Source organism: Pan troglodytes, chromosome 8 (genome assembly GCF_028858775.2).
Source record: "Pan troglodytes isolate AG18354 chromosome 8, NHGRI_mPanTro3-v2.0_pri, whole genome shotgun sequence".
Taxonomy (NCBI): domain Eukaryota; kingdom Metazoa; phylum Chordata; class Mammalia; order Primates; family Hominidae; genus Pan; species Pan troglodytes.
Genome location: NC_072406.2, coordinates 142230101 through 142373764, shown reverse-complemented (window position 1 = coordinate 142373764; position 143664 = coordinate 142230101). Strand labels below are relative to the sequence as shown.

The 143664-nt window shown below is 45.2% G+C and overlaps 3 protein-coding genes and 2 long non-coding RNA genes across 15 annotated transcripts; 2 read left to right on the top strand and 3 right to left on the bottom strand.

The window, feature by feature from the left end:
* Positions 1-22540: 22540 nt before the first annotated feature.
* Positions 22541-73155, bottom strand: GLRX3 (glutaredoxin 3). 7 transcript variants are annotated; one of them, XM_063782279.1, is made up of 13 exons: positions 73011-73124; positions 64189-64297; positions 47272-47360; positions 47037-47111; positions 46109-46310; positions 40428-40600; positions 40127-40188; positions 37558-37615; positions 35423-35475; positions 32157-32196; positions 31974-32066; positions 26745-26953; positions 23435-23792 (listed from the first exon to the last, which is right to left on the bottom strand). In XM_063782279.1, exons 5-13 carry the CDS (start codon positions 46146-46148, stop codon positions 23630-23632), a joined length of 891 nt encoding a protein of 296 aa, XP_063638349.1. In that variant the 5' UTR covers positions 46149-46310; positions 47037-47111; positions 47272-47360; positions 64189-64297; positions 73011-73124; the 3' UTR covers positions 23435-23629. The 7 variants fall into 7 exon arrangements, with proteins under 7 accessions (XP_063638348.1, XP_063638349.1, XP_054515984.1 ...); XM_063782278.1 differs by lacking the exons at positions 23435-23792; positions 47272-47360 and adding an exon at positions 22541-23208 and having other exon boundaries at positions 73011-73155; XM_054660009.2 differs by lacking the exon at positions 47272-47360 and having other exon boundaries at positions 73011-73155.
* Positions 73156-77884: 4729 nt separating this feature from the next.
* LOC107966876 (uncharacterized) lies at positions 77885-83968 on the top strand. Its single transcript, XR_010147072.1, has 4 exons — positions 77885-80882; positions 80963-81026; positions 81561-81753; positions 83430-83968. It is a non-coding gene; the product is annotated as an uncharacterized LOC107966876 (long non-coding RNA).
* LOC134807220 (uncharacterized) lies at positions 80871-94236 on the bottom strand. Its single transcript, XR_010147073.1, has 3 exons — positions 93311-94236; positions 92044-92108; positions 80871-83085 (listed from the first exon to the last, which is right to left on the bottom strand). It is a non-coding gene; the product is annotated as an uncharacterized LOC134807220 (long non-coding RNA).
* Positions 91375-143253, top strand: C8H10orf143 (chromosome 8 C10orf143 homolog). Of its 5 annotated transcripts, XM_063782284.1 has the most exons (8): positions 94605-94723; positions 100968-101097; positions 101202-101350; positions 104209-104326; positions 127238-127402; positions 127511-127573; positions 141620-141818; positions 142769-143253. In XM_063782284.1, the coding sequence occupies exons 3-8, from the start codon at positions 101306-101308 to the stop codon at positions 142839-142841; spliced, it is 663 nt and encodes a 220-aa protein (XP_063638354.1). In that variant the 5' UTR covers positions 94605-94723; positions 100968-101097; positions 101202-101305; the 3' UTR covers positions 142842-143253. The 5 variants fall into 5 exon arrangements, 4 of the variants coding, with proteins under 4 accessions (XP_063638351.1, XP_024202440.1, XP_063638354.1 ...); XR_010147071.1 differs by lacking the exon at positions 104209-104326 and having other exon boundaries at positions 101178-101350; positions 142769-142855; XM_063782283.1 differs by lacking the exons at positions 100968-101097; positions 104209-104326 and adding an exon at positions 105951-106102 and having other exon boundaries at positions 94606-94723.
* Positions 96943-99458, bottom strand: LOC100615924 (cTAGE family member 2-like). The gene is given in 2 exon segments (XM_054660008.2): positions 96943-97381; positions 97384-99458. Coding segments are annotated over 2 exon segments (2328 nt in total). The 5' UTR covers positions 99386-99458; the 3' UTR covers positions 96943-97055.
* Positions 143254-143664: the final 411 nt, after the last annotated feature.

Below are 143664 nucleotides of genomic sequence, written 5' to 3'. Positions count from 1 at the left end.
GTCTGAACTTCAATGAGCATGCATTACTTTTGTAATTTATAAAGAAAAAGGAAAACATATTCCCCAAGGCCACATGCCGATGAATAACAGTTCTAATAGCACGGTGTCTGCATCTGCAGACCTGAGCTGAGGGCACCACGGGCCGGTGCCTGCTGCCCATCCCACAGCGCACCCCACAGCAGGAACCACCGTCCCCTTCAGCAGACAGAAAGGCAGAAGCACAGAAAGGCCAAGTGTTTTACCCAGGCCACACAGCACAAGGCAGGCAGGGCCAGGACTGGCATCCCGGGAATCCAACCAGGAGCCCATATGCCCGACCTCTGCTCTGTGTGACCGTGTGACCGCAGTACTCCCTGCCTGCCAAGGTCCTCTTCAACCTGAGCTTGAGCAGACAGCTTTTAACCCATGCGCGAGAGGCCTGGAGCGTCCAGCACAGCGGCCTCCTCCTTCAAGGGGCACCCACACGCCCAGCTCCCACGTGGGCCTTGAGGGCCCCAGTGACTCAGCCTCCCTCATCTGTGCTCACGGAACTCAGCACAGTGCCCCACAGCAAACACATGATAAACCCACATTCTGTAATAGAATGTTCTAAGATTAATTCCACAAATACGTTGATATACATTCTGTATGAAGCTCAGCATTTGAATATCCTGCTGTTCTTGAATATGCACCTTGGTTGTATGACTTTGATCAAGATTCTCAGATTCTTTACTTCTCAGTTGTCTCCCAAACATGACGAAGAGCACCTCCCAAGGTTGTCCTGAGGAGTAAATGAGAATTAAACCTACAGGAGGCCGTCGCCCACGGAAGTGTTTCAATAGCCAGCATAGGGTTCAATGCTGTCGTTCAGTTGGCGCCTTATTGCTGAGGAAGAGATGGGGGCGGCAGGTGTTGGGACCTCATGAAACGTCACTGCCATTTAGTAACATGAACCTGAAGCCCCACTCCCCCGTAGCAGACCCCAGGCCTCACAGAGAGCGGAGCTAAGCGACGTTCCCCGTCTCTCATGACTGTGGCCCCAGCATGCTAAGGCCAGGCATGTTACATCTGACAGTTCCTCTCGTCTTAAACATCGCCACAATAGCCCGCCTACCCTGATGTAACGCAGACACCAACCTCCGACGAGGACCCCCCTGGGCAGAATGGAGAACCCTGGCCCCTCCCTGCAGGAAGGCGTAGGGAGGACCCCACCCTGGCCTCAGCAGGTGGTCCTTCCACCTGCTCCTTTCATAACCGCCTCTCCAAGCACATCCCAGCCCAGGCGCCTTCTCAGGTGAACACAAATGCTGCTCTGCACAGAAGATTCCTGACGTGTGTATAGACGCCGCATCCGGCTTGCTGAGTTAATTATCAGAATGAGAATAATGAAGCAGACAAAATGAACTAACGCCACTCACCATGGCAGCGGCAAGAGGAAAATAGAGGCCCTCGAAGTTCTGAATCAGACTCAAGTGAACCTGTTTATCAGTGTCTAATTAAATACCCCCATTCCTTTGGAAAATAAATTTCCATAATTCTTTCCTCAATTAGACCAATAAACTGTTACTTAAGTGTTTTTCTCTTTACAGTTTTTCTAACTCCTCACTCTCAGCTCTTAAAGCTACATGCCCACGTTCAGAAGCTTGGTGAGGCAGGGACAGAGATTTTGAATTCTCTCTCTGTCCTCTGTCCCCTTCCATCCTCCCCATTTGGGTCTCCTTCCCACCCTTTCTTCCCTCTCCTAAGTCCATCCCTGGCTGGGCCCGGCTGAGGGGCTCCAGAGGCCCTGGTGGAAGAAGGCCAGTGCAAGGCCCAGCTCCTCCACGGACCAGCAGGGTGGCCAGGGACCACTGACCGGCGGAGCATGAGTCCCCACCAGGAAAGAGGGAGAATGCACTCAGGCTGCCATGAGAACCCAGGGAGACCTCAGGTAAGAAGCACCTAGAGTCCACTGCAAACCAAACTCATGTTACAAACACCCACATTGTTCTTGGGACCAGCACGATGCTCTGCCTCACCCACTCCCCCCATCACCCTCAGGGAGGCCTGTGCTGTAAGGGAAAGCCATCAGCACCTGGGGCTCAGATCAGCAGACCTGGGCTCTAATCCCTGCTACATGCCATCGTACCTGTCCTTACCTCTCTGAATCTTCATTTCCTGTCTGCAAACCGGGAGTCCTAGTCACCCTCCATTTTGCTGTGACACTAAAGTGCACACGAACTGCTAGCTTGGGGCCCGGAACACCCAGGCCGTGAAATGGCCCCAGACTAAATCAGTGCACCCTGAAAAGCAGACACACGTCGCACCTGAGTGCCCGGAGGAGGCAGGGTCAGCGCCTGGATTTGTCTGCTGGAAGCATCCAGACCCTCAGCTGTTGACAAAGAAAGGCCAAGCAACCCATATTTGATGAGGAGACTCTAATTGCTAACTTTGATGCATCTTTCCAATATCCTAAAACCCCTAATGAAGATGTGCACAAGATCAACAGATGCAATTAGAAAGAGAGGCTTTGGTTTCATTCTATACAGAATCAGCTTTATTGTACTTATTTATAAAACCTTCACATTTTCAAAGTCAAGGAACACAGAAAGGGAAACACGGCATGCCAGAGGACATCACACACAATTATCTTTGCAGGAAAATGAGGACAAACACATGAGATAAATCTCATTGCACACTGAGTAGTGAACCTCCACAAGAAACAGAAAAATATCCCAAGTTTGTGTTTACAACAAGTGCCCTTGTATGCTGCCTTCATAAACACAAAGTGTTTATGACACAGAATTTTATCAGGGTGCCAGCAGCAAGGCAGGGGCCCAGGCCCGGGCCCAGGGGAAGTCCTCGGGGAACCTGAGGCAGGGGCATGGTCTGTGAGACCAGGGCCATCAGCTGTGAAGATGCCTGGCTACAGGCATGCTGGTACCTGTCACCCTCCCCAGCACTGTCAGGGCTGGCAAGGGCCTGGGGCAGGCAGAGCCTAAGAACGCCCATCCTGGCAGCCAGGGCCGGCAGGGGCGGGCAGGCGGGGGCGGGCGAGGGCGGGCGGGGGCGGGCGGGCAGTGTAGAGAAGGTGGGCAGGGATGGACGGAGGGCAACCAGGGCTGGTGAGAATGGACAGGGGCAGGTGGAGGAAGCAGGGCCAGGTGGAGGAAGCAGGGGCAGGTGGAGGCGGGAGGGGCAGGTGGAGGCGGGAGGGGCAGGTGGAGGCGGGAGGGGCAGGTGGAGGCGGGAGGGGCAGGTGGAGGCGGGAGGGGCAGGTGGAGGCAGGAGGGGCAGGCGGGCCTTTCTCGAGCCGATCTTCTGGAGCTTAAAGAAAAAAAAACTGCATTCATCTGCTGAATATTTTTGTGCAATTCATACAATAAGAGCATTAAAAATAACCAGTGGGAATTATTTTGACTTTCAGGAAGCCCTCTTAAAAGGCGACTGAGATGAGCGTGTCCTCGCGGGAGGTTAACAGTAAGATCTTCCATGTATTAAACCCTGAGTAAGCATTAGGAATGAATGGTAATTCTCAGTTCTCTATTGGAAACAGGTTAACTGTGCAGAGTTTGAAGAAATCAGAGGAGGTCAGGTGTTTCTTCCCTGCGATCATTAGCAACCGGCCACAGCCACCAGCAGCCTGCGACAGTTTGTCAGTGATGACAAAACAGAGTGGCAGCGGCTTCCCAAGGGACCTCAGGGCACTGCACAGCAGCAAGAGGACACGTGGCACCACCGCACCGTGCGGGCTGTGAGGGCACCGTGTGGGCTGTGTGTGCTGTGCAGGCACCGTGCGGGCTGTGTGGGCACCATGCTGTGTGTGCTGTGCGGGCACCATGTGTGCTGTGTGTGCTGTGTGGGCACCGTGCGGGCTGTGAGGGCACCGTGCTGTGTGTGCTGTGCAGGCACCGTATGTGCTGTGCGGGCTGTGTGTGCTGTGTGGGCACCATGCGGGCTGTGTGGGCACCGTGCGGGCTGTGAGGGCACCATGCAGGCTGTGTGGGCACCGTGCGGGCTGTGTGGGCACCGTGCGGGCTGTGAGGGCACCGTGTGTGCTGTGTGGGCACCGTGCGGGCTGTGCGGGCACCGTGTGGGCTGTGCGGGCACCGTGCGGGCTGTGCGGGCACCGTGCGGGCTGTGCGGGCACCGTGTGTGCTGTGTGTGCTGTGCGGGCACCGTGTGTGCTGTGCAGGCTGTGAGGGTAAAGGATGAGGGCAATTTCATGTTAAGTGTATTTTACCACCACTTAACTGATTTTTGAAAAAAAAAAAAAAGATTTGGGGCCAGGCGCGGTGGCTCTCCTAGCACTTCGGGAGGCCGAGGTGGGGGGACTGCCTGAGCTCAGGAGTTCCAGACCAGCCTGGGCAACACAGTGAAACCCCGTCTCTAATAAAAATACAAAAATTAGCTGGGCGTGGTGGCGGGTGCCTGTAATCCCAGCTACTTGGGAGGCTGAGGCAGGAGAATCGCTTGAACCCGGGAGGCAGAGATTGCAGTGAGCCGAGATTGCGCCACTGCCCTCCCGCCTGGGCAACAGAGCAAGACTCTGGCTCAAAAACAAAACAAAACAAAACAAAAAAGACTTGGTTTTATTGCTGGGTTTGGCGGTTTTTTTGAGACAGGGTCTCACTGTGTCTCCCAGGCTGGAGTGCAGTGGTGCAATCACAGCTCACTGCAGCCCCAACCTCCCAGACTCAAGCCATCCTCCCACCTCAGCCTCCTGAGGAGCTGGGACCACACCCAGCTAATTTTTGTTTGTTTTTTGTAGAGACGGGATCTCGTTATGTTGTCCAGACTGCTCTCAAACTCCTGGGCTCAAGTGATTCACTCACCTTGGCCTCCCAAAGTGCTGGGATTACAGTCATGAGCAATTACACCCAGCTTAAAAAGATCTGGAAGCAGCCACAGTCAAGCTGAGCCTCACTATCTCCCTTCACCTCGCCAGTTCCCCTGTCATCTCCTCAAAATCACCCTCACCTCCCCAGATCTTCCCAAACCTCCTAAGATCCCCCCTCACCTCCTCAGATCCCTCCTCACCTCCTCAGATCCACCCTCTCCTCCTCAAATTCACCCTCACCTCCCCAGATCCCCCCTCACCTCCTCAGATCCCCCCTCACCTCCTCAGATACCCCCTCACCTCCTCAGATCCCCCCTCACCTCCTCAGATCCCCCCTCACCTCCCCAGATACCCCCTCACCTCCTCAGATCCCCCCTCACCTCCTCAGATACCCCCTCACCTCCTCAGATCCACCCTCTCCTCCTCAAATTCACCCTCACCTCCCCAGATCTTCCCAAACCTCCTAAGATCCCCCCTCACCTCCTCAGATCCCCCTCACCTCCCCAGATCCCCCCTCACCTCCTCAGATCCCCCCTCATCTCCTCAGATCCACCCTCTCCTCCTCAAATTCACCCTCACCTCCCCAGATCCCCCCTCACCTCCTCAAATCCCCCCTCACCTCCTCAGATCCCCCCTCATCTCCTCAGATCCACCCTCTCCTCCTCAAATTCACCCTCTCCTCCCCAGATCTTCCCAAACCTCCTAAGATCCCCCCTCACCTCCTCAGATCCCCCTCACCTCCTCAGATTCCCCCTCACCTCCTAAGATTTCTCCTCACCTCCTCAGATCCCCCTTCAGCTCCCCTGATCTCTCCTCACATCCTAAGATCCCTCCTAACCTCCTCAGATCTTTCCTGACCTCCTCAGATCTCTCCTCACCTCCCCACATCCCCCCTCAGCTCCCCAGATCTCCCCTCACTTCCTCAGATCCCTCCTCACCTCCTCAGGTCCCTCCTCACCTCCATGTCCCCCTCTTCCCCAACTAGGTGACCCACTGGGCCTGTCTTACCCAGGACTTTCCTGGCTTGAGGACGAACATTCCCATGTCTCAGGCACTTCCTCGGTCTCGGCACACTGGGACAGTGGGTCCCTCTATTCACTGGGTCTTTTTCCTCAGAACTGGTCATCACCCCATGGACTCCTCTCCATGTGTCCCCCAGGCCTGAGGCAGCAACCCGCTGCAGTCCGTATCACAGCCACTGCCCTTGGCTCACATTCGGCCTCCCTCTGGAGCCTCTGCCCTCCTCTCCCCCTGGTATTGGTGTTCCCAGATAAGAAAAGACAACCTGAGTCTCCCCAGCCATGGAGGCCCTGCCTCCTTCCCTCCGGGTACTCACCATGTGCCCCGTCCACTGACCAGAGCCATCTCATGAAGGACCTTGAGGCCTCCGCGGACATCCATGGGGCTGCTATGCAAACTCCCAGCTCAGCCCAGGGGCTCCCCAAGGTTCTGTCCTGGGCCAGGCCCCGCTGTTCTCTAAGCCCTGGCTAGGGGTGTAAGCCAAGCGGGACCTCTCCCCTCCTGCAGAACAGGCCTCCTCAGACAGTGGGTTCCAGCTGGAAAACTGGCTCAGGCCCAGAAACGTGGCCCACGACTGTGACCGTGTCCTGCTGGTGACCCCCAGCCTCCTCATTTCTCGTGGCCATAGAGACTGAGCAATGCCCAGCGAGCGGCCCGCTCTCTCCTGCAGCCACATGTCCCCCTTTCAAATCTCCCCACAGTGCCCCCCGGGTCAGGGCCTCGCTGCCACCCATTGCAAAACCGTGTCCTTTCTCTGTGTACCTATCACAGTGACATCCTGCCCCGCCCACCCCAAATGGTGAGCCCTGCGCTATGATGGCACGGCTTTGGCCTGCAGAAGAGGCCAGCACTGGGCTCCTCAGGGGTGCTGGAGCCCTCACCAGCAGGCTCCCTGCAGAGCATACACGTGACCTCCTGTGGACATCCGTGTCTCTGAGCCTCTGGCCCCCTCTTCTCTGGACCCTCTGGCGCTTCTTCCCTCAGCCAGGCCATCGCCCCTGAGCCTGCAGGAGCCTTCCGAGCACTGGGGCCTGCCAGGGCATGAACCTCATACCCCGAAGCTCCCATGGCAACAGATTCTCCTCTCCCACCTTCCTATATGCCACCCCCAAGTTCCAGTCCCATGTGGCCTCTCCCAGCTCCTGGCAGCACAAGCTGGCTGGTCCTGCAGTGCCCACGGGGTACCGGGCCCCTGGGGGCTCAGGAGGGGAGGGGAGGCCAAACTCTGAGGGAGGCTGCGCTGCCCTGCAGGCTGCGCGTCCACGTGTGGTTTTCAAGCAAGGGGAGTGCTAGCTTTAAATGGAGGGTGGGGACAGAGAATCAGAGGATTCAAAAGGTGTCCCCATGCCATAGCTGGGGGTCCTCTTGTTTCCCCTGACCTTGCAACTGTGCGCCTGCCTGGGCTAAGAACTCGGGCTCACCCAGCGCTCTGCGTAATCTGAGGCTTGGGCCAGGCCTCACCCTTGTTGCCCTCACTGCTTGGGGTCCCTCCGGTGCTCCAGGAGCCCCTGTGGCTCAGTGCTCATGCTCACCACCCTCCACCTTCACCGTCCTTCCCCCGGGTGTCACTGGCCCAGGAGCTGTCGCTCCACTTTCCTATTATTGCTGCATCCCGACACCAGTGAGAGCCTCCATTCTGCACTAAGGGCAACTGAAGGCAGAAATCTGCTGTCATGGGGTGAAGGGATCTACAGGGAGTGTAAGTACATGAGTTAGCATCTCAGCCAGCCATCCTGAGATACACAAATACCTTCAAATCCAAACTCTCTAGGTATAAAGCAAGTAAAATGTGATCTCAGCAGAGTGTTCCTGCTTTCCGCCTTCAGGGACTCCTTCTAAGTCCCTCTGGACATGGGTGGGATTTTCATAAAGCTCTAAAGTCTCCCTTCTAAGTGAAGTTGAGGCTAAAAACCAGTGCCTTTTACAAGTAAAGCTTTAAGACCTGAAACCACCATCTGCTTTTTTTTTTTTTTGAGACGGAGTCTCCCTCTGTCTCCCAGGCTAAAGTGCAATGGCACAATCTCGGCTCACTGCAATCTCCGCCTCCCGGGTTCAAGTGATTCTCCTGCCTCAGCCTCCTGAGGAGCTGGGATTATAGACACTTGCCACCACGCCCAGCTAATTTTTGTATTTTTAGTAGAAACAGGATTTCGCCACGTTGGCCAGGCTGTTCTCAAACTCCTGACCTCAGGTGATCCACCCGCCTCGGCCTCCCAGAGTGCTGGGATTACAGGTGTGAGCCACCGTGCCCAGCCCACCATCTGCTTTTGATACAGTCTTTCAGGAGAAGGAGGGCCTTCAGTGGTCAGAGGAAGGGGCCAGCCAGGGTCACCTGGAGACCATGCAGTCACACTCATCCCAGAACCTGGTCCTGGGCCAGCAGTGCCTGGTTGCAGCCTGGGCTTCTAGGAACTCATGATTAAAAGCTAAAGGATGTTTTAGGAGTGATAAGATTTTTATATGTATGTTTATGAAAAGAGCATCACGGAATGTGTCCCTCTAGTAAAAGGGCATTTCCATTAACTTGCCCCATGCTTCTCATGCCTACCCGACTCTGTAGTGCACAGTGCACTTACAAGCAATGAAACCAAATTGCTTCCTCAATGTTCTGCTACTCAGACATTTCACTGAGACTTAGTGGGCTTTTTACTGGAATATCATCTCACTGAGCACCTCTTTAGCAAGGGGTTGCTATGATAAATCCCGGTGTGCTGTGAAACCTCTAGATGACATTTTCTTTCCGTATCTGTAGCTTAAGGATGAAACAGAATACATTTCTCAAAGAGATCCAAGAGCTCCTGAGGGAAAAAAAAATTCTGCTGGTCAAAAATTTGGTGTCTTTTTTACAACTTGTATTTTTAGCTATATTTGAAATCAATTACTCACATTTTTGCACAGGTAGCCAAACAGGTTCTCAGCAAAATTCTTTTTTTTTTTTTTTTTCCAGACAGAGTCTTGCTCTGTCACCCAGGCTGGAGTGCAGTAGCGTGATCTCGGCTCACTGCAACCTCCACCTCCTGGGTTCAAGCGATTCTCCTACCTCAGCCTCCCAAGTAGCTGGGATTACAGGCGCATGCCACCTCACCTGGCTAATTTTTGTACTTTAGTAGAGACAGTTTTTCACTATGTTGACCAGGCTGGTCTCGAACTCCTGACCTCAGGTGATCTGCCCACCTCAACCTTCCAAAGTGCTGGGATTACAGGTGTGAGCGACCACGCCCAACCTGCAACAAAATTCTTAATGAGCAGCTTGTCACTATGTTGTTGACTTTTGTGCTTAGGGGGAAGGATATGCCACTACACTTGGATTTAAAGGACAGCCACAGAATCTGGCACCTTGGCCAGGTGATGCTCCCCCCCAGGTGATACTCCCCCCTAGGTGATGCTCCCCCCCCCAGTTGATGCTCCTCCACCAGGTGATGCTCCCCCCAAGGCGATGCTCCCCCCAAGGTGATGCTCCCCCCCAGGTGATGCTCCCCCACCACATGATGCTCCCCCACCAGGTGAGGCTCCCCTAGCAGGTGATGCTCCCCCCAGGTGCTGCTCCCCACTAGGCCATGCTCCCTACCAGGTGATGCTCCCCCCAAGGTTATGCTCCCCCCCAGGCGATGCTCCCCCACAAGCGATGCTCCTCCACCAGGTGATGCTCCCCCCAAGGTTATGCTCCCCCCCAGGTGATTCACCCCCCAAGGTCATGCTCCCCCCCCCCAGGTGATGCTCCCAAGGTCATGCTCCCCCCCAGGTGATGCTCCCCACCAGGCGATGCTCCTCCACTACATGATACTCCCCTGCCAGGTGCTGCTCCCCCCTCAGGTGGTGCTCCCTCACCAGCCAATGTTCCTCCATCAGGCGATGCTCCTCCACCAGCTGATGCCCCTACCAGGCCATGCTCCTCTGTGGCTTCTACTCTGCAGAATACCTACTCAATTGAGCTGGAAAATCATTCCCCATTACGGTTGTTAGTGTTGACGCTGGTAGCAGCATTATCCCCCTTCAACAGAATAATTTTTATGTCAAGGGTCTCAGCCACAAGCAGTAGAAGAAATCAGTTCCCAGTTTGTATCCTAATAAAGGAAAGATTCTCTCTGCTCACACTGCGATGAGGCCCTGCCTAGAGAAGAATGCTCCATCAAACCCCTGATTCCAGGCTGACCCAGAGGATTTGGGGCAGACAGGGAATATGGGGTACAGGGAATACCCCCTCCACCTGGAGAGGGGCAGCCTGTCAGCCCTGACTGGTGCTCAGCCCACACTGTGCTGCTGCTACCAGGAGAGCAGGGATGCCCCGCAGGTCATGGGGTGGCAGGGGCCAGGCTGGATGACCACCACGGGCCGTGGCAGGCGAGCTCAGGCCTTGGTGCCACACTGTGGCCTGCTGTGTCCATGGATGCCCACAGGATCCTGTAGCAGAAGGCAGCCATTCCACACTGTGGCCTGCTGTGTCCATGGATGCCCACAGGATCCTGTTGCGGAGGGCAGCCATTGCACACTGTGGTCTGCTGTGTCCACGGATGCCCACAGGATCCTGTAGTGGAGGACAGCCATTCCAGAGCAGAGGCTGCACAAACATGCTCCCTGCAACCTTCTGCAGCTGAGGTGCTGTGTGAGCATCCTTGGAGTCTCTCCTAGGCAGCCGGGACAGTCCACGCTCTGTTGGAGGCTGGAGACTCCAAGCTTGGAGCTCCTGCCCTGGCGCCCATCTGGGCTCAGATCCTGGCTCTCCACAAGATGTCCTAGGGGTCACCAGCAGGATACTGGAAATGAGCTTGCGTCTTCCCACATACATGCATGCACACATGGACAAACACATACACATGTATAAACACACGTGCACATGTGTCCATGCGCATGCACACACATCCATGCACCCACGAGTTTACACACCCACAATGCATGGGCACCCACACACACACACACATGCACACCAGTGCCGGTCATCTCCCCGCAGCTTAACTGTGCTGGTAAGGTGAGTGGACACCAGTCTTCTCTCCCTGCAGCCTGACACTTCCACAATGCACCTTTGCAGCCCCCATGAAGAGGTGAAGCCTCTCCCAACCCCTGGACGCTGGGCATGGCACTAGCTCCAGTCTGGGCTCCAGGGGCTCACACACATCTACTTGCCATCTTGGACTCTGTGAGCTCCCTGAGGACAAGCCCAGGCCAGCTGTGGGGAGGATGAGAGGCCCAGTGGAGCCCAGCTGAGCTGTCAATCCGGGGTTGTCCCAGAGCAGCCAGCCCCCAGCCAACCCCACGTGTGTGAGCGCCCCGCCAAGCAGAGTCCACAAGCCCAAGCTGGCAACAGACAGGAGCAGAGAACTGGAGTGGGCGTTCTGACTGTTGTTACTGTGGCAATGGGTGCATGATACAGTGGGTGGGGACAGTGACTCTCCTATTGACATGAAAGCATAGTGAACACCCAGCACACCCAGAAAGAAGCGAGTCTTACTAAATGGCCGGGCTGTGCAGGGTGCCCGCCCGCTCCCCTGCTCCAAAAAATAGAATCCGTGCTGCGAGAATCAGGTAAGCCCCACCTGTCCATATGCAGCCTTGTAATAGGAGCCTAACGAAGGCCACAGAGGGCTCCTGAGAAGGCCTGGCCTGATAGGCGATGGGAACCTGGCTCCCTGTCCTGTTCCCATCCTTCGGGCCTGATGCAAACAGGACGCAGCTGCCTGTGGGGCTCCTGGCACTGACCCACGGCACCCTGGGCCAAAAATGGCTTCGAGGGCCACCCCTCGGGTCCAGCCGGCCACCTGGCCTCTCCTGCCAGTCCCACCTATGTCAGTGTCGCGTCACTACGACTGCAGTCCTTGAAGCCTCTGTCCCCAGGCCAGCAGCCACCACCCACATAGCCTGCCTGCACCTGGGTTTCCGGCCCTGCACAGTTCCTCCTGCCGCAGTGGCCCAGGCCAATGTATTTCCAGCAGCATTTCCACTTCCATCACCCCTACCCTGCCCAGGAGCTGAGGGGCTCCCAGTCACTGTGGGGTCAAGGGCTAGCCCCATACTTACTATGGATGGACCTCCATCCACTGCAGGCCCCTGGTGCCAGCTGCGTGGGGTCCCCTGAGTGACCAAGTGACTCGGCATGGATGCTGGACACGCACAAGCAGACGGTGTCTGGAGCCTCTATGGACCCAGCACTGGGGAGCAAGGGGACACCGCAGGAGGGGATCCTGCACCCAGGAGGGAGTGGGGAGGGGGTGCTGAAGCCAAGGAGTGCCACAGAGGAGCCGGTGTGACTCAGGGACCCCAGCAGAGCCCCTCCACAGCCCCATCCCCAGCTCTCCCTGGCCTGGAGGGCGCTGTGTTCCCAGCTCACCGCTCCTTCTCGCTCATCTCTGAACCCATCCAGCAGCAGCCCCCAGGGAGCCAGGCTCCCAGCGCCACTGTCGCTAAGGGCCACGGCTGCCTTTCCATGCCGTGTGTATCTTCACTCCTGCCTGCATCTAGCCAGCCCCTGAGGCCGAAGGACGTCCTTGTTTCTCCTTCTGTGCCCCCACAATGGCCAGGAGCCAGGGGCCGAGCCTGCCAGACACCTGAGAGATGACAGAGATGGACAAGGCCCAGATCACCCTCCTCACTTGAAATCTGCACCAGGGAAGGATTCAGAACTAAATATTCCATTGGCCTGGAGGTGCTGGCCGGGAGGTCTGGGAGAATTCAGAACCTCCTCCTCCCTACCACCCGTCCTCCTCCCTCTCCCTCCTTCTCTCCTCTCCCTTCCCCTCCCCTCCCCTCCCTCTCTCTCTCTCACTCTCGCTCTTTCTCCCTCTCTAGCAGCATGCCACGTCTGACTCAAAGCCCAGTGGTAACAGTCAACGAAGGCCAAGGCTCAGTGGAAACAAAATCTCTGGGTCAGCCAGTGATCACCCTGCCATTTCTGTCCCTGCTGGTGGCCAGGCCACAGGAGACCCACACACGGCTCGGCCCAAATCAACACCTGGCCACGTTCCAGGGGGTGCCTCGAGGACCCCTGGGGGCTCCTCCATCGTCTGCATGCCCAGTCACCAGCCTGGGACCTCCAGGGGCCTGCAGGGCAGCAGGCATTGGCAGGAGAGGAGGTGAGAGAAGCCACAGGTCCCCATCCTTTCCCCAAGCACAGCCCTGAGCAGGCTCAGGGAAGACCAAGGTAGGGAGCAGGGATCTGAGTCATCGAGCACCGTTCCACATGCCAGGGATGCAGGAGGGAGGAAAGGGCAGCCAGACGTCCTGGTAGCATGAAGGGACAGAGAGATAGTGAGGCAGAGATATATATAGACAGAAACAGCGTGATACAGAGACAGAGACACTGAGGCAGAGATATAGACAGACAGAGAGACACAGAAAGAGACTGAGAGAGAGAGACAGAGACAGAGAGAGGGGCAACGAGGTTCCTGAGAAACTTTTCCCTTAGAGGGAGAGCACAGGGGGAAGGCGGGCGGGGGAGGGGGAGGAGTGTGAGGGAGGCAGTGGAAGCGGTGGGCTAGGCAGCATCCAGGCAGGGGTGAGGAGGTCCTGAGACAGCCGGGCAGGGCAAGTGCACCTGCTGTCACTCAGGGGCCACTTCTGCCGCCACGGTGAGGAGCCCTGCGGACCCAGCCTGGGAAGGCCTGGGAGATGCCACTGCAGGCTACAGGAGGCGTGACCTGCGGTGTGGTTTAAAAAGACCCACCCCCCGACCCGGGAGGGCTGGGTGGGAGGGAAGGTGGCTGTGGGTGAAAGGGCAGGAGGGAGCCTTCGGTGATGGCTGTTCTGCATCTGGCTGTGGGTGCTTGTGGTGGAATTGTCTAGAATTCAACGTGCCCACATACACAGACCAGTGCACACAAAACTGAAGCCAGAACAAGGCTCGTGGTGTATTGGTGGGATGTCCCGGCTGTGCTACTGCACTGCAATTTTGCAAGATTCTCCTGCTGTGGGGAACAGGGCAGGGTACACAGGGTCTCTCTGTACCATCCCTCGCCATTGCCTGTGAGCCCATAACTCTCTCAAAATGTATTTGAAGCATCCCATCACTGGCACATGGAGAAGAGGATGGAACAGCCTACGTGGATGCCTGGAGATGAGGCAGCTCTGCAGGAGACCAGGACCTGGGCGGGAAGGGCATGTGGAGAAGAGGTCAAGGGTAACACTGGGACCCATGGGGACTGTGGGCAGATGGGCAGAGGGAGCGGGGCTTTGGAGAAGCAGGGACAGGGTGGCTGCCAGGGGCTTTCACAGGCAAGAAGAGAGAGGGAAACAGGTTTCCATGCAGGGTGCCCAGTCCCAGGGCTGTGTCGCCCCAGACTCCAGCTGAATTCCCCCAAAATAGCAAGGTTTTGTGTGGAAATTAACCGAACTTATAACTTTGACAGGTCATTTGAGTTTGGGAACAAGGCTAGTTTGCCAAAATGATTCTTCCCTCTTTAATTAAAATCTTTTATGAACTGCCAAGCTAATACCTTCCCCTAAGACAGACAAGATAATGAGCCCACATCCATCAACCCAGGCCGGCAGCCATCCACAGAGACCGGGGTGGGCTCAGGAGAGGGGAGCCAGCCCCCACAGACACCCCGTGCTCTCGCTTCAGGGACAGCCCCAAACGCAGGCAGGAGTCTCTTCAGGACACACATTAGCCCTGTCAGAAAGTCCCTGCCAGAAACAGCGTGGCTCAGCAAGTGGCCTCCAGCCCAGCACTTTGCAGGTTGCAATGTCCCCCACCACTTCTACTGCCATGCACTCGGAGAGGCCACAGGGCCACCTGAAGGGCAGGGCCCGGTCCCAGTGGGTCCCAACTTGCTCTCTCGGTCACTGAGTAGGGCAGGTTTTGGAGGCCAACAGGAACCACCCCCTAGGCCCCAGGAGCCTCTGTTAGGACCATAGCCATTAGCACAGACAGGGCACCAGGCAGGGACAAAGGCCCAACACAGCCCAGTCCAGACCCAGCCCTCCCTGACACAGGGGCAGGCTCTGGTAAGAGACTGTCTACCAGCCTGGTTCACCCCTCAGTGGCGGCCCTAACCCCATCTTTATTTCACTTCATTAGAAACATTTCAAACACAGACAAGCATAGGGACACACACAACAAGTGCCCAAGTGTACACCAGCAGCCTATAACCACACCCCTCCTAACCCCTTATATAATACCTATGAGTCTACACTGACAGAATGATCAAATAGATGAGTAAATGCAGAGAAGGCTGTGTGCAGTGGCTCATGTCTGTAATCCCAGCATTTTGTGAGGCCAAAGGTGGAGGATCAGGAGTTCAAGACCAGCCTGGGCAACACAGCAAAACCCCGTCTGTACAAAAAATACAAAGAAATTAGCCAGGTGTGATGATGGCTGTGGTCCCAGCTACTTGGGAGGCTGAGGTGGGAGGATCGCTTGAGCCCAGAAGGTCGAGGCTGTAATGAGCTGTGTTCGCACCACTGCACTCCAGCCTGGGTGACAGAGAGAGACCCTGTCTCCAAAAGAAAAAAAAAACGGAGAAAAGAGATGAATATGCAGAAGTCTCCATGCAGAACTCAGCAATTTATGGGCTCCTCCCCCTCAGGGACACTCATTCAGTGTAGGCTGCACACAGGGACTTCCAACGACACCCTATAGAAGGAGGGAGAAAGCAGAACTGGGGTGGAGACCTGCGAGGTGACCAAGGTCAGCGCCGCAGCCAGAAGGCGTGTCAGCAGCGTGTAGCCTCGATGTGATGGGAGGGGGGCGGCGCCTTGCCTCTGTGGGTTTCCTCCCAAAACACCGCTGCCCCAACCTGACCATGAGAAAACCCCAGTCGAGAAAGAGCCTTCAAAATACTCTCACACTGTCACGATCACCAGAGACAAGGAGAGTCTGAGAAATGCTGCCGCCAAGGAGCGTGAGCAGACGGCGACCCGGTGGGATCCTGGGACAGAAAGGGGACCTCAGCTGTATGGACTCTAGCTAATAGTAACGTGTCACTATTTGTTCATTCATTAGAACAAATGCACGTCGCCTGTGCAAGATGTTCACGGGGCGGGTTGGGGGGGGGGGGCAGCAGGGGGTGTAATAAGAACTCCGGACTAGCTGCTCATTTTTTCTGTAAATGTAGAACTGTTCTAAAAATAAAGCCTATTGGTGTTTTAAAAACCCGAACCTCAACTGTCCCCAAGGTCCCTTGGCTCCCCTCTTCGAGGGGACGCAGAAGGTTTACTAGGGCTAAGGAACAAAAAATTCCTGGGGAGGGCCGACTCTGGGGAAGCGAGGCCAGGCCTGCGACGCCCTGCGGCTCGAGTGCTGGGGCCCAGGCCCGGTGGCTGCAGCGGCCGAGCCGGCCCAGGCTTGGGGAGGCGGGCAAGGCGCCCCAATGGGCTGGGGCTGGGGCTATGCCAGCTCCGCTCCCTCCTCTGGCCCAGGTCGCAGCTCGGGCAGGACGGGACAGGTGCGTCCCCTGCACAACCGCGCACCCCGGGCCAGGATGCAGCGCCCACCCCGAGGCCGCTCGGACCCCAACCAGACAGACCCCCGGGTCCCCGGGGACGAGCGGGCAGGGCTCCAGGGATCCGGGGATCCGCCCTGCTTCCCCGCAGCCGCCACTCCCAGCACGGCCGCCCCCAAGGCTCAGGTGCTGGTTTCCCAAAGGTCCCGGCCCCCTCGAGCTCGGAAAGGCTCGGCAGACGCAGGCAGCGGGGCGGGGCTCTGAGCCGGACCCTGTGGGTCCTGCCCCGGCCACGCAGGCACCGCGGACTCCACTCCGCTCCCGCAGGTAGAGCACGGTGCGTGCAGGTAACGCCCGAGCCGGCCGCAGCACCAGGTGAGCCCCGCACACGTGTGCAGGCATGCGCCCCCGGCTTGGCGCGCCCCCGAGACGTTCCAGCCGCTTCGTCTGCGAAGGAGGCCCGGACAGGCCGGCCGCGCGCCCTGGACCCAGCACACGGCGGGGCGCGCGCTCCGGCACCCGCGGGCTTACTCTTGCGCTCTCCTCGGTCCTCGCACGCCCCCTGGCGCCAGGAGACCGCCCCTGCAGAAGGCGAGGTCGGGCTGAAGCGCGGTGTGCAGCGCCCTCGCGTGGACACGCGCCGCCACCGCCCGCCGCCGAGGTCTGCAGCCGACGTGGCCTACCTGGGACTTGCCGCGCGCTGACCTCGATGGTGCAGCAGCGACCAGGGTACGAGGGCACCATGGACCGTTTTGCATACGTGGAAACTGAGGCTTTCGAGGTCCTGGAGATGGTGCATTGACTCCGCATATGACAGAAGATTCAGTTCGCGCCCCGGCCTTGTCCCTCCAAATTCACATCAGGCCGCAGGGGCAACAAAGCTCCCAGTTGGCGCGGGGCCCTGGACATCACCTGCCGTCGCTGGCCCCGGGGTGTCCCTGCAGCCCCAACGTCCAGGGCACTCTGGGACCCAGGACAGGGACCCGACCCAGCCAGGCAGGGCTCGTGACCAGCTCCTACCCTGGCGTCTGGTTCCAGGGCTGCTGGTTCCTGCACGCGCCCTCCCCAGTAGCACCACCTGGACCCTGGCACCAGGGGCTGCGTGCCTCCCCGGATGCGTGGGGCAGACCCCTCCAAAAGGGATGTGCACGGGCCGCCCCCAGGAGTGCGTGCCCGGAGCCTGAGCAGCCCTTCCCGGCCCGGACCCCCGATCCCACCCCTGTGTGCCCCAGGGCCCCGGGAAAGGGACAGAAACAGGGTGGGAAGCAAGACACACGCGAGCGGGGCGATCTGTCCCCTGAAGCTCCCAAGACCCAGGACTTTCTAAATTCACAAGGCAGCCTTCCCAGTCACTGGTAGGTGTTATTTGTCACGGTAAGAGGACAGAACAGTTTAATGTTTGTTCGCTTGACTTAAAACTTCCAGTATTTGCGGCCGGACGCGGTGGCTCACGCCTGTAATCCCAGCACTTTGGGAGGCCTAGGCGGGCAGATCACGAGGTCAGAAAATCGAGACCATCCTGGCTAACAGGGTGAAACCCTGTCTCTACTAAAAATACAAAAAATTAGCCGGGCGTGGTGGCAGGCGCCTGTAGTCTCAGCTACTCGGGAGGCTGAGGCAGGAGAATGGCGTGAACCCGGGAGGCGGAGCTTGCAGTGAGCCAAGATCGCGCCACTGCACTCCAGCCTGGGCGACAGAGCGAGACTCTGTCTCAAAAAAAAAAAAAAAACTTAAGTGTTTGCACACGGCATGGGAGGATTTCTATCTGAACTGCTGCTCCCAGGGTGCCCAGGGCGACCTCACCCTCTGGAGACCCAGGTAACGGATCCGCCGTAAGAACCCAGCGCGCTTCGCGCCGGGGGTGGGTGCTCCCGCCCGCGTCAGACCTGCCTTCAGGGAGAATCCGTCCCCCACCCCAGGCCTAAGCACAGCGCTTGCTGTGATCCGGGAGAAGCAGGATCCGGAGCCTGGTATGAACTCTGGCTGAGCCACTTGCCCCTTGGATAAGAGCTTTGGCAAATTCCTGAGCTTGTTTCCCCACCAACAAAAATAACCCCCAAAACGCCATCGTGCTGGGGGGTCCTCAGCAGGTTCTAAATAGGCACCGCGCTTCGGGCAGGGCATGGCCTTCACGGTGGGCTGCTCCTGTGGTGCCAGCGTTCTCTCTCCTTCTGGCAAAGCCGGTCCTGGGCACCTCCTCACCCTCTCTGCCTACCATTAGGACCAGTATGGGCCCATCCACAGCCCAGCACTCCACCCTGCACCCAGTGCTGTCCCTGGACACCCAGAGGAACATGTCTCCCTCCCAAGCCACAGGAGCCAATTCACTGACTCCTCACACCTCATAGGGGTTAAGAGGGCAAACTGCAGCCAGGAGGCCCAGAGTCAAATTCCAGGTCCAACGGGTACTATGAGCAGGAGCAGTGTGCTTCACCCATGCCTCAGTTTCCCCATCTGTCAAATGGGGCTGAAGATGCCTACCTCATAGGGTTGTGGTGTGAATTAAATGACTTAATACATGTCAACTATTCAGGACAGCACCTGTTTGCTGTGGTGGTTTCAGCATCGGGTGGAGAGTATGTCCCTGCAGGAATGCACCTAGAACAAGGGGTCAAAGGTGACCGGGTGTGTGTTTCTCTAGCGAGCAGTTCGGAGCAATTTCAAAGAGAAGATCATGGCTAAGGTGAGTGGCCCTTTAACAGAATCTCTGGGAAAGGAGAACACTGGGGTCAGGGCCTGAGTTCCCCGACCTCCTTCAGCCACACTCCTTGAAGCAGGGCTGGCCTTCCAGGCCTGCCACCTGTGCAGTCCCATGGGGCCCTGCACTCAGAAGGACCACACTCAGTTTCACGTTCTGCTATTGTCATCTCGAAATTCTTAATAATTTTATCTGAACTCGTGCTGTTAGTGCAGGGGCACCACAGAGCATGTGGGTGAGCAGAGAACTGGCTACTCCTTGCCACTCGGCTAACATGCAGGGTTCGCGATGCGCCAGAAGCAGCGTTCCAGTGGGCCTCAGCATCGGAGGTGACAAGACTCAAGGCGAGGGCAACCTCAGCGTGTAACCAGCTACGACAGGACAGCTGGAGCTGACAGCCCTGGCACCACGCTTTCCAATCACATGAGAACTTGCTTCCAGCCCAGAAAGAGAGCAATTGCATTCTAAGAAACACGGATGACGGAGGAAGCCATCATATCCTCTCTGCCTTGTCTCTTGCCTGTACTAGCCAACTACTCACACTGAAGATGACACAGAAGGCAGGCAATGACAGGGCAACCCACAGCTCCTTCTCTCTCATGGTAACCTTAGCCTTAAGGCAGCATTCGCTGAGGGAATGTGCATGGATCAAGAGCATTTCCTTTTGTGCAGTGCCTCCAGCATCCTGGCAGAAGCTGAGATAGACATAGATGGGCCAGCTCAAGTATCCCACACACAAGTTAAATGCTCTTATATTTGCATTTGAAATTGCCACTACACAGTGCAAAGAAAAGCAGAAACATTCATGTTAATAACTTAATGTTCTAATTTTTCTTTACTTGGAATATTAAGTAGCAAATAATACACACCTGGGGAAAAACCTTTATATCTTAGCACCTCCAACGGCACTTTTTGCCTGCTTTCTGAACAAGCCCTAAAATTTATAAACCTGGACCTGCACGCAGGCCCTGCCCAGCAATATAGGAGGCTCCTTCCCTGGCAGTGGCCCGGGAAACAGCAGAGTGCCACAGCCCCAATGGGAACCCAGGGCTCCAGGGCTTAGCTGCAGGAGGAGGGCAAAAACCTGCCGTCACCCCACAGCATGCCCAGCGGGGTGTTATTTTCAATAGGAACATGCTTTCTTACACTTAAGGGTGTGAAACTACACACGCTTCCTGCACCTCAGTGCACGGGGTTCCGGGATGAAGACAAAATGCTGGCATGGAGGCTGGCCCGGAAAATCCAGCCCGCTAACCGTGGGCCACCACCTCCCATCTCAGCCTCTCCACTCAGGACCGTCCCTGCCAGATCCTATGCTGCTTCTCATCAGCAACTTCGGACAGCCAAGCGTGCTGCACATGGGACACGCTCCTACCCACCAGGAGCCTTTGATTCTGGGATAAGACTCCTGGCATGAGGAAGACCCGCAGATCCTCCCTACCTGCACCCAAGGGCAAATGCCCTGGAACCTTCCTCCAGACCTAAAGGCAAAATAGAGGGATATGCTGGGGCTCAGAAAATGATACCCCAAGGCCTGTGGTTTTGGCACATTGAGGAACTGCAGGACACCGGAAGGGCCTCAGAAGCAAGGGCTCTCTGACCCTCTGGCCCCTTCCCTTGCCCGCACCCCACCTCCCCTCAAGGTAGGCCACGGAAAGTAGAATGCCTCTTCCCCAGTGCAGGTCATAGAAACCAGAACCCCTCTCCTGCAAGGCCAGCCATAAAACCTAGAAATATGGCCAGGCTCTGTGGCTCACGCCTGTAATCCCAGCACTTGGGAGGCTGAGGGAGGCGGATCACTTGAGGTCAGGAGTTTGAGACCCACCTGGCCAACATGCCGAAACCCCGTCTCTACTAAAAATACAAAAACTAGCCGGGCATGGTGGCACATGCCTGTAATCCCAGCGACTGTGGAGGCTGAGGCAGGAGAATCGCTTGAACCCAGGAGGCAGAGGTTGCAGTGAGCCGAGATCGCACCACTGCACTCCAGCCTGGGGGACAAGAGCAAAACTCTGTCTCAAGAGAAAAAAAAAAAAAAAAAAACTAGAAATATGACTCTAACTTTCCCTGGCCTTTGTGTAGGAGTGTAACTGAGCAGCTTAACTTCAAAATGCATTTTTAGACTTTTTTTTCCTTTTTCTTTAGTCCTGAGATGCAACCTTAGAGCAAACTGCAGAAGCCTTTTCCCTTAATCTTAAAATAGACTCCATACCCCTCCCCTTTCTCACCATATACTCTCTTCACATGTGTCTGTGAGCTAGTCTCTAATTATGTGCTTACTTCGAAGTTCTAGGCACAAATCTTGAGACAGACCAAGCGTGTAAACCCAGCTGCAAAATCCCAGAGCTTACCTCAAGGTGACCAGTCAAATCTGGCCACTTGTTGAGATGACACCAGCCCACACTCCAGGTGGACTGAGGCCCAGGACAGCCACCGGAACAAGACACACATTGTACTCAGCACAATCCCTGCATGCCTCCCATCTCAAGTTCCCTACTCTCCACTTTTTAAACCCTTGCCTTCTCTCCAGAAATTCAAAGTAGTTACTTTGGGTGGGAATCCAGCCATATCCCCATGACTAGTTCTGGTTAATAGTCACTTTCTTTCTACCAGACCTTGCTCTTGTCAACTGGACTCTGTAACTGGCGAGCACCCGGATCTGAGTTCCACTACAGGAGCCAGCCACAAAGACATCCTCAACACTACTTTATCTGAAAATGGATCCCAGACCTTCATTCCAGAAGGGCCCTGCCCTGTACCTGGAAGGAAGAAAGATACACACGGGGCAAGGCTTCCCCATCCAGTCTACGATCAGATCCTTCCCTTCTGTCCAATCACATTTCTGCACAGCCACCCACTCTTCATTGAATCTGAGTGTGAACATGCAGTTTCTCTTGGGTTTTTATTTCTGAAGGCTCCTGTGTCACCTAAGTCTTTACATACATTCTATACTTTTCCTTGGTAATCTATTCTAGGTGTTGGCTGTGCCCTTTGTGATGGGTGAGGAAAGGCATCCTCCTTTCTGCCCCTACAGACAGGTGACGGGGCTCTCTGAGGGCATCGAAGCTCCTTCTGGCTTTTCTCCATTATATCGGGGCTCTTCCTTTTAAGCACAAAACATAGTACAAGAGCATAAAAATCTATTTTAATTCTTTTAGAAATTACCACACATGCCTTCTTCCTAAATAGACAGCTCCCATATCCAGGTTACAAGCTTGGGCTCAACGACAGGGCTAGGGGTTAGGGAACTCGCTCCTGGGGACAGCAGGCTGGGAGATGAGGGGCAGAGAAACCCTTACCTTACCACATGGCAGGCATCCCCCGGGTAACCCTGAACAAGGGCAGGCTCTCTCTCTAGGAGTTCATATGGAAATCTGTAACTTCCTCAAATAAAACTTGATTTTTTGAGAAAAGATGAACACTGTACCACTGACAACCATTTAGATGAATGACCGTGGGGAGAACAAGAAGGTCTTTTTCAGTCAGAATTTGCAGGTCCTGGCAATTAGGTTTTTTTGTTTTGTTTTGTTTTCTGAGACAGGCTCTTATTTTGTCACCCAAGCTGGGGTGCAATGGCACGATCACTGCAGCCTTGACCTCCTGGGCTCAAGCAATCCTCCCATCTCAGCTCCCCAAGTAGCTGGGACTACAGGTGCACACCACCATGACCAGTTAATTTTTTATTTTTTATAGATATGAGGTTTCGCCATGTTGCTCAGGCTGGTCTCAAGCTCCCGAGCTCAAGCAACCCGCCTGCCTCCGCCTCCCAAAGTGCTGGGATTACAAGCAGGAGCCATTGTGCCCAGCCTGGCACTTAATTTGTAAAAGCCACACCATTTCTAACAGGAACGTAAAAATACCAGGTCATTTCAGAAGCCCCAGACTTGGGCAACTCCACTCACTAACTTGCAGCGTGCTACCTCAAAGCCAGTGTGGCACGAGGCTTCAAGCACAGCACTGGGGCTGCGCTGACAGATCCTGGTTCAAATCCCGGCTCCCAGCCCTAGAACCTTACAGTGACCTAAGTGCACCAAGACTCCTTCCTCAACGTGTTCTGCTGCAGCCAGTGAGTCAGTGCACGTGCCCGGCCCATGAGCTAACTGAACTCATGGCTTCTGAATCTGAATGTCTCTAAATATCAGACAAAGCTGTATGAAAAAAGCCCCCAAGACTCTGAAACCAGATGGGATGCCAGTTATAAAACTTGTCTTTAAAGTTACCCATCCTGGTGAATGAGGCATCAGGAAGCTACTGCAGCTTGTGTCTGATTCAGAAAGGTGGATACCTTTCCTCATCCATCACAAGGGGCACAGCCGACACTCCTATAACAAAAGAGATTAACAAGAGAAAAGCGTAAGATTTATTTAAGTCTTACGTGACACAGGAGCCTTCAGAAGTGAAGACCCAAAGACTCAAGAGAAACTGTCCATATTTATGCTGATTCAACGATCAGTGGACGGCCGTGAGGAAATGTGACGAGACAAAAAGGGAAGGGTCTAGGTCCTCAAACTCAACATCTGAAATGTGTATAGAACAAGAATTCACCTGCAAATGATCAACTTACTTTTATTTAGAAAGGTTTGAATTTCGAAAAGTAGCAACTGTCAAATTTGAGAAAACTGATCTTAGGTCAGGCATGGTGGCTAGGGCCTGTAATCCCAACACTTTGGGAGGCTGAGGTGGGAGGATCACTTGAGCCCAGGAGATTGAGACCAGCCTGGGCAACATAGTGAGACTTCATCTCTACAAAAAAAAATCAAAACACAGCCGGGCATGGTGGCACATGCCTGTCATCTCAGCTACTGAGGAGGCTGAGGGGGGAGGATCTTGAGCCTGGGAGGTCAAGGATGCCGTGAGCCATGACTGCACCACTGCACTCCAGCCTGGGTGACAGAGGAGACCCTGTCTCAAAAAACAAAGGAAAAGAAAGCTGATTTTACTTTAAAAACTAAACCAGAAATCATGTCTCATATTGCAATCTTAAGCTTGTAACTTCTGACTGTCAAGATAGGTCTTATTTGTATAATTCTTTCCAATAAGGCAGATAATGATTACCAAGCGCTTAAAATGTATTACAGTTGTTTCAGAGATTAAACATTTTTAAGTTATTAAAATGAGGCTTTCTAATTATAAAAACATGCTATTTTTTAGTCTACTCCTCAACTGTCTTAAGACATTTTTGTAAAGAATGGAAATGGCAAATAACTTTTTTCCTTCCTTCTTAATGATCAATCCAATGGGACCAAGGTGGACTTCCTGATGGTTCTGCAAGGCTCAGTGTTCAACGAAAAAAGGCAAAAACATGTAAGTCACACGTGGGCAAGGCAACTGAACCCACCAGGTCCTGTTATTTTATTAAGGAGCATTTACATTATGATAGCAAGTTTCAACACATTCATCAACAAGGCGGTCTTCAAATCAATCAGTCAACCCCCGGAGTTAGAAAGTAGAGTCATGAGGAAGAGCTGCTTGGCTGTAGGAAGTAGGGTTAATGCCCTCTAATCCCCAGGAAAGGGGCAGACTGAAGCCAGAGCCAGAATCCTGGCAATTCACCAGTTTCTCATCACAGGTAAAAAGGCAACTGCATCCCACATAGCTCTGAGGGGGAGGCCTCCCGGGAGGGGAAAGCCTAAGGTTTGGGTGTCCCAGACCCTGGATGGAAGCCCCAGCTCCCAACCTGTAGCTGTGCCCTTGAGATAGCTGCTTTCTCCCCTCACCTGCAAAGGAGAATTCCACAAACTACCTAGCCTGTTTCACTGGTTTTTTTCTTTCCATTTTTGATCAAGAGTTTTTATTTAAAAAAAAAAGTTCATTCCTGCAGGCTTATTTCCCCTTAACAGATACCAATTTCCTAAGAAGCCTTCCTACAAGGAAGGCACAAACACGCAAGTCAAGAGGAGTGAACAGCCCTGCCTGTATGAGGGCCTTTCTGGTTCCTATTCAACCAGCCTCTTCTAGAAAGGAAATTCTGACATTTGAGGTTTGGTTTCTAAGAGTTAACAGGCAAATAGATGGCAGCCCCCATCATCGAGAGCCTCCCCACAGCACCAGCTCTATCCTAAGCACCATGCAGCTTTAACCTGGCAGGATGCCACACAAAGCCCCACTACATACTCAACAGAGCAGGCCAAGAAAGGGAGGGCAGGCAGAGCTGGCCACAGGCTCTGGCCAGGGTCCACGCTCCCAAAAACGCAGCAGTGCTTCTCGGAACAGAAATGTGTCCAGACATGAAAACCCTCCATACAAAGCCTGCCTGGAGGGTCCCTCCCACCACAAGCACCCAACGAGGCCTCACGTGTGGGACAACATCCAAATGACACATTGTCACCTTTCCTTGTGAACTGAACAGATTTCTCAAATTCAGAAAACAACTTTGTCTCTAGAATTTGAGGATCAGAGAGGATTTCAATTCTGATAAAACATTTCTGCAAGAGCAGGCTCAATTATAAACCCATACGCAAACTCTCTTTTTGTTAGAAAATTCAATAGGGGAAGTTCAGCTGGGCTCAAGAATCTTACTTTACTTCCTAAAATACACTAATAAAATCAGATTAGGAATGGCCATCAATCCGTTTGCATGAACAAGATGTCTTGACCTTCCCCATGTCTGGCCAGAAACAACTAGAAAAGAGAAATATGCTGCACTGTCACCCCAACTTACCTGGAGTCAGTGGAGCCAAAGACCATCAGAATTTAAGAGGATAAAATAATATAGGACACAGGGGCAACTCCCCAAAAACTCTCCACACTCATCCTGACTCAAACCAGGATGGCTCAACAAAGGATAACGTCACTGACACCTTACGTCCTGCAGGAGTCAACCAAAGGGAAAGGAGGTCTTCCTAAAGCGCACTCACCACATGACATTATCAGAGCAACGGCCTCTGGCCAGAACAGTGTTTCCCAAACTGGAGGCAGCCATTTATGTTAAAAGTTGTGCATTTTATTTATTTGTATGTGCATTAGAAAAAAACGGGCTTACTGAATCTGTGATGCCAAAGATATTCTTGCTTAGGATAAAGTGAAAGTAAAAGTTGACTTAGAAAATATACTAGGACAGTTGGCACTTAGAGAAAAAGCAGTATGCAAATGATTTAAGTATACCAAAAAAGTATGGAGCCCCCCTCCATGACACATATCCCTGCAGCCAATGGCTTCATAAAATTTCAGTTAAAATTCTATTTCTATCTACATTTAAGAAGTTTTACTTATACAATGATTTTCATTTTAAATAGAAACAAGGAAGTTCTCACGGACCAATGCTATAAACAGCCTTACCTAATTACACAGAATGCCAAGAAAATCCACCATCATGGGTGTCCTAACACCTAGCAGGAAGCAAGGCCATGTCAAGCTTTATGACTTGTACAGACCACCCTCTGTAACACACAAATCAGCACTCTACTCTTTACACAATCAAAAGAGAGAAAAACAGCCTGAGCTGAAGAGACAGCAGCAGTGTGGAGGTGGTGGGCTAATCTTACCTAGGAATAGATGCATTTCATCCTGTTTATTCTTGTCTGAATTACTGACTTCTGTTTCCCTTTCCTTATCGCCACCAGACAGTACCAGCGTCTTAACTGCCCAAACAAACAGGGTGGGGTAATATATGAAGAGAATGTGCTACAAGTACAAAAAAAAAACTAAGAACCATGAGGTGAATTTAGCCATCCCATTTGAAGCCTGCACTGTGGAAGCCTAGTGGAGCAACTATTTTTCAAATATGTTAGATTCAGGATCAAAAATATTGTTAAAATTTTCATGGACTTCAAACTGTTCTCAATAGGAGGACCAAAGGAACCTGAATGACCAAATCAATGTTTATTATAAGTAAGTGGACCAAGTGTGGTGGTCCTACCTGTAAATTCCAGCACTTTGGGAGGCTGAGGCAGGAGACCTCATCTCTACAAGAAATAAAAAATTAGGTGGGCATGGTGGTGCACGCCTGTGGTCCCAGCTACTCAGAAGGCTGAGGCAGGAGGATCGCTTGGCCCCGAGAAGTCGAGGCTGCAATGAGCCATAATCATGCCACTGCACTCCAGCCTGGGTGACAGAGCCAGACCCCGTCTGAAAAAAAAAAAAAAAAAGTAGTGATGCTTACAACAAATGACAATACTTTTCCATTCTTTGTCATGACTACCCATTCTTCTAGACCTTATGAAAAAAGTGCTTGTTGTACCATATTCAATGAGAAATCATTTTCCTCTTAAATGTTTCTTGATAATTCACTACTGGTGCCTTGTGAAATGAGTCTCTAAACCTGCAGACATCCTACACTGCCTCTGCAATGTAACCAGTGCCGAGCTCAGCAATGACATCAGAAACTAATTTCCGTTGTTTTTCCTAAGCTGTAAAGAGATCTTTCACCAGCGAGGGGCGCCATTGTGTTGGCAAAGGAGTTGTCCTAAATACTGTTGTCTACTGCATTCCGCCACAGTTCTCCATTTTCTGAAGACTGCCTTTCTTAACTGCTAGAAGATACTCATGTACTAAGAAAAAGAGATTTAAGGTGGGTTAATTATAGTAGCTGTGTGTTTAATACTGCTGTAAAGATACACTTTTTTCATACAATTATTGTTAATAATTTGAAGATGTTTATTGCATTCTATTTTTGGTGGGAAAAAAATGTAACATACATTTATTTAGCACGACATTGTGAAATACACAAAACATGTAACTGAGAAAGCAGGAATTTTCTATTCCTAGTCCATTTCTGAGGACTAAATCATGAACTGCTCCCAATGTAGTTAAATATTTCTTACAATAGTTGGGCACCAAGTTTAAGATTAATTAATTTTCTCCTCTCAGTATAGGCAGCAATTCACCATTTTCTTTCAGTTCCTAAAAATAAAAAACAACAATAATAATATGTATATGCATATATAAAAAGATGGAAACATCTAAACAATCACAGCTTGTATGTATATCTGAGAACCAAAAGAAACACCTATTGGATTAAAACTCCAGTCTCTTAACACTCTCAAACTAAATGAGCCATAAACCCTGAATACACTATCAGGTTAAAAAATTTAACAAGGTATTCTTGGCCACGTGTGGTGGCTCACAAATGTAATCCCAGCACTTTGGGAGGCCGAGGTGGGCAGATCACTTGAGGCCAGGAGTTCAAGACCAGCCTGACCAACATGGTGAAATCTGTCTCTTAAAAAATAAATAAATAAGGCTGGGTGCAGTGGCTCATGCCTGTAATCCCAGCACTTTGGGAGGCCGAGGAGGGCAGATCACCTGAGGTCAGGAGTTGCAGAACAGCCTGGCCAACATGGTGAAACCCTGTCTCTACTAAAAATACAAAAATCAGTTGGGCATGGTGGCGGGCACCTGTAATCCCAGCTACTCAGGAGGCTGAGACAGGGAGAATCTCTTGAACCCGGGAGGTGGAGGTTGTAGTGAGCCAAGATCGTGCCATTGCACTCCAGCCTGGGCTAGAGCAAGACTCCATCTCATTCATTCATTCATAAATAAATAAATGAAGTTAAGGTATCCTAAAACCAACAGATTGTTTAGTATTAGGAAACGCAGCAACTGGAGCCAATGAAGCCCCTATTTAAACTGTAGCAATAAATAAGGAAAATAAATCAAGTGACTTTCAAGGTTGAAGAATGAAGTAATGTGGCTGGGTGCAGTGGCTCACACCTATAATCCCAGCACTTTAAGAGGCCAAGGGGGCAGATCACTTGAAGTCAGGAGTTCGAGGCCAGCCTGGCCAACATGACAAAACCCATCTCTATTTAAAAAAAAATTAGCCAGGTGGGCGTGGTGGCATGTGCCTGTAATTCTAGCTACTTAAGAGGCTGAGGCATGAAAATTGCTTGAACCCAGAAGGTGGAGGGTGCACTGACCCAAGAGCCAAGATTGCACCACTGCACTCCAGCCTGGGTGACAGAGTGAGACTCTGTCTCGAAAAAAAGGAAAAAAAAAAAAAGCAGTGTGACGTTGAAAGTCTACTCAAATATGATGCTTGTTCCCCTCCCGTTCTTCCACTCACAGAGAGGAATCAGGCTTTGCTACTGAAACCCAACCTGGCAATACATCTCTGCCTCAGGAAAAGCTAGAGTACCAGTAAGAGGGAAAGGCAGAAACCATTAAAAAGACCTAACAATTCAGAAACAGACATGGCATCAAAAGAGCTACCACTAGGTTGACTGGAACTGCAGTACAGGCGCCATGCTCCTTGTGCCTGTTTTTCAGATTTAAAATCTGGATTATAGACACCAAGTTTGAAAGGACAGACATGATAAATAAGATTTTCTGGTTTAAAGAAACATTTAGTATGATATAACATTTCAGGTTATCACTGAACAGCATAAACATCAATCAATAAAACCATTAAAATCCGTATGACCTCCTCTGGATGAAATTCAAATAGGAATGATGCTGTCACACAAAACCCAGAGGGCTTTCAGTCATGTCTAGGGATCTTCTTCTACCTACTCAACGAGCAGACACCCTGCCCCTCCAAGGGACCCAGAAGGACTTTTCTGAGCACACACTCAAGAAGGCACGGAGAGGACCACGCAGCTGAGTGGGCAAGGGCAGGTGGCCCTCAGGTGGAATCTGGACTCAACGGCTTACTAGTTATGGGATGGTGCACAATTCACCTGACCTCTCCATGTCTCTGTTTCCTCATCTACTGACTAAGAAGAATTCTGCTCTCTGAGGCTGCTTGGGAGATTACGTGAAGCAGCCTCTTAAAGTACCAAAGCAGTGTGCCTGGAACATTGGGAGCGCGCCAAATAAGGCAGTCCTCGCCACCCTCACTGCTGTTAATGCGAGCCGGCAGGTGGAAAGTCTAAACCTAACCAAATCTTCTATCTCTCTCAACAAACTGTCTTAAGTCCAAACATTCTGGAACAGCAGTAGTGAACCGTTTACTCTTCAGAGGCAATAACAACTCACAATTTTCTCAGGACACTAGATTGGCTGAGTAACTAAATCATTATTCAGTCCCTCATTCAACAAAACAAACGCTCATTCCTCCAAAGAGGCCAGCCAGATTAGACCATTTCAAACATCTTTTAATTGAACTGAACATGAAGAACTGCATTCTGCAAGAAACAGATCAAAATGGGATCCTAAGAGCTATTCCATATATCTTCTCAAGGAAAAACGTTAACAATATCACACATTTCAAACGTATATGTTCTTAGCAGGTGAACATAAAAAATCATATAATACTCTGTTATATAACTAAAAAGAAGTTACCCACGCAGGTTAGCTTTAGAATTAAATGAGATTTATTGATTGTATCTTCCCAAGAGTTACCAATGGCTAAGGTACAGGCTATAAAACATTCAGACAAGAACAGGCTCAAGAGTATTTGGGGTTTGAGTACTGTTTGTGTCTTACAAAAATAAGACTATATGTGTATATATATAGAGAGAGAGAGAGAGGGAGGGAGGGAGGGAAGGAGGGAGGGAGGGAAGAAACAAATGCAGATCTGTTTTTGCTGCTTCGGGGCTATTCAAGAGCTATAGTCTTAAAAATTTTTTCCTCCAGGAGTGAGACCATTCCCCAGGAAAAATGTCTCACTGGCTTGTTTAAGAAGTATGATATCAAACCTGGAACTCCACAGGAAACAAAACCTACACAAAGGCCACCAAAGGACAAAAAGAGCCTCTGCGTCAACGGAACTCAAGCTTTGTTTTTATAAAACATATTGGTCCAAAGTGCTGATGTCATTTCAGTGGTAGGCTAGTGCTTCACTTTACAAAAGCACGTGTTAAAAACTTTTATTTTGGCCAGGCACGGTGGCTCATGCCTGTAATCCCAGCACTTTGGGAGGCCAAGGTGGGCGGATCACCTGAGGTCAGCAGTTCAAGACCAGCCTGGCCAACATGGTGAAACCCCATCTCTACTAAAAATACAAAAATTAGTGGGGCGTGGTGGCGGGTGCCTGTAATCCCAGCTACTCAGGAGGCTGAGGCAGGAGAATCACATGAACCTGGGAGGCAGAGGCTGCAGTGAGCCGAGATTGCACCATTGCACTCCAGCGGGGAACAAGAGCGAAACTCTCTCTCAAAAAAAAATTTAAAAAAAAAAACAACTTTTATTTTACAACATAACTAGAAGTAATACTACTTGCTATTTGTTTTCCACATAAAAAGTCGAAGATCTGACCTCAGAGAAAATTCTCTCATGGATTGAGGCAAGAGGAAGGCCTGAGGGCAGTCGGCAACCCACTTTTCGGGGCAGTTTTGTTCATGTCCCTGAGCAGAACCTGGCATTCCTGCCCAGCATTCCTGTCTAGCTCCTCTCTATACCCAACCAGCTACCACCCTCCTCGATGCCACCATGCCCACAGTGGGCCTGGGGTGCAGTGGGGCCTGTGTGTAGATATTAAAGCTACAGCTTCTGTTTATTGTTTTGGGCTAATCAAAGAGCTACAGAGCACACAGGTGCTAGTTGGTGGGCCTGCCTTGAATTCTAGACATTAAATACATGCAAAGTAACGTCCATTTAAAACTCAATCAAGAAGTAAAGTCACTTATCCATCCAACAACCATTTACTGAACTCCTAAAATACACAAAGCATAGGAAGGACTCAAGATACATAAGAAATGGTGTCTTATCTAAAACACAATCTAACAGATAACAGATTTCCAAGCATCTCAAAACCAAAAAAGGACCTACATTTTTTCTTTCGGGGGACCAGGGGCAGTGATCCTCAGCCTCTGTGGCAAGGATGGGCAGCACCGGGCCGCAGGCCTCACACTGCTGTCACTCCATGCACCCAAGGGCAGATGAGTAAGGCAAGAAAAAATAATTTGTTGTCTGGGAGCTGAAGCAGGATCTAACAAGGACCCTGAGTGACAGGGAAGATCACCCCACAGAAAGGAGATGCAATGGTTAGCTCAGGTGTGAAAATAAGAACAGGCTGCCACGTGGGGACAGTGAGAATGGCAGGGCAGTCATGCACACAGAAACGGTGATACTGGTCTAGAAATGTCTGAGAAGTCAGGCTGGAAATAGGAGTCAAAAACAACTCTCAAGTTTCCATTCAATATGAAATCATTTTTAAACATACCAAAATCTTTTCCGTTCTTTAGAACAGCAGAAGAACTGGCCTTACCTTCACAATATCCAATCCTCCCACCAGCTCCCCTTTCACATACAGCTGAGGGTATGTTGGCCAATTTGAGTAAGCTTTTAATCCTTGCCGAACCTAAAGAAACAACAGGAATCCTGAAACCATCCTATCAGGCCCTTAAGATTAAAGCTAAGACAAGGGTGAAACATCAAACACAGAACTTACTTCTTCATCCTCCAATATATCGAATGTTTCATATTCAACACTGCAAAAAAGAGAAGACATTTTAACTGGAAATACAGTTAAATCAAAGTGTAAAACCTCTATGCATTTGATGTTTTTAAAATAATCAAGAAAACTGTTTCACTGCTAACAAAATGTACTACAGACCAATGGAAATGATTTTACTTCTTAATCTGTCTGGTACTACACAGAATTAGTCATTCCAACATATGACTTTATCTGGATTTTTCTCCGGACACTATTGGGTTAGACCAGGGGTGGGCAACCTTCTTCTTAAAGAGTGAGACACTCAACACTTCAGGCTTTACAGGCCAGACAGTCTCTGCTGCAACTGCTCAGTTCTGCTCTCTGATGCAACTGTCAGCATAAAAGCAGCCACAGACAATGCATAAATGAAGGGATGTGGCTATGTGCCAATATAACTTTATTTACAAAAATGGGCAGCCAGCTGCAACTTGCCAACCCCTGGATCAGACCCACACCCCCATCTGCACGAGCCTTCATTAACTGAACACTCTCACCCACTTCTAATATCTAACCCACCCCAGGCTGCTGCTTAACCTCCTGGAAGCTGCCTGTGCAGCAGGATGTAGTAGTGCTCGTGGACGGAGGCTGGAGGGCTCAGCAGCCGGATAACAACTACGCTGCCAGCTCCCTCCACCTTAGCAAGAGACATGCTTTCCACACTTAAACTTATTTCAGAGAGGGTGCTGTTTTTAATGTACAAAAGGCCAATGAAAGCTTTGTGGCTTTATACCATACAATGAACATTACTTGTACAAAGAATGAAAAATCACTGCATGAATATCCAACTGTATCTACTCAGAGCGATTTCACCGTTAGGTGGTCAGGTATTAGCAAGCATGTATGCCTAAATCCTTGCAGGGTGCCTGAGGGTACAGGTGCAATTCCCAAAGGTGGCCAAAGAAAATGCTACATGTAAAAAAAACTAGACTTTCCATAAAACCGAAACCATCATAGGGAAATCTTGTTTATTTAGTAAACAAGTTCCCAAGGAAACTGTCTATGGTGCAGGGAACAGTCAAAAAAACTAAATGACGGGATAAATCAGAAGCAATTACCAAAAAAGGAATGTTTGAAAGAAGAACAAAAAAAGACCCCAATGTAAACCTAATGCTTTTTAAAAACCCCAATGTAAGTCTTTGTTCAAGTTGAACTAACTAAAGGTGGCAGATCTCTTAATACTGTGATAAAAACAATGAGTTATACAACTATTCATAAAGGATCCAGGAAGCACTGGGCCCAAGTGTATGTATGTGGAGTCCTAACAGCCAATATACTTCCTAAAAGTTATTCATAAAGGGTACCTTTCAAACCTCAATATACACTTGGTTCTCAGCCACTCGTGCATGTGTATTTTGGCTACTAAAGGAAAAGATAAGAAATGAGAAAAAGTAAAAAGGAGTTTTCTCCACATACATTTGACTCCCAGCAAGAGCATGGTCTGCTCATGTTAAAAGAAGCTGAGGTCCTGGATGGCCTCACTCATCCTAGGGCCAATCATGCTTAGCAAGTCCAGAGCTGGGAGGTCATTCTCTCCCAAAGCATCCTCCTGCTCTCTGAGACAACAGGGTGCTTTCAATACAATGGAGACTAGACAGATATGGGACAGAAAGCCAAGTTACCAAGATGTTCCACCAAAGACACGAGCTGGGTCAGGCCCAGTGTGTCGGCTCAGAAGACACCTGAGGAACCTGGTACTGCTAGAGAGGGATGGACTGTGTGTGTCTCACTGTGGACCCACAGCAGACGGTCGACAAAGAAAGGGGAAAATCAAAAATGACCAAAAACAAGCCAGCCCCCACTGTATGGCCCAGGGCAGGGGTGAAGAAAGGAACAGGCTTGAAGTTACAATTACAATAAACTGACTATACTTGCCTCTATAAAATGTCATAATAATCTAAAGAAGACAACCACATCTTTTTTTTGAGACAGAGTCTCACTGTCACCCAGGATGGAGTGCAGTGGCGTGGTTTCAGCTCACTGAAACCTCCACCTCCTGGACTCAAGTGATTCTCCAGGCCTCAGCCTGCTGAGTGGCTGGGATTATAGGTGTGCGCCACCACACCCGGCTAATTTTTGTATTTTTAGTAGAGGCGGGGTTTCACCATGTTCGCCAAGCTGGTCTCGAACTCCTGACCTCAAGTGATCCACCCACCTCAGCCTCCCAAAGTGCTGGGATTACAGGTGTGAGCCACTGTGCCTGGCCCTATATTCTTTTTATGTCCCTGAAATTGTATTCAACCTGTGCTATTCAACTATTTTCAATAGATCTTTGAAGTATATCAAAGATTACTTGAAAGTAATTTATTTGAAGCTACAGTTAGAATACATGATTTTTAAAAGATGCAATCATGAAATGAGAAATAAACAAAAATATCTGACAAACCCTACAGAACATGTGCTGTATATCTCCAAATAAGGGCTTTTGTTTTTAACCACAAAAATCAATGGCAATGTTCTTACCTGACAGCTTCACCACTGAGCACATCAAAACTAGGAGCACTGCAATTTAACTTGCGCTACCTCTCAGATCCAGGTAATGGACCTTAATATGTGCCCCTCAGCTTTCTGTATTGTTTAGCAACTAGGATATTTGAGAAAAATTAAAAACTACCTATAATATATTCCCCTGAAATATCTTTATGCACGGTGAGGACTCAGTTATACACTTTCCTCTGGGAAAGTTGACAAATAGTTATTCCAAAGGTGGCCTAAAGACCTCCTTTATGTTACTAATAGGTTGACACTGGCCAGAAAACACTATTTTGATCTAAGTTAAGGCATTCACAAAACAATACAGCAAAAAATAAAGATACAGATATGTATGGATATAGACATTACAGCTGAAAAGCATAAGTGGCAGAACTGAAAAGTTGAAATTTTTTTTCTTTTTTTTGAGACAGGGTCTTGCTCTGTCACCCAGGCTGAGTGCAGTGGTGCAATCACGGCTCACTACAGCCTCACCCTCCAAGACTCCAGTGATCCTCCCACCTCAGTCTCTCAAGTAGCTGGGACCACAGATGTATGTGACCATGCCTGGCTAATTTTTTTATTTTTTGTGGAGATGGGGTCTCACTATGTTGTCCAGGCTGGTCTCGAACACCTGGGCTCAAGCAATATTCCTGTCTCAGCCTCCCAAAGTGCTAGGATTATAGACGTGAGCCACTACGCCTGGCCAGGTTGGAATTTTTTTAATACACCATTTGAAAACAACATTTACATACCCAGTACTATTTAGTATTTCCAGAATTTGTTTGCTGAATCCACATTTTGCTTCCTAAATGAAAAAAAATTTGCAAAGATTACAATTTTTGTATGACCCAAGCAGCATGGTTGTACCTAATACTCTTGTCAACCAGCACAGCACTTGTCCAGCATAGCTGCCACTACTTTCACTCAGCTCCCAGAGCTTCTGCTCATCCCCTCTTCAAGTACGAACCCATCTACACAACAACCCAGGCACACGTGACCCACAGACTTCCTTTGGTTTGTAACCACTTGAGATGACATGTGTTCCAACAGTTTATATTCTCTGTGGTCAAAAAGTTCCTCTAAGTGAAACCTAGATTTTCTACAGAGATTTGAGTTCATTCTTTAATTCACTCATGCAAAATGATCTTAACTCACTTAGTCTTTTTGCAATGATTATGACAATTATTTTCCCATTTCCAATTGGATTCTGACTCCCATTTTTCTTTTTATTTATTTATTTATTTATTTATTTTTTGAGACGGAGTCTCACTCTGTCCCCAGGCTGGAGTGTGATCTCGGCTCACTGCAATGTCCACCTCCCAGGTTCAAGCGATTCTCCTGCCTCAGCCTCCCGAGTAGCTGGGACTATAGGCATGCGCCACCACGCCCAGCAAACTTTTTGTATTTTTAGTAAAGATGGGGTTTCACCATGTTAGCCAGGATGGTCTCGATCTCTTGACCTCGGGATCCACCTGCCTTGGCCTCCCAAAGTGCTGGGATTACAGGCAGGAGCTACCACACCCAGCCTCATTTATTTTTACATTACAGAATACTAACACTTTTTTGAGTTTATGAAAATCTTAAGCTTTTTTCATGCCACAGGACTCCAAATTCCAGCAATCTTGTGGAAAAGATATGGTACCATGTAAACATTTTAATAGCCCCAATAATATTGTTTCCAAAATGTATTAATACTTTCTAGGTTTCCAGAAAAAAATAGTTTTGAGAATAAATATCCACTTAAACAATTACCGAGAATAAGAAAAAATGTCACTTTATCATTACTAGGAATTATTAACTTCCTCTATTGTTTCAATACACTGAACCAAAATCAAAGAATTTAGGCCCTAACATAATGTTTCCAACATGCTGAAATTTATATTAACATTTTCTTTGTTACTGTTACTTTCACTATTACCTAATTATATTAACCAGTTATGTTAACTAATTAGCTTCATTATACTAGTTATGTTAACTTATACACTAGTTATGGCAACCAGAGTCTGCCCTGTGAAGTACTGTGTCCCTTTCCCAATGAGCAAAGTGGTTCTCCGTGTCACTTGCCTGGTGCATCTTGCTAACAAGTGAGGCAGTTTCTTTATTCCAACAGCCTCACCTTTCAAAGCTTTGGTTTCTTTATCTCTAAAACAGGCCAAAGTCTGTCCAACCCTGCCTACTTCAACAACTGATTGAGAATTAAGTAGAGGTTCAATTGCTATGAAAATTACAAAATATGATATAAATGTGTATGGCTGGTTTCTGGAAATTACCACTCTGATCTCAATCTGAAAGAAAATTAGTTCTGCTCAAACTATTGGTGGAAGTAATCTATCAAACTTGATATTCAAAATGACGCATAATCAATATGTACTTGCATCAAAAAGCTCTAAGAACCATCCCATTACAAATGAGAATGCTGACCATTTCACTCATTCATCAAACACACAGAGCACACCTGCTACAGCCAGGGTTTGCTCCTCCACTGTCACAAAAGGACGATCTAGGGGTGCAAACCCAAGCACGACCAGGTTCCCTGCATTCAGGGAGTCCACTGACTCAGCTGCACACTTCAGCAGTCCACAAACTCAAACAAAGGATAATGACGTAACAACTCATACAACCAGTAAAGTGTTAACAGTGTTGACCACATTAGCTGACGAAGTTTGGCAGTAGAAAGAAATGCACCCCACTGAGATGTTGATGATAAAGTCAAGCAAAATGTAGATTACTTTGTTTGATCTCCGTAAGCACCAATTAAGGCCTGGATAACTTCCTGATATCGCTACAGCTTCATTAGCTAAAGCTAGGAAAAAGATTTAACTGTCCCCTTGTTGCAGATGTTAACATCAAAAGAAATTACAAATAAAACCATTTTTGAGTTCTTTACCTGTTTGTTTCCTTTCATAAAGAGCATCACAGAAGCTTTATTTGTCAGCACTTTGAGCCTAAAGAGAGAAAATTGATATAAAACGGCTCAGCTCAATTATGCAACACCACTTTTCCTCCGCTTCGTGAGTAACATGCATATTTGAGGGATGGCAGGATGACAGTTCACAGCTTTGAGTGGTATTAAACAAGCAAATGCGTTGACATTTTCCTTGATTTCATTCTCTCCCTAAGCCACTGTAAAACACAATATGGCTTTTAAGGCAACGAATGTTCCTTCAAGTTGCAATTTAAGCCCATCAACTCACAGTAATAAAAAAATAATAATAATAACCAACTCAGTAAGGAATTGTTCAATAAGGGGCCTATATATTAAGCCCATCCAAAACTTCCAGAACTAGATCTTGTGTGCACCATCTTCCATCATGATGCTGCATACCACTGTACACGTGTAAAGCTCACAAGGTCGGACTGCAGGGTGACAGCGTTAAACCTCAGAACATCAACTAATGCCAGATACTAAAATCACATTCTCTCATCTTAACATGTTTTATATTTTATACAGTCTTTCATACATCATAATCTAACATGCTGTCAGGAATTTTAATTATCTGTATATAGCCACAAGTTTAGTCACAAATCTCAAGAAAAGTCAGTGCTGGGACAACGGGTCACTGAAGAACCTAAGCCCCATGGGGTCACGCCACCATGTTCTCCCAATTCACAGCTCAAAAATCTCCTTAGAGGCTGGGCGCGGTGGCTCACGCCTGTAATCCCAGCACTTTGGGAGGCTGAGGCGGGTGGATCACGAGGTCAGGAGATCAAGACCATCCTGGCAAAACATGGTGAAACCCCATCTCCACTAAAAAGTACAAAAGAATTAGCCGGACGTGGTGGCGGACGCCTGTGGTCACGGCTACCCGGGAGGCTGAGGCAGGAGAATCGCGTGAACCCGGGAGGTGGAGCTTGCAGTGAGCCAAGATAGCACCACTGCACTCCAGCCTGGGCTACAGAGCCAGAGTCCGTCTCAAAAAAAATAATAATAATAAATATCCTTATAAACTCATCCCAAATGAAATGCATCACGCACAAAGCTGTATCACTTACATTGCCAACCGAGTGGGATTAGCTCAAGTTCAGAAAAATATGAACAGATATAGGAATACAATGCTGACCCTGACAACCCAACTAACTAACCCAGCCACCTGGATACAGGGAACCACAGCTCACAAAGTACTGCCAAAATACACGTCACAAGTCCATGAACTCCACTTCCTGCACTCTGCTCACTCGGAGCCCTTTAAATTATTACTCCAAATATGCTGAATTTTCCTTCCTACATAATTCTAGCCAGTTACCTTTTGGTGTCTGCAAGCACAGATTTAGAAGCTGCACATTAGGAAACGGAGGTCTGATGGAGACAAGGCCATTAACAGCAGCAAGCGTACTCAGCAGAGAAGGAAAATCAACTGAACAGCAAATACAAGCATATAAAAAACACAGCTGTCTTTGGAGACCACACAGCCTCCATGGGCCAAGGGCATCACCAGGCTACAGGCAAGAACCACACATGAAGACACCCAGAGTCAACAAAGGGATGAGGAGCATCGTTTTCTCATGAAGAACACAGGAAATGGTACCAACCACAGGACAGAATGCGGCACTCAAAGATCAGCCTGACATACGTGGATTGGACACTGTTTATAGAAATTATTAATTAACGACAGACAAATGAGGTATTTATTATTATTAAACACTTTTAGAAATTATTATTTAACGACAGACAAATGAGGTATTTATTATTATTAAACACTTTTAGAAATTCTCAAGATGTTACATGGCAAAAAAAATTACCAAAGGAAGGTTTATCTTACAATCTCCAGCCCCAACTATGAATGGCTGATTGCTGATATAATAAATTCCTTTTTAAAGTTCTATATTAATTTTACTGCAATAAAAATCCCATTAAGTTGCCTTACACACCAAAGTCCAACATTTCTGTAAGAGAACTTCTCTAAAAGCCAAGTGAGATCCTTGATAAAACAAATACATGTTTCACACCTCCAAAATCTGTTCATGTAAGTTCTCGTGGTCTAGAAAGGCCATGAGAAGTGCTCAAAGCTTGTTGCGAGGTGATGAGTTTTTCACACTCACCACTTGTCACTCAGTGCTCTGGCGTTGGGGCAGCACCCGCAGCAGTCACCAAGGCTGCACCCAGGAAAACACGAGTGTGCTGAGGTTACGCCAAGGAGCAGTGACAAAACAACTGGACCCTGGCTCTGAAATGCAGAGAGGTAAGCAAAACTTGGTTGTTCCACAGAAACAATGACATTTCTGTAAAAGCAAAGCAGATCCTCCACATGATCACTAAGTTGGTGCTAAAATTTCTCCAATACAAATTAGATTTGCCAAAGTTTGCATGGCTAATGTGACTAAACAATTATGACCTCTGGCACACAAATACCAAATCCTTGATTTCTACACAGAAAGAGCAATGCAAAACCTGAGGACTTTAAAATATTTTTAGTATATTAAATGATAGGCTATTTGAAACCTTCTAAAACACTTACCTTTCCTCTAATTTGGGAGCTTTGGGACAAATTGTATCTAGTTCTTCAGATGCTTCTAGCTCCTAAAATAAGCACACATATCAGTTTTATGAAAAAAATTATTATAACATAAATCTCCTTGATCATACCATAACACAGATTATTGATCAATCAACTAATCAGAAATACTGTGTATTCATTGCAGGTTCTTATTAGTAAATATAGATTCATAAGAAATTTGTATCTTAGATTTATCACAACATTTTAAAAAGTATGCTCTAAATGGAATTTCTTTACAAAGCACAGACTTCTCAATTCTAACCTTAATTATATCAAGTCCTCCTATGAGCTCTCCAGAAACATAGAGCTGAGGATAGGTAGGCCAATTGGAATAGGCTTTGAGTCCCTGTCGAACCTCTTCATCTGAGAAGATATCAAAACTGCTAAACTGAACATTATGTTTGTGAAGAATTTCCACCATCTGCTTGCTGAAACCTGTACACAAAAGAAGAAAATAAAGCACTTAACTTCTCTCTCCCAAAACACATACACATAGATAATACATTAGTTCAGCGTACATATCATCTAAAAGACATAGACGCCTGCCTTATTTTGCTGGTGATTTAATTAGCATGGCTGAATAATATACAAAGAGAAAATAAATTCCTGGATCCCCTTATTTGACCTTGAACCATATCACACACTCAGATATGACTTAACTTTTTGACACAACTGTTACTAAAAAAAAAAAAAAAAGCGGTGTGTGTATTTATTAAAGTTATTCTTCAATATCATGGACATTTTTTGTCACAGGAGAAATAGCACTAGCCAAAAAGCAGAGACCTGGGGGTGATGGTGCACACCTGTAATCCCAGAGACTGGGGAAACTGAGGCAACAGGCTCACTTGAGCCCAGAAGTCTGAGGCTGGAGCGACCTATGAGATTGTCACTGCACTCCAGCCTCCAGTTTGAGTGATAAAGCAAGACCTTGTCTTTAAACAAAACCAGAAATCTGAATCTGACACCTGCTCCCTCCACCCACCAAGCTGACACACAATGAGGCCATGGGTGGCCTCCACTCAGCACTTTCCTACTAATCAGGAGACTGACCTGATGCTCTGACAGTCCCTCCCAGCCTTTCTGTTGTGAATCTATGAGAATCAATTCTGGGCAGATGAAAAAATTCTACAATTGTTATTTTTAACTACTACTTGACTATACTTAAAACCCAATGCTGTTTCATTTCTACTGCCATTTTACTACTTCCTGAGTTCCCACTTCAGTAGTTCTCAATCTTCACTATCTCTAAGTAGGATGAATTAAAAATCAAGAAGGCATGTGTTCTCCTGTAGTCTAAAATACACACAGTACATTGAATTTTAAAGCTATCTTCTCTGTTGTTATATATGAACCATCAATAGATTGACGGTATTCTTTCTCATCTCATGTCATAACTTGACAGTTTCTTTTTTAAAACTATTTACATTCCCTAAAGTATGTAATGTAATTTTTTTACTACACTATAGCGACAATTTTATGTTCCATGATTTTATTATACTTTTGTGACACATTTTTATTCTGTACTTTTTTGACATCATCTTATTATGACATTAGAACTGAAGAATAAGAGTGTGAATATCGGTCTTTTATAAACCTATTAGCCTAGTCTGAAAAAAAAAGTATTTTTCTTTCCATAAGCTAATTCTTCTCCATTGTTCCCAATACTTTGTAGGGCCCTACTCTTTCACGCCTCATTCTTCTTCTCAAACACAGTTGTAATTCACTGGAAAAGAACCTATTCTTCAGATTCAAAATTTCTATAAGACTTAGCAGTATCAGCAATTGTTTTTAAATAAAATCAAACCATAAAATTCAATATAAGATTAATTGCAAGAATGGGCTTTACTGATGTCACCCAAAATCATATTTACTATTAAAACATGGATCTACAAGTGAGCTCTAAACATTTTCCAAATCTGCAATTTATTGAGATGAAGCACTAGTATTTATTTGTATAGCATATAAGTTGCTTTTCCTACATCTGAAGTGTTAAGTTCATGTACAGCCTGAAGTAAAACACTGATTCTGAAATTTTTTTATTCATCTGGGAGTTCATTAGTAAACAGCTAACGGCTGATTGCTGATGGTTATTCTGTTGCCAATATATTAACTCATTTTTACTGTAACTGGCTGAGAAAAAGCTTTATTTTAGCTTTAGGCAATTACATGCAGACTAGAAAGATTGATTGGTAGTGTTTCATTTTTAAGAGTTAAAGTGGCAGACTAGAAATGTTACGCTTAAGGATAAGATGGCAAGAAGGCTTTATTCTAGTAACAAAATATTTACACACCTTTTTTTAAGAAAAATGCATGCATGCAATAAAAATATTTAAATGTAGAAAAGTAATGTTTAACTGCCACAGAATCCCCATTTCCACCCCCAGTCATTTCTACTCATGACATGAATAGGTGCCTAACACCGCATCTCATCACTACCTAACAATAAACCCTAAAAAACATCTCTGAAACCTGATTCTGTGGCTGATTCAAAAGTAAGAGCCCGGCTGGATGACTCTCACTGCCGGAGGAATATCTGACTATGCCTCAAATACCTTTTGCTTTGCTAAAAGCTTTGTTAACTGAAATAGTTATAAGAATTCCCAAATAATTAACCTGCTCAAGGATTTAAGATTCTGTTTAAGATGACATATACCTCAGTGCTTCTGGAAACTCTTCCTAAAACAAGCATTTTCCCGTCTTCATGAGGAGCACAGAGTAAGGACAATCCAATTCTTTTCAACTGAGACCCTATCTACACGTCAGGCTCATAACACACCATACAATTCTGCAGGTAGAGCCCACGTGAAGGATAAGAAGATGGAGACATGACCTGTGCAGGGGTTAGGCTGAGTCCAGTGGGGCTCCAGGAGAGACCCTAAAAATGGCTTTCAAGGTTTTCTAGATATAAAATTTAAATGTTATTCATTCATGTTTTTCTGATTAGCAGAAAGCAAGGTGGGGACAAACTAATCAAAAAACAAACATCAAAATACTCCGCAGTGGGAGTTCGGTGGTGTTAGCAGAGATAGCACTTTCAAAGCTAATTTGGTGCAAAATAAGGAAAGAGCAGCCACGTGCGTGTTCACAAGACGAGATGGCCAGTGCTTTTATAAAGGGAGCTTTGCCTACACCCTTCTCTAAAATGCCAGAAGAAGAGCAAAAACAATGCTCCACTAACCAGGCTCAGAAAGGAACAGCAGAGGGTCGAGGTGACTTATGTTCCCATAAGAAAACAGTTTAAAAATATTTTCTAATTAATCCTAAGTATTTTATTAAAGAACAGCAACATTCTTAAATGATCTATTTACTATATATGACAGAAAGACATGTAACAGAAAATATCAGGAAACAGAAAAACCCACTGAAAATGTAGTTATAAAAATTATATAGAAGTACTTTAAAAGAAGAAACTGTAACCGTTCAATCATATGTATCTCAAAATATTTATTGTCTTTTATTAATTAAATATCTATAATACTATGTTTTCAGATGGCTCTGAAATGTGTTTTGTTTTGTTTTGAGACAGAGTTTCACTCTGTCACCCATACTGGAGTGCAGTGGCTCGATCTCGGCTCACTGCAACCTCTGCCTCCCAGGTTCAAGCAATTCTCCTGCCTCAGCCTCCCAAGTGGCTGGAATTACAGGACTCCACCATGCCCAGCTAATTTTTGTATTTTTAGTAGAGATGGGGTTTCGCCATGTTGGCCAGGCTGGTCTCGAACTCCTGACCTCAAGCGATCCGCCCACCTCAGCCTCCCAAAGTGCTGGGATTACAGGCATGAGCCACCACGCCCAGCCCTGAAATATTTCAAAGCTTCTTTTTTATTCTATTATTTGTACAGTCTTCCAAATCTCACTCCATTATAATAAACATAATTTAAATAAGTTTAATATAAATATAAAAAGGCTAGCAGTATATTTTAAATTCAGTTTAATAAAGTAAAAGGTAAGCAGAAAAATTAAAATGTCTAAGTTTCTCTCTAATTTACTTGAATAATCATACAATATCTACACTGAAAAGGCCCTCCAAGATTGGCTCCAACAGCCAATCTTGTTCCCAACAGCACTAGAAGGAATTAAAGGCACAAGGAGGGTACCTGACTTGTCCCCAAAGTTGCTAAGGCCGCAGGGGTGGGCCTGAGGCTCGCCTGGCATGACACCCAGTGCAGCACACTTCCCAGGACATCCTTCTCCTCTGAGCACTCCTTCCCCAAGCTTCAGTGTTGCCACCTGCCTTTTCATTAGGTTTATCATTCAGAAAAGACTGAGACTGCTGCTGTTCAACCCCAAAGGAGAGAATACTGTAGAGATTTCACTGTAGGTGTGCTTCACCCACATTTCACAGCCAGTTCTACTGTACCTGAGATCTGAAGGAAGGTGCTGAATACAATCCATTCGACTGAAGTGGTAAGTTCCCATTTAGTGGCTACCACACAAAGTACAAGAAATAATTTTCATGTTTCGTGGAAGAAGGTGAATGTGAACCATTTGCAACCCCCGTTAAAAACAAAATAACAAACGCAACAGAGACTATCTGTTGCTACCTTTAGTTTAGTACAGACTAAGTTAGCTTTGCAATACACAAATAGCAGGCATTATCTGACACATAAATACTGGCAGGGAAATTTTTTAGGCAGAACTAAGAGATATTTTTAAGACAGAATTCATGGTGGCTCACGCCTATAATCCCAGCAGCACTTTGGGAGGCCAAGGCAGGCGGATCACCTGAGGTCAGGAGTTTGACACCAGCCTGACCAACATGGACAAACCCTGTCTCTACTAAAAATACAAAAAAATTAGCCGGGCATGGTGGTAGACACCTGTAATCCCAGCTACTCGGGAGGCTGAGACAGGAGAATCGCTTGACCCCTAGTAGACAGAGGTTCCGGCGCACTGAGATCGTGCCATTGCACTCCAACCTGGGCAACAAGAGCGAAATTCCATCTCGAAAAAATAAGAATTCATCATGAAACTTTATTTTTAAAACTAGACATTATCATAAGCTAATATGTAATTTAATAACCCTACAGGGAAGAATTTAGAATCAAATTCACACTAGAAGCTTGGCTATCTTTATAAAGTCACTCTGGACATGCTGTAATCATATCAAGAGCATACTCAATGTTACTGCCCCTATCTTAATAAAGTCCCTCCTGTGTAGTTGACACAAATACTCTTAGAGTCTCAACAGCATCATCAAATGGCATTAAATGCTCAATTATGCAGCATACTAATGTTGTACTAGGCACAGTAAAAAGAAAATAACATAAACCCACTACCAGAGGGGTCAAATAACTCTAAAACTTACTTAAGGACAAAATTATAAGCATCCATGTGTACAGAAAATAAGAGTGACTACAAGCCAAGAATTCGGAATCTTTCCATTACCAGCAGCTATAAACTGGAAATGACAGCAATGCAGGAAGAGAATCATTAGACAGTGATGACACAGGGGAGGCAAAAGCACACAAGGTGGACACAAAAACACTAAAAAATTCCGCAAATTTTTTAATTGCTGAATCTGAACTAGGTGAGAAACAGGAGGCTGCCAAGAAAGAAAAAATTACTGTTAACAGCAAAAGTAGATAAACAGGCAAAAGAGACAGCAATATGGTAGTTGGAACCTAATCCTAACTCTGCTTACCAGGTGACCTTGGGCAAGTCACCTCTATCTTTGAGTCTGAGGACTTCAGTATAAAACAAAAATCTGAATTAGATGAGTTCTGAGACCCCTTTTGGTTCCAACATGCTGAGTCCATAATGCAAACTAATTCTTATATAGTGTCATTGGGAATTATAACCGTTTTGATTTTCTAAAAGTATGTGAACACAAGTATAAGATGTATGGTATAGCATTCTTGGAAACAGGATGCCCATCTCAACCATACACCATTCTGGGAAAGCACCCATTTTGTTTATATTATCTTAAAGGCAGCTTCTTACCACAGCGTGGTTCTTGAGGAGTTCCTTTCATAAACAGCATGCAGGGGGCAGCATGAGTCAATTTCTTCAAGCGAAGGTTGAGATCTTCTTTAAGATGTTCATTAGCGCTGGGTGGGAAGGAGCCACTAGATGCATGTCGCTGAACTTTTTTGGTCAACTCTGGGGCATGTGCACCATCTAATCGGTCGATTTTCTGAGAATTCTAAAGTTTAAAAAGTTATTTAGAATACATGCAGCATTCCATAATAATGACATTGTTATAGCAGATTTTTAAAGGGGACAACAGTATTACCAGAGATGTAAAAAAAGAAACCCTCATTGCCAATTGCCTGCACTGCATCTCAATTTTAGAAATACATAATTTTTTTCTTTTCTCAGAAACACACTGAGAAAACACTGCAACATCTCAAAGTCAAATCAGGTCAGTCTAACATAATACAAAAAAGACTGCCCCCACATTGGCTGGAATGAATCTATTACTAAGTATAAATGAGGTATTTGGGGAACTACGATGACACCCATGGGTGCCTGGAAGCACAGGTGTGCACCTGCTTCCTAAAAGTCATTCATCAAACCAGAACCAGCCAGAGGCTCCATTATGTCCAGGCACATGCTCTAAACAACCAATTTAACCAACTCAGGGAACACTGGGGTTCCACAGCCACACATCTGAATTTTGATCAAGAAGCTCTGATTCTGGCTGCTGGCCCTACACAGTCCATGCCACTTTTCTAAGATGTTGGCAAGCAGCTGGCATGGTCTTCTTTCTCAGCATCGGTGCAAAAATGAGACTATCAGAAGAAAGGTGGAGGGCCAGAAACAGCCAAACACCTAATATTCAGGGATTAGAGAGAGGGTAAAGAAACAAAATAGGTAGCCCCATGGCACCCTACAAATGGATAATCTCTTGTACCACCTTTATCCTTACCTTGAAAAACAGAAAAGTGGGAACAGAGCTAATTTCATATTTTTCAGATACTTCAGGAACACCTTCAGCTTCCAACTTTAAAATAAAAGAATTCAAACTTGATTATTACAAAGTCCTTTTTCACTACTTTAATATGTAAATCAGTTTCACATGCATTATCCCTTCAAGTAGCTGGCATTTTTTAAAGAGCATGGTACAAAAGTTTATGACACATTTACATTTAAATGAGACTCACTGGGCTGGCATGTCATCCACTGAGTTTGCAGTGTCAAAACAGGTTCAGAGGTTTTTATTTTGTTGCACATTTCAAAAGATGCCTGGAGGCTGTGAATAAAATTTTTGGTGCACTAGTGACCTAGTAAATTTTCAATCATATGCAGCTACTACTATATTGAAATCCATAAATCACTGACCCCAGTTATGTCATGATTACAGTGCTTATTTTCTGCCCACAGCAATTCTTGCTGTTTGCTCTATTGACTAATTTCAAGAGGCAGTACATCATGACTGACAGTTGCAGCCTTCTGCAAATTATGAAGCAAAAAGGACTATTTCTTCAATAAACTATTGATGTCTGATAAATTTTGCTTTTAACTCCTGCAAGGCTGCTGGACACTAGGCAGATATCTTGCTAGGTTACTTGCTTCCGGTCTATTTACAACGTAAATACCTTTTAAATAAGATGACTGCATTGTGTTTGATAATTTCCTTGAGGCCCCTGAACGAGACAGGATGTGATATCTGATGCATGAATTTAAAACACATTTAGTAACACAATTTCTAAATAATTAGGGCACAATTACTGTAAGCTATTTATGTAGGTCTTTATAAATGATATACTTTGAGAAATACCAAGCTATATCCTTCCCTCATAGGACTGTCAATTTAATATAAACTTTTGAAACCAATAAAACTCTGTATTCACATTATACCTGTAGGAAATAAAATTTATTGATAAATTATATTGTTAAAAAGTTTTTAAAATATATACACTGTATTTTTCCAAGAGTAAAAGATTTCCACTGGGCTTGAAATACTATTTTTATTTAGAGCCTTACCCAATCAGGTTATATCTACCCAAATAAAGCTTGCAGAGAAAGTGGGAAGCAGAGTCCTATGTATTTGGCTTTTATCTTCTATCTCCTACATTCTTGGGTGCTCTTTTACTACCTTAATTCTTATTTTTTTAGAAAACCCTTCTGCAACAATATTTTTAATTATTTCCATTTTTAAAATGTACTTATATGAAAATTCTATAAAATCAATAGTCTAATAATCTGAAAAAAGAACAAAAAGATAAGGCATTCGAGACAGCTATTTAGAACAGACTCTCAAAAGTTTTAAAGACGTTTGTGTTATTTTCTTTCACATACACAACAGCACACTCAGATCAAAGATGACCAGAAAAGTTAATGACTAGGGCATGCCTACACTACCATCCCCCAGCTCATTATTTTCTGTCTTTCAACTAACATCTATGGAGTGCCCACTACGCACTGGGCATTGAGCAAGGATCACAAAAGGGCCCTTCCTTTAGTACTACTGAATTCTAACCAAAAAGTAATACAAATCCAAAAAAAAGGCAATACTAAGTAGAAATAAGGTAATGTGATCTTAAACCAGAACAAAACAGGTAGCACCCTGACTCATAAAAACAAATTCCTATCTTCTTTTAAAATCTGATTTCTTAGCCAGGCATGATGGCGGGTGCCTGTAATCCCGGCTACTCGGGATGCTGAGGCGGGAGAATCGCTTGAACCCGGGAGGCAGAGGTTGCAGTGAGCCAAGATCGCACTATTGCACTCCAGCCTGGGCGACTAAGCAAAACTCCGTCTCAAAAAAAAAAAAAAAATCTGATTTCTTCTTACATTCTTATATTCCTGCTGATTTCCAGTGGAGTAACAATTCTTCTGGGAAGCAAATGACCTCTTACAATTCCTGCTGAAGGCTGAGAACTACCACAACTGCCTCCACTCAATCAGCTCCCAGAAGAAGAGATCCTCATAACACAGAGACAATGGTAACAGACAAATCTTAAGAAGAAGGGAACAGGAACATCATTTAAGGCAAAAGAGTTCTCCAGAACATCAAGGGCATCTGAAGTCCTAAAACCCTTGCAGCACTAAAATTCGTTAGAAATATTTCTGTTGGATTTAATGTAACAGTTTTAACAATGAAAAGAGAAAATAAATATATAAATATTTTTAAAGGATCTGCATTCAGAAGAGCTCAAAGATTATCAGAAATAGCTATCATTCATGGGCGACCTACCCTGTGCCATAAACCATGAGAAGGCCTTAACATAAAACAGCCTAGCCTACAGACAATTTTGAAAGGTGCGAAATTTTAGCATGTTATCATTTCAACTTAATAAGTAGTTAAAGAGGAGGTGCAATGGTTGGTTTAAGGTTTCAACTTGACTGGGTTAAGATACCCAGACAGCTGTTAAAACATTACTCCTGGGCATGGCTGTGAGGGTGTTTTGGGAAGAGACTGGCATTTGAATCAGTAGACTGAGTAAGGAAGATCCATTCTCACCCAATATGGGCGGGGTGGGGGCGGCCACCATCCAATAGGTTGAAGGCCTGAAAAGAACTGGGAAAAAAAAATGCAGAGGAAAAGCAAAAAAGCAAATCCTGTCTTTCTCCCTCTTCCTCTCTCTCCCTCCCTCTCCTCTGCACACCCCCATCCCCCACCCCTCCTGCCCCATCCCTCCCTCCTGGAGCCGAGATATCCATCTTCTCCTGTCTTTGGACATCACAGCTCTAGATTCTCCAGCCGTTAGACTGCAGGACTTGCACCAGCGGCCCCCAGGTTCTCAGGCCTTCAGACTTGGACTGAGCTACGCCACCAGCTTCCCTAGTTCTCCAGCATGTGGAAGGCAGATGGTGAGACTTCTCAGCCTCCTAAATCCCCTCTCATCTATCTGTACCTATCCTATTAGTTAGTTCTGTTTCTCTAGAGAACCCTAACTAACACAGGAGATAACTTGGGTAACTTGCCCAAAGATACATGGCTAATAAATGGCAGAGCTGAGAAACAATCAAAGTTTGTTTGACTATAAAACCTGTGCTTTTTTCACTATACTATGGTTAATTTTTTCTACTACTACAATCAAAAATAAAGATTACATGTCAAAGTAGGATTTACACAAGACTTCAGGACCAACCAAACATGAACATTTCCAAAACAGAATCCAGGCAAAATGCCTCAAGTGGGAACCACTTGCTTCCTATACCAAGAATCCAAACCTTGGGACCAGTCCCACCTGCTATGTGTCTATGGAGAAGGAAAGAAAGCGCAAGGGAGGCATCAGGTAAATCCAGAGATGGGGAATCCTCTCTCTATTCTACTTTTATTGAGCAGGGGTCATCGGATGCCACTGTGACAGTAACGGCGAATAGCTACAATTTATTCTGGGCCATATACTATTCTAAGTGTGCTTCACGTATAGACTCACTTAATCCTCACACGTATAGACTCACTTAATCCTTACAACAACAGGCACTGTCTTTAACATCCATTTTACAGAAGAAACTGGAACTTAAAGAGGTTCCATAACTTGGCCTAGATCACTGCCATGATTTGAATGTATATGTCCCTCCTAAATTCATATGCTGGAAATTAACATCAAAGGTGATAGCAATTAAGAGGGGCCTTTGGGAGGTGATTAGGCCAAGAGGGCTATGCCCTCATGGATGGGAACAGTGCCATTATAAAAGGGTTTGAGGCTGGCTAGTCCGTTTTTGCCCTTCTTCTCCTGCTGCCAAGTGAGGACACGGCAACAAGGTGCCATCTTGGGAACAGAGAGCAAGCCCTTGCCAGACACTGAATCTGCTGGTGCTTTGATCTTGGATTTCCCAGCCTCTAGAACTGTGAGCAATAAATCTGTTGCTTAAAAATTACTCAGTCTAAGGTATTCTGTTATAGTAGTACAAATGGACTAGGACAATTACAAACCTGTTGAGTGATGTAGGCAGACAGTGTGTCTCTGGAGCCAAGCGCCTCCCTACACCATGTTCCACTTCATGGCTGCTGCCCTGTCCTCATTCCACTGACCCTTCAGTATCCTTCAGTAACAGTGACCACAACCACCTTCCTGCAACACCTTCCACTTGGCTCTCCATGTTTCCTCTGCCCTCCCTAAATGCTCAAACTCAGTGTCCGTTTCTGTCATCTCTGGCAGCCCCTGAACACCGGCATGTGCCAGCCTTGGTTCTGAGTCCTCTTCTATGCCTATCCACACTCATTCTCCTGGAGTGGGCTCATCCGATCCTATGGCTCTAAATGACGCTGCTATTACAACTCCCAACTTCTTCCCAGCCCAGGCCTCTCCCCTCACCTCCAGACTATACACTCAACACCTGCACTCAGAGCTCTATCAAACACCTATCACTAAACCTGCTCCTCCCACAAGGCATCTATCTCACAAAATCCATCCAGTTCCTAAAATCAAAAAGGAGACAACCTTGATTAATCCATTTCTCTCACTCTCACACCTACTCCATCAACAGGTGTTCTGGGCTCCCTTCCAAAATATAATCCCACTCAGACCATGACATCATTTCATCTCTCACCTGGCCTAGGAGCCTCCTAACTGGGGTACCTGCTTCTATTCTGCACCCTTCCCCCTTCAAACCATTCTCCAGCCAGAGTAACTGACTTATGACAGGAATGGAACTGTGTCATTGCTATTGCACTTGGAATAAGACCTGAATGTTATCGTTCCCCACAAGGTCACTGACCCCTGCCTGCCACTCCAACCTCACGTCACACTCTCACCACCCTCCAGCCCCACTAGCCTTTTGCTTTGACACTCTGCACTTTGGTTAAAAGCTCTTCCTAGCTCTCCCAATGGCTGGCTCCTTTCCATTTTTCAAATGGCCCTGCCGGCACAGTAGCTCACACCTGTAATCCCAGCACTTTGGGAGGCCAAGGTGGGAGGAATGCTTGAGCTCGGAAGTTTGAGGCTGCAGTGAGCTATGATCACGCCACTGCACCCTGGCCTGGGTGACAGAGCGAGACCTTATCTCTAAAAAAAAAAAAAGAAAGATCTCTCTTCCTTAGATACACCCTTCCAGCCCAATCTAAATAAAGTATCCCACCTATCCCAGTTCCCATTTTCATAGCCTATTTCTTTCTTTTGCAGAACTTATTACTACCTAAAATTACCTTAATAACATATATGTCTACTATTTGTTGTCTGTGACCCTTAATGTTCTGTATCCTCAGTGCCTAGACTACTGTGTGGCATTTAGTGTTTGATAAATTTTGACAGAATATTAAACAAAGGTGGTCACTATACCTAAGCCAAGAATGGGGATGGCAACTTACCAATGATGGCACTGAGCTGCAAGATTAAGGAGAGAACACTTAAACCTGCTATTCAGGAACATCTGGCTAAACCTCCAAAAGAGGCTTCCTTCTACTCTGTGATGTGTGATATTTAAAAAAAAAAAAAATAGAATTTCAAAATCAGAATCTTTGTCAAACAGCCAAATATAAATTTCAAAACAGAAATTTAAATTAACAGTTTTGATAGTTTAGGCGGAGATCGCTTCCAAGATGGCTGAATAGGAACAGCTCTAGTCTGCAGCTCCCAACGAGATCAATGCAGAAGATGAGTGACTTCTCCATTTCCAACTGAGATACCGGGTTCATCTTATTGGGACTGGTTGGACAGTGGGTGCAGCCCATGGAGGGCGAGCCAAAGTAGGGCAGGGCGTCACCTCACCCAGGAAGCGCAAGGGGTTGGGGGATTTCCCTTTCCTAGTCAAGGGAAGCCATGAGTGATTGTACCTGAAGGAATGGTACACTTCTGCCCAAATACTACACTTTACCCACAGTCTTTGCAACTGGCAGACCAGGAGATTCCCTCCCGTGCCTGGCTCGGTGAGTCCCACACCCATGGAGCCTTGCTCGCTGCCAGCGCAGCAGTCTGAGATCGACCTAGGACACTGAAGCTTGGCTAGCGGAGGGGCGTCTGCCATTGCTGAGGCTTGAGTAGGCCATTGCTGAGGCCTGAGTAGGCAGTTCTATGCTCACAGTGTAAACAAAGTGGCAGGGGAGCTCAAACTGGGTGGAACCCACCACAGCTCAGCAAGGCCTGCTGCCTCTCTAGATTCCACCTCTGGGGGCAGGGCATATCTGAACAAAAGGCTTCTACAGACTTAAACATCCCTGCCTGACAGCTCTGAAGAGAGCAGGTGGTTCTCCCAGCATGGCGTTCAAGATCCAATAACAGACAAACTGCCTCCTCAAGTATAGCCTCAAGGAGGCTATACTGCCTCCCATACAGCCTCACTGGGAGACACCTCCCAGTAGGGGCCGACAGACACCTCATACAGACAGGTGCCCCGCTGGAACGAAGCTTCCAGAGGAAGGATCAGGCAGCAATATTTGCTGTTCTGCAGCCTCTGCTGGTGATACCCAGACAAACAGGGTCTGGAGTGCACCTCCAGCAAACTCCAACAGACCTGCAGCTGAGGGGCCCGTTAGAAAGAAAACTAACAAACAGAAAGGAATAGCATCAACATCAACAAAAAGGATATCCACACAGAAACCCCATCCAAATGTCACCAACATCAAAGACCAAAGGTAGATAAAACCACAAAGATGAGGAGAAACCAGAGCAGAAAGGCTGAAAATTCCAAAAACCAGAATGTCTCTTCTCCTCCAAAGGAACACAACTCCTTGCCAGCAAGGGAATAAAACTGGACAGAGAATGAGTTCAACAAGTTGACGGAAGTAGGATTCAGAAGATCAATAATAACAAACTTCTCCTAGCTAAAGGAGCATGTTCTAACTCATTGCAAGGAAGCTAAAAACCCTGAAAGAAGTCAGACAAGTGGCTAACTAATCAATGTAGAGAAGAGCTTAAACGACCTGATGGAGCTGAAAACCACAGTATGAGAACTGCATGAAGCATACGCAAGCTTCAATAGCTGATTCGATCAAGCGGAAAAAAGGATATCAGTGATTGAAGATCAAATTAATGAAATAAAGTGAGAAGACAAGATTAGAGCAAAAAAGAGTGAAAAGAAACGAACAAAGCCTCCAAGAAATATGAGACTATGTGAAAAGACCAAATCTACGTTTGATTGGTGTACCTGAAAGTGACAGGGAGAATGGAACCAAGTTAGGAAACACTCTTCAGGATATTATCCAGGAGAACTTACCCAACCTAGCAGGGCAGGCCAACATTCAAATTCAGGAAATACACAGACCACCACAAATATACTCCTCAAGAAGAGCGACCCCAAGACATATAACTGTCAGATTCACCAAGGTTGAAATTAAGGAAAAAATGTTAAGGGCAGCCAGAGAGAAAGGTTGGGTTACCCACAAAGGGAAGGCCATCAGACTAACAGCAGATCTCTCGGCAGAAACCCTACAAGCCAGAAGAGAGTGGGGGCCAATATTCAACATTCTTAAAGAATTTTCAACCCAGAATTTCATCTCCAGCCAAACTAAGCTTCATAAGTGAAGGAGAAATAAAATCATTTAAAGACAAGAAAATGCTGAGAGATTCTGTCACCACCAGGCCTGCCTTACAAGAGCTCCTGAAGGAAGCACTAAACATGGAAAGGAACAACCAGTACCAGACACTGCAAAAACAGGCCAAATGGTGAAAGACCATTGACATTATGAAGAAACTGCATTAACGAACGGGCAAAATTACCAGTTAGCATCAAAATGACAGAATCAAATTCACACGTAACAGGCTGGGTGTGGTGGTTCATGCCTGTAATTCCAGCACTTCGGGAGGTTGAGGCAGGTGGATCATTTGAGGTCAGGAGTTTGAGACCAGCCTGGCCAACATGGTGAAACCCTGTCTCTACTAAAAATACAAAAATTAGCTGGGTATGGTGGCAGGTGCCTGTAATCCCAGCTACTCAGGAGGCTGAGGCAGGAGAATCGCTTGAACCTGGAAGGCGGAAGTTGCAGTGAGCCGATCGCATCACTGCACTCCAGCCTGGGCAATAGAGTGAGACTCCGTCTCAAAAAAAAAAAAAAAATTCACACATAACAAAATTAACCTTAAATGTAAGTGGGCTAAATGCCCCAATTAAAAGACTAAAAGACACAGCCTGGCAAATTGGACAGAGTCAAGATTCATCGGTGTGCTGTATTCAGGAGACCCATCTCATGTGCAAAGACAAACACAGGCTCAAAATAAAGGGATGGAGGAAGATCTACCAAGCAAATGGAAAGCAAAAAAAGCAGGGGTTGCAATCCTGGTCTCTGATAAAACAGACTTTAAACCAACAATAATAGACTGGATAAAGAAAATGTGGCACATATACATCATGGAATATAATGCAGCCATAAAAAAGGATGAGTTCATGTCCTTTACAAGGACATGGATGAAGCTGGAAACCAGCATTTTCAGCAAACAATCACAAGGACAGAAAACCAAACACCACATGTTCTCACTCATAAGTGGGAGCTGAACAATGAGAACACATGGACACAGGGAGGGGAACATCACACACCGGGGCCTGTTGGAGGGTGGGGGGCTGAAGGAGGGATAGCGTTAGGAGAAATACCTAATGTAAATGATGACTTGATGGGTACAGCAAACCAACATGGCACATGTATACCTATGTAATGAACCTGCACATTGTGCACATGTACCCTAGAATTTAAAGTATAATAATAATTTTTAAAAAAACTTTTGATAACTTCTTTAAAGACTTTCACCAAACTTAGCCCAGAAACAGCTAATAAAACCATGTTAATTTTGGGTTTTTTTAATTACCAAGATAGCACAGATAAAAACCTACAGTCTTTTTAAGATTTAACAATTCTACCAGAGCCGGGCACGATGGCTCATGCCTGTAATCCCAGCACTTTGGGAGGCCGAGGCAGGCAGATCACGAGGTCAGGAGTTCGAAACCAGCCTGGCCAACACGGTGAAACCCCGTCTCTACTAAAAATACAAAAATTAGCCAGGAGTGGTGGCACACACCTGTAATCCCAGCTACTCAGGAGGCTGAGGCAGGAGAATTCCTTGAACCCAGGAGGCAGAGGTTGCAGTGAGCTGAGTTCACACCATTGCACTCCAACCTGGGCGACACAGTGAGACTCTGTCTCAAAAAAAAAAAAAAAAAAAAAAAACAATTCTACCAGAATTATCTGAGACGCATTTTTAGAGTTCCTTCCTGTAGAATGAAATCCAACATATGCTCTCTTAAGATGCCAAATAAATTGGCCAACATTCTCTGCCACTGAAAAATTTTAATTCCACTAGTTAGCATGCACCTGGTTATACAGCTAGTTGGTACCCTTCAGAAGACTGCCCAACACTATCTGTTTACATACAGTAATTATACACTCAGAAATTAAACATAAACTACATTTACATTTATAATGATTGTACAGATCTTTAGAAATTCAACAGTGCAATCTGTATCTTTAAGATAGTCGCACTTTCAAAATAAGAATAAAATAAATTAAACTATAAAGATTCTTGTTTTTTAAGAAGCAAAAATACATTTAAACATGTAACTCCTCCATACCCTTGATCGTATATTTTAAATTACAATGAAAATAAAATGCAAGTACAGCAGCTACTATATAAACAAAATTAATGTCAAATGAAATACAATAGTATAAAATCTCACCAACCAGCTAGCTGGTAAGTCTGACTTTGAGAATGTTTGCACTGAAGTACATGATATGGTAAAATGAGTATACTATGGCCTAGCAGGATGGGAGTAGTAAGCTGGAAGTGGGATCGGGGAGGCTTGCATGGAAAGCAGGAGCCATTCGAACAAAGGAAAGTCATTTTTTTCTTTTTCTTTCTTTTTTTTTTTTTGAGATGGAGTCTTGCTCTGTTAGCCAGGCTGGAATGCAGTGGTGCGGTCTCAACTCACTGCAACCTCCGCCTCCTGGGTTCAAGCAATTCTCCTGCCTCAGCCTCCCGACTAGCTGGGAATAGAGGCATGTCCCACCACAGCTGGCTGATTTTTTTTGTATTTTTAGTAGAGATGGGGTTTCACCGTGTTAGCCAGGATGGTCTCGATCTCCTGACCTCGTGATCCACCCGCCTCGGCCTCCCAAAGTGCTGGGATTACAGGCGTGAGCCACCATGCCCGGCCCTATTTTTTTTTTTTTTTTACTAATGAAAACCTGATGAGGTAAAGGTCCCCATGTCAAGTATCTCACCATCTAGTCAAGGAGGCAATGAAAAAAGGAATTAAATGACAATATAGACAAAAATATAGGGCATTTCCTGATCCAAGCAACCAATGGCACAGAGACAAAAAAAAAAAAGCTACAGGAAAAAATAGCTATGATTTCATACAAAATAGTTGATTTGGATCTCAAATACAACCAGCAGCAGGCACCCAACAAAGCCTTGTGCTATTCTTCCTCTCTCCCACCCCCCTCTGCCAGATACCATAATTTGGAAGATTCTATCAAACAATTAATTAAATGACAAAGGGGTACTCCTATTTTGGGTAAAGACACAAACAAGAATCAGTATGAGAGAAGATACTGACTATGTAATTTGAAAATAAAAGGCACTAAAACATTTTAACTATTTCATTTTATTCTGAATAAACACAAGGTTTCTCTAAGACTTTTCCTGTTTTGTTTTGTTTTTTTGAGACGGAGTCTTGCTCTGTCACGCAGGCTGGAGTGCAGTGGCGCGATCTCGGCTCACTGCAACCTCCACCTCCTGGGTTGAAATGATTCTCCTGCCTCGGCCTCCCGAGTAGCTGGGATTACAGGCATGCGCCATCATGCCTGGCTAAATTTTGTATTTTTAGTGGAGACAGGGTTTCACCATGTTACTCAAGCTGGTCTTGAACTCCTTTTAGTGACAGAAATACCACATCATCTCCTCTGGGCCCTAGGAGGTGTGACAAACTCAGGATGGAGCCCAGAAGAGCCCACTAGACATGGCGGTGACTCAGGTAAATGGAACACCACTCATTATAAACACAGCACCCAAAAGGAGTACAGATGCACTTTTTAATTTTTTTTTAAAAGACAAGGTCTCACTCTGTCACCCAAGCTGGAGTATAGTGGCACAATCATAGCTCACTGCAGCCTCTAACTCCTGGACTTAAGCAATCCTCCCACCCCAGCCTCCCAAGTAGCTGGGGCAACAGGTGTACACAGCTAGTTTTTTAAATTTTTATTCTGTAGAGATGAAGTCTCCCTATGTTGCCCAGGCTGGTCTCGAACTCCTGTCCTTGAACAATCCTCCCACTCACACCTCCCAAAGTGCTGGGATTACAGGTGTGAGCCACTGTGCCCCACCCCAAATACACTTTATGACCATATCATCAATACAGAGAATGAGGGATTCAGATGCAATAAATATGAAAACCTTGTCTTTCAGCATTCAATTCCAATGGGCACAAACTAACTACTCTGACCAAAAATGGGTGACTAACTCTTCTAACTCTATTTTTACCAGCTCCTACAAAATAAGAAATTGTTGATAGTCACAAAAGTTTACAATCTGTTTAAAAATATCTAGTGTATGATCACTTATTTAATGATTTTATAAATCCCAGTCACAAAAATGAACTGATCCCTTTACTTCACAAGCCAAAAATGCCAAACCATTTCATCATTAAAAAAAAAAAAAAAAAAAAAAAGACTGAAGGGCAAAGTGGCTCACATCTATAATCTGAGCACTTTGGGAGGCCAAGGTAGGCAGACTGCTTGAGCCCATGAGTTCAAGACCAGCCTGAGCAACATGGTGAAACCGTATCGCTACAAAAAATACAAAAATTAGCTGGGCGGGGGTGTACACCTATAGTCCCAGCTATTCGGGAGGCTAAGGTGGGGAAATTGCTTGAGCCTGGGAGGTAGAGGCTGCAGTGAGCCAAGATCACTGCACTACAGCCTGGGCAATAAGAGTGAGACCTTGTCTCCAAAAAAAAGACTAAGAAATCAAATAGACACAAGATGAAGCAGAAGAACATTAGTTCATACTCTAGAACTTTCCAAAAACTCTCATTAACAAAAAGAAAGCTGTTTTAAAATGAACTACATTCCTCCTTTTTTTTGAGACATGGTATCACTCTACGTCCAGTGGGGTGACCGCCTTGAGACTTCCTGGGATCAAGGAATCCTCTGCTTTATCCTCCCAAGTAACTGGGACTACAGGTGCACACCAACATGCACAGCTAAGTTTTTTAGTTTTTCTTTTGTAGAGATGGTTTTGCTATGTGCATCAGGCTGGTTTTGAATTCCTGGCCTCAAGCAATCCTCCCACCTCAGCCTCAAGAGGTGTTGGGATTACAGGTGTGAGCCGAGGCGCCCAGCCTGCACGCCTCTCTTACTGGGAAAGAACGATGATCTCTCATTCTACTTCTCTTTTGCTTACTATTGTCCGGCAAGTGCCTTTTAATTAGCTGCCTTACAAATGCCATGGAAAGTACCTTTGCCCTTAATGATGGCTAATCAAAGAAAAACTATGTTATAGAGTGAATTTCTGGAAAGTGATGACTCCTGGAAGAATGACCAATCTTACGCTGTCATCATCCTCATGAGTGGCAGGTGCAGTCAGGCTCAGGTATCCCCCACAACCCAAAATCGCTGAGGGCTCCTCCAACCTTTGGCTCACAGAGATACTTAAGCACTTGAACAACTTAAAATCTCACTGCCAAGTCTGGTACCAATGTGAGAAGTAATTCTATAGTCACTTTAAATAAATCATTCAGATAGCAGCTAAGAACAATGTGTTACCTAAACCAGTAACATGATACACATAAAAGCAGACTTAGAACAATTACCATCATCTTGATTAATCTTATGATTGAAATGTTTAATCATTCATTTCACTTGTAATCATTATCTTTTATCACTGACCAAACATGCAGTTTTAATGCCCCCTTCTATTATTTATATTGGACATTTTAGGGTTACACTCTACAGTTACATTATACATTTCATTGGAATTTTAAATAAGTCCTTAAATTTTAAAAAGCTAATCACTATATTCACATCTGCCCTATTTGCATAAACACTAGAAGGATTCATACAAAATTAATACAAGCAGTTACTTATGTGGTGGGACACAAGGGTGACAACGGAGGAACGGGGTGAGCCTTCTCAATGGACATCTTTCTATACTGTTTGGAATTTTGAGCCAACTGAGTATAATACCTATTCAAAGTAAACTTATTTATACAGAAGCCTCCTGAAAATTTTATCACCTACTATACGAATGAATTACCCTGTCAAAATTCTGTGTTTTCAGTTTACATAGAAAGAGGCATACAGACCAATACAGTTGATGTTATTTTTAACCCCATATATGAGTATATTGGGTAACATGTACTCTGAACTCACAGATTCTTCTTTTAAAAAATAAGACTTTGGTTTTTCATTTGTTTTTTAAATCTTAAGGATTCAGGCTTGGGAATACAAGGTGCACCTCCCCTCCTGATAATTCATTTCTAAGACTCTCAACACATATTTTGGCCCTGCTGCCTAAACCAGTACTAAGTCCTGAATAATATCTTTAACGTGCTAAACCAATTGAGTTAATCCACAGTCAAAACTACAGCTTTCCTAGTACTCATCCACTCAAGAGAGACAGCAGGAATGTAGGAGTACACAAAACCAGAGTGAAAAACAAAAGAGGCAAGGAAGAGACTGACTGGCTTCCATCTTCCTCTGCATTCTGAACAGGTTAGAAAGACTTTCACCTTCTCCCGTAGGTCTGCCTTCATCTAAACCAAGATAGCAACTTCCTCTTCCCTGGTCCCTAGCAGCATTTACATACCTTTTCCTGCATTATTTTCTACAGCACACCTAGCTTTTCAATGACATAATTTGTGTTACTATTTTAAATGCCTTAAAACCACAGTTACCCACAGGGAACTAACTTGTCTGCCTGTGCTCTCCAAAACTCCAGCCCACAGCCACCTTGACATTTGGTAGTCATGCCTCACACCCGAGGATGATCAAGGAAAAGTGTACATTTGGCCGGGCATGGTGGCTCACGCCTAATCACAGTACTTTGGGAGGCCAAGGCGGGCAGATCACGAGGTCAAGAGACCAAGACTATCCTGGCTAAGATGGTGAAACCCCATCTCTACTAAAAATACAAAAAATTAGCTGGGTGTGGTGGCATGTGCCTGTAGTCCCAGCTACTCGGGAGGCTGAGGCAGGAAAATCGCTTAAACCGGGGAGGCAGAGGTTGCAGTGAGCTGGAGCTGCACTCCAGCCTGGGCGACAGAACGAGACTCTGTCTCAAAGAAAAAAAAAAAATGCAAAATTATTTTAAGATTTTTAAGAATGATGTGCAAAAATAACAGATCCCACACCAATTATACATATTTGGAATTCCATACCACTCCATCTTTATATTAGTTAATTGTGGGGAAAAGCAAGAGAGATCAGATTGTTACTGTGTCTGTGTAGAAAGAAGTAGACATAGGAGACTCCATTTTGTTCTGTACTAAGAAAAATTCTTCTGCCTTGAGATTCTGTTAATCTATAACCTTACCCCCAACCCCGTGCTCTCTGAAACGTGTGCTGTGTCAACTCAGAGTTAAATGGATTAAGGGCGGTGCAAGATGTGCTTTGTTAAACAGATGCTTGAAGGCAGCATGCTCCTTAAGAGTCATCACCACTCCCTAATCTCAAGTACCCAGGGACACAAAAACTGCGGAAGGCCGCAGGGACCTCTGCCTAGGAAAGCCAGGTATTGTCCAAGGTTTCTCCCCATGTGATAGTCTGAAATATGGCCTCGTGGGAAGGGAAAGACCTGACCGTCCCCCAGCCCGACACCCGTAAAGGGTCTGTGCTGAGGAGGATTAGTAAAAGAGGAAGGAATGCCTCTTGCAGTTGAGACAAGAGGAAGGCATCTGTCTCCTGCCTGTCCCTGGGCAATGGAATGTCTCGGTATAAAACCCGATTGTATGCTCCATCTACTGAGATAGGGAAAAACCGCCTTAGGGCCGGAAGTGGGACCTGCGGGCAGCAATACTGCTTTGTAAAGCATTGAGATGTTTATGTGTATGCATATCTAAAAGCACAGCACTTAATCCTTTACATTGTCTATGATGCAAAGACCTTTGTTCACGTGTTTGTCTGCTGACCCTCTCCCCACAATTGTCTTGTGACCCTGACACATCCCCCTCTCGGAGAAACACCCACAAATGATCAATAAATACTAAGGGAACTCAGAGGCTGGTGGGATCCTCTATAGGGGATCCTCGATATGGGGTCCTCCATATGCTGAACGCTGGTTCCCCGGGTCCCCTTATTTCTTTCTCTATACTTTGTCTCTGTGTCTTTTTCTTTCCTAAGTCTCTCGTTCCACCTTACGAGAAACACCCACAGGTGTGTAGGGGCAACCCACCCCTACATCTGGTGCCCAACGTGGAGGCTTTTCTCTAGGGTGAAGGTACGCTCGAGCGTGGTCATTGAGGACAAGTCGACGAGAGATCCCGAGTACGTCTACAGTCAGCCTTACGGTAAGCTTGTGCGCTCGGAAGAAGCTAGGGTGATAATGTGGCAAACTAAAAGTAAAATTAAAAGTAAATATGCCTCTTATCTCAGCTTTATTAAAATTCTTTTAAAAAGAGGGGGAGTTAAAGTATCTACAAAAAATCTAATCAAGCTATTTCAAATAATAGAACAATTTTGCCCATGGTTTCCAGAACAAGGAACTTTAGATCTAAAAGATTGGAAAAGAATTGGTAAGGAACTAAAACAAGCAGGTAGGAAGGGTAATATCATTCCACTTACAGTATGGAATGATTGGGCCATTATTAAAGCAGCTTTAGAACCATTTCAAACAGAAGAAGATAGCGTTTCAGTTTCTGATGCCCCTGGAAGCTGTTTAATAGATTGTAATGAAAAGACAAGGAAAAAATCCCAGAAAGAAATGGAAGGTTTACATTGCGAATATGTAGCAGAGCCGGTAATGGCTCAGTCAACGCAAAATGTTGACTATAATCAATTACAGGAGGTGATATATCCTGAAACGTTAAAATTAGAAGGAAAAGGTCCCGAATTAGTGGGGCCATCAGAGTCTAAACCACGAGGCACAAGTCCTCTTCCAGCAGGTCAGGTGCCTGTAACATTACAACCTCAAACACAGGTTAAAGAAAATAAGACCCAACCGCCAGTAGCTTATCAATACTGGCCACCGGCTAAACTTCAGTATCGGCCACCCCTAGAAAGTCAGTATGGATATCCAGGAATGCCCCCAGCACCACAGGGCAGGGCGCCATACCCTCAGCTGCCCACTAGGAGACTTAATCCTACGGCACCACCTAGTAGACAGGGTAGTGAATTACATGAAATTATTGATAAATCAAGAAAGGAAGGAGATACTGAGGCGTGGCAATTCCCAGTAACGTTAGAGCCGATGCCACCTGGAGAAGGAGCCCAAGAGGGAGAGCCTCCCATAGTTGAGGCCAGATACAAGTCTTTTTCGATAAAAATGCTAAAAGATATGAAAGAGGGAGTAAAACAGTATGGACCCAACTCCCCTTATATGAGGACATTATTAGATTCCATTGCTCATGGACATAGACTCATTCCTTATGATTGGGAGATTCTGGCAAAATCGTCTCTCTCACCCTCTCAATTTTTACAATTTAAGACTTGGTGGATTGATGGGGTACAAGAACAGGTCCGAAGAAATAGGGCTGCCAATCCTCCAGTTAACATAGATGCAGATCAACTATTAGGAACAGAACAAAATGGAGTCTCCTATGTCTACTTCTTTCTACACAGACACAGTAACAATCTGATCTCTCTTGCTTTTCCCCACAGTTAATAAAATCTAATTTTTTATTTTATTTATTTATTTATTTATTTAGAGACAGCGTCTCGCTCTGTCACCCAGGCTGGAGTACAGTGGCACAATCTCGGCTCACTGCAATCTCTGCCTCCCGGGTTCAAAAGATTCTCCTGCCTCAGCCTCCCACATAGCTGGGATTATAGGCACCCGCCACCACGCCCAGCTAATTTTTGTATTTTAGTAGAGACAGGGTTTCACTATGTTGGCCGGGCTGGTCTCAAACTCCTGAACTCAGGTGATCTGCCCGCCTCAGCCTCCCAAAGTGCTGGGATTACAGGTGTGAGCTACCGCACCCAGCCCTAATCTAACCCATAAATCAGAATTAAATTCACAAAAGACATGACATTGAAATATAAATACCTTCACAAATGAAACTTGAGGGAGTTCTTTAGCTAACTCTGCCATAACTTCGTTCATCTGTGCACACTGTGGAGCCCATGGTGCCCAGAAATGGACCACAAGAAGGGACCTGTAAATCAATTAAATGCATTTATTTAAAATTATACCAATTTTGGAAATAAACAAATACTGATATAAATTACCAAAAAGAAAAAAAAGAAAGCTTTAAAAGAACCATCTGAAGTTTTTCATATTGCTAGAATTTTGTTGTATACAACACTGGAACATAAAAGCACTCTGCAAGGTCTTGAGACTCTTTCAGATAAATTTTCAAGTCAATCATATTTCAAGTGAAGCCCATTTGAAGTAGATCCGAATATTCATCCACCTCAATTAAAAGTCATGTAAATCACTGTTGGTGGGAGTGTAAATTAGTTCAACCATTGTGGAAGACAGTGTGGCAATTCCTCAAGGATCTAGAACCAGAAATACCATTTGACCCAGCAATCCCATTACTGGGTATATACCCAAAAGATTATAAATCATTCTACTATAAAGACACATGCACACATTATGTTATTGCAGCACTATTTACAATATCAAAGACTTGGAACCAACCCAAATGCCTGTCAATGACAGACTGGATAAAGGAAATGTGGCACATATATACCATGGAATACTATGCAGTCATAAAAAGGAATGAGTTCATGTCCTTTGCAGGGACATGGATGAAGCTGGAAGCCACCATTCTCAGTAAACTAACACAGGAACAGAAAAACAAACACTGCATGTTCTCATTCATAAGTGGGAGGTGAACAATGAAACCACATGGACACAGGGAGGGGAACATCACATACCAGGGCCTGTCAGGGGGTGGGCGGCAAGGGGAGAGAAAGCATTAGGACAAATACCTAATGCATGCAGGGCTTAAAACCTAGATGATGGGTTGATAGGTGCAGCAAACCACCATGGCACATGCATACCCCTATGTAAGAAACCTGCACGTTCTGCATATGTATCCCAGAACTTAAAGTAAACGAAAAAAAAAAAAAAAAGCCAGGCAAATCAACCATATTTTCAGACCCCTGGGCAAAGTGGAAACTGAATTTCTGTATTAATGGCACAATGTTTGTGAAAAATGGTTGTAGACACATTACTAATAATATCATTATTTACTTTTTAAATGTGGTATAGTGATGGAGAGACATAACCGTGACCATAGAAACAGCAGTAAGTGTTGAAAATGAAGGCATGCCAGTGCAAAACGAGGAAAAGAATAGAACTGCTTTTCACAAAGACATTCTTTTATACTTTTTAATATTATGCTACAAAAGATTTTTCTAGACCCAGAGCAGTGGCTCACACCTGTAATCCCAGCACTTTGGGAGGCCGAGGCAGGCAGATCACTTGAGGTCGGCAGTTCGAGACCAGCCTGGCTAACATGGTGAAACCCCATCTCTACTAAAAGTACAAAAAATTAGCCGGGTGTGTTGGTGCATGCCTGTAATCCCAGCTACTCAGGAGGCTGAGGCAGAAGAATTGTTTGAACCCAGAAGGCAGAGGTTACAGTGAGCTGAGATCACACCACTGCACTGCAGCCTGGACGGCAGAGCAAGACTCTGCCTCAAAAAAAAAAAAAAGATTTTTCTAGGCCAGGCAAGGTAGCTCATGCCTGTACTCAGCATTTTGGCAGACTAAGGTGGAAGGATTACTTGAGCCCAGGGGGTCGAGGCTGTAGTGAGCCATGATCATACCACTATACTCCAGTGTGGGCAACAGAGCAAGACCCATTTAAAAAAAAAAAAAAAAAATTCTAAACATTTGTAGTATGAACACACAGAATATATTAATAACTCAGTATCTATTTTAGTTAGTTTTCATACAAAATTATCTTGGCAAAGCTATCTATGGTCATATCCAACTAAAAAATCCTTCAGTTTTATGGAATTCTGTTCAAATATAATACCACCTCCCAAAAAAATCTGAAAAATCACGAACAGAAATATGTTCCATGGCAAAAAGAACCAAGGACAACTAACCTATGGGTAAGGAAAGGAATAACAAACTGTAAAAACTGGTCAAATAATACCAGCGAGAAGAGAATAAGCCTACAATAAAGTGTCAGGAAAGGAGAAGCAAAGAGCAGCATGAGGATTTCGAAGGTAGAAGGGGCAGGATTTGGTGATAAGGCAGTCTACAGCTGGCTCCAAGTTCTGGCTTAGAGACTGATGGCTAGTGGTGGCACTATGCCTCAAATCATAGTGCAGAAGCTGCCAACCTGAGAAAAGGAAGTTTAATGGGTTGTTAGTATGATGTCTAGAGCTCAGGGAAGAAGTCTGCACTTGATATACAGATTTGGGAATCAAGAAAGGAACAGTGCCAGCACCACACCGCAAAGGGTTACAGAGGGACACAGAGGAGACCCGAGGTCAGCGCCTCAGGGGGCTTATCAACATTAAGTTAGGACAGATGGAGGAGAAGGAACTTATGTAGTATAGCAGAGAAGGGGTCCTAGGCGGTACTGGAAGATTAAGGGGTCCTAGGCGGTACTGGAAGATTAAAGGGTCACATAGAAGCCAAGAGAAGAGTGTCAAGAGGGAGTGACAATCATCCAATGCAGCAGGAAAGGGCAACTAACAGAGAGAGTACCTTCAATGGAATAGCAGAAGCACAGGTCAGACTGCAGTCCACTGAGGACTGAAGTGAAGATGAGGAAGCAGAGATGTACTCTAAGAGATCTGTACAGGCAGAGGAAAAGACAAAATCAAGGGATGGGCCTTTTTAATACAAGAAAATCCTTATATGTTTATTTTACTAGGGGATAGTGCAAATGGAGAGGGAAGGGCCGTAGACACAAGACAGCTGAGGATGCAAGGACTCCGAAGAGGCAGGAGAGGGGAAATCCAGAGCAGAGAAGAGCTTACCTTGAAGAAGAAGAAGGCAGTCTCCTCTGAGTCAGGAGCCAAGGAATTAAGAATGGGTAAGGCTACAAATAAATGGTAAGTGTTGGGAGAGGTGAGAGTGGAAGGAGGGCTTGGGGAGATGCTACCTGAAATCCTGTTTTCTCTCAGGTGGGAAGCAAGGTCATTTATCAAAGCATAGGAAAACAGAGGGCAAGACCACTGGTAGGACTGATGAAGGGAGAGTGTCCACAGGCACACAAGGAAAGCAGGAAGCTCCAAATGAAGACCCACCTAAGGCAGGGAAGGACACATTGTAGGAGCCCCTAGTCACCGGGTGTTAATTTGCATCCAGCACAACTCAGCAGCTTCAATGGTTGAGTAGGTGGGGCCTCAGGTCCACGGCAGAGACTGTGCTGTTTCAATCAAGCACTGTTTCATCTTCCTCCTGTGCATTCAGCTAGATTACGTTTTTCAGTCTTCCTTGCAGTTGTCTGGAGCCCTGGAACTGAATTCTGGCCCTAAAACTAGAACACAGGCCTGACCCCTCAAAACCCTCCCTCAGGAGCCTCTGCCCACCATAGCCTCCAGCAATGAAGAGGATCCAGGGAAGCTTTTTTGTCCATTGCCTAAGGATGGCAAGAACAAAACAGAGGTTCACAGAGGCCTCATGCAAGAATGCTCACAGCAGCCCTATACATAATAAATCAAAACTGGAAATTAGCCAAATGTCCGCCAACAGGAGAAAGTGATAGACATTCATACAACAGAATGTAACTTAGCAGTAAAAAGGAACCAACTACAGACATAAGCAATGACACAAATGAAGCTTGAAAATATGTGAGCAAAAGATGCCACAGACAAAGAACTGTATGATTCTACTCACACAAAGTCCAAGAGCAGGGAAAACTCATCTACAGTGACAGTAAGAAATCAGTAGTTGGGCTAAAGGGGATGGAAAACTTCCTGGGTTCTATATTCTTCCTGTGAATGGTGGTTATCAGTGTGTATACAATTGTGAAAATTCACCACATCTGATGATTAAGATCTGTGCATTGTTACTGTATGTAATACAATTTCTTTTTAAAGCTGGGATACCATTTTCCACCAAATTGACCAAAAAAAAAATTTTTTTTTTTCTTTTTTTGAGACAGGGTCTTACTCTAATGCCCAGTCTGGAGTGCAAGGCAAGTGCAGCCTCGACTTCCTGGGCTCAGGTGATCCTCCCACCTCAGCCTCCCAGACTACAGGCATATTTTGTTCTTTGTAAAGTTGGGCTTTGGCCAATGCCCAGGCTGGTCTCAAACTCCTGGGTTCAAGCAATCAATCTGCCTGCATTCGCCTCTCAAAGTGCTGGGATTACAGTCATGAGCCACCGTGCCCAGCCAACAAAAGGACTGTTTAAATCATAATATTCAATGATAAAAAGGATGACGAGAAGTACTTTCATGTCCTGCTGGTGAAAATTAAATTGGGACCTTTCAGAAATTTCTTACACATAAGTATCAATCCTAAGGAAGTAATTAAGAGACAAAGATTTTCTGTACATGGATATTTTCCCACTACTTTACGTAGCAAATCAGAAAAATTTCTGATGCTCAATAATAGTTTTTAAATGGTCATAAGAAAACATAAAGCCATTACAAATCAAATTTTCAAAGAACTTTCAACGCCACAGGAAAATACTAATATAACTACATTTTTCAAAAATTAAAGTAGGTTACCAAACTTTATAACAGTAGGAGCCCAAATAAGTAAAAAAGAAAAGAAGAAAGTATGCCATAGAAACTGAATTCATTTCAGTTTCATTATTACTAACATGGCTTTGAAGAGTAATTTAACTTCCACATCTGTAAAATAGCAATAACCAACACTCTGGGATGTTGAGAAGATGAAACAAAAATATAAAACATTTGAAAACATTAAAACATGATATTGTAACATTAAAACATGATATTGTTAGTTGAAATTATCCACAATATTCTCCTATTTAATGCTTACCTTCCATTTCTCAATTAAGCACATAATGTCCAATATTATAAGGACATACTATATCTGAAACAAATATAAACATTATCCCCTTTTGGATTACATGTTACAGTATTCTTTCCATCTTAATGGATAGCCCCATATGCCTGGAGCATTGTTGGAGAAAAACCATCAGACAAAAACCACATTCAAATCCTGACTAATGTAACTTTAGACAATGTAATAAACTTCAGCTCTTCATCAGCAAATAGTTGTTTTTCAATTATTATAGTATTCTGCTACTACATTCATCTGCAGATAATACCAGCTACTGCTTATTAAACATCATATACTAAACCTGCTTACTCTGCAAATGGATATTAATAACCCCATTGTACAAACCAGCTGAGATTTCAGCAACTTATGTAAATATCTGATTCAACTACTTAAAAGAAAAAAATTTCAATTCATGTCAAATTTTAAAATTGGAGAAGCGATGATTTGGAAAGTAGATTTAAAATTATTACATCAACACAAGTACTAAAATTCGGGCACTTTTTGTTTTTTGAGACAGGGTCTCACTCTGTCACCCAGGCTGGAGTACAGTGGCAGGATCATAGCTCACCGCAGCTTGGAACTCCTGGGCTCAAACAATCCTCCCACCTCAGCCTCCTGAGTAGCTGGGGACTACAGGCATGCATCACCATGCCTGGCTACTTTTTTTATTTTTTGTAGAGATGGGTTCTATGTTGTTCAAGCTACTCTCAAACTCCTGGCCTCAAGCCATCCTCCCAAAGTGCTGGGTTTGCTGGTGTAAGCCACCATAATATTCTTTTTTTTTTTTTTTTTTTTGAGATGGAGTCTCGGTCTGTCGTCCAGGCTGGAGTGCAGTGGCACGATCTTGGCTCACTGCAAGCTCCGCCTCCCAGGTTCACGCCATTCGCCTACCTCAGCTTCCCGAGTAACTGGGACTACAGGCACCTGCCACCATGCCTGGCTAATTTTTTGTATTTTCTTTAGTAAAGACGGGGTTTCACCGTGTTAGCCAGGATGGTCTCGATCTCCTGACCTCGTGATCCACCCACCTCGGCCTCCCAAAGTGTCAGGATTACAGGCGTGAGCCACCGCGCCCGGCCTACTATTCTTAAATGTCTCCATCTTCACCAAAAAAGCTGCAGAAATTTGCTCCTTCCCCAGATGCCACACATCATTTATCATGTGTCCGTTTAAACTAGTCACTAAGGAAAGTGTACATTGTTTCCTGGGTCATTTCAAGTACAGGCCAGTGGCAAGGATACATCCAAATGGTACTTACATTTAAACTTTTATCCATTTTGGCAGGGCGCAGTGGCTCATGCCTGTAATCCCAGCACGCTGGGAAGCGGGCCCATCACCTAAGGTCAGGAGTTCAAGACCAGCCTGGCCAACATGGTGAAACCCATCTCTACTAAAAATGCAAAAATTAGCCAGGCGTGGTGGTGGGCACCTGTAATCCCACCTACTCAGAAGGCTGAGGCAGGAGAATCATTTGAACCCGTGAGGCGGAGGTTGCAGTGAGCCAAGATTGTGTCACTGCACTCCACTCCAGCCTGGGCAACAGAGAGAGACTCTGTCTCCCCCCCCCCAAAAAAAAAAAAAAAACACTTATTCATTTTGATAGTTTAAGGACTTTTTAAAACATGAAGCATTTAAAACAAACATGTAAAACAGACAAAACAGTCTTTTCAGGTGATGGTAAATTCAAAACGTTTACTTAGGGCAGGTCCACACAAGACCTGCTCATTTCAAAAGGCCACTTCTGGTGACTCCTGTGATTGTGCTGATCTGTACTGGATGAGTCAGAGCCCAGCTTCCATCAGTGAGTAAATGTCACATGTCCCTCCCCAACCCCCGCTTTTTTCCGTAACAATTTCCCAGGTAAACCTGAAATGCCTAAAGAGCTGTTTAAATAACACTTTAATTTCATCACCCCCATAAAGCATTTCTAACCATTAGTCAGTAACTCGCACCCCTCCCCATTTCCAAAGGCAACACCCCATCTCACCTGCACTCTCCATTGCAAAATCAGAGTACTACTTGCCTCTAATTCAAATTCAGTCAGCAAAATTTCACTCAATTTAGATCAACAGGGCAGGTCACGGGGGCTCAAGCCTGTAATCCCGATACTTTACAAGGCCGAGGCAGGCGAATCACTTGAGCTCAGGAGTTCCAGAGACCAGCCTGGGCAACATGAGGAAACCCTGCCTCTACGAAAAATACACAAATTAGCCCAGCGTGGTGGACCGCACGTGTAGTCCCAGATACTCAGGAGGCTGAGGTGGGAGGATCGCTTGAACCCAGGAGGTAGAGGCTGCAGTGAGCCGAGATCACGCCACTGCACTCAGCCTGGGCAACAGAGCAACAGCCTGTCTCGAAAACAAACAAAACAAAATTTAGATCAATAAGCATTTCTGGCCAGACGTGGTAGCTCACACCTGTAATCCCAACCCTTTGGGAGGCTGAGGAGGGCAGATCGCTCGAGTCCAGAAGGTCGAGACGAGGCTGGGCAACATGGCGAGACCTCGTCTCTATAAAAAAAAATAAAAATTAGACGGGCGTGGTGGTGAGCACCTGTGGTCCCAGCTACTCGGGAGGATGAGGTGGGTCGATCACTTGAGCCTGGGAGGCGGAGGCTGCAGGGAGCCGTGATCGCTCCACTACACTGCAGCCTGGGTGACAGAGCCAGACCCTGTCTCAAAAACAAAACAAAACAAAGCTTTTTGCCTGTGAATTCCATGAACCATTCTACTTCCTACTGAAATACTAAGGGCCAACATCTACTGAGTGCTTCCTGCATACTAGGCATTGTATTATTTGTATTTTACATACGTCATCTCATTTAACCCTCACAACAACCCTGAGGTACTAACAGGTGCTAATCTATGTCACCGTTGGGAAACTGAGGCTTGGGCATGAAACGTGCCCAGGGGTTACATGGCTACTGAGTGGCTGCGGTGGGACTGGATCCCAGGCAATCCGACATAAGAGTTCCCATAACAACCGCTAATAATACAACTAAGAGAACAACTCAGTCCTTGGAGTAGTCTACAATGTGAGGTGGTATTATCACGGAGAGTCCACGTGCAGACTTTTCCCTGCAGGCACGCACGCTAGTAAGCATTTACTCGTAAGCATGCTTGCAGTTCAGAGCTTCTAGTCCACCCAGAAAACGTTTTCTATGCATTCCTATGGATCTCCTTTTGTAGTCTTCCCAGGGATTGAAGACCTGGACACCGGCGCCAAATCTGAACAGACTCTCACTGCACCAGTTCATGGAAGAGGAAATCTCTGTCTCCGGCAACAGGTTAAGTCTGAAGACTGAGGCTACCTGCTGTCCAACAAACTTTAAAGGCTGACTTCAAAAGGCAGCCAGGCCTAGCTAATGCAACGGGGCCTTCCCTAGCCGCTCTTCCTGCGACAGGGGCGTTCCTGAAGGGAGGCTGAAGAGCAATGGGCCGACGCCGAGCCTGCCGCTCCCTCCCGGCGGGCACAGGAAAGGTGGAGCCCGCAGCCGTGGGTCCCGCTCCGTGGCGCGGAGGGCCGGGGTCTCGGCGCCGCCTCGTCCCCCGCCCCGCCACTGCGGCACGGCTGAGTCACTACCGCCTCCGTCCCGCGGCGGGGCCGCCCAGGCCAGAGGCCGGGAAGGTCGCGTCCCCCGGGCTTGGACAGCCGTCGGGGTCGGAGCCAGGGCTGGGGCCGGGGCTTCCAGGCGAGCCTCGCGCCCTGCTCGCTGTTCCGGGGCGGGGAACCCGCGGCTCGGGCCACTCACGCGGAGGCTCGGGGGAGTCTACGGGTGGCGCCGGGCCCGGTCCCCCGAGGCCGAAGGGAGCCGGGCACCAAGAAGCCAGGCTGGGCCACCCGCCGCCCCACACCGGCCCGGTCTCGCGGCCGCTCCCGCTCCGGCTCCTCACTCCTACCGCTCGCCGCCCCGCTTACTTGGCTTTGAGGCGCAGCAGCTCCTCAAACTGCCCGGCTGAGCCGACCTCCTCCACGGCCACTACAGCTGCCTCAGCCGCCCCCGCCGCCATGCTGCCGCCGCCAGACAGAAGCAATCCAGTGCCGGCGGCCGGATGTGGGCGGGGCCGCGGGGAGCTGAGCGGCTGCGCGAGGGAAAGCCCCGCCCCTGCCTGCGCTGAGGCTGCGGAGCCTGAGAAATCCCAGAAGGGCCCTCGGCGGCGGGCTCTGGATCCCGCTGGGGGGCTCTGACCCTGCCAAGTCTGGGCACTCCGCTGCGGGCCTCCTGGCTCCTGGGGTTCATGGCTGTTATGGTTCCTGGCTGTCGGGGCTCCTGGCTTTCGGGGCTCCCTGGCTGAAGGGGCTCCTGGCTGTAGGGGCTCCTGGCTATGGAGGTTCCCGGTTATAAGGGCTTCTGGATGTAGTGGATTCTGGCCGTCAGGTCCCTGGCTGTCGGGGCTCCTGGCCGTAATGGCTCCTGGCTGTCGGGATCCCTGGGTGTCGGGGTTCCTGGCTGTAGGGGCTCCTGGGTGTTAGGGTTCCTGGCTATAGTAGGGGCTCCTGGGTGTCGGGGTTCCTTGCTGTCAGGGCCCCTGGTGGTAGAGGCTTCTGGCTCTTGGGGTTCCTGGGTGCCAGGGCTCCTGGGTGTCAGGGTTCCTGGCTGTCAGGACACCTGACTCCTGAGGCTTCTGGCTTTTGGGGCTCCAGACCTTCCTTGCACTTCCTGTGTCTCCTGGGTCTGTAATAGAAGGGGCCGGTGGAGGGGTGGGGGTGAGACATGTGAGTGAAAGTGAAGTCAGATGTGTACATTTAGGAAGCTGAAATTATCAAAAATGAAATTGCATAAAGGTGAGGAAGAACTGGGAGGTCTGGGAATAGAAGTGGTAGATCTTGAACTTCAACACAGACAGGGTGCTTCCAATTCAGTCCTGGGACCTGAACCCGGAGCCCACAGCATGTCCCTCCTCCCCTGGCCCTCCGCGCGTGCCACCACTCATTGCAGCCCCACAGAGCCATCACCCATTGTAACCTCAGAACAGAAGGGGCTGGGTGGGTCCACAGATCCCTGCACTCCTCCCGTCTTGCCTCCTTGGATGATCCCTGGCTTGTCTTTCTCCCTTGGGAATCCCCCTGATGTTGGCTCTCCATGTGGTGTACTCTGTACCCCACGCCCCATGCTTCCCACACACCTTCTGGCCTGAGTAATCTCCATGCCCCCAGTGACATCAACCTCCAGGGAAACCTCAATAGCAAGCCCAGAACCCTCCCCTGCATCCCAGAGCCTAGCATCCACTAACTTTGAGGAGGGGCCATCTTTTATTGGATATCCCCAAACCACACTGGGCCTTCCCTCCAAAGTGCCTCTCCTCTTGGTTCCCATCTCAGGGAACACCATCGCTCCCACCCAGACACTTGGGGCTCCTTCTGACTGGTCCCCCTGCTGTCCCTGGGCTTTGAGGCCAAGCCCCCACAGAGCCTTCCCTACTAGCCAGGTGTTCCCCAGGCCTCCTTTGCTTGCTTCTACCGTGGCCTGTCTCATGTTGTAGAACTGTGCTTGTCCTCCATTGGCCTGTGTTCTTAAAGGGCAGGAGCTGGTCTGTGTCTCAGTGCCTGGATCAGAGTCAGACACATAGGAGGTACTCAGTCAATGCTAACAGCTGCCAGACGACTGGGCTCACTGGATTGCAAAGACTTCGTACGAGAAAAGTAGCATATCATTCATACTTTTTATATTGATTACATGTTGAAATGAGGATATTTGGATATATTCGGTTTTCTGAAATATATTATTTAAATTGGCCTCTTTTACCTTTGGCTCCTGAGAAGTGTCTAATTTCATGGGCAACTTTCATTCATGGCCCTTGAATTTTCTTGGGCAGCACTACTGTGGTGATTAAAAGCCTTTTGGAGCCTGTCACATGTATACCTCACCTGGAGAAATACATGGTATTGAACACGGTAAATTGTGTTATTTAAAATGCAACAGGAGAATGATGAGGAACCATTTTGTATCTTGCCTGTGGTGGTGGGAACACAAACTAAACATGATAAAATTGTATAGAACTTGGCTGGGTGCTCTGACTCACACCTGTAATCCCAACAATTTGGAAACCCCAGGCAGGAGGATCACTTGAGCCGAGGAGTTGGAGACCAGCGGGGCAACATAGGAAGACCCGGTCTCCACACACACAAAAAAATATATACATATATATGAGTCAGGCATGGTGGCTTACACTTGTGGGCCCAGGTAGGTGAGAGGCTGAGGTGAGAAGATCACTTGAGCCTGGGAGTTGGAGGCTGCAGTGAGCCATGATCCTGCCACTGCTACTGCCCACTAACCTGGGCGACAGAGCAAGACCCTGTCTCAAAAACAAAAACAAACGACGCACACACACACACACGCATGCACGCGCGCACGAGTACAAGTAAAACTGGGAAAATCTGAAAAAGATCAGTCGATTGTTTATAAATATCAACATTACAGTTTTGCAAGGTGTTGTCATCGGAAGAAAGTGTACACAGGATCTGTATTATTTCTCACAACTGCATGTGAATCTACAGTTGTTTTAAACTAAAAAGTTTAGTTAAAAACCATGTAAATAAGACTTTAAAGTTTACTATGAAAAGAATGCAATAGGAGGGAAAAAAGACACCATGTCAAAAAAAAAAAAAAGATACCATGTCATAAAACAAGATACACATTCTGGTTATCACTTTTTTTCTTTTCTTTTCTTTGAGATGGAGTTTTGCTCCTGTTGGCCAGGCTGGAGTGCAATGGCGTGATGTCGGCTCACCGCAACCTCCGCCTCCCGGGTTCAAGCGATTCTCCTGCCTCAGCCTCCCAAGTAGCTGGGATTACAGGTGTGTGCCACCACGCCCGCCTAATTTTGTATTTTTAGTAGAGACGGGGTTTCTCCATGTTGGTCAGGCTGGTCTCGAACTCCTGACCTCAGGTGATCCGCCCGCGTCGGCTTCCCAAAGTGCTGGGATTGCAGGTGTGAGCCACTGCGCCCGGCCTGTGATTATCATTTTTAAGTAGAATTGAATGTAAATAAAACATATAACTATATCAGTGAATGGCTCATAGAAAAGGGTCTCCAGAAGGATGCTCCCCAAATTATTATCAGAGCTTGCCTCCAGAGAGCAGAAACAGAGGAGAGCTAAAGGGAGGCCCTTAACTTTGACTTACACACTTCTTTGTGTCATTTGCTTGTTTTCTAATAGCATAGACTGCTTTTGACATTTAAAAAATAATGAAATTGTATTGCACAGAGGAAATGTGCTATAGCGAATCCTTTTCAAAAAAAAAGCAGTAATCACCCCTCAAATGTGGCTGTTTTATAAATGCTGATTTTTCTTTTATTTTTTATTTTTATTTTTTATTTTTTGAGACGGAGTCTTGCTCTGTCACCCAGACTGGAGTGCAGTAGCGCGATCTGAGCTCACTGCAAGCTCCGCCTCCCGGGTTCATGCCATTCTCCTGCCTCAGCCTCCTGAGTAGCTGGGACTACAGGTGCCTGCCACTACACTTGGTTAACTTTTTATATTTTTAGTAGAGATGGGGTTTCACCTGTGTTAGCCAGGACGATCTCGATCTGACCTCGTGATCCGCCCGCCTCGGCCTCCCAAAGTGCTGGGATTACAGGCGTGAGCCACCGCGCCCGGCCCGCTGATTTTTCTTTTAAATGGAATTTGCTGAAAGTGGCACAAACCAGTTGCAGAGCAGACTCTTTAAAAAAAATGCTATGAAAACTCCTGGATAACACTTCCATTTCTGCCCTTTTTGTAGTTTATTATTGTAGGGGCCACAGGAAAGCTTCTCCTTAGCCCTCTGATGGTTTGCTGAAAATCACTGACAAAAGGCAGATTAATAGGAGAAAAGATATGCAAATTTATTTGATCACAGTTTCACGTGACACGTGAAGACTCAAAGATACAGGGAAAACTGTCCATTTGTATGCTTAGGTTCAACGAAGTATGGACAGTTATGTAGAAATACGATTGGACAAAATGGGTATGCTCTTATGCTAGCAGAACTCACTGGGGGCTTTGCAGATGCTGATGCCCCCCAGAACCCCCTGCTACCAGCCATGGTCAATCCCACCATGTTCTTCAACATGGCCGTCGATGGCAAGCCCTGGGGCCATCAAACAGCCCTTCAAGCTCTTTGCAGACAAGATTCCAAAGACAGCAGAACACTTGCGTGCTCTGAGCACTGGAGGGAAAGGATTTTGTCATGAGGGTTCCTGCTTTCACAGAATTATTCCAGGGCTTAAGTGTTAGGGTGGTGGCTTCACACGCCGTAATGGCGCTGGTGGCAAGTCCATCTACAGGGAGAAATTTGATGATGAAAACTGTAGCCTGAAGCATACAGGTCCCGGCATGTTGTCCAAGGCAAATGCTGGACCAACACGTACGGTTCCCAGTTTGGCATCTGCACTGCCAAGACTCAGTGGTTGCATGGCTAGCATGTGGTCTTTGGCAAGATGAAAGAAGGCATGAGGGTCCAGAAATGGCAAGACCAGCAAGAAGGTCACCATTGCTGACTGTGGACAACTCTAATAAATGTGACTTTGTGTTTTGTCTTTGAAAAGAACTGACTGGGAGAACCCAGCAAGGCTGGTCTGGTGTTCAGATTCTTCCTGGCCTCTGTGCAGCCTCCTTCCTTCTGGGTAAAGGAGCAAGACCCTCTGTGGAATGAGGTCTTATGAACTACACTCAAGCAAGGTAGGTGAGAACATTTCTTTTTGGCCAGTTTGTTTGCTTATTTTTGAGATGGGGTCTCGCTCTGCCACCCAGGCTGGGGTGCAGTGGCATGATCTCGGCTCACTGCAACCTCCACCTCCCGGGTTCAAGTAATTCTCCTGCCTCAGCTTCCCGAGTAGCTATGATTACAGGCATGTGCCACCACACCAGGCTAATTTTTTGTATTTTCAGTAGAGATGGGGTTTTACCACATTGGCCAGGCTGGTCTTGAGCTCCTGACCTCAAGTGATCCACCTGCCTTGGTCTCCCAAAGTGTTGGGATTACAGGCATAGCCACTATGTCTGGCCTGTGGCCAGTTTTTACAGAGAAAAGGTGGGGTGTTGGGTTCTTTGTTTTTACACGGGAAAGGTGGGGTCAGCTTATTTAGCTGACCTTGCTATAGGATATGGTGTATTAGGTAGCACGGAGAATTTTGGATTTTCGGGTGTTGGGGGGCAGGGAGTTAGAGTAATTATTTGGGGGAAAGGGGTACTGGTTTCTATGATGTGCCTAAGGGAAGAGGGATTCTAGTTTCTCTGGCTAGCCTCAGAGGAGAATGAGGGGCAGGGACAGGAGGGCAAGAGAAGATCAGAGAAAAACGTTTGCTTCTGAGGTTATAGCTGAGGCCTCATTCTAGGCTTCTGTTTCCTGAGCCCATGTTGTCCCTGTTGACATCAAGAGGCCTAGGGGCAACAGATGACCTCCTCCCAGCTCTAGGAGCTCTGATGTTCTGACATGGACAGCAGACTACTAGGCTCTGCCCTGAGCTGAGCCAGGTTTTGGGGAGCTATGGGATACACAGGTGCCCACTGGTAGATGGCACTTTTCAGCTATTAAAAGCCCCCAAAGGTAAACATCTGTATTGATCATTCAGCACCCCCTTAAGCTGATGATGTGGGACCCACACTGCCCATGCCCCACTGTATAGCTAAGGAAACTGCCCAACCCGCAGCAGAGGAGGGACAGCGCCAGGACTCACTGCCCCGAACAGTGCCCTGGAAAGTCCATCCTCTCTCCCTATGACCATGTCAGGGCCCACAGAGAAAAACTGGCCATGACCCTATTAAATTGGCTTGGGCTGGCACAGAATGCGCTGGACCTGGCCTTTCCCTTAAGCCCCATTAAGCTGAAAAGCAAGGACTGTGGCTGATTGTGGCCATGTGCCCACGGGTTCCTCCTGGCCACTAATATTCTACTGACCCTGTATATAAGTATATAAGCATCATTTAGCCATGTTTTTTTTTTTGTTTTGTTTTTAATGAGACGGAATCTCATTCTGTCGCCCAGGCTGGAGTGGAGTGGCACGATCTCAGCTCACTGCAACCTCCGCCTCCCGGGTTCAAGCAATTCTTCTCCCTCAGCCTCCCAAGCAGCTGGGACTACAGGCGTGCGCCACCACACCTGCATTTAGCCATTTAGCCAAGTTCTATTCCTTCTTGGTGGTGGTGGTGGGGTTCCCATAGCCTGAAGAATAAGGGCCTGGGGCTCTGGGCCTGGGGACTGAAGCTTAGGCCTGGGAGACCTGAAGCTCCAGTGGAAGATGCTTTCCTGGACTTTCTTGGCAGCAAAAAAAACTTCACCTCTTGCCTATGAATTGCCTGTATTTTAAAGGGTGTGTGTGTGTGTGTGTGTGTGAGAGAGAGAGAGAGAGAAATTGAGGTGTAATTATTTTGCTGGGTGATGACAACAAACATTTACTGCTCCTAAACAGGCAAGGAAATGATTTAGCCATGAACTTTTCATGATGCCTCATTCCCTCCTGTGGTCCCGTGGTCCTCAGGCTGCGCAGTGGGAGAAGGGGGGTGGGGGGCCACAAATAACCCTCGTGGAAAGGAATGTGGGGTCAGCCTCAGGAAAACTGGGAGGGGAGGTCCCACCTGATGGGGGTCTTTGTAAACTTTACCAAGGGAAGCCCAGAAACACAAAGAGGTGCAGGGAGAGAAAGAAGGAGGAGGTGTTTTAAAGAGTAAAGCCTGGCATTAGAAAGTGTTATTCGAGTAAAATGGCCAACGTTTCCTTTCTTTTAAGAGCGACTCTTAAATTCCAATTACTCCGCCCCCAAAGACCAGTTGAGAATAACCCCAACTGGAGGGAATTAATTTCCTTAGGAATTTCACTCTTACAAGATTAATGGAGCCCCCCTGCAGAGAAACGGTAAAACTGTAAGTACAGTAGATTTGCACCTGAAGGATACATATTTTAATTTCTGTTCTCAAGCTGCGATAACATCTTCTCCAGCTACTATAAAAAGCATAAATGAGCACCCGCACGTCTGCTGAGAACTTGCAACCCCAGGCTCCCCGGGAGCAGCCCCGCGCCGACCCTCCACGTTGCTCGCCTGGGTGCGGGGACCGCGGCGTGGGCGCGGGGATGGGAAGGCGCGGGGATGGGAAGGCCTGGGGCAAACAGCCTCCCCGCGAGCCGGGTCGACCCAGCCCAGAGCAGAACCCCTGGACCAGATTATCCTAAGTCCACCCCTACCCCGCCCCCAGCCCCGTCACCCACCCTGGCACCGCCCTCCCGCGGGGACAATTGGCCTGGACCAAGAATGGGGAGCCTGAACAGTGGCCGGTCTCCCACCCGCTCCTCCGGAGCCTGCAGGGGGGTTCAGCCTCTGTCCAGCAGACTTCCTGGCTCCAAGAACGGGCCTTGGGAAGGGGCTCCCCTGACTCCAAGTTGACAGCAGCCCGTCCCTTCTCCTTAGCCCAAGCCACTCTGGCAATGGGGACCCGCCTCCCTCACGCTAACCAAGGACCGGTCTGGGATGGGGAGTTGGAGATGGGCTGTGAGGACTCTTCTCTCAGCCCTTAAGAGTCCAGAACTTATCTGGGAACACATCAGCCAATTTTCTGTTCCCTTTCTTGCCAGGGACTGCTTTTATTGGAAGAAGTCTATGTATATGCATTGCTATAAAGGTTGTTTATGCTGTCATAGCTAGATTTTTATTGGTTGTATTTTTGCTGCACTTGCTTGAAAAATAATTATTTTCAAAGAAAAGAAGAATTATATATCCAGTAAACTAAATAAGACCCACTGTTTATTAGAGACCTCTGACAGCTCCTCAAACACGAAAAAAGATTTCCAAGCAGTGGATGGACAATTTATGTGTAAGTTTATTTGTAAAACAGATTTCAAAACATACTTCATCTTGACTCTGCCAATAAAAATACATTCCATTTCTTTTCAGAAGTATGTCTTATCTGATGGCTTCACAGTAATCTGGTTTCCCCTAAGAAGCTAAGACTATCTGGGTAAGTGTGTACCCAGTAGCCTAACCTAGCTTTGGGTTGAGCTGTGGGGCTGCTATACAGAGGGGGAAAGTGATTGCGTCCCACAAGAAGTTCTCTAGAAGAAATGTATTTATAAGAAATGTAGTTCATAAATCCCAACCCAGCGATTGCAATCTCTAAAAACTAGTTAAAACAATTTTCAAACATGTTTGTAATTGTTTGTTTACAATTTATCGGGGGGGAAGAAAAACTCACCCTGGAATGCCTGCCCATTTTCCATTCCCTGCATAGATTCTAATCTCCCACCTAGGATGAGCCAGGGAGTTGGGCGCGAATTGTAGTGCCAGATTCCAGGCTGTAGGTGGCATAAGTGCCTCTTCAGGCTGGAGAAACAGCAGCCTTTGTTGAGTGGCTTTATTCAACCTGAGAAACCACAGCTGAGAATTCACACAAACCGATGCTGTATTTGTGGAGGCTCCGCCGACTCACCCAAAACACGTGCTTTTCCCCTGACCTGCAAACTTTTAACACCTTCTTCTCTTCCCGTTTCACTAGGCTATTTGAGATCCTGCAAGATTTATCAAGACTATACTAGCCATATGAAAGCATGTTAACACAGGGAGGGAGAGAGGAAAAGCCCTCCACGTTATGACTGGCATACACGCTTCCAAAGCATCGTTACTAACTGAAGGCCCAGTTCCTGAGGCGATCACCCCAGACACACTGAATGCAATTTGTTGGTCACTGAGTGGGTATACCTAATCACCACAGATGTTTACATGCAGCTGCATTTTCTCTCCGTTTGAGTCACAATGTTTTATATGTAAATAGTATTGTGTGCATGTGTGTGCATATGTGTATTTATCCTCCAAGTCCAGTTGGAGTTAATTTTCTGCTGTTATTTGTAGTTCATGTTTCATATCTAAGAAACTAAGGACCCAGATGAGCTTTCCTTGGTGTCACAAACTTTTTTTTTTTTTTTTAAGAGAGATGAGGTCTCACTATATTGCCCAGGCTGGTCTCCAACTCCTGAGCTCAAGTGATCTTCCTGCCTCAGCCTCTCCAAGTGCTGGGATTACAGATGTGAGCCACTGTACCTGGCCAACAAACTTCTGATTCTTATAGAATCAGATGTAATTCCTTAGAGACCTGAGAAGTTCTATATTCAGGTTCTTTCGTGCTGTCTGACTCCAAGAGCTCTCGCCTGAAGGAGGTCCCTTCCAGGACACTGAGTCCCAACCCACACCACCTCCTTGGAGGGCGTGTGCCCTCTCTTCCATTGACCTTGACATTCTTGCACAGGCTGCTTGTGCACAGAGGCATTACCTCCCAGAGGGGACCTCTGGAGTGGCCCCAGGTAGCAGGTACAGTCAGCCGCTTCTACCTGTGGAAGGCGATCAGGGTAGAAAGGTCTGGGAAGCACTAAAAATACACACAACCCTTACAAACACAACTTGGTGATACACGCTAATAGTTCTGGGCTCCAAACTGGGGCCAAAGCACAGACTCCACAGCTAGTTCTAGCATGTAGCAGATGTCACCCAACCTGGAAAGCTACTTGGTTGAAACTTAGTTAAATCCGTGGCCACAGCAGTTTTATACTTGACCTGAGTCCTCCAATGTCTGCCACACCTGCAGTGGCTTCCTTCCCATTCTCTCTCTCCTCTAAAATACAAGAGGCATTTCCCCCCAGTGCAGGAAGATGGAACAGACTATTTTGGTTAATCATCTAAATTTGTGTTCTTGAGTTTCTTCTGGAGTTGTCCAGCCTCGGGCTGCATGCACATTGGCCCACCACAAATGCCTCCCTCTGCCGAGAGTGAGGTGGGCCGGTCGGGGCAGAACGCCTGCTTCTCATGGCACCCCTTGCTCACTCAGCTCTGGGAGCCCCCCTGCCAGCGTGCCCGAGAGCTACTCTAAATGAAGTTCGAGTTCCATTTCAGGAAGGTGGTGAGACAATAAAATAACCCAGGATGACGTGAACAATTTTGCATTTGCTTCAAACTCTGAAAGGATTCATGGTTCCCACGGCCTCCAGACTGGATGGACCACTTTGGGTTTCAATGGCAGGATGATTTTTCTGTAAAACAATGGCTGGCTTTAAATTTCTTCTTCCAGAACACACCAAAAAAGAAAAGAAAAAACAAACCACTAATTCTTAAGGATGCATAGGCCCCAGTTGCCTGATGGTATGTAGAAAGAAAGAAAGAAATACAGCGGTAATGTTCTGGTGAGGGAGCTAGTTTCCTAGGAGTCAAGTAGAAGTTTGCTGTTGACTGCATGATTAGCCTACGTCTGAGGTTGTATCTATTACTTGCCCATCATATGAAATATGCTTTAATCAAAAGAAACATCTTATTGAAACACTCCATGCCAACATTACCTTCAGACTTTCCCACCATAACATATACGTTCTTTTTCCAGTTTGCCGCTGGCTGAAATGACTAAGAAGTGGAAATGGGAGATGCAGGAAGAAAGTCACTGTCCTATGATGAGAGACGGATGTGTGGGGCCCTAATGAGGAACCCTTTACTCCATGAAACCGAGGGAAAGAGCTGCGCTGAGCCACGTCTGGCTGACTCTGCACAGACAAAACGGGGCAGCTCTGCTGGCCACCAAGCCCATCAGCAGCCAGGTGGTCAGCGAGGAGCAGCTGCCCTGAGGGCTGATGGTAGGAGACAGAGAGCCCAGGGCCGAAAGAACAGCGGGCTCAGTGCCCCGCTCCCTCCTCCCCAGCCCCTCCACGGGGAAGCACAGTTTGGCCCCATTTTCAAAACCACTGTGTTTTATTTCTATTGTCCCAAACTCTCTGGCCTTCTTCCTAGAGAACACCAAGAGGAATGCTCTCACCAGTTTGGTTGAAACCTTATTTTTTAGTTTGTGCACATTCTATGTCACTGTGCTAAGAGTGACCAGATGTATTAGTCAGTTTTCATGCTGCTAATAAAGACATACTGGCCCAGCGCAGTGACTCACGCCTGTAATCCCAGCACTTCGGGAGGCTGAGGTGAGTGGATCACCTAAGGTTGGGAGTTTGAGACCAGCCTGGCCAACAGGGAGAAACCCCATCTTTACTAAAAATAAAAAATTAACCAGGCATGGTGGCACATGCGTGTAATCCCAGCTACTCGGGAGGCTGAGGCGGGAGAATCGCTTGAACCTGGGAGGCAGAAGTTGCGGTGAGCTGAGATTGTGCCATTGCACTCCAGCCTGGGCAGTAAGAGCGAAACTCTGTCTCAAAAAAAAAAAAAAAAAAGACATACCCAAGATGGGTAATTTATAAAGGAAAGAGGTTTAATGGACTCACAGTTCCATATGGCTGGGAAGGCCTCACAATTATGGCAGAAGTCAAAGGAGGAGCAAAGTCATGTCTCACATGGAGGCAGGCAAGGAGCTTATGCAGGGAACTCCCCTTTATAAAACCATCAGATCTCATGAGACTTCTCATTATCAGGAGAACAGCACAAGAAAAACCCACCCCCATGACTTGATTACCTCCCACAACACGTGGGCATCATGGGAGCTACAATTCAAGAAGAGATTTGGGTGGAGACACAGCCAAACCACGTCACCAGACTGCCTCTTCAGGGAGTGAATCACAAATGTATTCCTGACCACCCTGTTTTCTCCCCTCTTGAATCAGGCAAGTCCTTGCCCAGGACGGAGATTGGTCATAACTGTATTTGCCCTAAAGAAATATGACCTTTTATGATGGGGTATATTTATTAAATAACAGTATTCTGATATTTAATGACTACATGACCACTAACACAGCTGGATGAAGTTGAATTCCAAAGGAATCCCAAGGCCTAATCCTATCCTTAAATAAAATATTATTTTATTTGAAAAAGGGTCTTGCTTTTTCACCCAGGCTGGAGTGCAATGGCGTGACCATGGCTCACTGCATCCTAGACCACCCAGGCTCAAGGGATCCTCTGCCTCAGCCTCCTGAATAGCTGGGACCACAGTCATGTGCCACCACACCAGGCTACTTTTATTTTTATTTTTTATAGAGATGGGGGTCTCCTATATTTCCAAGGCTGGTCTCCAACGCCTGGGCTCAAAAGATCCTCTGCCTTGGCCTCTCAAAGTGCTGGGATTACAGGTGAGAACCACCATGCCTGGCCTAAAATGTTCTTTTTTTAAGAGATAGCTGTAACAATCTTTAACTATTTAGCAATCCTTTTTTGGGGGAAAGGTTGTCTCTTGTTTGTCAGCAAATGTAGTATGTGAGTTTACATGTCTTTGCTTTCATTGTATAATTTCAAATAGTCAGAAAATATTGCATTCACTGGCAATCAATTTATTTTGATTGATAAAAAGGGGTTAATAAAAACCCCCTTAGAAATAAAAAGAAGGTGAATAGTAATATATCAGTCATGGTGCCTTCTTTCTGCTATGCATAAAGAAAACAAGCTTTTTTACTTCTCCCCAATAAGTCTTCTCCCCTTATTTTCTACACCTATGGAGTCATTTATAATCTTTATTATTTCCAACCACACACTAACATGGCATCAGTCATATTTCCACATGCTGGGTTTTTTTTTTTTCCTTACTATGTTGTGAGAACTGAGAGGCAAAAATGTCCTATAATTTATATGAAAATACATGTCCAAAATGGATTATCAGACATAACTGATGTGACTTCATACACTTGAAAATAAAAAAATTTAGGATGAAATATAAAACATCATGGTAAAATTTCAATCTATTGTTGAAATAAAACATGACTTAGAAAGGACACTGGTGTGTGGCATTTAACAAACATTGTCAAGCTATTAGAAGCAGGGGTAGGTTAAGATGGGAGACAGTACTTTCCATTCAAACATAAAACTATTGACTTTGGAAGGTACATTTGTGGTTTATTAATATTTTTATTTATCAACAGCACCTTTGAAGAAAATGCAAAATGACTATAAAATTCTTACCTTCTGTATATAGCGAGTGTTTAGAGTACCATTGTGAGACAGACTTGGGCATATACGTTATACAGTGTCATATAGATCTCTAATTTGCAGTGGTCATAAAGTCTTTTCTTTCTTTTTTTTTTTTTTTTTTTTTTGAGACAGGGTCTTACTCTGTTGCCCAGGCTGGAGTGTAGTGGTGAGATCTTGGCTCACTGCAACCTCTGCCTCCCAGGTTCAAGTGATGCTCATGCCTCAGTCTCCTGAGCAGCTGGGATTACAGGTGCCCGCCATGACACCTGGCTATTTTTTTTATTTTTAGTAGAGACGGGGTTTCACCATGTTGGTCAGGCTGGTCTCGAATTCCTGACCTCAAGTGATCCACCCACTTCAGCTTCCCAAAGTGCTGGGATTACAGGCGTGAGCCATCGCGCCTGGCCTAAAGTCTTTTGATATTAAATAATTATCTTTCTTTATCATCCTTAAAAAGCACATTTACAATGTCAGAAAATAATTCAGGTCACTGGCTTAGATTACAAAAGTCTGCATGTAGAGACATTATTTTGAAAGTTGAGGCCAGGTGCGGTGGCTCACGCCTGCAATCCCAGCACTTTGGGAGGTCAAGGCGGGTGGACCACCTAAGGTGGGGACAAGTTCGAGACCAGCCTGACCAACATGGAGAAACCCCGTCTCTACTAAGAATACAAAAATTAGCCGGGCGTGGTGGCAAGTGCCTGTAATCCCAGCTACTCAGGAGGCTGAGGCAGGAGAATTGCTTGAACCCGGGAGGCGGAGGTTGCGGTGAGCCGAGATCACACCACTGCACTCCAGCCTGGGCGACAGAGCAAGACTCCGTCTTGGGGGAAAAACAAACAAACAAACAAACAAACAAAAAAACCCAAAAGTATTCCACTGAGGTAGATACTATTAACATCCCAATTCTTAATTTTATTTCTCTAATTTTTAGACAAGGTCTCCCTGTGTTCTCCAGGCTAGAATGCAGTGGCCATTCACAGGTTACACCATAGCATACTATAGCCTCAAACTCCTGGGCTCAAGCAACCCTCTTGCCTCAGCCTCCCAAGTAGCTGGGACTACAGGTATGTGCCACCATGTCAGGTTTTATTATTCTAATTGTTGCGGGAAATCAGGGACCCCGAACAGAGGGACCGGCTGGAGCTGAGGCAGAAGAACATAAAATTGTGAAGATTTCATGGACATTTATCAGTTCCCAAAATTAATACTTTTATAATTTCTTACGCCTGTCTTTACTGCAATCTCTGAACATAAATTATGAAGATTTCACGGACATTTATCACTTCCCTAATAATACTCTTATAATTTCTTATGCCTGTCTTTAATCTCTTGATCCTGTTATCTTCGTAAGCTGAGAATGCACGTCACCTCAGGACCACTATTGTACAAATTGATTGAAGAATGTGTGTTTGAACAATATGAAATCTGATTGTAAAATATATGTGTTTGAACAATATGAAATCAGTGCACCCTGAAAAAGAACAGAATAACAGCAATTTTTCAGGGAACAAGAGAAGATAACCATAAGGTCTGACTGCCTGCAGGGTTGGGCAGAATAGAGCCATATTTTTCTTCTTGCAGAAAGCCTATAGACAGATGTGCAAGTAGAAGAAATATCACTGAATTCTTTTCCCAGCAAGGAACAACCCTGGGGAAGGAATGCATTCCTGGGGGGAGGTCTATAGAAGGCCGCTCTGGGAGTGTTTGTCTTACGCAGTTGAGATAAGGACTGAAATACGCCCTGGTCTCCTGCAGTGCCCTCAGGCTTACTAGGATTGGGAAATTCCAGCCTGGTAAATCGTAGTCAGACCAGTTGTCTGCTCTCGAGCCCTGTTTCCTGTTAAGATGTTTATCAAGACAATGCATGCACAGCAGGACATAGACCCTCATCAGTAATTCTAGTTTTGCCTTGCCTTGTGATCTTTATTGCCCTTTGAAGCATGTGATCCTTGTGACCTACTCTCTGTTTGTACACCCCCTCCCCTTTTAAAATCCCTAATAAAAACTTGCTGGTTTTGCAGCTCGGGTCATCATCACAGTCCTACCAATATGTGATGACACCCCCGGAGGCCCAGCTGAAAATTTCTGTTTGTACTCTTTCTCTTTATTTCTCAGACCGGCCAAAACTCAGGGAAAATAGAAAGAACCTACATTGAAATATTGGGGGCTGGTTCCCCCGATACCAATTTTATACACCAAAAAGGGGAAGGGGACTTAGAGGTTCAAGCAGCTTTGTCCAGGTGCTGGAAACTGGCAGGGTGGGATTGAAATCCAATCACCTTCCACCTGAGAGATACTTCCCTTGAAGGTGGTGTGCAAGATGACAGTTAGTGGTGCATAAACAGGTATTTATTTATTTATTTATTTATGGCAGGGTCTTGTTGTGTTGCCCCAGCTGGAGTGCAGTGGCGTGATTATGACTCACTGCAGCCTTGACCTCCTGGGCTCAAGCAATCCTCCCACCTCAGGGTCCTGAGTAGCTGGGACTACAGGTGTATGCCACCACGCCAGGCTAATTTATATATATATATATATTTTGTAGAAACCAGGCTCTCCCTATGTTGCCCAGGCTGGCCTAGAACTCCAGAGCTCAAGTGATCTCCCCACCTATGCCTCTCAAACTGCTGGGGTTACAAATGTGTGTCACCATGCCGGGCCATGAGAAACAATTTTTATTTTATTTTTAGAGATGGGGTTTTGCTTTGTTGCCCATGCTGGTCTTGAACTCCTGGGCTCAAGCGATCTGCCCTCCTCAGCCTCCCAAAGTGCTGGGATTACAGGTGTGAGCCACTGCACCTGGCTGAGAAACTTTTATTTTAATAACGTATTTTTTATTGTGGTAAAATATACATAAGATGAAGTTTGCCACCTTAACTATATTTAGTTGTATGCTTTAGTAGTGTTAAGTACATTCACAATGTTGTGCAAACATCACCATCATTCAGCTCCAGAATGTTTTCATCTTCCCAAGCGAAAGCTCTGTACTCACTTAACAGTACCTTCCCATTCCTCCTCCTCCTCCCAGGCCCTGACAATCACCATTCAACTTTCTGTCTCCACACCTTTCACTACTCTAGGCAGCTCATATAAGTGGAATCATAGTTTGGACTCTTTGTGATTAGCTTATTTCACTTAGCATTACGTCTTCAAGGTTCATCCATGTTGTAAAATGTGCCAAAATTCCCTTCCTTTTTAAGGCTGTGTATTATTCTACCATATATATACATACAGTAGAATATTATATATATACACATACAGACTACATTTTATTTATCCACTGATGGACATTTGGGTTGCTTCCAACTTTTGGCTATTGGGAATAATGCTGCTATGAACACGGGTGTACAAATGTCTGTTCTGAGTCCCTGCCTTCAGTTATTTTGTGTATATTCCCAGAAGTGGAATTGCTGGATTATATGGTAATTTTATTTTTAATTTTTTGAAAAAACACCACACTGTTTTCAACAGTGGCTACAGCATTTTACATTCCCACCAGCCATGCACAAGGGTTCCAATTTCTCCACACCCTAGCCAAAACTTGTCATTTTCTTTTTCTCTTTTTTTTTTGAGAGGGGGTCTTCATCTGTTTCCCAGGTTGGAGGAGTGCAGTGGCACAATTTCAGCTCACTTGCAGCCTCGACCTTCCAGGCAATCTGCCCACCTCTCAGCCTCCTGAGTAGGTGGGACTACAGGCGGGAGCCACCATACCTGGTTAATTTTTGTATTTCTGTTTTTTTGTAGAGACGAGGTCTTGCCATGTTGCCCAGGCTGGTCTCAAACTCCTACACTCAAGTGATCCGCTCAGCTCAGCCTCATGAAGCTCTGAGTTTTCAGGCATGAGCCATCCACCATGCCCGGCTGCTTTTTTTTTGAGACGGAGTCTCGCTGTGTCACCCAGGCTGGCGTGCAGTGGCACGATCTTGGCTCACTGCAACCTCTGCCTCCTGAGTTCAAGCGATTCTCCTGCTTCAGCTTCCCGAGTAGCAGGGATTACAGGCCTGCACCACCACACCTGACTAATTTTTGTATTTTTAGTAGAGACGGGGTTTCACCATGTTGGCCAGGTCTTGAACTCCTGGCCTCAAGTGATCTGCCTGCCTCAGCCTCCCAAAGTGCTGGGATTACAGGCATAAGCCACAGTGCCTGGTCACTGTTTTTTTTCTTTTTGATAATAGCCATCCTAATGGGTGTGAAGTGGTATCTCAATACGGGTTTGATTAGCATTTCCCTAATAACTGATGATATTATCTTCATGTGCTTATTGGCTATTTGTATATCTTCTTTTGAGAAGTGTCTATTCAAGTTATTTGTCTATTTTTCTGTTTTGTTTCTTTTTTGAGACAGGGTCTCACTTTGTTACCTCAGATAGAGTACAGTGGTGAGATCATGGTTCACAGCAGCCTCAAACTCCTGACCTCAAGTGATCCTTCCACCTCAGCCTCTCTAGCAAGAGGCTAATTTTTTGCTTTTCAGAGAGACGGGGTCTTGCTGTCTTGCCCATGCTGGTATTTGTCCATTTTTTCAATCAGGTTTTTTGTTGTTGTTGTTGAGTTGTAGGCATTCTTTTTTTTTTTTTTTTTGAGATGGAGTCTCACTCTGTCGTCCAAGCTGGAGTGCAGTGGCGCAATCTTGGCTCACTGCAACCTCCGCCTCTCAGGTTCAAGCAATTCTCCTGCCTCAGCCTCCTGAGTAGCTGGGACTACAGGCACACACCACCACGCCCAACTAATTTTTGTATTTTTAGTAGAGATGAGGTTTCACCATATTGGCCAGGATGGTCTCGATCTCCTGACCTCGTGATCCACCCACCTCGGCTTCCCAAAGTGCTGGGATTATAGGAATGAGCCACTGCACCCAGCCAGGTATTCTTTATATAATCTGGATATTAACTGCTTATCAGATATGCGATTTGAAAATATTTTCTCCATTTCCTGGGTTGCCTTTTCACTGGATTAATAGTGTCCTTTGATGTACAAAATTTTAAATTTTGATATAGTCCAAATTATTTTTTTCTTTTGTTGACTGTGCTTTTGGTGTCATATGCAAGAATCCAATATCATGAAGTTTTCCCATATTTTCTTTACTTTTTGTTTTTTTTTTTTTTTTTTTTTTTGAGACGGAGTCTCACTCTGTCACCCAGGCTGGAGTGCAGTGGCGTGGTCTCGGCTTACTGCAACCTCTGCCTCCCAGGTTCAAGAGATTCTCCTGCCTCAGCCTCCCGAGTAGCTGGGACTACAGGCACGTGCCGCCACCACCATGCCTGGTTAATTTTTTGTATTTTAGTAGAGACAGGGTTTCACCATGGTGGCAAGGCTGATCTCCATCTCCTGACCTTGTGATCCACCTGCCTTGGCCTCCCAAAGTGCTGGGATTACAGGCTGGAGCCACTGTGCTTGGCCAATTTTTCTTTCTTTCTTTCTTTTGAGATAGAGTTTTGTTTTGTCGCCTAGGCCTGGAGTGCAGTGGTGTGATCTTGACTCACTGCAACCTGCGCCTCTAGGGTTTAAGCAATTCTCATGCCTCAGCCTCCCAAAAAGCTGGGATTACAGGCATGCGCCATCATGCCTGGCTAATTTTTGTATTTTTAGCAGAGACAGGGTTTTGCCATGTTGGCCAGCTGGTCTTGAACTCCTGGCCTCAGACAATCCGCCTGTCTTGGCCTTCCAAAGTGCTGGGATTACAGGCATAAGTCACTGTGCCTGACCTCCCATATTTTCTTCTAATAATTAATCTATTTAACATATTAAAATAGTGAGCATTCAAACCATCACTTTATAGATGTCACATATTATTTTTAAAGTTTTTCAAACTTAAGATATTGAGAATTCAAATAAATATACTATGTAAATAATAGGAGAGGTTTAGCATACATCTTGCAGTTAGTACCCAAGTGACTGATGCTTGGTAAATACTGTGCTAAGCTAAACTGCATCCTTCTAAATATACCTATTGCTGTATCTCATTCCTAGGCTAAGCAGTCCCCCGCCCCAGTACCGAATGGTTGCCTCATGCATCCATTTAAGAAAGACAGCAGACCAAAACTGGAGTCACTAAATGCTAAGGATCCATGCTACCAAACTGAAACCTGGGTTGCTTACTTGTAAGATCTTCTGAGAAATCAGGAGAGAGATGAAAGCCAAATTACATTACACCAAGATTTCGTCTACACCTCTATAAGGAAAGTAATCTTGAAATGACTGATCTGCTATTTGTTCATTCTTCCTGCTTTCCTCCACTTTTTCCTGCCTGTCAAACTCACCCACTCGGTCCTCATTGGAGCACCTTTCTATCTTGTAGACTGCCTGGTGCATGCAATGCTATTAAAAACCAATCAGATCTTTGAAACTAAATTTGTTGAAATTTTGTTCTTATACACATCTGAAAAGCAGCCATAAGTATAAAGGCCAGTGATATCAAAAGTGGGTAACAAAGCAAGTCATCTAATCTAAACTGCAAGACAAGCATTTTGAGAGGCCTACAACATACCTTATTTTCAATTCTGAAATGCAGAAAGTCCTCCAAATTAGTTTTTCCCCACGCTTGGAGTAAACTCATTTGAACTGATATGAGACTATTTACAACCTTTATTTATTTATTGTATTTATTTTATTTGAGACAGGGTCTCACTCTATTGGCCAGGCTGGAGTGCTGTGGTGTGATCACAGCCAACTCACTGCAGCCTCAACCTTCCAGGCCCAAGCAATTTTCCCACCTCAGCCTTCTGAGTAGCTGGGACTACAGGTGGGCGCCATAGTGCCCGGCTAATTTTGTTATTTTTATTTTGTAGAGACGGGGGTCTCACTGTGTTGCCGAGGCTGGTCTCAAACTCCTGGGTTCAAGCAATCCTCCCGCTTTGGCCTTCCAAAGTACTGGGATTACAAGCATGAGCCACTGTGCCTGGCCCTATATACAACCTTTATATATCCCACTTAGGGTGAATATTTGTGAATACTCACACATTTCTGCTATAGAAACATTGTTTGACTACGGGGGCATACAATATATCTCACCTTTTTTAAACATTCAAAAAATTCTGAATTTCACAAACACATCTGGCCTGAAAGGTTTTTGATAAGGGACTGTGAATCAGTGGTGGCATAATTAGTCTTAGGAGTACTAACTAATAGGAGAAATGTAACATTTGTTAAGTACTTAGTTTGTGTCCAGCATTGTTCTAAGTATCTTCTTGGTAAATGCCTCATGTAATCCTCACAATCTCTATGCTTTATCATCCTATCCTTTATAAATGAGGAAACTGAGGGAGATTAACTATTTAATTTGCTGAGGATCATGCAGCAAATAGCCCGAAGAGGGATTCATGCGTTTCACCATAATGCTTAAGAACAGGGCTTTGTCAAAGGATACCTTCAACTGCAGCAGAATGATGGACTCAAATCACAGAGACACGACAAAGTGACGGGTAGTCAGCTGTGGGTTGGTTCAGAGGCTCAGGCTGTTCCGGCTCTAGGTGATTTCCTGCTTTCCTGGGGTTCCCACCAGCTGCCCTCATGGTGACAAAAAGGCTGCTGCAGCTCCAGGAAACTTACACTGGGCAAGGACAACAGGAAGAAAACAGCCCCCACTCACCCAACTCCCTTTTTAACTAGAAGATCTTTCCCGAAACTCTGCCTCAACAGACCTCGCTTACTTCTCCCTGGCCCGTACTAGGTCGTGTACCCATCGTTAGCCAATCGCTGGCAACGGATTGGCCCCGTTTTAATTTATCCCAAAAAGGCGCCAGTCTGGGCTGTTTGGAGCAGTCAAGGGAGCTCCGTGCTAAGGCAGGAGGGGCCTGGACATGCGGCTGCAGGAGTCCGGGCCTCGGTGCCCTAAGATGAGGGCTCAGTGGTGCTCAGCACCGCGCCGGGCCAGAGACTGAGCCGCCGCCGGCTGTTGAGGGTTGGTTGGCTGAATCCCCGGCAGGGGCCAGGCGGAGCGAACATCACCGCGGCAACTGCCTCCACAGCACACACTCCCGACAGTGGCTGCGCTTTTCCCCTTCAGCACAGCCCAAAGGCCCCGGCAGCTCAGCACCTGCGACCTCCTAATGCCCTCCAGCCTACGGAGGAGTAGAAGTCCTTCCGGGGCCTCTCAACCAGCAGCCACCAGCCACCAGCCACAAAAGCCGTGAGCCGCGCGGGGCTGGCCTGAAAGCTCTGCGTCTTCCCACCGCGGCAACAGCAGCTCCCACCCGGAAGCGAGGCAGCCCTGCGGACCACAACTCCCAGAAACACCCGCTGTCTCGCTCAAGCTAATTGACCCGCTGCGCCATCTATTAGCCAACCAGCCACAGGGAGACGGCTCCCCACGAGGCCTAACAACCAATCATAAGATAGAGGAGGCGGGCGCTCCTCCAGCCGATCCACGGGGTGTTGTCAAAAGTTTGGCGGGATCCTGAAAGAATGCTTTCTTTAGAGCCCCACGGCTGCTCCTGTGAAGGGAGAAGCGACAAGCAGAGATATGCAGGGACCTCTCTGCGAAGTAATGACTTGGGGCAAACGGACAACGCCCACAGCATCCCAATAGTCTCAGAAGACTCTGGTCTCTGCTACTCCTGCCTGCGGTCCTCGCCTTGGTGCTCTCGCGCTTCCCGCGGCGTCCCGCCCCTCCGTCTCCTTATTGGCTCCCCAGGGCCTTGTGCGGAAGGGGGCGTGGTGCGCGGGCCTCGGCCAGGCCTGAGAGGCCGGGAGGGTTTGACCCTGGGGCTGCATGGACAGCTTAGCGCTCGGCCGCTGGCGACGGCGGAGGGCGGAGGATCTGCAGGTTCCGGGGGACGTGGTGAGCCCCCGGGGCCTGGGCGTTAGGGACGGGAGGGCGGATGGCCCCTGGGCTGGTTCCCACCGCGCCTCGTTTTTGCCGGCACGGCCCTGCCTGTGAGGAGGCCTGGCCCAAGACACTCGCCCGCTCGCGTACGTCCCTGGGAGGGCGTGGCCAGTTATGGGCGTGGCCTGTTAGGGCGGGGTTGTGACACCGCCCTCCCGGTTTCGCGCCTGCGCAGTCGGACGCGGAGCTCGGGCACCTTCCTGACCCACATGCTCACTGGGGCTCCAGACCCAGGCTCCCTAAAACATGGGCCGAGACTCACTGCAGGACCTCGGGTGCTTGGTATCCGTGTCATGTCTTCTCCTGCCGTCTACACTTGACTGTTCCTGAGTCTCGTTCACTGAGCGCCTGCCACGTGCCAGGCCCAGGGCTGGGTGTTGGGGGACGAGTACGTGGGGAGCGAACACGCGCAGAAAATTACCCGGCATTGAGCGTGTTAGTGCTTCTTGGGCTGAGTCCATTAACTGATGAGCAGAGGGTAAGATGAGATGGTAATGGGGAGACTTGCACAAGATCCCAGGGTGCGTGGGTAAGTCAGGTATGTGTGAGACTTGAAGGATGACCGGGGGTAGGCAGGATGGGAGGTGACAAAAAACAGTGTTGGAGGAAGGAGCTTAGCGTCTTAGGGGCACTGAAAGAAGTACTGCAGGATTGGAGCTGGAAGACAGAGCTGCTTGGCATTACTGTATTTTATCTTCCACCTCTGCTTGCAAATTGGCCAGTTCTTACTTAACCTCGTTTATTTCAAAGTTCCTTGCTAGGGGCAGCAGTGAGCAGCCAACATACCGCATATTTGCTTTTTTTTTTCTTCTAGAGCTACACAGGCTTGGTAAGTGTAGGATCCGTCTTCCCAGTTAATACAGGCAGCATTTTTTTAGATGTCTTTACTGCGTAGCGGGAATGACTAGCTTTCTACCCTGCACCATCTCTTTCCTCACTACCCACTGCCTGGCCGTGAAGCCAGTACCACTTAGGTTTCTGTCACAGCCGCATCCCTCCTCCAGGTACCAATTGTTATATTACTAGGGTGCAGATTACCCCAGTAATATAGTAATAATATGGTATAGTAATGTAGTATAGTAATAGTATAGTACAGTAATATAGCAGGTTAGGCTGCTTTTGTAACCAAGAGCCTTCAAAGCACGCTGGCCCTAACAAGATGGAAGTTTGATTCTCCTGCACAGAACAGCATGGACGTGAGCAGTCCAGTGGGGTGGAACCCAGGGTCACTAAATATAGGCGTAGGGCTGGTGGCACCCAGATCAGGGGATATGCAGGGACCTAAGTTCCTTCCCCTCACACCATCCCCTGGGTGTTACCCTCCTCTGCATAGCCAAGGGTGGCTCACCACTACCGTGCTACCAGATGGCAGAAAAACAAACAGAAAAGTGACATGATTATGCTGATGTGTTGAGACCTTACTTCACTGCCCTGGAAAATGAAAGGTGTGATCAGGGTGCAGGCAGGGAGGCAAGGCTTGTGGCTTCAGTAGTATGTCAGAGGAGAAGTGGCAGAGGCTTGCACAAGAGAGGGCAGTGGGGTGGTGACACTAGACAGACGTGACTGTGTAGAGGGAGAGCAGACAGTCTCACTGATGGAGTGGCAGTGGCAGGGTAATGTGAAGAGTGGAGTCCAGGGTGTTGTAGGGGTTGACTTGAGCCCTGCGAGGGCAGTACTGCTGCTCCTTGAGAGAAGAGTGGTGTGGAGGCAATGAAGAGCTCCTGTTAGGCCATGCTGTGTTTTCTGCGACTTTGAGACATTTAGTGGAGACATGGCAAATACTGCTAGTGATTGAATGGTTATCATGTGGATTATCTGAATTTTTTTAATCAACTAAAATTTATTTAAGCATAAAGTTACTTTCACATTTGTCTACACCTACAGTAAATACAGTTGTTGGCATAAAGACACAGCCTTTAGAATTTAAAGCCTCCCCACCTGCAAGATTACATACGTAAAACTCCCACTATTGTTTCTATAATAGTGGATTAATCAAATTAAAAGTTATACTATCGAATAAAATACAATGGAAATAATTTACTTATAAGATTCATATTTAAATCATCCTTATTTACAAAATACTATCCTAAGAATTATAATTCCATTAAGTTTCAATGTGAGCAAAAGTGTAATCACTTAAGTAACAGCAGTTACTTGAAATGAGATCAGTCAGAATTACTTTTGAAGAGAGCAAAAATATTGTCAGGTATCTTGCTGCGGTTTTGGATGTTCCGTAGCAGGCTCATTTGAAGGCGGAATCAGCCCTGAAGGGAACTCACTTCTACCTTCAGAATGTGGGGGTGGGGGGAAAAATCCAGGTCTTGAGGGGAAGGTAAGGAGTAAAACCCCTCGGTGGATAGACATTTCTCATTGCAAATGGAGCATGTGGTGGACCTGGGAAATCCCTTGGTGGAAAATAATCTCGAGAAGCTCCAAACCTGGTTCCTGGAGGAGGTGGGGGGAAAGCAGGTCCTCTTCTCATGAACGGGCCCCTTGTATCCACTGGAAACAGTGGACCTCTGATTGGGGCAAGAGGTGGAGGAACAAAGCCAGGGCCAGTTGCTTCATTTTCAGCAGGGAGAGATGAATCAGGTATATTTAAATTACCAAGATATCTTTGGTGTCATTTCTACTGGATTCCATTTCTGAAGGCATTGACCCATCCATTTTATCCAAAGGAGGCATATTAAAACTTCTGAGTTCTGCTGGTCCAGACAGTCTACCAGAGTTAGAATAAAATCTGTCTTGCCTTTGTGGAGGAAGAGCTGAATCAAGATATGATTGCCCTGGTGGAGGAAACATCATCCTACGGTCCTGTTCCCTCGGAAGTGACAGGGACCCAGTGTCAGAAGGAGACCTGTGAGGATCGGTTAACCTCTCACAGCTTGATTCTCCTCTTTCCTTGGTAATCTGATGGTCCAGAGGATTCCCTGGGCCTCTTGAGCCTCTTCCTTCCCCCCCTGGAGGCAAAGGTGAGAGTCTGAGTGGACCCTCCAACAGAGTTGCGGGAGAGAGAAGAGCTCTCGTTTCAGATGAAGGCCGACCCAATGATGAGGGACCATATGGGGAATGCTCTCTGCCAAATTCTGTATTTGGAACATCAAGTACATAAGGATCTTTTTCTAAAAGTTCAAATTTAAACTCTGTTTCAGTTAATTTTTGTCTGTTGTGAGCATTTTCTTTCCTTAAATCATTGAGGTTTCTTTCAGCAGTCCAAGCTGCCAACCAATTATGATGTGCCTTTTTCTCATGGGAAATAATCTGCCGTTGATAATAATGAATAGTTCTCTCCAATTCTTCTTCAAGATCTTTGGCTTGCTGTCTGTAGGTCTCCAGCTCTTTAGTGGCATGGCTGATCTTTTTGTCTACCTTAGAAAGTTTCTCTTCTTTCTCTAACCGGCTATTTTCCTCTACTGTTAATTTCCTGTAGAGTTTCATTTCATTTTCTTGATATAATTCAGTCATTACTTTAAGTTTCTGTTGAAGCTTCTGATTCTCACTTTCAAAATGTGTGTTTTCTGACTGCAAAGATGCTTGTTCAGTCCGAAGATTTTTAATATGCTCTGTAAGCTCTTCCTTTGTTTTATCAATTTCAGATAACTGGATATAAATTTGGTTTCTTTCTCCTTCTAAGGTTTTTAAAGAAGCATTTAACTTAGTAGCATGAATCAGTTTCTTCAGAGCTCCTTTTGGAGGATCATCTAAGTAAGCATCATCTTCTGATTCACTGTTCACTTCTAATTCTAAGTTATCATCATCCGTTAGGTCTTCTCTAAGCCTAGCAGCCCAATCTTTCATCTTTAGCAAACGTTCAGTCAGAGTCTTGATGTGATTTTCTTTATCATTTAGAACTTGTTCTGCATGTACTTTGGAGTCTTCACATGTTATTTTCTGTTTATTAAGTTCACTCACTTGTTCGTTCCATACTTCAGCTTCTTGCAAAAGCTGTTTCTGGCTTTCCTGAAGGTGAGAGTTTTCATTCAAAGCATCTTTTATTGCTATCTTCAGTTGTTTCTCAGTCATTTTAAATCTCTTGAAGATCATTTTGGCTTCAGCTACTTGTGATTTGAGGGATTCTGACTCATCTGCTAGAGGCTGTATCGTTTTTGAAATATCCGCCATCAATTCATTTTGTTGAGAATGTTTAGATTTCTCTTCTTTTAACTCTTTTTCTAGACAGAGAATTTCATGCTCAAGTTCAGAATTGGACCTGTTCAACTTTTCACAGGTTGCCTCCAAACTTCGTGCTTCTGCTGCCGCCTTCTCAAAGCTGGCATCCTCTAACGATGACGCTACTTCATAGTCTTCATACTCTTTTTGAACAAGGCTAAATTTTTCAAGTAGTTTACATTTTTCTTCAATTAGTCCAGAAAGCATTATAGCAAGCTTTTTCTCTCTTCCCACATAAAGCCGACTCCTAACCGATCTAAAACTTCTCCACAGAAAAAGGAGAACAGCAAAAAATGCAGCAACAGCTGCACATATCACCATTTCCCATGGAAAACCATGAGGATTCGAATCCAGTCTCATACTTTCAGGCAGCGCTGCCACAACCCTGCGTGGCTCCCCCAGGACCAGCCCCAAGTACCGCTGAGGGGTAGCCCCTGGCTCCTCCATTCTGCCAAGGCTGCTCTGGCGGTCGCCGCAGTAACCCCGGCCACAACAAGCAGCGGAGAACTCGCAGCCTTCCGTCCGGAACCCGAATCCGCACCCGGCAAGCGGAGCAGACCATTGTGGAGCCGGCTGCGGGGGGGAGCTGGGGGATGCGGGCGCTCACAGGCCCACTCTGCCCATCCAGCCCCCTTGTTACACTATATCCTGAGGTAGCACATGTTGGACCCGCGCAAGCCCCACCCCTTGGTTTGGTTTTGGCCAGGCAGCCGTGGGGAGGTGGGGAGTTTTGTTTTGTTTTGTTTTGTTGGGGGGGGGGGGTGGACGGAGTCTCACTCTTGTCGCCCAGGCCGGAGTGCAGTGGCATAATCTTGGCTCACTGCAACCTCTGCCTCCTGGGTTGAAGCGATTCTCTTGCCTTAGCCTCCGGAGTAGCTAGAATTACAGGTGCCCGCCACCATGCCCAGCTAATTTTGTATTTTTAGTAGAGATGAAGTTTCACCATGTTGGCCAGACTGGTCTCGAACTCCTGACCTCAGGTGATCTGCCTGCCTCAGCCTCCCAAAGTGCTGGTATTACAGGCATGAGACACCGTGCCCATCCTGGATTATCTGAATTTATAGCACAACACTGCTAAATTATTCCCATGATACAAAGGAGGCAGCTGAAACACAGAGGGGGTAATTAACTGGCCTAAGGATACACAGCTAGTAAATGGTAGAACTAGGTCTTAAATCCAAGCCATCTGGCTCCAGAGCCTGCCCTCTTAACCACAGGGCTGCACAGCTTCCCATGTGGCATTTGTGGAACTAAAATACAAAGCAGGCCAGGCACAGTGGCTCATGCCTGTTATCCCAGCACTGTGGGAGGCCAAGGCAGGCTGATCACTTGAGGTCAGGAGTTCCAGATCAGCCCGGCTAACATGGTGAAACCCTGTCTCTACTAAAAATACAAACATTAGCTGGGCTTGGTGGCACACGCCTGTGATCCAGCTACTCAGGAGGCTGAGACAGGAGAATTGCTTGAACTCGTGAGGCAGAGGTTGCAGTGAGCCGAGATCACACCACTGCATTCCAGCCTGGATGAAAGAGTGAGACTTCGTCTCAAATAAAAAAAGTAAAAATAAAATATACCCACAAAGCTTCACAATGAAGTCCTAAATTGGCTGTCATAAAATGATGAAAAGTGTGATGCTGTGGGCTGTCAGGGAAGGGGAGCCAGAGGTCATTATTGATCAGAGCGAACAGGGAAGGTTTAATGGAAGACACCCTGAATGATCTGTCAGGTTGGAATTGCTGAAATGGAGTGCCAGGCTTCAGGTTGCAATACTTCTTGACTGTTACCAAAGAATAATGAGTTGGGTATCTTATTGGCATGGTGTATATTGCCTCTTAATTTGATAAAGTTTTGTTTATGTTGTATTGTGTCCTAGTCTTTGATTTAATAATCCAGATTGAGTTCAATAAAGTATCCAAGTTCTACCAAGTTTTCTGTCCTCTCTCTGCCTCTCTGTGTATTTCTCTCTCACAGGCATCTCCAGAATTTGGTTACTGAGGAACGGTAACTAGTTTCTTACTTCTGTTCACAGCCTAGAGGCTCTGTACTCTGCACATAACCACCAGCAAAGTTTTGAAAAACACAGCAGCCAGGACCCATCTCTGTAGTGACTTTGCAGGTGATTCTCGGGCAGGGCCAGAGTGAAGCACCTCTGCTGTGATGTGAGTGTCTTATCACTGTGCGTTTCCTTGCAGTCCAGTTAGCTAGCATGGTCACATGTGTCATAGTTCAATGACAGTAGTGTTTTATCGTTTCCATTGGGCAGACAACGTTTTGAGCGCCTGCTGTGTCTCAAGCCCTGTCCTAGGCACTGGAGATGAGATGAAGAAACGATGAGTAGAGACCTTGCTTACGTTTATCCTGCAACTCATGGTGAGGCTTACTCTGCAGCTCCAGTGCTCGGCTTTTTACACAGTAAGTGCCCCTGCTTACCACACCCTGGCCACACTCATGTGTTTCAGATTGAAAGTTGACTGCCTAGAACGCCTAAAGATTCATGTCCACTCAGTCTTTCATCTCTGCTGAGATTCTTCTCCCTAAAGAACTCACTGAAGACCAGGTTTCTTGGGTAGAGCAACATTTTAGATACCTGGGCTGGAAAATCAAGTCGATAATTTTTTTTTTTTTCTGATGTCATATGAGTTGATTCAAGATCCTTCTTTCTAGCTTTTTTTTTTTTTTTTCTTTTTGAGACAGAATCTTGCTCTGTTGCCCAGGTTGCAGTGCAGTGGAGCGATGATGGCTCACTGCAGCCTCAATCTCCTGGGCTCAAGCGATCCTCCTGCCTCAGCCTCCTGAGTAGCTGGGACTACAGGCAAGCATCACCACGCCCAGCTAATTTTTTAAAACTTTTTTGTAGAGACGGGATCTTGCCATGTTGCCCAGGCTGGTCTCAAATTCCTGGGCTCAAGTGATCCGCCTGCCTTGGACTCCCAAAATTCTGGGATTACAGGCATGAGCCACTGCACCTGGCCTCATGTACAAGTGTGTATGTATGTATTTATTTATTTACTTATTGAGGCAGAGTTTCGGTCTGTCACCCAGGCTGGAGTACAGCAGTGCCATCTGGTTTCACTGCAACCTCTGCCTCCTGGGTTCAAGTGATTCTTCTGCCTCAGCATCCCCAAGTAGCTGGGACTACAGGCGTGTGCCGGCTAATTTTTCTAATTTTAGTAGAGATAAAACTAAATACCCAAAGGAAAAGGCAGAGAATAAAAAAATCAAGACTCAGCTGTGCATGGTAGCTCAACACCTGTAATCCCAGCACTTTGGGAGGCCAAGGCAGGCAGATCACCTGAGGTCAGGAGTTCAAGACCAGTCTGACCAACAAGGAGAAACCCCGTCTCTACTAAAAATACAAAATTAGCTGGGCATAGTGGCTCATGCCTGTAATCTCAGCTACTTGGGAGGCTGAGGCAGGAGGATCACTTGAGCCCGGGAGACAGAGGTTGCGGTGAGCCGAGATCGCATCATTGCACGCCAGCCTGGGTGGCAACAAGAGTGAAACACAATCTTTAAAAAAAAAAAAAGACTCAATTATAAGTCCATCTATAAGAAACTCACTTTAAATATAAAGATACAATAGATAAAAAATAAAAGGATGCAAAAAAAAATCATGCTAACACTGACCAAAAGAAAGGTGGAGTTGCTATATTAATAAAAGACAAAGTCAATTTCAGGGTAAAGAATATTACCATGGATATAAAAGGTGATTTCATAGTGATTAAAAAAGTCAATTCATCAAGAGGACATAAAATTCATCAATGTTTATGCATCTAACAACAGAGCTTCAAAATACATGAAGCAAAAACATAGAACTGCAAGGAAAAATAGGCAAATCCACAATTATATTAGTAAGTTTCAGTATCTTCTCACAAAAATTGATAGATATATGAAGAAAATTATTAAGGATATAGAAAATGTAAACTAAACTACTGGCCAGTGTAGTGCCTCACGCCTTTAATCCCAGCACTTTGGGAGGCCGAGGCAGGCGGATCACTTGAGGTCAGGAATTTGAGGCCAGCCTGGCTAACATGATGAAACCCCATCTCTACTAAGAATACAAAAAATTAGCTGGATGTGGTGGCAGGCGCCTATAATCCTAGCTACTGAAGAGGCTGAGGTGGGAGAACCACTGGAGGCAGAGGTTGCTGTGAGCTGAGATGGCGCCACTGCACTTCAGCTTGGGTGGCAGAGTGAGAGTGTCTCAAAAAAAATAAAAATAATAAAATAAACTATCGAACCACCTGACTTACTTGGAATTTATAGAACTCTTCACTCAAAAACAGCAGAATACAAATTTCCCAAGACTAATTATATTTTGGGCCATAAAGGAAGCCTCAATAAACATAAGCTGGGACTACAGGCACATGTCACCCCATCCCGGGTAATTTTTGTGTGTTCTTGTAGAGACAGATTTTCACCATGTTGTCCAGGCTGGTCTCAAACTCCTGGGCTCAAGCAATCTGCCTGGCTTCAGCCTCCCAAAGTGTTGGGATCACAGGCATGAGCCACCATGCCTGGCCTCAATTTTGTTTTCTGCCTGAAGGAATTTTTTTAAACATTTCTTATAGGACAGGTTTGCTGGTGATAATTTTTTTAACTTCTATATTCTGAAAAAGTTTTTTTTTTTTTTGAGACAGAGTCTCGCTCTGTCACCAGGCTGGAGTTGCAGAGAGCTCACTGCAACCTCTGTCTCCTGGGTTCAAGAGATTCTCCTGCCTCAGCCTCCCGAGTAGCTGGGACTACAGATGCTTGCCACCATAGCTAATTTTTGTATTTTTACAGAGATGGGATTTCACCATGTTGGCCAGGATGGTCTCAGTCTCCTGACCTCATGATGCGCCCGCCTCCGCCTCCCAAAGTGCTGGGATTACAGGCTTGAGCAACCGCGCCTGGCCAAAAAAATCTTAATTTTATCCTTATTTTGAAAGATATTTCCACTGTGTGTGGAATTCTAAATTGATAGGTTTTTTTCTTTCAGTAATATAAAAATGTTGCTCCACTGTCTTGACACAGTTGCTTCCAATGAAAAATCTGCAGCCACCCTTTCTCTGCTCCTCAGTGTTGAACGTATCTCTTGTCTCTGGCTGCCTTTAAGGTTGCCCTTGACCTGTGGCTTTGAACTGCTCATCACGTGCTCTCATATAGTTTTCTTCATGGTTCTGTGCTTGGGTTATTGAGATTCTTGGATCTCTGGGTTTATAGTTTTCATCAAATTTGGTATACTTTCAGCCTAGATAAATAGATAGATTTTTTTTTTTTTTTTCCAGACAGAGTCTCTGTTGCCCAGGCTGGAGTACAGTCGCACGATCTTGGCTCACTGCAACCTCTGCCTCTCAGGTTCGAGTGATTCTTCTGCCTCATCCTCCCAAGTTGCTGGGATTACAGGTGTGCTCCACCACACCCCACTAATTTTTTGTATTTTTAGTCGCCACGGGATTTCACCATGTTGGCCAGGATGGTCTTGAACTTCTGACCTCAGGTGATCCACCCACCTCAGCCTCCCAAAATGCTGGGATTATAGATGTGAGCCACCATGCCCGGCCTCAGCTATTACAGCTTTCAACATTTTTTCTGTCCCTTTTCTCCCCTCTCCTTCTACAACTCCCACTACACATCTATTAAGCTTCTTGATAGTTGTCCCACAGTTCCCTGATGCTATGTCTACTTTTAAAAATCTCTTTTCTGTGTTTGATTTCTGATTGTTTCTACTGCTGTGCCTTCAAGTTCATGAATCTTTTTTTCTGCAATGTCTAGCCGTCCACTAATTACATCCAGTGCATTTTTAATCCCAGACATTATAGCATTTGATTTGGATCTCATAACATTTGATTTTTATCTTTTAAAAAATATCTTCCATGTTTTGTTTAATATTTTGTACATATACAGTTATATTAACTCTTTTAATGTTCTTCTCTGCTAAATTTAACATCTGTGTCTGTTCTTTGGCAGTTTTTGTTTTTGAGACAGAGTCTCCCTCTCTTGCCCAGGCTGGAGTGCAGTAGCTCACTGCAACCTTCGCCTCCCAGGTTCAAGCAATTCTCGTGCCTCAGCCTCCCGAGTAGCTGGGACTACAGGCACACACCACCACGCCCCGCTAATTTTTATATTTTTAGTAGACATGGGATTTCATCATGTTGGCCAGGCTGGTCTTGAACACCTGACCTTGTCATCCACCTGCCTCAGCCTCCCAAAGTGCTGGAATTACATGTGTGAGCCACTGTGCCTGGCCCTATTTTGTCCATTTTTGGTCAGTTCATGCAGGAGAGTAAATCTTGTTGGTCCAGATTGGCCCAAAGAGGAAGTTGGGTAATACAGTTTGGGTCAGAGTTTAAAAGAAAATGAAGCCCGGGCGCGGTGGCTCACACCTGTAATCCCAGCACTTTGGGAGGCTGTGTTGGGTGGATCACAAGGTCAGGAGTTCGAGACTAGCCTGGCCAACATGGTGAAACCCCGTCTCTACTAAAAATACAAAAATTAGCCGGGTGTGGTGGCGCGTGCCTGTAATCCCAGCTACTCAAGAGCCTGCGGTGGGAGAATCGCTTGAACCCGGGAGGCGGAGGTTGCAGTGAGCCAAGATCATCACGTCACTGCACTCCAGCCTGGGTGACAGAGTGAGAGTCCGTCTCAAAAAAAAAAAAAAAGAAAGAAAAAATAAAAAAAAAATTAGGTTGAGCGTGGTGGCTGTAATCCTTGCACTTTGGGAGGCTGAGGTGGACGGATCACTTGAGGTCAGGAGTTCAAGACCAACCTGGGCAACATGGTGAAACCCCGTCTCCACCAAAAAATACAAAAATGGTGTCACACGGCTGTAGTCCCCAGCTATGCAGGAGGCTGAGGCAGGAGAATCACTTGAACCCATGAGGCAGAGGTTGCACTGAGCCGAGATCATGCCTCTGCACTCCAGCCTGGGCAACAGAGTGAGACTGTATCTCAAAAAAATAAATAAATAAATAAAATAAAAGAAGAAGATTCAGAGTTAAATTTCCTTGTTTTACCCCATTGGTTGCAGATTTTATAGCTCATCTGCTGAGTAAGATCTTTGCCGTGAGAACCTAGTAAATAACCAGCTGATGATGCAGCCCCTGACAGAAGCCCTCATTTTGCCTTCTGTGGTCACTCTTCTCCTTGTAAATAATTATCACCCATTCCTCAAGAAGCAAGGTATTTAATTCTCTCACCCATTTTGTATTTTGGAAACAATCTGTTGAGCTATATTATACTATCTGTTATACTCAGTTTAATGAGATTCCACTATCCTCCCATGTAGATATAGCAAATTGATCAATGATAATTCATCTTTGGTTACAACCCTAATACAGGTGTTCACCCTGCCAGTTATGCCTACACTCAATCATTTCTTTTTTTTTTTTTTTTTTTTTTTGAGATGGCGTTTCCCTCTTTTGCCCAAGCTGGAGTGAAGTGGCATGATCTTGGCTCACTGCAACCTCCGCCCCCTGGGTTCAAGTGATTCTCCTGCCTCGGCCTCCCTAGTAGCTGAGATTTTGCAGGCGTGCCCTACTACGCCCGGCTAATTTTTGTATTTTTAGTAGAGATGGGGTTTCTCCATGTTGGCCAGGCTGGTCCTGAACTCCTGATCTCAGTGATCCACCCGCCTCGGCCTCCCAAAGTGCTAGGATTACAGGCATGAGCCACCGTGCCCAGCCAATCATTTCTAATTTTTGGCAGGTTTCTTTATATATGACACAGAAAGTCACAATGAGGTTAGGATCGGCAAGGAGGCCATTTTCTGTGGTTAGCCACCTCTTCAGGTGTCTGTTGTGTCCAGCACTGACCCTGGAAGGACTCTGCCTTGGCTTCTGGTTCTTTAATTACCAAGTGCCCAGAACTGAGTGGGGCACATAGTAGGTATTCAGGAAAGGCTTTTTGGTTGACTGACATGTGAGGGTGTGTGTGTGTTTAACTGAGAATTGGTGAAAGGAGGATTAAGCAAATGCATAAAATTGTTGGTATTTTCAAAACATCTTTGTTTAGGGAAAATTATAATTCATTTGGGGAAAACGCCATCAGCGTGCCACATGGTCACCCTTCATTATCATCACATAGCTACTATCTTTTTAGATTTCTCTCTTGGCAGTTATCAAGACCATGTTATTTAGGTTTAGAGTTTTTTTTGTTTTTGTTTTTTGAGACAGAGCTTCCCTCTATCATCCAGGCCTGAGTGCAGTGGTGTGATCTCAGCTCACTGCAACCTCCGCCTCCTGGGCTCAAGTGATTCTCATGTCTCAGCCTCCAGAGTAGCTGGGATTACAGGCACGTGCCACCATGCCCAGCTGATTTTTGTATTTTTAGTAGAGACAGGGTTTCCCTATGTTGGCCAGGCTTGTCTCGAACTCCTGGCCTCAAGTGATCCTCCTGCCTGGGCCTCCCAGAGTGTTGGGATTACAGGTGTGAGCCACCGTGCCTGGCCAGGTTTAGAGTTTTTTTTTTTTTCAGTGTGTAATTAAGTGGTTTTTAGTAAATTTACAGCTGTGCAACTATCACCACCCAGTTTTCATTCTCTTCACTTCAGAAAAATCTCTGGCCATTGGTAGTCACTCTGTTCACATCCCTAGCTCCAGGCAACCACTGACTGACTTTCTGTCTCTGGATTTGCCTTTTCTGGAACTTTCTTGTAAAAGGAGTCATACCTGATAGGGTCTCCTGCAGCTGGCTTCTTTCAGTTTGCATCATGTTTTCAAGGTTCATCCAGATAAAGCATAGATCAGTAGTGTGCTCCTTTTTATGGCTGTATAATATTCCATTGTGTGAATAGAACACGTTCTGTTTATCCATTCATTTTGGTTATGAATAGTGCAGAAAATTCTGAAAATTCACATAGGTACCGATCATTGTGTGAACATATCTCTTAGATGGATACTTAGGGCTGGAATTGCTGGTTTCTATGGTAAATTTATTTTTAACTTTCTAAGAAACTGCCAAAATATTTTCCAAAGTGGCTACACCATTTTACATGCCCACCACCAACATATGAGGGATCCATTTTGTCCACATCTTCATATATAGTCATTCTAGTAGATACGGAGCAGTATCTCACTGCAGTTTTTATTTTTACTTTTTTTGTAGAGGTGCAGTCTTGCTATGTTGCCCAGGCTGGTCTCAAACCCTGGCCTCAAATGATCTTCCCAAGTCGGCCTCCCAAAATGCTGGGATTACAGGCATGAGCGCCCATGCCTGGCCATCACTGTAGTATTGATGTTGAGCATCTTTTCATATACTTACTGACCTTTCATATATCTTCATTGGGGAAATTACTCTTCACATCTTTTGCTCCTTTAAAAAATTGTGTTGTCTTTTTGTCAAGTTGAGTTTTTAATATATTCTGGGCTGGGTGCAGTGGTTTATGCCTGTAATTCAAGCATTTTGGGAGGCTGAGGCAGGAGAATCGCTTGAACCCAGGAGGCAGAGGTTACAGTGAGCTGAGATCATGCCGCTGCACTCCAGCCTGGGTGACAGAGCGAGACTCTGTCTCAAAAAAAATAAAAAAAAATAAAAAATAAAAAAATTAAATTTTATATATATATTTTTTCTGGATACTTGTATCATATATATGATTTGTAAACATTTCTTCTCCACGAATGTGGCTTGTCTTTTCGTTTTCTTTTTTTTTTAATATATTTTAAGTTTTGGGATACATGTGCAGAATGTACAGGTTTGTTACATAGGTATACACGTGCCATGGTGGTTTGCTGCACCCATCAACCCATCATCTATATTAGGTATTTCTTCTAATGCTATCTGTGCCCTAGCCCCCTGCCCCCTGAAAAGCCCCAGTGTGTGGGTGTGTGATGTTCCCCTCCCTGTGTCCATGTGTTCTCATTGTTCAACTTCCACTTATGAGTGAGAACATGTGGTGTTTGGTTTTCTGTTCCTGTGTTAGTTTGCCAAGAATGATGGTTTCCAGCTTCATCCATGTCCCTGCAAAGGACATGAACTCATCCTTTTTGAGGGCTGCATAGTATTCCATGGTATATATGTGCCACATTTTCTTTATCCAGTCTATCATTGATGGGCATTTGGGTTGGTTCCAAGTCTTTGCTATTGTGAATAGTGCTGCAATAAACATACATGTGCATGTGTCTTTATAGTAGAATGATTTATAATCTTTTGGGTTTATACCCAGTAATGGGATTGCTGGGTTAAATGGTATTTCTGGTTCTAGATCCTTGAGGAATTGCCACACTGTCTTCCACAATGGGTGAACTAATTTACACTCCCACCAACAGTGTAAAAGCGTTCCTATTTCTCCACATCCTCTCCAGCATCTGTTGTTTCCTGACTTTTTAATGATCACCATTCTAACTGGCGTGAGATGGTATCTCATTGTGGTTTAGTTTGCATTTCTCTAATGACCAGTGATGATGAGCATTTTTTCATGTTTGTTGGCCTCATAAATGTCTTCTTTTCAGAGGTGTCTGTTCATGTCCTTTACCCACTTTCTGATGGGGTTGTTTATTTTTTTCTTGTAAATTTGTTTAAGTTCCTTGTAGATTCTGGATATTAGCCCTTCATCAGATGGAGAGATTGCAAAAATTTTCTCCCATTCTGTAGGTTGCCTGTTCACTCTGATGATAGTTTCTTTTGCTGTGCAGAAGCTCCTTAGTTTAATTAGATCCCATTCATCAATTTTGGCTTTTGTTGCCATTGCTTTTGGTGTTTTAGTCATGAAGTCTTTGTCCATGCCTGTGTCCTGAATGGTATTGCCTAGGTTTTCTTCTAGGGTTTTTATGATTTTAGGTCCTATGTTTAAGTCTTTAATCCATCTTGAGTTAATTTTTGTATAAGGTGTAAGGAAGGGGTCCAGTTTCAGTTTTCTGCATATGGCTAGCCAGTCTTCCCAACACCATTTATTAAATAGAGAGTCCTTTCCCCATTGCTTGTTTTTGTCAGCTTTGTCAAAGATCAGAAGGTTGTAGATGTGTGGCGTTATTTCTGAGGCCCCTGTTCTGTTCCATTGGTCTGTATGTCTGTTTTGGTACCAGTACCATGCTGTTTTGTTTACTGTAGCCTTTAGTGTAGTTTAAAGTCAGGCAGCACGATGCCTCCAGCTTTGTTCTTTTTGCTTAGGATTGTCTTGGATATGCGGGCTCTTTTTTGGTTCCATATGAAATTTAAAGTAGTTTTTTCTAATTCTATGAAGAAAGTCAGTGGTAGCTTGATGGTGATAGCATTGAATCTATAAATTACCTTGGGCAGTATGGCCATTTTCCCGATATTGATTATTCCTATCCATGAGCATGGAATGTTTTTCCATTTGTTTGTATCCTCTTTTATTTCCTTGAGCAGTGGTTTGTAGTTCTCCTTGAAGAGGTCCTTCACATCCCTTGTAAGTTGGATTCCTAGGTATTTTATTCTCTTTGTAGCAATTGTGAATGGGAGTTCACTCATGATTTGGCCCTCTGTTTGTCTATTATTGGTGTATAGGAATGTTTTTGAGTTTTGCACATTGATTTTGTATGCTGAGACTTTGCTGAAGTTGCTTATCAGCTTAAGGAGATTTTTTGCTGAGACAATGGGGTTTCCTAAATATACAATCATGTCATCTGCAAGCAGAGACAACTTGACTTCCTCTCTTCCTATTTGAATACCTTTATTTCTTTCTTTTGCCTGATTGCCCTGGCCAGAACTTCCAATACTATGTTGAATAAGAGTGGTGAGAGAGGGGATCCTTGTCTTGTGCTGGTTTTCAAAGGGAATGCTTCCAGCTTTTGCCCATTCAGTATGACATTGGCTGTGGGTTTGTCATAAATAGCTCTTATTATTTTGAAATACATTCCATCAGTACCTAGTTTATTGAGAGTTTTTAGCATGAAGGGCTGGTGAATTTTATCAGAGGCCCTTTCTGCATCTATTGAGACAATCATGTGGTTTTTGTCATTGGCTCTGCTTATGTCATGGATTACATTTATTGATTTGTGTATGTTGAACCAGCCTTGCATCCCAGGGATGAAGCCAACTTGATTGTGGTGGATAAGCTTTTTGATGTGCTGCTGGAATCAGTTTGCCAGTATTTTATTGAGGATTTTCACATCAATGTTCATCAGGGATATTGACCTGAAATTTTCTTTTTTTGTTGTGTCTCTGCCAGATTTTGGTATCAGAATGATGCTGGCCTCATAAAATGAGTTAGAGAGGAGTCCCTCTTTTTCTGTTGTTTGGAATAGTTTCAGAAGGAATGGTACCAGCTCCTCTTTGTACCTCTGGTAGAATTTGCCTGTGAATCTGTCTGATCCTGGGCTTTCTTTGGTTGGTAGGCTATTAATTACTGCCTTAATTTCAGAACTTGTTATTGGTCTATTCAGGGATTTGACTTCTTCCTGGTTTAGTCTCGGGAGGGTATATGTATCCAGGAATGTATCCATTTCTTCTAGATTTTCGAGTTTATTTGTGTAGAGGTGTTTATAGTATTCTCTGATGGTAGTTTGTATTTCTGTGGGATCAGTGGTGATATCCACTTTATAATTTTTTTTTTTTTTTTTTTTTTTTGGTGAGACAGAGTCTCACTCTGTCGCCCAGGCTGGAGTACAGTGGCACGATCTTGGCTTACTGCAAGCTCCGCCTCCCGGGTTCACGCCATTCTCCTGCCTCAGCCTCCCGAGTAGCTGGGACTACAGGTGCCCGCCACTACACCCGGTTAATTTTTTATATTTTTAGTAGAGATGGGGTTTCACCTGTGTTAGCCAGGACGATCTCGATCTGACCTCGTGATCCGCCCGCCTCGGCCTCCCAAAGCTGGGATTACAGGTGTGAGCCACCGCGCCTGGCCCCCTTTATCATTTTTTATTGTGTATATTTGGTTCTTCTCTCTTTTCTTCTTTATCAGTCTGGCTAGTGGTCTATCTATTTTGTTAATCTTTTCAAAAAATCAGCTCCTGGATTCATTGATTTTTTTGAAGGGTTTTTTTGTATCTCTATCTCCTTCAGTTCTGCTCTCATCTTAGTTATTTCTTGTCTTCTGCTAGCTTCTGAATGTATTTGCTCTTGCTTCTCTAGTTCTTTTAATTGTGATGGTAGGATGTCAATTTTTGATCTTTCCCACTTTCTCCTGTGGCATTTAGTGCTATAACTTTCCCTCTAAACACTGCTTTAGCTGTGTCTCAGAGATTCTGGTACATTGTATCTTTGTTCTCATTGGTTTCAAAGAACTTATTTATTTCTGCCTTAATTTCGTTGTTTACCTATTAGTCATTCAGGACCAGGTTGTTCAGTTTCCATGTAGTTGTGCGGTTTTGAGTGAATTTCTTAATCCTGAGTTCTAATTTGATTGCACTGTGGTCTGAGAGACTGTTTTGATTTCCGTTCTTTTGCATTTGCTGAGGAATGTTTTACTTCCAATTATGTGGTCAATTTTAGAATAAGTGCAATGTGGTGCTGAGAAGAATGTATATTCTGCTGATTTGGGGTAGAGAGTTCTATAGATGTCTATTAGGTCTGCTTAGTCCAGAGCTGAGTTCAAATCCTGAATATCTTTGTTAATTTTCTGTCTCGTTGATCTATCTAATATTGACAATGGGGTGTTACAATCTCCCACTATTATTGTGTGGGAGTCTAAATCTCTTTGTAGGTCTCTTAGAACTTGCTTTATGAATCTGGGTGCTCCTCTATTGGGTGCATATATACTTAGGATAGTTAGCTCTTCTTGTTGCATTCATCCCTTTACCATTATGTAATGCCCTTCGTCTTTTTTTGATCTTCATTGGTTTAAAGTCTGTTTTATCAGAGACTAGGATTGCAACCCTGCTTTTTTTGCTTTCCGTTTGCTTGGTAAATATTCCTCCATCCCTTTATTTTGAGCCTATGTGTGTCTTTGCAGGTGAGGTGGGTCTCCTGAATACAGCACACCGATGGGTCTTGACTCTTTATCCAGTTTTCCAGGCTGTGTCTTTTAATTGGGGGCATTTATCCCATTTACATTTAAGGTTAATATTGTTATGTGTGAATTTGATTCTGTCATTATGATGCTAGCTGGTTATTTTGCCCATTAATTGATGCAGTTTCTTCATAGTGTCGATGGTCTTTACAATTTGGTATGTTTTTGCAGTGGCTGGTACCAGTTTTTCCTTTCCATATTTAGTGCTTCCTTCAGGAGCTTTTGTAAGGTAGGCCTGGTGGTGACAAAATCGCTCAGCATTTGCTTGTCTGTAAAGGATTTTATTTCTGTTTCACTTATGAAGCTTAGTTTGGCTGAGTATGAAATTCTGGGTTGAAAATTCTTTTCTTTAAGAATGTTGAATATTGGCCCCCACTCTCTTCTGGCTTGTAGGGTTTCTGCTGAGAGATCTGCTGTTAGTCTGATGGGCTTCCCTTTGTGGGTAACCCAACCTTTCTCTCTGGCTGCCCTTAACATTTTTTTCTTCATTTCAATCTTGGTGAATCTGACGATTATGTATCTTGGGGTTGCTCTTCTCAAGGAGTATCTTTGTGGTGTTCTCTGTATTTCTTGAATTTGAAAGTTGTCCTGTCTTGCTAGGTTGGGTAAGTTTTTCTGGATAATATCCTGAAGAGGGTTTCCAAGTTGGTTCCATTCTCCCTGTCACTTTCAGGTACACCAGTCAAATGTAGGTTTGGTCTTTTCACATGGTCCCATATTTCTTGGAGGCTTTGTTCATTCCTTTTCATTCTTTTTTCTTAATCTTATCTTCATGTTTTATTTCATTAAGTTGATCTTCAATCTCTGATATCCTTTCTTTGGCTTGGTCGATTCGGCTGTTGATACTTGTGTATGCTTCATGAAGTTCTCGTGCTGTGTTTTTCAGCTCCATCAGGTCATTTATGTTATTGTCTAAACCGGTTATTCTAGTTAGCAATTCATCTAACCTTTTTTCAAGGTTCTTAGCTTCCTTACATTGGGTTAAAACATGCTCCTTTAGCTCAGAGAAATTTGTTATTACCCGTCTTCTGAAGCCTACTTCTGTCGATTCATCAAACTGATTCTCTCTCCAGTTTTGTTCTCTTGCTGGCAAGGAGTTGTGTTCCTTTGGAGGAGAAGAGGCATTCTGGTTTTTGGAATTTTCAGCCTTTTTGCGCTGGTTTTTCCTCATCTTCGTGGATTTATCTACCTTTGGTCTTTGATGTTGGTGACCTTTGGATGGGGGTTCTGTGTGGATGTCCTTTTTGTTGATGTTGATGCTTTCTGTTTGTTAGTTTTCCTTCTAAGAGTCATGCCCCTTTGCTGCAGGTATGCTGGAGTTTGCTGGAGGTCCACTCCAGACCCTGTTTGTCTGGGTATCACCAGCAGAGGCTGCAGAACACCAAAGATTGCTGCCTGTTCCTTCTTCTGGAAGCTTCGTCCCAGAGGGGCACCTGCCAGATGCCAGCTGGAGCTCTCCTCTATGAGGTGTCGGTCAACCCCTGCTGGGAGGTATCTCCCAGTCAGGAGGCACAGGGGCCAGGGACCCACTTGAAGAGGCAGTCTGTCCCTTAGCAGAGCTTGAGTGCTGTGCTAGGAGATCCCGCTTCTCTCTTCAGAGCTGGTAGGCAGGAACGTTTAAGTCTGCTGAAGCTGTGCCCACAGTCGCCCCTTCTCCTAGATGCTCTGCCCCAGGGAGATGGGAATTTTATCTATAAGCCCCTGACTGGGGCTGCTGCCTTTCTTTTAGAGATGCCCTGACCAGAGTGGAGGAATCTAGAGAGGCAGTCTGGCTACAGTGGCTTTGTCAAACTGTGGTGGGCTCCACCCAGTTCGAACTTCCTGGAGGCTTTGTTTACACTGTGAGGGGAAAACCGCCTACTCAAGCCTTGGTAATGGCAGATGCCCCACGCCCCCTGACCAAGCTCAAGCATCCCAGGTTGACTTCATACTGCTGTGCTGGCAGTGAGAATTTCAAGCCAGTGGATCTTAGCTTGCTGGGCTCCTTGGGGGTGGGATCCACTGAGCTAGACCACTTGGCTCCCTGGCTTCAGCCCCCTTTCCAGGGGAGTGAATGGTTCTGTCTCACTGGTGTTCCAGGTGCCACTGGGGTATGAAAAAAAAACTCCTGCAGTTAGCTTGGTGTCTGCCCAAATGGCCGTCCAGTTTTGTGCTTGAAACCCAGGGCCCTGGTGGTGTGGGCACCCGAGGGAATCTCCTGGTCTGTGGGTTGCGAAGACCATGGGAAAAGCATAGTATCTGGGCTGGAGTGCACCGTTCCTCATGGCACACTCCCTCACAGCTTCCCTTGGCTGGGGTGGGAGTTCCGTGACCCCTTGTGCTTCCCGGGTGAGGCGATGCCCCACCCTGCTTCAGTTGTCCCTCCATGGGCTGCACCCACTGTCTAACTAGTCCCAATGAGATGAGCTAGGTACTTCAGTTGTAAATGCAGAAATCACCCACCTTCTGCACTGATCTTGCTGGGAGCTGCAGACTGGAGCTGTTCCTATTTGGCCATCTTGCCAGCTTCCACTTTCTTAATGGTGTTGTTTGAAGCCCCAAACCTTTGAATATTGATGAAATCCAAATTTTCAAGTTGTTTCTTTTAGGGATCATTCTTTTGGTGTTGTATCTGAGAAATATTTGCCTATTCCAAGATCATAAGGATTTTTTTTCCCTATGTTCTCCTTTAAAAATTTTACACTTTTAGTTCTTACATTTAGGCTTCTGATCCATTTCAAGTTAATTTTTGTGCATGATATATGTCAAGAGGCCAACTTTATCTTTTTACATGTGGATATTGAATCGTGTCAGCACCATGTCTTCTAAAGACTGTTCTTTCTCCATTGAATTTTCTTGGCACCCTTGTCAAAGATCATTTGACCATAAATATAAGGGTTCATTTCTGGACTCTCAGTTCTGTGCCATTGACCTGTATGTTGATCCTTATGCCAATAACATATTGATTACTGGAGCTGTATATTATGTTTCTATTATATTAAGTTTTGAAGTCTTTTTTATACATTGTTTAGTTTCTAGTGCTTCTTTAGTTGTATTTTTCAGTCTTATTTCTCCACTTAGCCTGAAAGCAGACTCAAGACCCAGCTCAGTCATTTCATATCACCAGACTTCAGGCAAGTTGGCTAAGGTTTTCTTTTACTTCTTTTTCCTCATCTATAAAATAGAAATAGAACTCCATATCCCTCCATTGTCACAGGATTATTGTGAGGATCAAATGAAATAACAAACGTGGAAACATCTGAACTAGTTTTCTATAAATGCAAAGGACATTTATTAGGCTCTGCCTGTTGCAAGTAAATGCGCATAACTGCTTTCCTTAAGATCCTTAATTTATTCAGGACTATAACTTAGGTTTACAGTGTGCTTGGTAAACCTTGCAAGCCTAAAATTAATCCTCAACAAGTCCAGTGTGTTCATTTATGTCTTTTTCAGAATCAAAGTAGAAGAGTGGTTTTTCCTTAATCTTCTCCATTATCTCAAGATAACTCACTCCCCTAGAATTCAGTTGCCCTCTTACTTTGAGTGTTGGCTTGCTCATATCAGAACTTGCCTTCTCTTTGCCAAGCTAGACTTGGTCAAGAGTGTGGACTGAAAGCTCGAGCATAGTAGGCTGAGGAGTCTTTTTTAAAAAAGGTCACAGTATCAAGATGTTAAGATCCTGTTGGTAAAGCCCCAGTGTGCCCTGGTAATGCAGGAGTTCAGTGTGAGAATCCTAACTTCTGGCCCTCCTTAGCTGATGCAGTACCAAATGTCATAGAAAGAAACCTCCTAAGAGTACAAGGTCATTCTCCAAATGAAAATGTCATAGGAAAGGAATCTTTACTTGATGGAAAGAATGCTTTCTTTCTAAATGGCAATCTGTGGCGCCTTCTTAATCTTGTTCCATCCAGCATTACCTGTTCTGTGTTCAGACCAATGGGCATCTGTATCAGCTGCTCCATCCTGCAGAAGTAACTTTATCATGGTAGGACTTGAACTAAACTGAACCAAAGAAACCTCCCTCAGCTGACTGTTCCTGGTACCTAAGGACTGAATTACCCCAGCATTATACACTTACACTACAAATGATCTTCGGCATAAGGGCCATTAGTCAATAAAAATTCTCAAAATACCTTCAAAATGAAAGATTAGATTATTTTATATAAAATATATTTTCTTGTGGACTTATTAATTGCATTACTGATTTCTAATGATTTCCTTTGGTATTTTATTTAAATAATTAATTTATTTTTTTGAAATGGAGTTTCGCTCTTGTTGCTGAGGCTGGAGTGCAATGGCGCGATCCTGGCTCACTACAACCTCCGCCTCCCGGGTTCAAGTGATTCTCCTTCCTTAGCCTCCTGAGTAGCTGGAATTATAGGCACATGCCACCACGCCTGGCTAATTTTTTGTATGTTTAGTAGAGACGGAATTTCACCATGTTGGTCAGGCTGGTCTTGAACTCCTGATCTCAAGTGATCCACCCGCCTTGACCTCCCAAAGTGCTGGGATTACAGGAGTGAGCCACTGCACCTGGCCAGCTCCTTTGGTATGTTAATTTGCTGTATATTTGCTTAACTCATATGCTCGCTCACGTGTTAACACATGTAATACATATGCTTAATTCAGTGTGTTTGATGTTGAAGAGTGTGCCATTTTCTTGCTTTGCTGACTGAAGATAGTATGTGGTGCTTTTCTGTTGAAGAGGTCAGAGAACCATGCCTCTTCTCTATTCTCCACCCTCCTCTTGAGCCCAGAGCGGAGGCTGCCAGCATGGCTGAGCCCCACCGGTGGCAGAGCTGGCGCTGGGCTCTGCTCACCCTGCTCCCTGTTCTCTGGCTCTGCTGTGTGTTTCTAGGGGCTTTGGGGAGATGTCCCCTGTCTGGTTCATATAAGGGCTGGCTCTTCTCAGCACAGAAACCAAAGCTTTGAATCTCATCTCTGGCAAACTGTTAGGTCTTCAACCCCCTATCCCTTATAGACACTTCACTCATTAAGCTCACTTGGGACCATCACCTCCAGAAAAGGAAGAAGTCCCCCTCAACAAATGGTTGGTCTTGCCTCCTCAGGACAGGCAGCAAGGCTTCCTGAGACCTGTGGCAGCTTCGTGTGTTTCTATCATTGAGGCAGCACCATCCCTGTTTGCTATTTTAATTTAGCATCGTTTGAAACAGCGTCTATTTCTCGGCCACGCTCCTGCTTCACCTTTCTCTGATGAGGATGCTGGTCACTTGATCTATTCTAGTTATTGTTATGTAATGGGGTCTTTGTGTATACTTAGGATTTTCATTTCGTTCATATAGTGCAAGTGTATTTTTAGCTTGGCATAAGCCTTCATCTGCCTTTGCGAAGGCTGACACATCTTCTCGTTCAACATAAGCAGCCCCAGATGTAAATGCCTCTGTGGCAGTCATTTTTCTTTGGTCCAGGCCAATCCATGACAACTGAACTATTTCCCAAGTAAGTGTATAGATCAATATCGTATGTGGTCAGCTCTCAATAATCCACAGTAAGTAACAGAAAATATGAATAAATTAATTCACTGTGCTGGCTGAGTGCCACTGAGATGTCATCCTCACATTCTCTAGTAGAACCCACGCTCTGCTCGCCTTGGTGGCAGAGTATGGCTTGGCTCTCCTTTCTCCTACTACAGGCTGTCGGGACCCTGGCCCTTCAGCCCCCTGCGCCCCTTGAAGAATGTCAGCTTTTCATTGCAGATAATCACAAGTCTGCTGACCTTAATGTGCCAAGGGCCATTCAACCACACAGAAAAGGTGTAGAATATAGTTTCATAAGTGTTGTAAATTTCATCCAGAAAGTACAGGTTCTCATTCATATTCATGCATGCCTGTTTGCTTTCCTTTTGAGTAAGTCCTGTGTTATTGAGAAAAGAGGAAGGGAAATAATATTATTGCTATTAGCCGACTATGGTGTTACTGATGGGGGAAAATTGAAACTTGTAAAATTATGTGGGGAATACTTAATATTTCCACTTTTCCCCTTTAATCCAGATGATTGAAAGTTGACAGCAAACCAGTTTTAACATAACACACCTCCTTTTGCACTGTAAGGATTGAGCAGATCCTGAATAACCAGAGATTGAAAGCCTTGGTCTTAGTTCTTCAAACTGTCGTCCAACTTAGGTGAAGACATAGAAGGCTGCATTATTTGCAAAAGTCCTAAGGATGATTAATACGATTACTGTAATATATGGCAGAATAAGGATTGAATATATTTTGATATGCTACAAATCAAATACATATTCCATGGAAATCAGATTTAACTAGTGTACATAGGAGAGCCTACAGTTAAATTAAAAGAAGAAAAAGAGGAAGACAAAGACGACTTAATAAGCCCCAGGAATGAGAGTACGTTTGTGTGGAGAAGCTGAGGGGGTTGCAGGGGAGGTGAGCTCGCATGGACGTGTGTGTGATGTGGTTGCTGGGGCTGTTGACCTAGTGTGGGTTTCTCTTGTGCAAACACAGTGGCAAGTGGTGATTCTACTCTGCTAGTTACATGGCATTGAAAGTATTTTGCGTGGTTTATTTTAAGCGGGATATTGGCAATTTAGAAACACTGGACTAGGGTGTCTAGGATATGAAGAGTCTGAAGAACATCTTTGAAATGGAATAGTGAGAGAGACTAGGGATATTTGGTTGGAGAGAACAAGCCTCCAAAGTGTCTGAGAATGATCATCAAATATCTGAATGTTTATCTCATACACAAGGGGCTTTGTTCATTTTATGTTGCTCAAAGGAGAATAGTTAGAAACAGTGGGTTGAGGTTGTGAGAAGGCAATTTGGTTTAGATCAGTATTTCTCTCACATTAGGGATGCAAGATATTTTTTTTTCATTTTAAAAAACTTGTTATTTTGAAATAGTTTTAGACATACAGAAAGGTTGCAAAAACATAGTATAGAGTTCATATACATCCTTCACTTAAGCTTGTTAATGATCTTAGTATAGTTAGCATGCCATGAAATTAACGTTGGTGTAGTACTGTTAACTATAGAACTTATTCCATTTTACCAGTTTTTCCACTAATATCCTTTTTCTGTTGCAAGATCTAACCCAGGATCCCACATTGCATTTAGTTATTGTGTTTCCTTCCTCTCTTCCAATCTGTGACACTTTGACAGTCTTTTAGGACCTCGACACTTAGTGATTATTGGTTAGTTATTTTGTTGTCCCACATTTTCTTACGGTTAGAGTCAGGGTGCGCATTTTTGGCATGAGTACTGCAGAAGTGATGTTGTGCCGTCTTGGTACGTTGTACGGAGGGGGGTTCATGGTATTGTGTCCCATTACTGCTGTTGTTAACCTTGTCACTTGATTACGATGGTTTTATCCACTGTAAAGTTACTATTTTTCTCTTTACAATTAATACGAATCTTGGGGAAGATAGTTTGAGGCTGTGCAAACATCCAGTTTCTCCTTAAACTTTTGCCTCCTAATTTTAGCATCTATTATTAGATCTTGCCCGCAATAATTTTTACTGTGGTATTTACTTAATGCATTTCCTTCTTTCCTTTTGCATTTGTTAATTAGAATTCAACTGTAAGGAAGTCCTTTCCCTTCTCAGCTATTTATTTACTCAATTATTTTTGATATGGGTAGACTAATAGGCATTTACGTTATTCTGTGGATTATCCAGTGCTGTTTTTTATTTATTTTATTGCTTAAATCATTCCAGCTTTGGCCAACAGGAAGTCCTTCAGGTGTATGCCTTTGTCTTTTTGACATGCCCTCATTTTACAAGAACTTTCTAAGTTTTTGGCCTATGAAGTGTTTGAGGCTCATCTTGTATTTTCCCTACTCCTTCCCTGAATCAGCTGCTTCCCATGGAGTCCAGATTCCTTTCAAGGGAAAATGGTATTTAGAAACCAATTTCTAGGTGATAAGTGTAATCTTGCTACTAGGATGCCACTGTCCTTAGTGGACACAGCTAGGATATATATATGTATGTGTGTGTGTGTGTGTGTGTGTGTGTGTGTGTGTGTATCACCCACACACACAGTAACTCACACATACATATCTTTATATATTTCTATATCTCTGTCTGGATATGTATTAAAAATTCTAATCCAACACCACTGGGTTCATTGTAGCCTCTCCCTTTTCTGTATTTGTAGCTTATTTCTTAAACAGTGAGAAACTTAGCTCTTGTTATTTACAGTGTATTTACTTATTTATCCAATGCCAATAAAGTAATTTCAAAATTGCTAACCCTGTAATAAACACATTTACTAGCTAGAGTACAGGACTTCTATACAGTGCTTTTTGTCATCTTTATTTAGCGTTTGAGTTTCTAGTCAAAATAGTTTTTTTTTTTTTCTTTTTGAGATGGAGTCTCGCTCTGTTGCACAGGTTGGAGTGCAGTGGTGCGATCTCGGCTCACTGCAACCTCCACCTCCCATGTTCAAGTGATTCTCCTGCCTCAGCCTCCCAAGTAGCTGGGACTACAGGTGCCTGCCACCACGCCTGGCTAATTTTTTTTTTTTGTATTTTTAGTAGAGATGGGGTTTTACCATATTGGCCAGGCTAGTCTCAAACTCCTGACCTTGTAATCTGCCCACCTTGGCCTCCCAAAGTGCTGGGATTGCAGGCATGAGCCACCACGCCTGGCCCAAAGTAGTATTTTTAAAAGTTATTTGGGGTAGTTCTTTTCAGTGTGGCTATGTTACTTATTTGTAATGTAGTTAGGTTCATTATTTTTGTATTCCACTTGGGTTCCTCTCCCCCTGTGTCTTGGTTTACTTACATTTTTCCCTCACTTTTTGGCATGTGAAATGTTACTCTGGTGCTTTAATGCAGAGCTATACACTCCCTCTTCATTTCTGTTCCCATGCCACCCTGTTCTCCAGCCCTTTCCTACCCACTCTCTGTAGGAAAGCAGTCTCTTTCATTTCTCAAATATCCTTCCTGTATTTCTTTTGCAGAAATGAGCAGATAGTGTCCATTTTCTTATAACCCCTTCTTTCTTACACAAAGGATAGCATATTATAGATACTCTTTTGCACTTTGTTTTTTTCACTTAACAATGTATTCTGGAAATCACTCTAGACCAGTTCATGGAAATCTTCCTCTTCCTTTTCTCAGTTGCATAGTACTTCGTTGCTTGGATGTACCATAGTTTATCCAACCACTCTCCAGTGTAGGGGCATTTAGGTTGTTTCCAATATATTGCACTATTGAATAACTGTGCAAATGTGCTTTTTTCCCATATTGTTGGAGGTGTATGTTTTGGGTAGATTCTAGAGTTGTAATTGCTGGGTTAAAAAATGTGCATATAGCTTTGTATTGCCAAATTTCCCTGCAAGAATTTGCATTCTCACCAGCAAAGCAGGAGGTGCCTGTTTTCCTGCAGCCTCACCAACAGGGGCTACACCACATTCTACAATTTTTGCCATTCTGATGATAAATGATATCTTGATGTTGACTTAATTTGTATTTCTTTAAATATGAGTGCATTTGAACACTTTTTTCATGTTTGAGGACCATTTTAATAGCTTTTGTAAATTGTATGTCTTTTCTCCATTTATCTTTCAGGTTTTTGGTCCTTTTTTGCTCAGCTTTTGTAACAGTTTCTTATATTCAGGTTATTCACCCTTTTTCTGTGGTATATATTGCAAACATTTTTCTTCCCCTTTTATCAGTTATCTTTTGATGTTGTTTAGGATTTTTTTGTTTGTTTGGCCTTACAGAAGTTTTTATTTTCATATAGTCAAACTTGTCAATCTTGATTTTATTGCCTCTGTATTTTGAATCATAGTTAGAAAATCTTTCCCTACACCAAGATTAGAGAATTCACTCGTATTTTCTCCTAGGAATTGCATAGTTCTTTATAATTAGATCTTTTGCATTCAGGTCCCTAATGCATCTGGTTTGGTTTTGTATGTGGTTGTATTAGTCTGTTTTCACGCTGCTGATAAAGACATACTGGAGACTGGGTAATTTATAAAGAAAAAGAAGTTTAATGGACTCAAAGTTCCGTGTGCCTGGGGAGGCCTCACAATCATTGCAGAAGGTGAAAGGCACGTCTTACGTGGCAGCAGGCATGAGAGAGAATGAGAACCAAGCAAAAGGGAAGCCCCTTATGAAACATCAGATCTCGTGAGACTTATTCACTAACACGAGGACCGTGTGGGGGAACTGCCCCCATGATTCAATTATCCCCCACTGGGTCCCTCCCACAACACGTGGGAATTATAGGAGCTACAATTCAAGATGAGATTGGGTAGGGACACAGCCAAACCATGTCATGGTGTGAGGTGCAGATCTAAATTTCTTTTCTCCAAATGGCTCCAAGTTGTCCTGGGACCGTATATTAAAAACTCCATCCTGCTGGGCACAGTGGCTCATACCTATAATCCCAGCACTTTGGGAAGCCAAGAAGGGAGGATTGCTTGAGGCCAGGAGTGTGAGACCAGCCTGGTCAACATAGTGAGACCTCATCTCTAAAAAAAAAAAGATTATATATGTATGTATAAAAAGTCCATCCTTATCACAGTGATTTGAAGCCAAACTTTCATATATATTTTGATTTATATCTGGACTTTTAATGCTACCACACTGGTCTGTTTGTCTACTTGTGTGCCACCATGTTTAATTATGGAGTGTCTATGGTTTGTTTTCGTGTCCAGGAGTTGTTTTATTTTTTTCTTCAGGGTTTTCCTGGCTCTTCTTGCATATTTGTTTTTCATTGTGACCGTTAGTATCAACTAGTATAACTCTATAAAATAGTTTACTGGGATTTTTACTGGGATTATATTGAATTTACAAATTAATTTTTAGGGAGAACTGTCATCTTTATAATGTTGGGTTATCCTATCCAAGAGTTGGGGATGTCTTTTCTCTTGTTCGTATCTACTTTAGTGTCTTTCAAGAATGCCTTACATTCTCCTTGTATAGATTTTGTGCAATTCTTGTTAAATTTGTTCCTAGATATTTAATCCTTGTTGCAATTATTTTAAATGGCGTTTTCTCTGATTATTTTGTATTTCGAAAGCTATTGATTTTTATATGTTAATTCTGTGTTAGTGAATTATTTTATTGTTTGAGTTAATTTTATCATTGATTCTCTGGGGGTTTCCAGATATATATATATATATGGTTTTCAACTGCAAATAGAAGTGGTTTTACTACTTTATCCCTTTTTATAATGCTGATTGATTTCTCTCGTCTCAATATATTGGGTAATACCTCTCATACAGTGTTGAACAGAAATGGAGACAGTGAGCATCTTTGCCCTGTCCTGATAGTAGTAGAAATGCTATTAGTTTTTTCCCCATTTAGTAATGAATTAAGGAATGTGTATTTTATTAATTTAACAGTATAACCCTCAATTCCTGTTTTCTTTAACTTTTATCGTAAGTAGGTTTTAAATTTTGTTAAAGGATTTTTCAGAATCTATGGAGGTCATCACACTACTTCCTTATGTTTATTAATATAGTACATTATATAGTTTCCTAATATTTCGAATATCTTAGACCTCATTTCATATTTTTACATCAATACCGAGCAATTGATTGGTGTGTAGTTGTATTTTCTTGTACTTTCTGTCTGGCTTATCAGTGTTACATTTGCTTGATAAAAGGAGATAGTGTGCTAGAATCTTCTTCATAGAGCATTGGCATTACCTGGCCTTTGAAGGTTTGGGAGAATTCTCCTGGGAAACCATCTGGTCCTTGGGCTTGTGGGTAGTTACTTAATAACTCTTTCTGTTTCTTCTGGGAAATCATCAGTTTAAGCTTTCTAACTCTAATGGGATCAGTTTTGGTAATCAGACTATCCTTAGGAAGTTATCAGTTACATCTACATTTTTCAAATTCATTTGCATAGAGGTCTGTGAAATATTCCCTTAAGATTTTTATAATTTCTTGTTTCATTGGTTATTTCCCCTGTGTCCTTTCTTATTTTCTATTTTTGTATTCACTCCTCCTTTTTCTTGAGTAACTTAACTAGTGGTTTATCTACTTTTTTCCCTCCAAAAACCAGGATTTATATTTGTACATTAGATCTACTGTTTTTCTATTCTCTACCTCATTAATTTTATCTTATATATTCTTTTTTCTTATTAATTTTAGCTTTTTCCTTTATTTTTTCTTTGTGTATTCTTTTGTTTTGCTTTCTTGTTCTTTTCCTAGTTTTTATGAGCTGGGAATTATTATTGTTATTATTTATTTTTTGAGACAGTCTCACTCTGTTACCCAGGGTGGAGTGCAGTGGCATGATGTCAGCTCACTTCAGCCTCAGCCTTATGGGCTCAATCTTCCTACCTCAGCCTCCTGAGTAGCTGGGACTACAGGTGCACCACCATGCCTGGCTAATTTTTATATTTTTTGGTAGAGACAGGGTACCATGTTGCCCAGGTTGGTCTCAAACTCCTGGCCTCAAGCGATCTGCCTGCCTTAGCCTCCCAAAGTGCTGGGATTACAGGTGTGAGCCACCGTGCCTGGCTGGGAATTATTAATTAATTTTCATTCTTTCATTTTTGTTGATAAAAGTGTCAATGCAATGAATTTTTCTCTGATTACTGCTTTAAATGTATTTCATGGATTCTGATATGTAGTGTTTTCATTGTAATTTTTTTTAAAATTCTTTCCTCTCAGTTGGTGACCTAAGAAATAATAAGACTCTTAAATTTCCAGGTGGAAGTGCCTTTCTGTTTTTTTTGTTTTTGTTAATAATTGATAGTTTATTGCATTATAATCAGAAAGTATTGGCTACATTTCTACCCTATAGAAATCATTGTTTTTTCCTTTAATGCCATCAGTTGTGACTGTGCTGTGAGTTCTTGAGAGGAATGTGTATACTCTATTATCAGGGTACAGAGTTCAATATATATGTCCATAAGGTCAACCTTGGTTGATTATGTTGTTTAAATCTATCTCCTTACTTGTTTTCTGTGTACTTGCTCTGCCTTGTACTGAGAATGGTGTATGAAACCTCCTGTTATTAGTATGTTTCTAACTGTGTTTGCTCACATCTCCTGTAGTCTTTGTTTGATAAAGGTTATGGTTGTATTATTCAGCTCATAGGTGTTCATGAGCATTATGTCTTCACTGTGAACTGTGGCTTTTAGCATTAAAAAAAAAGTCCTTGGTTGTATTTAACACTTTGGGCTTATGTTCTATGTGATCTGCTCCTGCTCTCTTTTTGTTTTTATTTCTCTATTATACCTTGGTCCATCCTTTTTATTTTTAGCCTTTCAGAATCACTTGATTTTAAGTACATCTGTATAGTTGGGTCTTGTTCTTTTAAAATTTTGGATGTAGAAGGATTTGTATTTTCTAGTGATTATTTGTATTTAAACCGATTTAATATCCTTAGGTCCCCTGTTTTATTATTTAACCCTTTATTGTCTGATTCTCAGTTTTTTCAGCATTAGTTAATACTCACCTATTGCTTATATGATAATGAACTATACAATAATGAGAATTCTCCTCTCTTCCTTTTCCCTCATCTCCCATTTTTAATGCATCATTTCTAGTCTGTCATAAGGTTTCTATATTGTGTAGATGCATTAACTGAAAAAAGTCCATTAAGAATATATTAAATAATAGTAGTACGGATAATAAACACATTTTGCAAAAGTGATAAAGGTGGTTTGCAAGTGACTGCAGAGGTTGGGGAGATGCCAGTGTACCATGAAGTGTGTTCTGACATCGGGGCTGTCCAGCAGCGGGGCCTCTTGGGCTGGCTGCCAGGGCTCCTGGGGTGGATTTCCCGCCCTGGGCCAGGGTGGCCTCCATGACTGTTTACAGAGGTCCTCCTGCCTCTGAAACTCTGTGTCAGTTACAACATTGTTACCCTAAAAATACACAAAGTCTTGGGACTTTCAAACTGAGTAATTTTTTTCTTTAGCATTACAGGATTCCTTTTGTAATTATTTTCTTTAGTTCACATAGTAGTAAAAACCAAATGCTAACTTTCCCAAAGGTTATCAGTTATGGACTGTGTATGCAACCTTTGTAAATAAAATTAATTTGCTCTTCAGTGCCAGTGAGACACAGAAGTAGTCACATGTGAATTATTCATATTGTATTAAGAAAGTATATAATTTGATGCTAAGCAAAAGCATATAACTAGTTTCTTGAACAAAATTTATAGGTTTTGCACATTTTCAATATCAATAAACCAGTCACCATAATTTATTACAAGAGTTTCAGCCAAAATTATTTGAAATGACTATTTTAAATGTATAAAGCTAAGTAAATATCAGGCAATGCAAGAAATAATGAGGTTAAATGTAATGGATGATTGTTATTCTGAAAAGATAAAGTTTAAAGTCATCTCCTCAAATGCCCTATAAAGTTTTCCAGCTCCACAGGGGTCTGTATTTGCAGCTGAAGTTTTCTGAAAGCAAATTCAATTAGAGTGTTGTGTGCTTTATGAGACCATCTAAAGTAAAATTTTGTTTGTTTCAGAAACGGGTATGCAGGAGATTAGAAGCCAGTGGGCACGAGCGTGGCTGCCACCAGGTGAATGCCTGTGCCCTGGCGTCCTGGGGCCCAGAGGACCGGGAGCTTCCATCAAGAGGCTGCCCCCCAGCACCAAGGCCAGAAAGTGGCCAGGGGAGGCTAAGTACAGGGGTATGTTCCTGTTCCCACCAAACTACTTGTGAGCATGTTGAAATATTTTAATAGAAAGTGTAAATAATCATTGTTCTGATATATCTGCAACTGTGATTTGTTAACTAGATTTCTCAGAATGGTGGAAGGAGCTCAGCCCAGCCTTGCCCAAGATGTATTGCAGGGGAATCTGTAAGTGCATTAACCTTCTTGCTGTGACATAAAAGATAGACTTCTTCTTAAATATTAGATCCATAAAACAAAGTTAATAAAAACTGCAATTATGTTTCTGAAGAATGAGGAACATAAATAAAAAGGTGAAAATTGATTTAAGCTTTTCTTAGCATTCTGTCGGTGTACAAACTAATTTGTGTCCCGCTTCAGATTGGAAATATAAATTGCAAATACATTTAAAATTCCTTCTAAAAAACAGGGTTTAGGAAAGGGACCAGGCCACTGGATTTGGTTAAAATAGAGAATCATTTAAGGACATCTTGGAGAAAAGATCTTTCTCATTTAATTTTCCAAATAGCAATCAACATTGCTTTTTTCTTTTCCCTGTTTATGCTTTTCTTGCATGTTTCTATCATAAACTTCACATAAATCACAGATTTCAGAAGCAAACACAGTGTTCACACCATTAATTCAAAGTAAAGGGAGGTCAGAAACTGCCAGAGTCAGATTCTCAGTCTCTTCTACTGGGCAGAATATCATAAAGTATATATTAGCATAATAATACCTTTGTTATTAATTTTGAACTTACTCCAAGAACAAGTTAATATGTCTTTGATAACCTCTATAATTCTTGGGTTTCTTTAATTTTACATTTGGAATCTTAATATTGCAATAAAATAGAATTATATTTAAATTCCACCTAGAAACCAGGAATTTGTGCGTATGTGTATGTGTATTTCTGAGATTGCCCCCTAAAGATCTTTAGAGAAATGTATTGCTGTTTTTGATAAGCAAAAGATTGAGTCAATAAATTATGGAGATCCTCAATTGACATACTGTAAGCTACTGTGTTTTACAATGATAAGCACTGATTTTGTTTCAAACGGAGACCTGAAACCATGACAGCCATCACCGTGTCTGATGACAGGGTGAACCTCTAATTATCTGAAGTCCTTAGACAAATAGGAAAACAAAGTTTAGTATGTAACTCATTCCATGAAGGTATACTTTGCTACTTTTTGTACTCTCTTTAGAAAAATTTTCATAGGTTATGTTGCATTCTATGGTGTAATTCTGAACAATGTTGAAATTAAAGATCCAGCAACTTGAATTTAGTATGCTTAGGTTGATTCATGTAACTGTTAAACATACCCTAGAATACAAACGAATAATGCTTACTTTGAGAACTATGCCTCCATTGGGGTTGCATTCCTTGTTTGCCGATGACTGACCGGTGCCTTCTTTGTCCCCACCCCATTTCCATGGAATGTATCTTTCACATCCCCCCATCTGTTGGAAGCAAACACTTGGAATGTAGTACAGATTCTTATTGCTTTGAGAGCTTGTGTTCTGGCATGAATGGCTTAAAGAAAAAAAAAATTTAGTTCAAGCAACTGATTGGATCATTTTGGCTAATATTCTGTTTGAACAACAGTACCTATTTGATTAGGGTTTTTCCTTTCTTTGTAATTCCCCAAGCTTGCCTCTGTTATGTTTCGTAGGAAATGAATCTATGAGCAGAAAACCTTCATTGATATGTAAATATCATTTTTTTGTTAATACTCAATATTCTTTTCATCTAAATTTCAGAAACTGACTTTAAAAAATCAGTTTCCTTTTATTTGTAGTTATTCTCAATAAAATTTCACCCAGGCTTGGGCGTTTTAATATTTACACCCACTACTTCTGAAAGTCTAATGTAAATAAAGATTGAAATGTGAATTTGAAAAGTCACACCTCTTGATATTTGAACAGACTATAGCTGCATATATCTTCTTCTTCTAATAATATGGCTAGTTTCTCTCCTAAGCTTTTAAAATAATAAGACACTATTTTTGTATTATAAAACATCAAAAGGTTCAGTGTTAAATAAAAAGCAAATAGTATTTTTAGAGATGCAAGATCCCTGGGAGTCGTGCTTAACAATAAATCACCAATGGGGCACAATTCCAAATTTCAGAAGACTTTATTAAACTTGCAGTTCCATTCACAAATGCCTGCTTACACGTGGGCCTGCCCACTCTCCCATGATGCCCGTAGGCAGCTCAGAATGGTTCTCTTGGTCAGAGAGAAGCCAAGGTGATGTGAGGGGTAGTTTGTGTGGAATTCCTAATGGGAAACTTACATGTGATTCTCAGTTTATTTGGTGGCTGTTCTCCAGTAAGCTCCCTTGCATCCTGAATTCTCTAGTGTATTTTTGACCTTCGTAGGATGTCAGCTAATCTGATCTGTTCTGCTCTGAATTCTCAGTATAGCCGTCTGAGCTTGGTGGCCCTTCTGTTCCTAAGCTTTTCCTTATGTTTATGATTGAGTTGTTTCTCACACATACAGGGTTTTGACATTTTCTCATATGCAAGGACTTCCTCGGTAGACCTCTTCAACCTCATTTTCCAAGTTTGCATTTCGGTCTATTTCTGTTGACTCATTCTGGCGTATTGTAACCATTGTTACAATGGTTACTATTTCAGGAGTGACTGAGGTGGTTTCTTATAGTAATTACTGTTAGGGTTTATCTCCTGCTGTACATTATTATTTAGGACTGTCACCTCGTAGCCCTGAATCACCCTGCTCATGTTACTGATGATCGAAATGAATGTGGTGGGACCCAGTCTTGCAGCATCCAGGGCGTCCGCTCCTGCCCAGGGTCGGGCTGCTTGCTCTCCCTGTCATGTGCTGTCTGGGGCTGCAAGTCTCGTAGAGGATGATCGCCATGGCTAGGAGGCTTCCTTTCCTGCCACCAATGGCTCCCATGCTGGGCAGTCACCTAGGCTGCAGGCTTCCATTCCCGGATCGCGCGGCTTGCGTGTGCACAGGCCACACGGTAACCAAGTGTGAAATGGAAATGAAGCTGCTCCTTGCAAATTCAGAGCAATTAAATGAAACCTTAGGGGTCTGCCAGAGGTCTCCAAAATAATCAAAAGAAGGTACATGAAAAGGGGAGGAAGGCTTATAAGGCAGAGAACTGTAGAAAGGATTTAGGATATTGGTTGAGGGGAGATATGATGATATTTCCTCAGCACCGTGTTTTCCTAGTGGTCTCTGGTCTCTGACGTTTTGTAGCCTCTCAGTGCTGGAATCCTCTGGAGAAGGGGCCACCCTCAGATCTTACTGGGTCACTGGTCAGCCCGTTGCCTGTTTTTTTCTCAGCTCCGACCTCCTTTGTCTGCCCCTCCTCTGTGTTGTGGAGACTGTGTTTCCCAGACTCCTTTGCTTCTGACTTCTGGGAGAATCCAGCCAACGTGAGGCATTGGTGGGACACAGGAATGTGGGGGAGAAGGAGGAGGAGGCCAGAGCATTTCTCTCTCTCTCTAGCCCTCCCGCAGTACATAGCTCCTGCAGAGTAGTCCCTCTGGGCCCATCTCTTGTGAGGCCCACCTCTTCCTCCCTTTGTCCTCCTGGTGAGTGTTTGGCTCCTGTAGTAGTCCATTTTCACATCGCTATAAAGAACTACCTGGTGCCTGTAATTCCAGCTTGGGAGAATGAGGCAGGAAAATCACTTGAACCTGGGAGGTGGAGGTTGCATTGAGCCAAGATTGCGCCATTGCACTCCAGCCTGAGTGACAAAATGAGACTCCATCATTTCCAAAAAAAAAAAAACACACATACACACACAAAAACTACCTGAGACTGGAAAATTTATAAAGAAAAGAGATCTAGTTGACTCACAGTTCCACAGGCTGTACAGGAAGCATGGCTGGGAGGCCTCAGGAAACTTACAATCCTGGTGGAAGGTGAAGGGGAAGCAAGCATGCCTTACCATGGCAGCAGGAGAGAGAGAGAACGCCAGAGGGGAAGTGCCATGCACTTTCAAACAACCAGATCTCATGAGAACTCACTATCACGAGAACAGCAAGGGGAAGTCCGCCCCCATGATCCAGTCACCTCCCACCAGCTCCCTTCCAACACGTGTGGAGTATAATTCCAGATGAGATTTGGGTGGGGACACAGAGCCGAACCATATCAGCTCCCCCGTTTGGCTTCTCATCTCTTCCATCATTTGTGTAGCCAAATCCTGTTACAGTCCCTCTGTTTGAAATATACCTAGATTGGTTTCTGTTTTCTTACCAGCGCTAATCAGCTAATGAATGGACAGATTCTCCTGGGGAGGAAAGTTGCTGTTTCTAACAGAGGTCTCCGGGCCTGTGTTGCCCCCTGCAAGGGCTCAGTCAGTAGTCCGCAAGCTTGGCACTCCAGAGTGCTGGCAGGGCTGATCCTGGTGATAAGCCACATGAGTCCCGAGAGCCTGGACATGAAAGTTAAAAATACAGTCAGGCCCTTCAATGTTGCCCATCACTAATGCTCCTTCGCTGCCTTTTATCTGTGGTTATTGGTTTTTATTACTCAAACGGGTAGGGAGTTACCACTGAAAAGCCAGCATGCAAAACATGGTGTTTCCTGGTGCCATGGAGCCTCCGCTCCCCACGTTGGTTCTGGATACCAGCATTGTCATTAGCCTTATCTTTTTTCTATTTTTTTTCATTGAGGGCAAATAGCCAAGGAGCAGTCTTAATAAGCCTCCGTATTATTCACTTATTGACATTGAAATCTATTGCCTGACAACATTTGTGTGTGTGGTATATCTGGTGTGTGTGCATGTGTGTGTCTGTGTACATATGTAGTGTGTGTGCATGTCTGTGTGTGTGGAGTCAGGCAACGTAGGAGTAGAAATTGAGGGCAGGGGAAGGGAGGTGTTTGGTCCAAACCTATTGTTTTGGTTCAGTTTTCCCTTGTAGGGACACCAGGAGGAGCCAAAGTATGATTATTCTGATTCTAAATGGATGCATTTTTTTCTTTGTATTTCTTTTTATCTCCAAATGGGTTACCTTTAAAGTATTTCTGTTTATTTTGTTTACATATCTGTACATTATTGGTCATTGCTTTCTACACCTACATCATCTATAAATACTGCACTAGAACAGGAAGCCTTGGAACCCAGTGATCTCTGCCCTCCTCTGGTGCCTGCAGTGACAGCTGAGAACGCTGCCTGTGCTTGCTAGGGCGGGTCCGAGTGTCAAGCTGGGGACGGGACCAAAGATGGAAATGTAACGTTCTGACATCGATGAACAGAGATCGATGCGCAGTGCCCTGCTCTTTGTGTCCTGTCTCGGCCACAGCTGATAGCAAGCATCCTTGTCAGTTCTTTCTTCTTCTGTCATGAGAGAAGAAAACACAATCATGGAGGGATCAACGGGAACTTCATTGATCATACTGTAAGAATCAAGTTGTGCTCCATGCATTTCTACCCCCAGGTTTGTCAAGGATCCTGGAGTTCATTGGTCTAACCCTGTCGATTTACACATAAGGAAAGTGAGGTCCCCAGGGGCTAAGCCACTGGCCTGCCATGCACCATGGTTGATGGGGAGGCAGGGGCCCGAGCACTCTGCTTGGAGCCCCCTCTGCTTTCTGCTCTTTTTGGCTGATCAGTGTGTTTGCAGTCAGCATGCCGGCATCACTCCCCAAGACTGGCGGCCCAGCGTCAGGCTCGAACACCCTCTGAGAACTGTGGCAGTGACAGTGCGGGTTTTTGTGGACTTCATCCCCGGACACAGTGAGAAGCTCTTGGCTAAGACACAGGGCTGATTTACTCACACTGTGAGGGAATAAGCTGGGAATGGAAGAGTCTGGCTGTGTCAGTATAGCCAAATACGAATCCCAGAATAGATGGGTATGAATAGACCACTGACAAAATCTTCAGATTTAGCATCTAGCAGTAGCTGACAGTGAGTACTTTCTCTGGAATATGGATATTGAAAAACTACCTTTAAAAAAATGTTTAACTGTTATTTAGGTCATTTTCTGGCACTGAAGGAGCTGAGGGGCTTCAGATGACTAGAAGAAAAAAGGAACAAGTTCAATTTAGACTCTTCCTACAAACATGTTAGATAAAACCAACACAGATGTGTCCCCCTCCTGCTGCAGAGACTCAAGGTAGACTCTGATTAAAAAAAAAACACACAGCTGATCATGTAATAGGCGAAGAGAGAAAACAAAAGTAGAGCCGTTGGGACCAACACACTCTTTAGTGGCCGTTCCTGGGTCTGAGTACTTGTTGGGTTTAGTCCTAGAATGCACCCAGGGCTGGGAACTGGAATGCTCACGTCCAGAGATAGATGTGGTTTTGGCCTAACAGAGGTGTGGGAGCTAGAATTTGGATCCTTGCATAAAGTTTAGAGCCTGAAGATCTGATTATACCCTAAAAGGGGACTGGAAATTACAATACCAGGCCATGCATGGGTATGGGCTCCAAGTTTATTTTATCTCAGTCGTACAGGAACCAAAAGTAGAAGCCCTGCCATAAAAACAGTTGCAGCCTATCGAAGTCCTGAAGGCCTTGGGTGGCAGCAGGTGCGGAACTGTCCTGTAGGCATGCCTCCACCACCCAGCGTGTAGGAGATTTGGAGATAAAACAACCCCCACGGAGGATAAGATCACACTAGAAAAATAAGCACATAAACAAATCTACCACCATGGTGAGAAGAGGGGTCAGGAAATAAACAGTAGAATCGAAGTCTCTAACAATCTGAAATAATTGAAGAACCTGAAGGTGGATATAAAGTACGGGCACAACTCATTTTATTGCACTTCACTTTATTGTGCTTTGAAGGTACTGTGGTTTTTACACATTGAAGATTTGTGGCAACCTTGCATTGAACAAGTCTGTTTGGTGCCATTGTCCCAAAAGCATATCCTCATCTCATGCTTCTGTGTCAGCATTTTTAAGCAACAAAGTATTTTTAAATTAAGGTGTGTACATATTTTTAGGCAGAATGTTGTTGCACACTTAATAGACTACAAGCATATTGTAAACAAAACTTGTATATGTACTGAGAAACCAAAAAATTTGTGTGACTCACTTTATTGCAGTGTTCTACAACCAAGCCTGCCATGTCTCTGAGGTATCCTGTAGTTATTTTATAAAATGATTAAAGAAGAAATAGAGCCATAGTAAGAAAGGAAGACAGTTTGAAAAAAAATTGGAAGGTTTTTTTAAAAAGAACTAAAAGTGCATGATATGTTCATTGAAGTTTTTTTAAAAAGTCATCAGATTAGACACAGTTAAAGACAGAATTAGTGAATTAGAAGATAGAGCTGGATAAATCCCCCAAGCACAGCAAGAGAGATAAAAATATGGATAGTATAAAAGTGTAATTAGGAGTCATAGAGGAAAGAATGAGAATGCCCATTAGGAAATCCAGAAGGAAGGACTTTAGAGAATGTTTGAGTAGAATAGTTGAAAAGATAATGGCTGAGAATTTTCCAGAATTGAAGAAAGGCATATGTGGTCAAACAATTTTGAAGTAGAATAACAAGCAAGGGAAATTATCCATCAGATATCAAGATATATTACAAAGCTGTGACCATTAAGACAATGTGTTAATTGGCCTAAGTGTAGACTAACCAATGAAATAAAATTGAGATCTTTAAACATGCATATATGGCAGTTTGAAGGCATTATAAATGAGATTTACATACACCTATAAATTGTGCCAGGGCAATTAGTTTTCCATATATGAGGAAAGATAAAATTAGATCTCTGCCTCACACAAAATCAATTCTAGGAGGTGGGAGGTGGGGGTGGGAGTTAATAAGAACTTATATATGAAAAAAAAAACCTTTAACATTGTTAGTAGAAAATATAGAATATGACGGCCAGGCGCGGTGGCTCATGCCTATAATCCCAGCACTTTGGGAGGCCAAGGTGGGCAGATCACCTGAGGTTGGGAGTTCAAGACCAGCCTGACCAACATGGAGAAACTGCATCTCTACCGCAAATACAAAATTAGCCAGGCGTGGTGCATGCCTGTAGTCCCAGCTACTCGGGAGGCTGAGGCAGGAGAATCTCTTGAATCCGGGAGGCAGAGGTTGCGGTGAGCCGAGATTGTGCCATTGCACTCCAGCCTGGGCAACAAGAGTGAAACTGTGTCTCAAAAAAAAAAAAATATAGAATATAACTGCATATATTAAGACATGCTACATATCAGAATTCTTTCATCATTGTCTAAGAAAAGCTTTTTGCAGGAAAGATATTTACAATGCACAAAATATAAAGATGGGTTTCTTGAATAAATATGCAAATCAGTCCAGTAAATAAATGGGCAAAGTATATGACCTGGCAGTTCAGAGAAGAGGAAACCCAAAATAGCCAATAAATGTAAATAGGTGTTCAACCTCACTAGTAATTTAAGGGCTTGCAAATTAAACCATCAAATTAGCAAAAATAAAAATGGTGCTATAACTGTAGGTGAGGTAGAGTGAAAGGATGTGTTCACTTCCTCAGAAGCCATGTAAATGGGTAAAGCTTATGGTGGGCATTTCTGGTAAGCTAGAAGATATGGTCCTAGGTGTATACCCTAGTAGATGCCCAAGAAAGTGTATACAAAATATTTGTTGTATTTGGGAGGCTGAGGCAGGCAGATCACTTAAGGTCAGGAGTTTGAGACCAGCCTGGCCAATATGGTGAAACCTCATCTCTACTAAAAATACAAAAAACATTAGCTAGGCATGGTGGCGCATGCCTGTAGTCCCAGCTACTTAGGAGGCAGAGGCAAGAGAATCACTTGAGCCTGTGAGGTGGAAGTTGCAGTGAGCCAAGATCCCGCCACTGCACTCCAGCCTGGGTGACGGAGCAAGACTCTGTCTCAAAACAAAACAAAACAAAACAAAATATTTGTTGTCGCACTGTTAGAGTAAGAAAAGCCAGAAACAACCTAAATGTTCATCAATAGAATGAATAAATGAATTGCAATAGATTTACTCAATGAAATGTTACAGAGAGCAGTGAAAATGGATCAAATCAAATGGAGAAAAAAGGAAATTACAGAAGGATCTACGTAGAATGATACTATCTAGATACAATTTTAAGCATGGGAAACATTGATATATATCTACTAAAGGAATAAAAACATTTGTGAGAGTGGTAAACAACTTGAAAATAAGGGCGTTATTTCTACTGAGTGGAAGGGCTCAGGGTGCAGTGTTTTGGTGATATCTAATGTTTTATCCCCTAAGTTTTGTGAGTCTTGGGCGTGATGTATCCACACATAGATAGGTCATCATGACCCTGGAGGACATCAAAGGCAGAGAAACATGTGTAGAGCTGCTAGAGAGAAATGACTGGCTAAGCATGAAGGGATGATAATTTGACAACAGATCTCTCATTAGTAGCAATAGATGCCAGAAGAGCTTGGAATGCATCTTTGAGCTGCTAAGGGGACTGCACTGTGATGTGCATGTGGACAGGCTGCACCAGGTCTGGGGGTGCGATGGCCACTGCAGTGGGGTTCCTCTCCCCACCCCAGAAAATTCAGTTACCAAAACTGACTCAAGAACAGAGAACAGAATCAGATCAGTAACAATGGAAGGATCTGGGAAGGTTATCAAAAAGCTCCCATCACAGGGATTTTACAGATTTTAAAAACCCTGTATGAAAGAACACATGGATGATTTAACATTAGAAAAATGACTGCATTGTCTGATCAAAGGGAAAATAGAGATCATCTGTTACATGCAGCAACAGCGTACAGTCAGATGCTAATCCCATTCATGATATATATTTAAAAACTCCACAAACCAGAAATAGAAGGCTTTCTTCTGGTAAAAATTAAGGACATGATACTTAGTGGAAGCATCTGTGTTGAAGAGAAAAGGACGAGGATGCTATTAGCACTTCTGCTCGGTATGCTAGGGCTCCTAGCTGGCATAATGTGATAAGAAAAAAAAAAAAGAAACAATGGACATAAGAATTGGAAAGAGAAAAATCTAAATTGTTATTTCCAGATGGTATAATTATCTACATAGAATATCCAAGGCTGACCACAGTGACTCATGCTTATAATCCCAGCACTTTGGGAGGCTGAGACAGGAGGATTGCCTGAGCCCAGTAGTTGGAGGCTGCAGTGAGCTATGATTATGCCACTGTACTCCATCCCAGGTGGCAGGGTGAGACCCCATCTCTTAAAAAAAAATTTTCCAGAAAATCTGCAGATAGACCACTAGAACTAATATCCAGCAAGGTTGTTGAATATAAGATGAACACACAAAAATAGATAGACTCTTATTTACTGGTAACAGTCAATTAGAAGAACAAAACTCCATTCACATGATTGCAGCGTGAGGATGTAAGTTACTATCTAGTGTTCTGTATTTCATCCTGAAGGACTCCCTTCAGCATTTCTTGTAGGGCAAGTCTTCTAGCGACAGATTTTCTGTTTTTGTTTATCTGGGGATGTCTTAATTTCTCTATCATTATAATTTCAATGTCGTTTGGTTTTGTTGGATATTGAGGAAAGGCGTATGTGGCCACATGGTTTTGAAGTAGAGTAACAGGTGCTGACAGTCTTTCTTCTGGCACTTGGAATATGTCATCTCGCTGCCTCTCACTCCATGATGTCTGATGAGAAATCAGCTGTTGGTATCACTGAGGCTCACTTGCACATGGTATGTCGCTTCTCCCTTTCTGTGTTCAAGATTCTTTGGTTCTAGATCACTTTGTTATGATGTGTTTAGGTGTGGATCCCTTTGGGTTCATGCTAGTGGAAGTTAATTGAGTTTCTTGTATATATAGATTAATGTTTTCAAATCAAATCTGCGAAGTCTTTGGCCATTATTTTAAAAATACTCTTTCTGCCCTTTCTCTGTGTCCTTTTCCTCTGAGACTGCCGCTCAGAGGTGTGTTGGGACACCTGATGGAGCTGCACAGGTGTCTTCGAAGCTCTGTTCATTTTTCTTCGCTTTTTTTTTTTCCTGTTCCTCAAACTGGATAATCTCAATTGATTTTGTGTTCACTAGTTCTTTCTTCTGCTTGCTCAAATCTGCTGTTGATCCCCGTTAATGAATTTTTAATTTCACTTATACTTCTAAACTGTAGAACTTCTGTTTAGTTTATATGTATAAAATTCTCTCTTTATTGATAATTATCTATTTGGTGAGACATCATTCTGCTTTTCTTTAATTCTTAATCATGATCTTTTTTTTTTTTTTTTTTTTTTTTTTTGAGATGGAGTTTTGCTCTCGTTGCCCAGGCTGGAGTGCAATGGCATGATCTCAGCTCACTGCAACCTCCGCTTCCCAGGTTCAAGCGATTCTCCTGCCTCAGCCACCCAAGTAGTTGAGATTACAGGTGTGCGCCACCATGCCTGGCTACTTTTGTATTTTTAGTAGAGACGGGGTTTCACCTTGTTGATCAGGCTGGTCTCAAACTCCTGACCTCAAGTGATCCACCCACCTCGGCCTCCCAAAGTGCTGGGATTACAGGCGAGAGCCACCGTGCCTGGCCATGACCTTCTTTAGTTCTTTGACCATATTTAAAATGGCTGAGGTGAAGTCTCTGTCTGGTAAGTTCATGTCTGGGCTTTGTGTTCTGTTTGCCCTTCTGGGTCAGATCCACTGCCCACCTTTCCTGGCATCTGCACAGGAGGCCAGCCTGCATGGCTTACATCCAGGGGGTGCCAGGGGCGCCTGGGCTCTCCCACTTCCCTTTGGGCTCAGCCGCTAGGGGGATTTGGGGCAGGCAACAGGAGGCTGGAGAACGAGGGCAGGGTATGTGGCCATGTCCCCTGGCCAGTGTCACTCAGCAGCATGTGTCATCTCCTCCTTCCAGGTTCTGGTAGCTGCTGCTGCCTTTATCCCTTGGGTCTGGCCCCTGCACTGTCCCTCGCGGCTCCCAGGACAACTTTGTGACAAATCCTTTTGTAATAACCCCTTTGTGAGGTGTCCTGTTCGCCCATGTATCTGTTTCCTGTTGGGGCTATGACTGGTACAGAAGGGTGCACGCCCACTTTCAAGTGTTGACGCCTCCAAGAAGGAAGGGAGGAAGATGAGGCAAGGGTGTGACAGGTGTCCCTCGGCACAGGGCACAGCAGGTGCTCTAAAGACATTTCATCATACAAAGATGCATGCTGGTAAAGACGGATGATTGTCTTAGAGGTCCAAGCTTTTACTGTAGGCCTTTGTAGAATTCTCTTGAGAAGGGACAGTGTTTTGTGGCAGTAAAGACGAATATGCTGTTAAAAGAAGAAAAAATGACTCCTCTGGCAGATGGTAATGGCAGGAATCGTCAACATCTTTAACCCACAGAGGGCTGCTGTCATCCTGTCACACAGGTACTCGGGGAGAAGTGGAGAGCTAGCCACAGCCAGGGCTCTGCCCATTAAGGAAAAATGGCTTCAGCAAAAAGGGAAGGAGATGTGGGGTGCAGTTCTCTCCTTCCCCAGTCCACAGGGATGACTTGCAGCTAGATGTACCGGAGGTGAGGGCATCAATCTGGGTGTTTCACGTAATGGTCCCAGATGGAGTGAGGTGTGTCCCTGTTGGCCCTGCTGTCCTTCCGGCTCCACAGAGAGGTCATGGAGAGCCCAGCGAGGAAGGCTTCCAAAAAGGAAAGGGGGACGTTTTGAGGGAGTTCATGCGTGGTGGCAGACACCACAAAGAAGCCGTTGCAGTGAGAGATGAAAGAAGGGCTGAGGCCACACACGTGTGCCCCAAGGGTGTGGAGGAGAAGGCGCTGGGCAGCAGGTGCAACCAGAAGCAGCTGACCCTGGGCCCTTTTCATCCCAAGGTTAGAAGCAAATAAAAACTCCCTCTTCACAAACATCGTTCTCTTGCTCCGTGGAATTGTGTTTTACCAAAAGTGGAAAAGGGTTTTCCCATTATTGCTGATCAAATCACTTTTCAAGCCTGACCAAACAGGAGGCAAGGCATTTTAATTGTCTGCAGTAAGACTCACAGTCGAGGCACAATGAGCGTGACGCTCCTCGTCAGACCTGCCTCTGGTGGCTGGTGTGGGCCATCTGTGAGTCCCAGAGTCTGATGACTTGAGGTCCCACTGGCCCAGCCCCAGTCTAGATTGGGGTCAGTACGAGGCTTCTCTTTGGGTGTCACTGGGGGCTGCTTGCTTTGAGAGAGACAGAGACAAACTGGGACGTGTCAAGAAGAGAGAGTAGGATGATGCGGGGACTTGAGATCATGCCAGGGCAGAGGTTTAAATGAGCAATTTCAAAAGGTTCCTTTGTGTCTAAGAGAGAGTAGAATGGTGCGGGGGCTTGAGATCACACTGGGGCAAAAGGTCTAAAGAGCAATTTCTAAAGGTTCCTTTGTGTCTAAGATTCTGGGTCTTGGCCAGCTGCGTTGGTTCACACCTATAATCCCAAGACTTTGGGAGGCTAAGGCGAGTGGATCGCCTGAGGCCAGGAGTTCTAGACCAGCCTGGACAACATGATGAAACCCTGTCTCTACCAAAAAAAAAAAAAATTAGCCAGGTGTGGCGGCAAGCACCTGCAGTCCCAGCTACTCAGGAGGCTGAGATGAGAGGATCTCTTGAGCCTAGGAGGCTGAGGCTGCAGTGAGCCATCATTGTGACACTGCACTCCAGCCTGGGTGACAGAGCCAGACCCTGTCTCAAAAAAAAAAAAAAAAATCCAGGTCTCAGTCCTCAAATTGATGTGGCTCTTTGTCCCCACGTTTTATCCTTTCTGTCTCAAACATGTCTTCCAGGTATACCCCTCCTTGAACAGAGCAGGGAAGGATGCATCAGGAATAAGTCACCTCAGTGAATAGCTTTTTTTAAAAAAGAAATCATTGTGTTTTTCAAGTTCTGTGGTTGGTGATGACGAAATGAATTAAACAGCATTTCCCTGCAGTTCCCCTGTCTCTCCCCTAAGAGACGCCCGCTGCCTCCTGGGTCTGCGCACCCCACGGCACCTCCAAGTGAGCCTCCCAGGCTTCCACTGACTCTGCCCCTTCAGTGCACAGCCCAGAGCCGTGATTTGCCAGCTGGGCTCCTGCGCTCAGAGTCTCCCAACAGAACAGGTTCTTGTCCAGAGAAGGTCAGGAAATGCTACATACTTTCCCCTGCCTTTTAGAGATTTGATGTCCATTAGACTGTGAAAGACCTCGAGAATTGCATGAAGAAACTTGTTTCCAAAATGTCCTTTTGTAAAGGGATACCTGCTACACATGTGATTCTGGGAATATTCTGGGAAGCGCAGGCCTTTTGAGTAAATGCAGCACCTGTATTCACCATGGCATCCAGGGCCCTTCAAATCTCAGTGTTGCTTGACCTCCCAGACAGCTGCTCCCATCCCTGCCATGTGCGCCACAAGCCCCTGCTCCAGCCGCCACAGCTTCTCCGATCCTGGAACAGTCTGACCTTGTGCTGTTCTTACTGCTTGAGGTATACCTTCCCACCTCCAAAGATTCTCCTGCTCCTTCGTGGCCCACCCGAGATTCCTGTCTTGTGTGAAGCCTTCTTCAGGCCCCTCACCAGGTAGGGTCACGTGCTGTCTTCCCTGGCTCCTGTAGCATTTCGTTCTGATCACTCGAAGGAGCCATCAGTATCTGACGTCAGTACTCTGCTGTCTGATAATCCCTCCAGGCAAGTTCAGAGTCTCTCCTGTCTGGTCCCTGTGGGTCAGGGCAGCCCCTGCCTTCCAGGAAGCAGGGACATCATCAAGAACTGGACTGCTTTGTTTCCCCACTGCCCAGCCTACCCCACCCTTCCTGGGCTGCAGCCAGCTCAGGAGCCTGTTGCCCTGATGGTGGAGTCCTTGCAGGACAGGGAGGCTGTGCCTGTCTCTGCCTGTGGGCCAGAGTGCCACGCTGCTATGTGCCAGGATATGTGGCCAAGTGTGACAGAGATTCCTAGATGCTGACGAGCCTCTCATTGCACAGTGGTACAGTGTCTGGCCAACTGTCTATCCCCAGCCATCTGGTTCTCCCAGTTACTTCTGCGGGTGAAGGTGAGGAGATGAGAGGCCTGCTCTAGGAAATGGGTTGGGGGCCGGAGGGGCCCTGGCGGGGATTGCCGTGAGCCTCTCTTACTCCCGGATGTCCCTGGTGAGAGGAGCCACTTTTGTGTTGCTTTTGTGCTGAATCCTGATTCAATATTTAGACATTTTTTAAAAAATTTATTTTATGAATATATGAATAGTATTTTCATTCTCTTGCTGTTCCTCAAAGTACTATAGGAAAGAAGGGAAGTAACATTTATTGAAAGTCTTCTGTGTACCAGTCACTACTGGAAGTGCTTTAAATATCTTAATTATAATGTAATATATATTAATATATCTATAAACAGATACCTCAGGAATTAAGATATCACTTACAAGTAGTCATTTTAAATGTAGTGCTTTGTGTTGGCAAATGTATATATAGCCAAGGTGTATTAATTTGGCCAAGGTAAATTAATTCCCGCAATGTGCTGTTTTATCTTTGTAGGGACATTTTAGCCATACCAAGAATCATTAGAAGATGCAAGCTGGAAAAAAGAAGGTCCCAGTTTTGGTTTTGAACCCTTCATGTTGCAGCAAATGTGAATCTCCTACAGATGGGTTTGGGGACTTACCTGTTCAAATAGCAGCCCGGTGTCCTCTGTGGGTGGGGGGAGGTTTGTCTGTCCTTTCATTCTAGTAAATCCACCATCCTCTGCACGAGAGCCAGGAGAATCCACATCACTTCAAAAGAGCCCCCAAATCCTTACGTACTACAGCCTCCTTTCGAATGTTCCTGGTTGAGAGGGAGATCAATTGCATTATTTACAAGTCAAAAAATTTTGTATCAAACTTCCTATGAGCTTGGGCACTGATGGCCTATGGAGGCCCACCCAGACGCAGCCCTGCCATCATGCTTTTTCATTGTTTTGTGGATGTACCCAGGGCTATTTACACACTCTTTCATTAAAAGGCTTATTTTTATATTTAAAATGTTCTAATCTTGGAGTGAATTTTACTAAATGCTCGTGTCCAATCTGTTCCCCAACTGAAGTTATCAGAGACAGAATCCCTTTTATATTCAAGTGGAAATTACTCATTTTCTCTTGGGTTTTCAATGTGTCGTCTGACTGTGAGGCTGGCATTATTTTCTCTGGGTTTGAAAGCTTCCTGAGATGTCCTGTTTGTAAGCTCCTGTCCGCATCACGTTATCTGCAGGGAATGTGCTCCCTCCAGGGAGTGTCCTCGGCACTGATGTGGGAAGAGCCCCCTCTCTAAGTCATCATGGCATTCGGTCATGGGAGAGTTCCATACGGGAAAGATGGAGCAGAGGAAGACAAGGTGTTGAAACCAGTACAGCACCACCTGGGATATGGATGATCCAGAATTACAGGACACGTCTTC

Bases quoted from the DNA above. Each gene is read 5' to 3' on its own strand.
- GLRX3 (XM_054660009.2), bottom strand. From the start codon at position 73,102: ATGGCGGCGGGGGCGGCTGAGGCAGCTGTAGTGGCCGTGGAGGAGGTC. The intron at 37,616-40,126 runs GTAAGTGTTTTA...TTCTCTCTTTAG, and splicing joins GCTCCCAAATTAGAGGAAAG to GCTCAAAGTGCTGACAAATA. The intron at 26,954-31,973 runs GTAAGGCCAGTT...TTTTTTTTTCAG, and splicing joins GAGGATTGGATATTGTGAAG to ACGGGGTCTGGCTCTGTCAC.
- C8H10orf143 (XM_063782281.1), top strand. From the start codon at position 94,348: ATGCTTTCTTTAGAGCCCCACGGCTGCTCCTGTGAAGGGAGAAGCGAC. The intron at 127,403-127,510 runs GTATGTTCCTGT...TTTGTTAACTAG, and splicing joins AGGGGAGGCTAAGTACAGGG to ATTTCTCAGAATGGTGGAAG. The intron at 141,819-142,768 runs GTAGGGTCACGT...TTATCTTTGTAG, and splicing joins TTCTTCAGGCCCCTCACCAG to GGACATTTTAGCCATACCAA.